Raw genomic sequence first — 144,179 nt, 5'->3', positions numbered from 1 at the left:
CAAGAAACCACAGTTTTATAAACCTAGGATTAATGATCTTCCAAAACTACTTTAGTTTAATTGTGAGAAATATAGAACTACAGTGCCTTGCATAGTATTCACCCCCCTTGGACTTTTCCACATTTTGTAGTGTTACAACCTGGGATTTTGTCACTGATCTACACAAAATAGTCCGTAATATCAAAATTATTTACAAATAAAAAACTGAAATGTTTTTATTGCATAAGTATTCACCCCCTTTGCTGTGACACCCCTAAATAAGCTCTGGTGCAACCAATTGCCTTCAGAAGTCACATAATTAGATGAATGGAGTCCACCTGTGTGTAATTCAAGTGTCACATGATCTCAGATTAAATACACCTGTTTCTGGAAGGCTCCAGAGTTTGTTTGAGAGCATATCTAAACAAACAGCATCATGAAGACCAAGGAGCTATCAAAACAAGTCTGGGATAAAGTTCTGGAGAAGCACCAATCAGGGTTGGGTTATAAAAAATATCCCAAACTTTAAACATCCCCCGGAGCATCGTTAAATGCATTATTAAAAAATGGAAAGAATATGGCACAACCATGACTCTGCCTAAAGAAAGCCGTCCACCACAACTCAGTGACCAGGTAAGGAGGGCATTAGTCAGAGAAACAACCAAGAGGCCAATGGTAACTCTGAAGGAGCTGGAGAGATCCACAGCTGAGATGGGAGAAACCGTCCATGGGACAACTATAACCCGGATGCTCCACAAAGCTGGGCTTTATGGAAGTGTGGCGAGAAGAAAGCCATTGCTGAAAAAAAAACCATATCAAATCCCGTTTGGATCTTGCCAAAAGGCATGTGGGAGACACAGCAAACATTTTGGAGACTGTGACAGGATGCGAGTGACGAGGTGCAATAAATACAACGTGCAAACCAGATTCTCCCAAAATGTCTGTGATTTATTAAAGTATAAGAAACAAAATAACAAAAATAACAAAAGAAAAACACTCCTAATCCACAATCCTCCGTGCACGAAAACTGTGCTCTGTAATTCCAGGGATTGTGGTGAGTGGTTGGTGCCGTGCGGGAAGTGCTCCGGGGATTGTGCTGGCTCAGTGGCTGCAGCCCCTCGCTTCTACTCCTCCACTGTAAAGACAAACACAGACAGCATGCAACACAAAACAAAACGAGAACAGCTCCGGCTGGTGGCTCATTTCTCTAAGCGCAAAAGCCCAGGTACTGACCTAGCTGCTTCCCATTTGTACCCAGCAAACTCCTCCCTGCAGTCATCGCGTCGCCATGGTTCCTCCAATAGAGGGCTGCCACGCAGCTGACTGCAATGGAATCGTCAGGAGTAGTTGCAGCTACGCGCCCTTCCTAATATGGTCACCTTCCATTTTCCACCTACCACTGAGGTGGCAAATCTAGGAGGCAGCATACCCTCACCTTTACACAGCACCCTTTGTAGTTGGGAGGGAGATTTACAGCATTGATCCTTTCTCTCTATCACAGAGACAGAGCAAACATGTGGAAAAAGGTTCTCTAGTCTGAGGAGACCAAAATTGAACTTTCAGCCTTAGCGCAAAACGCTATGCGTGGCGCAAAGCCAACACTGCTCACCACCCTGAGAAAACCATCCCCACGGTGAAGGATGGTGGTGGCAGCATCATGTTATGGGGATGCTTTTCATTGGCAGGGACTGGGAAACTGGTCAGGATTGAGAGCAAGATGGATGGAGCCAAATACAAAGAAATTCTAGAGAAAAACCTGTTTCAGTCTGCAAGAGACCTGGGACTGGGGCACAGGTTCACCTTCCAGCAGGACAATAACCCTAAACACACAGCCAAAGCTACACTGGAGTGGTTTAATTAAAAAGAACCTGACTGTCTCAGAATGTCCCAGTCAAAGCCCAGACCTCAATCTGCGGCAAGACTTGAAAATTGTTGTTTACCAACATGACAGAACTTGAGCAATTTTGCCAAGAAGAATGGGCAAAAATTGCAGGATCCAGATGTGCAAAGCTGTTAAGACTTACCCAAAATGACTCACAGCTGTAATTGCTACCAAGTATTGACTCAGGGGGTGAATACTTATGCAACCAACAAATGTCTTGTAACTTGTGTCAATAAAAAATATATATTGCACCTTCAAAGTTAAGTGTTGTGTAAGTCAAATAGTTAAAATCCCAATTAAATCAAATTTAATTCCAGGTTGTAACACTACAAAATGTGGAAAACTCCAAGGTGTGACTACTTATGCAAGGCACTGTACTCTACTTGTTTTTGAAAGGGTTGCTACAGAAGCCATGTACCAATCCTGTTACTCAGTTCTGCAGTATGATCATTTACCCAGCAGAAAGAGGTTAAATTCCCTTAAAACATCCATACACATTTAAGAGTTACTCCGTGGCAGAAATCAGACAGACCAGAGGAGATTTTTCATGCAGACATTTTATTCATCTGCATACAAAAGATGAAATCAGTACTGCTGTGCTGGCGAGCTGATGGAAACTGTGCCGACTGCTGTGTGCATTTCATCAGTGGGGTGCAGGAATGAGAAGCTCACTGCTGGACTTGGAGCAGAGTCTGGGATGTTGCCACACGCACATGTAGTAGCCCAGAGACAGGGCTCCCAGGACAACCATCAGGAGCAAGGGAGCAGCCAGGACAGGCAGCCAGGCCAGAGCCTGCTTTGGTTCTGGGAGAGGAGAGCAGAAGGGATTAGGAACAGGAAGGGTTTCCAGTGCAGGCGTGGTCTTTACAGTGCCCAGGAGCACCTTCAATAGGAGTTTGCTGCTTCAGGACCTGCAGGGAGGCACACTTGGGACCCTGTTGGTAAGGGTGGGCAAAGGCCCCGTGTTCCAATAATAGAAACATTTGAAGGTTTGGGCAGAACTGGTAACACACATCTTCAATCCTTCAGCAGAAAGTGTACTATAAAGATGAAGTCAGGGACATGTTTATAAATGCAAGCCATGTGTACACAGGACTGTAGACTGCAGGCACAACTTACCCTCCAGTGATAGAGCAGGGCTCCTCTGGTAGAATTCCTGGCTTCCAGCAGACAGCTCTTCAGGAAGGATCCTCAGGGGTCCCAGCACTGCAGTGTGTCTCAGTCCCTCTTCAGCTGCTCAGGAGAAAAGGGGAGCCTGGTTAGAAACAGGACCTGCTGCTTTACAGCAATGCCTCATGCAGTACCAGTCACTACAGCAGGGGGCAGGCAGAGGCTCGATGAAACAACCCAAGAGAAGCAAGACAGCTTTGTGGCCAACAGGCCATTGAGCAGAGTACCAACAAGAGAACAAGCAGCCTCTCTAGCTGGGAGGGGGAGCAGGTTTTTGGTAACCAATAATGGAGGCACTGCACCCCTATTTGATCATCATTTGTTGGCTGCCATACAACTAAAGTCAGACACCATTGCATAATAACCCAATTAAAGCCCACAGCTACCTGTGTATTTACAGCACATACAAATAGCAGCATTTACCTGTGTCTCTCCTCTCCCTCATATTGCAGTTGGAGGTACAGCAGCTGCACACAGAGCTCTGACCAGGATTATCCAGGAGCTCCCAGCTGCAATAAAACAGGACATTGAAACGAAGAACAGTGCAATAGACTTCTACTGGATAGAGCAGCAGAATGAATGTCCAATGACAGACACCCACTATATGAACATGTAGAAATGCAGGGGTGAACTATACATGCACAGAAAGTGCCACAATATAGATTTAGAATTGTTTAGCACAAGTGGCTTCCCAGGGACTTGCATACACGCATCGTTATCCCAGTTCCTGGTGACCGTGCATTTCAATTAAATTCTCCACAACTGTAAGGAGGCACAGAACCAATGTTGTGCAGATCAAAAGAAAGACACTAGTCCTGGGTCCCTGCGGTGTTGGTTAACTGGACCCCACAGCCCTGAACTCCCCTGGAACAGAGAGCAGCCTCAGCAGTGTCCAGTCCTTACCTCCTGGATCTCTGGTTGAATGAACAGGCTTTCTTGGTGGGGTTACTGAGCTGGGCAGGGTCCCAGGCCAGCAGCTGGCAATGGATATAGACCTAGGAAAAATAATGTATTTTAAAATAAAAAGCAACACACTGAGCATTTGCGTCAGGTGCATTCAGATCATGAACATTGCTCTAGGACCTTGGAAGTGTACTTACAAAAGCATTACACACACTACCAAGCACACTTACTCACCAAGAAAAACACCCCAGGCATAAAATCATGGTAACTAGCTGCCCTGTGCCCTCCAATACAATCCAGATTAACCCAGAAACTCACATCTGTGTTCAGTTGTGTAAACTTGAAGGCCTGGACAACCAGACGGATCTCGGAGGTCTGGACTCTGGGCAGAAACCTGGAGCTAGCAGCCTGGCCATCTACAAAGCATCTGCAGGGGGAAAAAGAGAGTACTGAGCAGGAGCAGGCACTTACCAGGACTGGGGACCACTAGGGTCTGAGGCCAAGGTAGTATTACAAGGACAAGTGCACAAGCATACTGCACCCCTTTTTCTGAGCGCCCCCTGTAAAAAGGTGGCACAGTTTGCAAAGCAGGACTGCTGTGCTCCCAAGTGCTAAACATTCAGATTTAAACTGTACCTTTCCTATACAGCTTCCAGTGAATATCTACCCGTGGTTGGCGATGAGGGGGTAGGTCTGGCTTGAAGGGCTCAGCTGTGGAGTGCTGGCAGCGACACACTCTTCCACGTAGACCATCAGCGGCATGTGAAATTGCTGCTTCACTGCGGCTGCGATGTTGATGGGGGACCCCAGGAAGAACAGACTGGAGGTGCGGGGGGCTGAGAATTCCTCTGACAAAAGGAGGGGAGCATGAGAACAGTAATCCACCCAACTCCTCACTAGCCAGGACAGAGCAGCATTGACCAGCACCAGAGGAATTAGCTGAACATGTTCTACTGGACTGGAGGAAATGACCCAATGAGCAGCACAGGCTGCTGCCACTGCCAGGTTAGTGTTGCACTGGATGCCTTTCCAAACTAATAGACCAAGGGTACATCGCAGGACAGCAAACTCACCATTCATAATCCCCATTGTAAACTCCAGCTTCCCAAACCCAGAAGCATCCCCAAGTGCAGGGTTATACACTGGAGGAGTCCAGCCAGAAAGTCTGCAGAAGACACAGGTAGAGAGCTTTGGTTAGAGCAGCAACACATCCAAACAGTTTGTAAATCAGAGGAATGCCTTTATGAAACTGAACTAAACCTATTGGGAGCACCAACTCTATAGAGGTGAATAGCAATTGCAACAGTTCCTTGAATGCATGAGAGGTCAAAGGGAGTAAAAGCCACTCATTAGGAGGTCATTTTAAATCAGGTTTCTCCACATGCTGGTCATGCTACAGTTCCCACTGGAACAAAAACCAAGTCAGCTTGCAGCTGCACCAGTCACTGCTACTAAGAGGAGGCAGCAAAGGGAAGGGTTCAAGACCTACAAGTAGAGAAGACAGCTCCTCAGTACTCACTTGGTGTAGGTGCACACAATAGCCTGAGTGAATGGAGACTGGTAGAAGCCACTCTGGGTGGGCTGGTACATCAGCACATTCATGTAACTGATGATGCTGGAAGTAACCTGGGCAAAGAAATGGATAAAAGACCACAGCAGTTTAAAAGCAAAATCCCATTTGTACTCCCCATTAAAAGCCAACAGTGTTTCCTATTGAGTGTGTGGTGGAAGTTTTAATATCACTCCCTTAGACTCAGTAGAACAGACAAAAATTGATTAAATAAATTTATTGATTTGCAAACCAGAGAACGCTCTCTGCACATGTGGTGCTAGACAAACATCGAGCAGAGTTCTGACTACAGAGTCAGTAAGCATAATATACCTTGCACCCTACAGTTATTGCGAGCCAATCACAGAAGCTTAACTCAGTATACGTTGGATAGCAACAGTCTGGAAGATTAAGAGGAGACCAATCATAACTCAAAACCAACTTTGTCCTACTTTGCAAGCAGACTGTTTGCCTTACATTGTCTGACTAAAACAGTGATAATTCTAGGAAGTGTCACGGATGCAGCTTGCGGTTACAAAATAAAGGAGAGCTTACTCTTTCTGGCTAGCAGTTAAAAACTTTCCATTCTTATAAAGCACAAACTACTTAATACATCATATCTCGAGTTCTCTATACCTTAAACTTGATACACATGTTATTTTAATGCATATGACAAGGTTAATGTAATGCATAGCAAAGTATTCTTCAACAAGTGAAAGCTGCATACAGGCAGGCAAAGTGGTCATTGCCAGGAGCATTATGGGTACAGAGGCAGTGGTCCATATATTTGTAGTATTACCCCAAGTGTAAATAAACGTAGTTTCTGGGTGAACAGTTCCAATATCCCGACAGTGAGCCCGTTGCAGAACGTAAAGCCAGAGGGATGAAAGGAGAAACCATCTTCATGTGGAAAAGAAATGAATGGGGGCCTGAACTGGAAATACTAGAAAGAATGAGCAGTCACTTACCATGCGCATAAACCCGCAATCAAGCAGCCCGGATTGGAACTGCACAGTGTTGTAGCTGCTGGTGGACGGAGAGCAGCTTCCCAATAGAAAGCCTTTGGGGTCCAGGGGAAGAGCCTGCCCAATGTTCAGCAACACTCTCACACTGACAGAGTCCACACCACAGACTACAGTCCCAGCTACAGGGGAGAGATTGACACATTTCACACCCCTTCACAAGGAACACAATTCAGTCAGTGTGAGGCTGCCAATTAAGACTATTCATTATATATATGTGGTCTTAATGTCAGACCTCAAATTTACATTGATATACTCCCTTTGCAGATTAAGGATGTTCAGATGTCATCATATACTGCGCTGGTACCTGTGCAGCACATCACATGGTGCAACTGCAGCTAGAGCATTTGAGAGATTCTGAACTGCAGCACGGCCAGCAATTGAAAGCCAGGTAGCAACAACTTCAGCTATTGCACTATTTAAATACTTACACATCCCAAATGAAAGCAAGAAACCAAACAGTTTTAACTATCCACAATTGAGCAATCAAAAAAAAAAAAGCCTAGAGTCTTTAAGAACATCCAACACAGAACTAATAACTATTGTAAATGAGTGTTACAAACACAGGTAGAAACTAAACTTGTCATTTTAGTGCAAAACTAGATACAAGGTGTACAAACTTTAGAGCTACTTGTAAATGTTAAGCGATGCATTAGATCTTATGTATGAACACATACTTACTCATAGTAGGTCTACTTGTGCAGTTTAATACAACTCGTGACTAAACGCCTCGTGGTTTAGAGTGTTTATATAAATAGAAAACTCCACCGTCACCAGCAGTTTATACACTGCGCAATGAACTGACCGGCAACATTGTACTGGGAGTGAAAAAGACAAACTATGCAGCAAAAAAACCACTTCTAAAAAAAACAATTACATAAACGCAGAAGCCATAATGATCACTTAACAAATGAATCGGCCAGCATGTGTTTCTCTAGTACACAGAAACCGGGTCCCCCCCTAACCCCACAATAGGTTATTGATACTATACCGTCCTGTGGTGCTGCAAAGGGAATACAGCAAAAGCCCAACAAAACACTGCTCAGAAATAACTCCATCGTGAAAACAGGACGATACTATTCCACCGCCGCCCAAGAGCTTTTATAGAGATATTCACACTAATTCATTAACAAGAAATGACTACTAACACCTGTGACTGTCCTGCACGTTGACTCTTCTAAATTCCACGTGTACTGCAGAGCTCAGCGCGCTCAATAATGTGCATCAATTGTTGTGTTTTTAAATGCGCAGGATTTTTTTTTTAATCTTGAATTATTCATAATGTATTTTTACAGTAATCGCATTAATAAACAATGATGAATGTAAATGCTCCTACGAGTATCTGTGGCTGTCGCTACATTACATGTTCAGCGGATCCAGATATTTGTTGCCAGAACTGTTATACGATCACGTACACATTTAGAAATACTGAAACGAACTAGCAGTTCCCAATATAGGACATGTCTGTCATTGAATTGACTTCGTTTCTTTTAGTATTTATAAATATGCAACGACAGTATTGAGAGCTTTATTGTGATGGACACGCACACAGTTGAAAACTTGACTTATTTTTTGGAATACATTGTAAACATAGAGCGCGTTCGTTTCTCAGGTACGCGCGTGTGGAGTGCGGCAGTGCAACGCACTCGCTGGGAGTGAGGCAGTGCGGCGCTCTCGCTGGTGTTAGCGGTCACCTCGCCTGGTCAGTTCAGTAGTTTGAATTGCTAATAAAAGCCTCTGGACGGGGCTCAGCGCGTATCATTCTGTTTACGTCAGGGCCTCTTTCTAGAGCGGTGTTGTACTGGCGTTTTGCTGGGTGCCTCTTGCGGTACCAGAGGAAGGTATATTAATGAGTTGCATATGTTCTGCAATGAAACACAGTCTTTATAGTGTACATCTGTTTAATACAATAGAGAGCTCCGTCTATGTTCCTGTATTGCATATCGTATTTGTATAGTGTGATTTATAATGGTGACTCGCAGTGTGTTGCTGGTTCTGTGCTTTTGTCCCTCTGTGGCTTCAGTCGTGCGGTTAGTTGGACGCTGTCTGTGTTCTAGATAAACAGATGTTGATCAATGTTTTCATCACTTCTTGGCAATGCTGACTCCTGCATTTATTAAAACATCATTGCATCTCAATCACAACGTCTTAATAGTAAAACAGACTTAATTCGTTTTTTCTTCTCTGTTGAACAAGTAACTTGGCCAAACCTTAATTTTTGATTTACAAGTAGAAGGTACAAACGAGATTGCGACGTGTTAACAAGCCACTAATCTTAAAGCTACTGTATAATGAAACAAAGTATTTAATGCTGGGCACTTTATTACAATCGTTCTGCATGACTGTATTTACATTAATAAAGGAGTCGCTTCTGCTTTGAAATGAAAGTGAGAACTACAATTTAAAGGGGGGGGGGGGGGGGTCTTTACTTGTGTCTGTAAAACCCCCTAAATACCATTCATTTCTAGTCTCAAAACCTGTAAAAAAAAACTATGGGGATTATTTGATCTCAACATTGGTGGGTTTAAATCTTTCAAATTGATTTATTTCTTTCATTTGGGATGTGTAAGTAGTTAAATAGTGCAATAGCTGAAGTTGTTGCTGCTACCTCGTTTGCAACTGTTGCCTGTGCTGCAGTTCAGACTCTCTCCAATGATCTTTCAATATCTGGCCGTGCTGCAGTTCAGACTCTCTCCAATGATCTAGCTGCAGTTGCACCATGTGATGTGCTGCACAGGTACCAGTGCAGTATATGATGATATCTGAATATCCTGAATCCATGTGCAGAAGGAGGGTATATCAATGTTAATTTGAGGTCTGACATTAAGATCTCTCTATATATATGAATAGTCCTGATAATTTCCACTAGAGCCAGCCTCACACTGACTGAATTGTGTTCCTTGTGAAGGGGTGTGAAATGTTTCACTCTCTCCCTGTAGCTGGGACTGTAGTCTGTGGTGTGGACTCTGGCAGTGTGAGAGTGTTGCTGAACATTGGGCAGGCTCTTCCCATGGACCCCAAGGGCTTTCTATTGGGAAGCTGCTCTCCGTCCACCGGCAGCTATAACACTGTGCAGTTCCAATCCGAGCTTCAGCTATAATACTGTGCAGTTCCAATCCGAGCTGCAGCTATAACACTGTGCAGTTCCAATCCGGGCTGCAGTTATAACACTGTGCAGTTCCAATCCGGGCTGCAGCTATGACACTGTGCAGTTCCAATACGGGCTGCAGCTATAACACTGTGCAGTTCCAATATGGGCTGCAGCTATAACACTGTGCAGTTCCAATGCGAGCTGCAGCTATAACACTGTGCAGTTCCAATATGGGCTGCAGCTATGACACTGTGCAGTTCCAATGCGAGCTGCAGCTATAACACTGTGCAGTTCCAATACGGGCTGCAGCTATAACACTGTGCAGTTCCAATCCGGGCTGCAGCTATAACACTGTGCAGTTCCAATCCGGGCTGCTTGACTGCAGGTTTATGCGCATGATAAGTGGCATCTAAAGCAAGCCTCTCATTGTAAAGGGCGCACTGTCAGGATATTGTAAATGGTCACCCAGAAACTGCATTTCTTTATACGAAGGATAATTCTACAAATATATGGACCACTGCAGCTGTACCCATAATGCTCCTGGGAGAGCCCACTTTTGCGTACCTGTTTGTACTTCTCTGGATTGCAGCTCCCACTCCATAGGAAACACAACGTTGGCTTTAATGGGGAGAACAAATGGGTTTTTGCATTTATCCACTGCTGTGCCTAGGTTACTTCCAACATCACCAGGTACATGAATGTACTGACGTGCCAGCCACCCAGAGTGGCTTCTACCAGACTCCATTCACTCAGGCTATTGTGTGCACCTACACCAAGTGAGAACTGTGGAGCTGTCTTCTCTGCTTGTAGGTCTTGAACCCTTCACTTTGCTGCCCCCTCTTGGCAGCAGTGACTGGTGCAGCTGCAAGCTGGCTTTGTTATTGTTCCAGTGGATGCTGTAGTATGACCAGCATGTGGGGAAACCTGAATAAAATGACTTCCTGTTACTCACTTTGACCTGTCATACATTCTCAAGGAGCTGTTGCAATTGTTATTCACCTCTATAGAGTTGGTGCTCCCAGATTTAGCTTAGTTGTATTATATAGCACAATTTTTTACTAAATTTTACCAGTGACCTCCTAGAGGCTTTGTGTTTTTAAGATGTTTCAGGTGCAGTCCAGGCAGACTGACTGGAGCATCATTAGTACAGTATACCACACTGTGCTCGGCTTTGTGTGGCAGCTGATACACAACGAGTGTTAAAGAAATGTGGTGGAATCCTGTTTATTCATTTTTTATGTTAGCCTTTAGGCGTAATTCGGGGGATGCAGTAGAGGACTCTCTCTCGCTTTGCGCTGCTTTTTTCTTATCCTAAATCATTTTCTTTAGTCTTACCTTCCCTCCGTGGCGTCCTGCCCGGGAAGCGTCAACCGATCTCTTCCGGGTGGAAGCTGATCCCGGTTCATCCTTATTTAGCATTTCCAGCCAACCACACAATGCAGCACTCGTCTCGTCAATTATTAGGTCATGGCCAGCGCTGCTCCACGTATGTTGTTGGCTGCCCATCCTGTCTATCTCTCTCTGTTTTCTACTTTAACCCAGCTCTATTTCCACCTCCTTGTCTGTGTTTTTTTTTTTTTGGAGACTACCAGACTGCGTGCTTACCTGCTAACCCTCTTACCGTTCCAAAGCAAAAAAAAACCGGATCTTTATTTTCTCTTCTCGTTTTTTCGTTATAGTTTGTATGTAAAAAGGGATCTTTTTTTCTCCTCGTTTTTTGTTATACTTTGTATGTAAAAAAAAGGGATCTTTATTTTCTCCTCATTTTTTCGTTATACTTTGTATGTAAAAAATAAAAAAAATCTTTTGTTGTTTGTTTCGAGCTTAATAACTGGCACACTGCCAGAAGGATCCAGCAAGATGGAAACTGCTTCCGGCTTCTTCTCAGGTGACAGTGACGAGCTTTCACCAGGTCAGCCCCAGCACTCGGCTCGCTCTTCTCAGCACAGGCACAACCACCACCGTCGCCAGAACCAAGCTTTTCATCAGTAAGACCTAAGCGTTCAACTCCGCTACCCCCTAAGACACTGTCCTACAGCAGCTGGACGCAGCTGAAGCTTCTTAAAACCCTCTTTGAAAATGGGATTCCACTACCCACTGGAGCGGATAGAGAAGAATTATTTAAAATATACTACAACACAATCTCCAACTCCTGTTTTTCCTGCTTCGAAACAGAAATGTGTCACCCTCCCTCGACAACATTCAGCTATTGAAGTGCCTATCCCTCCTCTGCTGCTCGCCATTGATCTACCTTTCAATCAGGCTACAATCCCACTCCTCCCAATCAGGTAGCCTCACGTATCAGCATTCGATTCACCTGCTTCCTCTCATCACTCCACCAGTAGGCAGCCCCGCCAGGACATCAGCTCCAGGTCTCCCTCTGCTAAACGCCGCACCCATCCCAGCATCTCACCCGGATCTCCTGCCTCCACCTTCGGCCCTCCTCCTCGGCCAAGGCAGGCTCATACTGTCTCTCCAGGCAACGCCCCGTGCTCTCAACCCATACAGTCTCAGCCAGCAACTTCAGCCGACCTCAACGCTTTCAAAACCTCCCTTCTTCATGACATGAAAGCCCTCTTACAGCCTGTGACAGAGAGAGAAAGAATTCAAACTGTAAATCTCCCTCCCGACCAAAGAAGGCGCTTGGTAAGGTGAATCGTATGCTTCCTCCTAGATGGACTGCCTTGACGGTAGGCGGAAACCGGAAGGTGACCATATTAGGGGGAGCGCGTAGTTGCATGTACCTCGAAGGATTCCATTGCAATCAGCTGCGGGGCGGGCCCCTATTGGAGAAACCATGGCAACGGGTTGTTTGCAAGGAGGAGGTTCTGGGTACAAAGGGGAAGCAGTTACGTTAGTACGGCCCCCTTGCGCTGATGACGGTATCCAGCCGGAGCCTGTGTCTCTGTTATTGTTTTGTTTTGTCTCTGACAGAGGAGGAGTGAGAGTCGGGAGCTGCAGCCGCGGAGCCAGCAGACCCGGAGCACGTCCCTCACAGCACAACACAGCACAGCACCAGCACTCACCATGACCCCGGAAGAAAGAGCACAGTTTCGTGCACAGAGGATTGTGGTTCAGGAGTGTCATTCTTTTTGTTATTAAGGACTGTAAACCTGCCGTGTTCCCCCCGATACCATCGCTGGCAAAAGGGGGGGGTTTATTATTATTATTTATTATAATTATTGAAATTAAAAACACAGACGTTTTTGGGAGAACTCTGGTCTGGACATTGCCTTTATTATCACCACTCACATCCTGTTCACAAGTGGTGTCAGAAACGGGATTTTACAATGGACCCTGCAGCACTGAACACCATGATGGAGGCTCAGGCACGGAGGCATGAAGAGACCTTTGCAGCGGTGATGGAGAGGATGAATGCCATGTTCCTCGCGGCTAACCAGAGGAGGGAACCGGTGGCCGAACCAGCAGTAGCGCCTCCGAAACCTAAAGTGGTGAAGATGTCGCTGGAGGATGATCCCGAGGCCTATTTAACATCCTTTGAAAGGCAGGCGACAGCAGCCCTATGGCCTCGGGAGTGGTGGGCTACCCAGCTGGGACCCAATCTGATCGGGGAAGCCCAGGCAGCCTACCACGCTTTAACCCATGAACAAGCCATGGATTATGATCTTGTAAAGAAAGCCATCCTTCAGCGACTGGACATCACGGAGGAGACGCACCGCCGCCGGTTCCGGGAGTACCAACGCCCAGAAGGAGTCCGACCCCGAGTAATGGCCCAGCAGTTGGTGGACCAGGTGACCCGGTGGCTCTGCCCTGGTGAAAGCACAGCAGAGGAGGTGGCTGAGATTGTCACCATTGAACAATTTATACAGTTGCTGGGGCCAGAAGCCAGTAATTGGGTCAGCCGGCACCGGCCCACCACGCTGGACGCCGCGGTCAGGTTGGCTGAGGGGTACGAGGACTCTATGCCCACACCGCTGCCCACCCCGATACATCCCACGCCGACCTTCATCAGACCCAGGATGGCGGGCCCAAGGCCGGGGCCCCTTCACCCACACACACCCTTCACGTCTGGACCAGCACCCTCACGTTCCCCAACGGGTGGCCTCGCTCCACAACACTGGAGGCCGAGGTCAACCCCCAGCTGGGGTAGAACAGGGGCCCACTCCCCGCTGTCAGGTCGGCAGCGGGACAATCAGGCTCCGTGGGCGCCTCTCCCTCTGGAATGTTACCGGTGCCATGGGGTCGGCCACCTTGCCCGGAATTGCCCCTCAGCAATGGAGTGTGGTGCGGCTTCGCATTATTTGGTACCGGCGACAGGTAAGTCCAGGGGTAATGATTGGGAGGGACCTTGTATTGTTGATGTGCGGGTTGGTAATGTGAGCATCCACGCATTAGTGGACTTAAAGAACTGCTTCATTGACACTTCAATACAAAAAGCGGGCATTCCAGGTTTCCCAGGTTGCTTAGAACACATCAATGTGATCTGGCAACAAATTCAATCAGCTAAAAAGGAGAGGAAGGAGCTCCATGTGACATTCCTGGATTTGGCTAATGCATATGGTTCAGTGCCACATGAACTACTTTGGGCAGCATTTGATTTTTTCAGTGTACCGATGACAATAACAAATTTAGTGAAAGCCTATTTTGGAGATTTGCAATTCAGTTTTTCAACTTCAGAATTCAGCACTACATGGCAATGCCTAGAGGTTGGAATAATGGCAGGATGCACCATTTCTCCACTGGCTTTTACCATGGCAATGGAAGTAATCATTAGGGCATCAAAATGGGTAGTAGGAGGAGAGCGCTTGGCTTCTGGAATACGACTACCACCAATTCGAGCATACATGGATGACATGACAACCATGACTACAACAGTAGCCTGCACTAATCGATTATTGGGCAAATTAACCAATAACATTGAATGGGCACGAAAGCAATTCAAGCCCACTAAATCAAGGAGCATCTCTATAATGAAAGGCAAAGTAGTAGATAAAACATTCTTCATTAATGGTGAGGCAATACCAACAGTGTCTGAGAAGCCAGTGAAGAGTCTTGGGAGATGGTACGACGGGGATCTAAAGGACACAGTTCGTGTGGGAGAAGTTAGACAACAAGCAGTGGAAGGGTTGAAGAGCATAGACAGCTGCGCTCTACCAGGTAAACTAAAACTCTGGTGCTTTCAGTTTGGTCTACTACCAAGGTTGCTGTGGCCACTGACTGTGTACGAGGTTTCTTTGACAACAGTAGAGAAGCTGGAAGCTTTAATCAGTTCATACATCAGGAAATGTTTGGGAGTTCCACGCTGCCTCAGCAGAGTGGGACTTTATGGTAAAGGAATACTGCAGCTACCAGTCTCTGCTCTAACCGAGGAGTTTAAGTGCGCCAAGGTCAGACTGGAAATGACATTAGTAGAGTCACGCGATAAATGCGTAAGGGAGGCAGCACCTGTGTTGAAAACTGGAAGAAAGTGGGCGGCAAAGAAAGCTGTGGAAGATGCAAAGGCTGCCCTTCGAATTGGTGATATCATAGGGCAAGTTCAGCATGGAAGAGGGGGTCTTGGTTTCAGTTCAACTCCTCCTACATGGCACAAGGCGGCCCCAGCTCAAAGAAGGAAGCTGGTAGTCAACGAGGTGCAAAAGCAGGAGGAGAGGATGAGGTGTATAAAGGCCATTTCCCAGGCCAAACAGGGAGAATGGATGAGATGGGAGAGTGTGGAACAACGCAAGATTGGCTGGCAAGACCTATGGTGAATGGAACAGAGCAGGATCAGTTTCCTCATCAGGTCAACATATGATGTTCTCCCATCACCACAGAACCTAAACCTCTGGGTAGGAGAGGATCCCTCATGTCCTTTGTGTTCATCACCTGCAACATTAAGGCACATTTTGACAGGATGTAAGGTGGCTCTTAGCCAAGGACGGTTTACTTGGCGCCATGACCAGGTGCTGCGATGTTTGGCCTTAGCATTGGAAGACAAGCGTAACATGACCAATAAGTTGCCACCTGTTTCATCAAAACATTACACACAAAAGACAACATTCCTCCGCCCAGGAGAGCAACCACCAAGAAAAGGTGTTAAAACCAATCCTCGCCCAGGACAACTGGAAGCTGCTAGAGACTGGAATATGCTGGCAGATGTTGGTCAACGGCTTATTTTTCCACCTGAGATTGCCACCACTAACCTTCGACCAGATATTGTCTTGTGGTCTGGATCAGCACGCCTTGTTCACCTGGTAGAGTTAACAGTGCCATGGGAGGACGCTGTAGATGAGGCGTATGAGAGGAAGAAACTGCGGTATGCTCAACTAGCCACTGAAGCGGAACAGCGAGAATGGAGAGTTCGGGTTTACCCAGTGGAAGTGGGTTGTCGAGGATTTGTGGCACATTCTACAACCCGGTTTCTCAGAGACGTCGGATTCAGTGGCCAAGAGTTGCGTCGCACAGTGAAGAACTTATCTGAAGCAGCAGAGAGGAGCAGCAACTGGCTGTGGTTGAGACGGAAAGATTCTGGCTGGGGACAGGTAAGTAAGCTGGGCTGAGTTGAGTGGGGGACGGAGGGGGGTGATGCTGGGACGCCAGAATCACCGTCGAGCCCTCTTGAGGTGTCGTGGGCTAGTCGACGAAACACTGAGGATGGAAGGTGCCCACTTGAAAACCCCAGAGATGTACCCTACTTAGCTCAATCCAGACGGTTGTCATGCTGATGCGCTGGGGAGGCCGCACTTTGGTTGATCCCCGGAGCCAGCATCGCAGCCGTTGTGTGTGCTGATGCGCCAGGGAGGCAAAATAAGCTGATCCCTGGAGCCAGCATTACACTTCAGCCATTAACACCAGACAGAAGGATATCTACATCATCATATGGAAGGAAACGTAAATGGATGGAGACGCATATGGATCACATTAGTTTACTGTAAAGCTACGTCTTAGTTGGTGCTTATCTTGGCGAGAGCCGAGTTCAAATCAGCATGAAGTTTTAACATCTACTCTCGTGTAATGGAAATCATGGGTGTGGTCAGACCTTGATTTCGGAAACTCTCTTAGAAGGGGTACCTTGGTGGTCACGTGGGTTAGTGGTCATCTCCTGTATCCATGGAGATAACAAGGACTACCCCCTCACCAAATTAGATGTGACCATTGGTAGTCACACCCGCCGTGTAATTGTGGCGGTGGCAAAAAGGTTGCCATACCCTGTTATTTTAGGTCGAGACTGGCCATGTTTCGAAACAATTATAAACCTAAAGGTAGAGCCAGTCTCCGGTAAGACCATAGGAGCAGCGGGGGAAACTATTGGAGATATTTTTCCGCTGCATGCTGATCTGTTCCCCTCTCGGTTCCGCCCAAAAAAAACTAAACGAGAGAGAAGGGTGGAAAAATGGGAGGGCGCATCAATGACACGAGGTTGGGGTTTGGTAGGAGACTCCTCCACGTCTGATAAACGCCAGGGAAAGGGAACTGGGATCCAGTGTGACCGACCGGGCCGAGTTACTGAGACCCCTAGTGCTGAGGCTACCATATCCCCGCTCGATATACCGAAAGTCTGGGACCGAGATGTTGATCTAGCGTACGAGCAAAAAAATGATCCTACGCTGGCTAACCTCTGGGGGCAGGTTCGGTCTATCGAGGGGAAGGAAGTAGATGGCAATCGGCCGCTCACATACCCTCACCACATTGTGCTTGGGCATTTGCTGTATAGAGTATCCCAAGCCCCGAGCACAGGGCAGACTGTAACACAGTTACTCGTTCCTCAGTCTTTTCGACATGAGATCATGCGGTTGGCTCATGATGTCCCTTGTTCGGGCCACTTAGGTAGCGAAAAGACTCAGGAACGAATATTGGCTCGATTTTACTGGGCGGGAGTGTACAGTGAGGTGAAGCGGTATGTGGCGACCTGTAGAGAGTGCCAACAAGTAGCGCCGGGGCGGGTTCGCCCGACCCCATTGGTTCCACTGCCCCTGATCAATATCCCCTTTGAACGCATTGCAATGGACATAGTGGGCCCATTGAGCCAGTCTGACTGTGGATATACGCATATTTTAGTAGTGGTGGACTACGCGACCAGATATCCAGAGGCAGTACCATTGAGGTCCACTAGTGCATTAGCGATTGCAAAAGAGTTAGTGCAGATCATAGCAAGAGTAGGGATCCCCAAAGAAATTCTGACTGATCACGGAACTAATTTTATGTCACGGTGTTTAAAGGAACTGTATAAATTATTACAAATTCGATCCATTCGGACCTCCGTTTATCACCCGCAATCGGATGGTTTGGTGGAACGTTTTAATCAGACATTGAAGCAGATGCTGAGGCGGTTTGTCAACCAGGAGCAAAAACATTGGGCTAAACTCCTTCCCTACCTGATGTTTGCAGTGAGAGAGGTGCCTCAGAGCTCGACCGGGTTCTCTCCCTTTGAGCTGCTGTACGGGAGACAGCCACGAGGGGTCCTTGATCTTGTAAAGGAAGGATGGGAGGAGCAAAATAAAGATGCTAAAAACATAGTGAAATATGTAATTATGTTGAGAGATCTCCTGCAATTGGTTGGTCAGTTGGCACACGAGAACTTAAAACAGGCTCAGCATCGGCAAGAGCAGCAGTACAATAAACAAGCACGGATTCAGACTTTTCGGCCAGGAGATAAGGTACTGCTGCTACTTCCCACTTCGGAGTCTAAACTGTACGCTAAGTGGCAGGGGCCATATGAGATGATGCGGGCAATTGGTAATGTAAACTACGAAATCAGACAACCCGATCGCCGGAACAAAACTGAAATTTACCATATTAATTTATTAAAACCCTACAATGAAAGGGAGGCCCTGTTTATAGCCAATGACAGTATAGAAGAGGATTTTGGTCCCTCTGTCAGTACACCAGCTACAGTTAACATTCCGATGGGGGAACAATTACTTCCTGATCAGAAGTGTGAACTCCGTGTGTTAGTGAAACAATTTGGTGATGTTTTTTCTGACTTGCCTGGCAGAACTAATATGATTGAACATGCTATTATTACTCCCGCAGGTGTCAGGGTTCGAGAGAGACCTATCGAATCCCGGAGAGTCGCAGGGGTGCCGTTGGCCGGGAGGTGGGGGATATGCTCGAGCTTGGAGTCATTGAGCCTTCCCGGAGCGAGTGGAGCAGCCCGATAGTGATGGTGCCTAAGAAGGACGGCTCCACTCGGTTCTGCATGGATTTCAGAAAGGTTAATGCCATCTCCAAGTTTGATGCATATCCCATGCCTCGGGTAGACGAGCTCCTCGACCGACTGGGAGGAGCGCGGTTGATTTCGACTTTGGATCTGACGAAGGGATACTGGCAAATTCCACTGACCCAGAGTTCGCAAGAGAAAACTGCTTTCTCTACCCCGGGTGGCTTGTTCCATTTCCAGACCATGCCCTTTGGGTTGCATGGAGCCCCGGCCACCTTTCAGATACTGATGGACCAGGTCCTAGCGCCCCATCAGCAGTATGCCGCTGCATACATTGATGACGTGGTGATTTTCAGCTCTACCTGGAGAGAGCATATTATTAGACTTTCGGCCGTCCTACAGTCTCTGAGGGAGGCGGGGCTGACGGCTAACCTGGGCAAGTGTGCATTCGGCAAACAAGAAACCCAGTATCTTGGCTTCCTTATGGGTAATGGGCGGGTAAAGCCGATCGCTTCTAAAGTCCAGGCTCTAGTGGAGACGGCGATCCCGAGAACCAAACCGCAGGTGAGATCACTATTGGGGTTAGCAGGCTATTATCGCCGCTTTATCCCCGAGTATGCCACCATAGTTAACCCCTTGGTAGAGCTCACCAAAAAGACGGCTCCAAAAATAGTTAAGTGGACAGGGGAGTGTCAGGGGGCCTTTGACACGATTAAGAGGAGACTATGCCAGGCCCCAGCACTTATTTCACCAGATTTCAGTAAGGAGTTCATCCTCCAGACCAATGCCTCCCAGATTGGTCTGGGGGCGGTCCTGTCCCAGCAAGTTGACGGAGTAGAACACCAGATTATTTACATGAGCAAAAAATTGGCTCCACGGGAGATTAACTACTCCGCCATTGAGAAGGAGTGTTTGGCCATCAAATGGGCCACTCATGCCCTTCGCTATTACTTGCTGGGGCGTTCTTTCACTCTTGTCACTGATCATGCTCCTTTAAGGTGGTTGCATACGATGAAGGACAATAACGCTCGGATAACTCGGTGGTATCTGGCGCTGCAACCCTTCCACTATACAGTGAAACATCGTGCGGGTAAGGAGCATCAAAATGCAGATTTTTTTTCAAGGGAGGGGGGCCCATTGGGGAACTTAGAATTGGCCGAGTGTGCCTTCGGCATCACTCTGAGGGGTGAGATGTGTGACAGAGAGAGAAAGAATTCAAACTGTAAATCTCCCTCCCGACCAAAGAAGGCGCTTGGTAAGGTGGATCGTATGCTTCCTCCTAGATGGACTGCCTTGACGGTAGGCGGAAACCGGAAGGTGACCATATTAGGGGGAGCGCGTAGTTGCATGTACCTGGAAGGATTCCATTGCAATCAGCTGCGGGGCGGGCCCCTATTGGAGAAACCATGGCAACGGGTTGTTTGCAAGGAGGAGGTTCTGGGTACAAAGGGGAAGCAGTTACGTTAGTACGGCCCCCTTGCGCTGATGACGGTATCCAGCCGGAGCCTGTGTCTCTGTTATTGTTTTGTTTTGTCTCTGACAGAGGAGGAGTGAGAGTCGGGAGCTGCAGCCGCGGAGCCAGCATTAGACCCGGAGCACGTCCCTCACAGCACAACACAGCACAGCACCAGCACTCACCACGACCCCGGAAGAAAGAGCACAGTTTCGTGCACGGAGGATTGTGGTTCAGGAGTGTCATTCTTTTTGTTATTAAGGACTGTAAACCTGCCGTGTTCCCCCCGATACCATCGCTGGCAAAAGGGGGGGGGTTATTATTATTATTTATTATAATTATTGAAATTAAAAACACAGACGTTTTTGGGAGAACTCTGGTCTGGACATTGCCTTTATTATCACCACTCACATCCTGTTCACACAGCCTGTCTCGAATTCAATCAAATCCCTCAATACACGCCTCACTGCTCTTGAAACTCGTCCTGACAAGACTCTTCCTCTTATTACAACAGCTTCTACATCTTCTGTCATTGAAGTAATTGACCCGAACCTTACGTTTACTCTAACCTCAGCCACTCCAGCAGACCTGCTCTATACCATCGATTCCAGACGTATCACCATTTCTCTAGCTCATTCTTGTTCTTATCGCTACTTCTGAACTTATTGACCATAGAACAGTTAGCTGTGGCGACGTGTCTGTAACTCTTAAGTCTTTCGATCCACGTCTCCTCAAGAATCATACTATGGGGGAGTTTGCACTGGCCTTTTCTGCTTACCGGGATGTTTTATGCAATGTTATTCCCACATAGAAGAGAAGAATTAGACCACTACATGGCCTATATCATTGAACTGTCTGTCCGCTATGGGGGTACCATGTTCTATGATTACCTTAAAAGCTTTTCCGCAAAAGCAGCAGTAATACTGGGAACCACCAACAAAATCGATAACTGGGCAAAACCGGACATTGACCTGTTCCACAGGATATTTGGGGGCCTTAGAGCGTATGCTTGCATTGTATGCGCTTCCACAAGCCACTCCACCAATCTATGCCCAAAAGCGGCTGCAGTTAGCTCCTCCAACACTGCACGTTTTTTTTCGGCCGTTTCCTTCTACAGCTAATCTCGCTCCTTCCTCCTATCTTCGACCTATTCATGCTTCAGCTCCTCCTGATCCATCCACCTCTACAGACAAGTTTGGACTGTCCATTCAATTTTCCGGTAACCGACAAATATGTAATAACTTCAACGAATCCTTTTGTAATAACATCAATTGGCGTTTTCTGCATACCTGCTCCTTCTGTGGAAATGCTCACGCCAAGTCTATCTGCCCTCTCAACCGAAAAAATGACATTCAACTCTATCCGTGTCATCTCCTGTCAACATTCCAGCGCTGGCAGATGCCCTCAGTCTTCATGCCGACTGTTATTTGTCAAGTATCTCCTCAACGGTCTCGAACACGGTTTTTCTAATGGATTATCAAGTCTCACTTCTTCTATCACCTGCAGCAATCTTCGTTCTGCTACTTCGGACCCTCGAGCCGTTTCATCTCTGTCACAAAGACGGCCGGAGTGGGTGGCGTCAGACCAGAGCCAGGAAATAAATAAACAGAGAGATGTGGTTTGGTGAAGCTGGGCGCGTGATCGCGCTCAGCATTTAATAAACAGAACAGAAAATAAAAGGTTTTAAACACAAAAACACGGGACACGGCACTACACGCCAATATAAATAGACGAACAAAATGGACTACACAGACAAACAAACACGGTGAGCAGATAACAATATTTACGTTCTTTTATATTTTTAGTTTCTCCTTCTCCACACCCGTTCTCCACTCAACGAACACCCAACCCTGAGTGAAAGAAATGTGCATCTATATATACTGTTGTGCTGGGATTCAATTACTAATTAATTATTCACTTGAATCCCAGCACGTGAATTAATTCTGTGCAACCCCGTGCTCACATATTACATTTAACCAGCACGTGAAGTGATTTGTGCCCTCCTCGTGCCTAAATACAAATCTACACTTTAATACACGTGAAACACAGACCCGTTTATATCCCGTGTACCAATTTATACACCAACATTAACACACGCACGCAACATACAACACATAACACACAATTGCACACAGGGGCGGGGCACATTGCCACATATACCCCCCCTTGTGCGCAGCACACATGGCCTCAACGGCCACCTCCCCCCTTAAAAATCCAGCAGTCCAGGACAAAGTTTCGGGCTGGGAAGGGAGGCTTCAGTGGGCCCCTGGCTGGCCATGCTGTCAGCACCCCTGCCGGTAGTGGCACGGCTGACAGCCTGCTAGTCCACGCTTGCAGCGAACTTGCTGCGGGGGATGCTGGTCTCCTGACCTCTCCCCCTCCCTTCGTAGCCGGTAGCTCCCCTTGGTGGGGCTCCGACCACAGTACTGCCGGCAGCGAAGAAGCTGCAGTGGGAGCAGGTCTCCGGACCTCCCCCACGATCTCCGGCTGCAAAACTGCTGCAGTGGGAGCAGGTCTCCGGACCTCCCCCACGATCTCCGGCAGCGAAACTGCTGCAGTGGGAGCAGGTCTCCGGACCTCCCCCACGATCTCCGGCAGCGAAACTGCTGCTGGGGTTGGTGGTCTCCAGACCTCCTCCCCCTTCTTCGTGGCTGACAGCTCCCCTTTCTGGGGCTCCGGCCACCGTACTCCCTGTGGTGGAGGCAGAGGCAGCTCCTGCTCCTCTGCTCCTGGAGGTGGTGGAGGCAGAGGCAGCTCCTGCTCCTCTGCTCCTGGAAGTGGCAGAGGCAGCTCCTGCTCCTCTGCTCCTGACGGTGGTGGTGGCGAAGGCAGAGGCAGCTCCTGCTGCTCTGCTCCTTCCAGTGGAGGTGGCGGAGGCAGAGGCAGCTCCGGCTGCTCTGCTCCTGCCGGTGAAGGTGGGAGCAGCGTGTAGTTTCCTGCCGATGGAGGTGGGAGCAGCGTGTAGTCTCCCCCTTTTCCAGGGGACTGGTGCTGCTCTGCCTCTCTTGCAGGGAACTGGTGATGCGGTTGAATCCGGCACGAATGAGCCCTGCTGCTAGCACTGAAGAAAGAGAATCAAGGTGCTTCCTGAGGTAATAGTGCTGAAATGGGGTTTGAATCCCAGCTCCTCTACAGCAAACACTCTGCTGACACTCCAGCTGTTTGAACCCAGCAGAGGTGTAGACAGAAGACTGGAGTTGTTTAATGAATCTATGTCCACTCCTGTCCGATTTGAACCAACACTATGGAAAATGACTGGAAGCTACAATCTGTCAACTTAAGAGGCTGAAACTTACCGTATATTTGCAGTTTGAACAAACAGGCTATGACATCATATGGAATGATGGTGATGCAATAATCCATGGAATACAATCCCAGTTCTTACCTGCGCAATCCATTGTTTCAGCAGATCATTTGAACAGGGGCTGCTAACACATTACCAACATGTAGGGAAAAATTGATGAAACCTGAAAAACAATATCAGTGAAGCCAAAAATATGTTTATTGGTGTAATACAAGAATAGAACTATTTGAAGAAAGCAGAGACACATGCTCTGGGTCACAGCGGATGGAATCTGTGCCCCAGATAATGGCTGCAATCACTTTTTAATAACATAGAACACTCCCCTATAATGTCATCATTTGAGACCCTCCCCACTTAAACCTGTGTACGTGGCCAGTCGCCAAGCCTCTCCCACATTCCTTTGCATCTGTAGATTCTTTGAGATTCTCCCATCCCCCCATGCTAGCAATCAAAACAGAGCAGAACAGAGACCCTTTCCACAAATGCCCATAAATGGTCATATCTGCTCTTGTCAGACTGCATTCCAAAATACCCCACCTAAACTCTGTGCTCAATATCTCTCCATTGAATGTACCATACATACTATCAAATTTCCTTACAGACGAAATAGACGCTCTTTCTTCTGTTAAAACATTGTGCAGGTCACTGCTGGAGAAGGTACATCCTGGGTTTAATTTGCAAATTGTAATAAATATGCTAGATTACTGGTATCTGTGTGGTACCAGTGACATACGATTCAGCATATTTTTCCAGATTTTTTTTCGTATTTTTTCAATGTTTAGAAAACATTGTAAAGCTGAATTAAACCAACAATTAAGATACTGATTTTGAAATTTACAAACATCGAGTATGCGCTGGCAGTTTAATACGTTAATTGACCTATATTCTGTTAATTTTGTTTCAACTTTAGAGCAAGTTGTTTGCTTTGAAATGTATTAGAAAATTGACAAACTCTTTTAATTTGCGTTGGTCCTCCTCGTGAGGACGCGTCCCGCTTACATAGCACATCTAACACATTGTTACTGTTTTGTGTAGCCCTTTCATTAAGGTTATTCTGAGAAGGTGGATATTGAAAGGAACGTTTAACGTTTTTTGGAATAGGTTTCTTTTTATTCAGCTCCTCTTCTCTTCTTTTGATACACGTTTTCTTTTACCTAATTTTAATCACACTTTATCACAAAAGTCCCTTTCTCAGCCTGAACTGAAAGTTTATTAACACATCCGTCAATTCTCAACTTTTCGTTATTTAAATACAATACTTTTGTGTTTTTGAAAGTTACTTCGTAAATGGCCGTTGTTTTATTTTGATAAACTTGTGTTTTGTAACAAGAATATCTGTTTAAAGTTCTAATCAGCATATCTGACCAAATAACGATAACAGGAAGAAAAAGACCAAAAAGTTTCTCTAAAAGAATGGTTCTGAAATATGCATTTTTTCGTTTCTAAATTGCGTTGCGCTTTAAATTGAATGTTTACAAAATGTTTCAGAAATGGAGATTTAATTTGTGAATTACATTCTAAATCCTCATAGAGAATGCTTCTATTAGAATCAATAAAATGTTCATGTCTGTTTGTTTTTACTATATCTTTCAGCTTTAAGGGCAGCAGTGTGGAGTAGTGGTTAGGGCTCTGGACTCTTGACCGTAGGTCGTGGGTTCAATCCCAGGTGGGGACACTGCTGCTGTACCCTTGAGCAAGGTACTTTACCTGGATTGCTTCAGTAAAAACCCAAATGTATAATGGGTAATTGTATGTAAAAATAATGTGATAACTTGTAACAATTGTAAGTCGCCCTGGATAAGGGCGTCTGCTAAGAAATAAATAATAATAATAGACTTTCTGTAACTAGCGGTTTATTGTACCCACTTCCCAGGAGTATACAGATTTCATAAACAACAGTAGAGACCTCATCGAGACTACATGAATTAACCAAAATGCTAAATATATACATTCCTACTTTATAAAGCTCATCTTTACCGCTATACAGTTTTTTGCATCATCCACTTGCTTGGCACATTAAATGGGGTCCCAGGAGCTCGCCAAACGATACCTGCCACCTTCTCATCGCATGCAGGGGCCCCAGCCACCCTGTGTCGGGTTCCATCAGTTCTACAAATGATACCCAGGGTGCACGGGGTCGCTGATACCCATGCGCACTGGAAAGGCGCTCTGGGAACATGGCATGTGTCGTGTGGCGAGTGGCTTGTACCCTACACATGGTCGCTGGGACCAGTGCGTACTGGGAAGGTGGTAGGTGTCGCTGGGACCCCGCGTGGGGTCGCTGGAGCACGTGTGTGAACTGAGAAGGTGGCAGGTGTCATTTAGCGAGCCATTGGAAATCCACACTGGGTCTCTGAGGCCCGGGCATGCCCTGGAATGGTGGTAGGTGTCATTTGGCTTGCCGCTTGGGCCCCGCTCGTGGTCGCTGGGGCTCGTTCGAGTGCTGGGTAGGTGGCAGGTGCCGTTTGGCGAGCCACTTATACCCAGCGCGTGGTCGCTGGGGCCCGTGCGCACTCTGGGAACATGGCATGTGTCGTGTGGCGAGCCGCTTGTACCCCGCACATGGTCGCTGTGGCCAGTGCGCGCTGCGAAGGTGGTAGGTGTCGTTTGGTGAGCCGCTGGGACCACTCGTGTGGTTGCTGGGGCACGTACGTGCGCTGAGAAGGTGGCAGGTGTCATTTAGCGAGCCATTGGGAATAGAAGCGGGGTCGCTGGGGCCCGTGCGCGTGCTGGGAAGGTGACAGGTGTTGTTTGGTGAGTTGCTGGGACCCTGCGCTGGGTCACGGAAGCCCATACATGCGCTGGAAAAGTGGCACGTGTCGTTTGGCGAGCCGCTGGGAACCCACGCATGGTCGCTGTGGCCAGTGCACGCTGCGAAGGTGGTAGGTGTCATTTGGTGAGCCGCTGGGACCCCTCGTGGGGTCGCAGGGGCACGTACGTGCGCTGAGAAGGTTGCAGGTGTCGTTTAGCGAGCCGTTGGGAATCCAAGCGGGGTCGCTGGGACCCGTGCGCATGCCAGGATGGTGGCAGGTGTCGTTTGGTTAGCCGCTGAGACCCTGCACTGGGTCACGGAGGCCTGTGCATGTGCTGGAAAAGTGGCAGGTGTCGTTTGGCGAGCCGCTTAGACCAAGCGCGTAGTTGCTGGGGCCCGTGCGCGCGCTGGAGTGGTGGCAGGTGTTGTGTGGCTAGCTGCTTATACCCCACGTGGGGTCGTTGGGGCCAGAGCACGCTGCGAAGGTGGTAGGTGTCATTTGGTGAGCCGCTGGAAATCCAAGCGGGTTCACTGGGGGATGTGGCCATGCTGGGAAGGTCTCCGGTGTCGTTTGGAGAGATGCTGGGACACCGCAAGGGATTGCTGAGGCCCGTGCGCGCTGGGAAGGTGGCAGGTATCTTTTGGCAAGCAGCTGAGACCACACTCGGGTTTTGCTGGGGCCCGTGCACATGCTGATAAGGTGGCAGGTGTCGTTTGGCGAGCCCTGGGATGCCGCACTGGGTCTCTGAGGCCCGGGCGCGCCCTGGAATGGTGGTAGGTGTCATTTGGCTTGCCGCTTGTTCCCCGCTCGTGGTCGCTGGGACCTGTGCGCATGCTGGGAATGTGGCAGGTGTCGTTTGGTGAGCCGCTTAGACACAGCGCGTGGTCGCTGGGGCCCGTGCACGCTCTGGGAAGGTGTCAGGTGTCGTTTGGCGAGCCGCTGGTACCCCGCGCGGGTTCGCTAGGATATGTGGTCACGCTGGGAAGGTCTCAGGTCTCAGGTGGATTCCGCACTGGGTCTCTGAGGCGCGGGCGCACCCTGGAATGGTGGTAGTTGTCATTTGGCGAGCCGCTCAGACCCCGCACGGGGTCGCTGGGGCCTGTGCATGCTGGGAAGGTGGTAGGTGTCGTTTGGTGAGCCTCTGGGACCCTGCGCTGGGTCACGGAGGCCCGTTCGTGCGCTGGAAAAGTGGCAGGTGTCATTTGGCGAGCCGCTTAGACCCTGCGCGTGGTCGCTGGGGCATGTGCGTGCGCTGGAATGGTGGCAGGTGTTGTTTGGTGAGCCACTCAGACCCCGCACGGGGTCGCTGGGGCCTGTGCTTGTGCTGGGAAGGTGGCAGGTGTCGTTTTGCGAGCCGCTGGGACCACACGCATGGTCACTCGGTCCCGTGCGCACTCTGGGAACATGGCATGTGTCGTGTGGCAAGCCGCTTGTACCCCGCACGTGGTCGCTGGGACCAGTGCGTGCTGGGAAGATGGTAGGTGTCGTTTGGTAAGGCGATTGTTCCCCGCGTGGGGTCGCTGGGGCACGTGTGTGCGCTGAGAAGGTGGCAGGTGTCATTTAGCGAGCCATTAGGAATCCAAGCGAAGTCGCTGGGGCCCGTGTGCTCGCTGGGAAGGTGGCAGGTGTCGTTTGGTGAGCCGCTGGGTTTCCGCACTGGGTCTCTGAGGCCTGGGCGCGCCCTGGAATGGTGGTAGGTGTTGTTTGGTGAGCCACTGGAGCCCGTGTGCGCTGTTGGAAGGTGGCAGGTGTCCTTTGGCGAGCCGCTGGTACCACGCGCGGGTTCGCTGGGGTCTGTGCACGTGCTGGGAAGGTCTCAGGTGTCGTTTGGGGTGCAGCTGAGACTACGCTCGAGGTTGCTGGGGCCCGTGCGCATGCTGATAAGGTGGCAGGTGTCATTTGGCGAGCTGCTGGGATGCCGCACTGGGTCTCTGAGGCCCGGGTGCGACCTGGAATGGTGGTAGGTGTCATTTGGCTTGCCGCTTTTGCCCCGCTCATGATCGCTGGGGCTTGTTCGAGCGCTGGGAAGGTGGCAGGTGTTGTTTGGCTAACCACTGGTTACCCACGCGTGATCGCTGGAACTAATGCGTGCTGGGAAGGTGGTAGGTGTCGTTTGGTGAGCCACTGGGACCCTGCACGTGGTCGCTGGGGCATGTGCGTGCGCTGGAATGGTGTCAGGTGTTGTTTGGCAAGCCGCTGGGGCCCGTGCGCGCTCTGGGAACATGGCATGTGTCGTGTGGCGAACTGCTTGTACCCCACGCGGGGTTGCTGGGGCCAGTGCGCATGCTGAGAAGGTCTCAAGTGTTGTTTGGCGAGCTGTTTGGACCCCACGCGTGGTCGCTGGTGCCCGTGCACGCGTTGGGAAGGTTGCAGGTATTGTTTGGCGAGCCGCTAGGACCCCGCGCTGGTTCACGGAGGCCTTGTGCGCTCACTGGAAAGGTGGCAGGTGTCGTATGGTGATCCGCTGGGGCCCGTACGTGCGCTGGAAAGGTGGCAGGTGTCGTTTGGCGAGCTGCTTAGACCTAGTGAGTGGTCGCTAGTGCTCGTGTGCTTGCTGGGAAGGTGCCAGGTGTCGTTTGGCAAGCGGCTTGGACCCTGCCCGTACACGCACTGGAATGGTGGCAGGTGTCATTTGGCGAGCCACTGCTTCACCGCTTGGGGTAGCTGAGGCCCGTGCATGCGCTGGAAAGGTGGCAGGTGTCGTTTAGCGAGCTGCTTAGACCTAGTGAGTGATCGCTAGTGCTCGTGCGCTCGCTGGGAAGGTGCCAGGTATCATTTGGCAAGCGGCTTGGACCCTGCACGTGGTCGTAGGGGCCCGTGCGTGTGCTGGGAAGGTGGCAGGTGTCGTTTGGCTAGCCGCTGGGACCCCGTGCAGGGTAGCTGGTGCCAGTTAGCGCACTTGGAAGGTGGCAGGTGTCGTTTGGCGAGCTGCTGGGACCCCACGGAGGGTCGCTGTGGCACATGCGTGTGCTCAGAAGGTGACAGGTGTCTTTTGGCGAGCCGCTGGGACCCCGCACGTGGATGCTGGGGCCCGTGCGCAGAGTGGCAAGGTGGCAGGTATCGTCTGGCTAGCTGCTGGGACCATGCACGGGTTCACTGGGGCCCCTGCGCAGTGGGAAGTTGGCAGGTATTGTTTGTCTAGCTTTTGTGACCCTGCACGGGGTGGCTGGTGCCCGTGCGCGTGGTTGGAAGGTGGCAGGTATTCTTTCCCGAGCTGCTGGGACCCCACACAGGGTTGTTGGGGCCCGTGCGTGTGGTGGGAAGGTGGCAGGCATCATTTGCTGAGCTGCTGGGGACCATGCGCACGGAGGCAAGGTGGCAGCTATCGTTTGGCGGGCTGCTGGGACCCCACACGGGGTCGCTGGGGTCTGTGTATGAGGTGGGACGGTGGCAGATATCGTTTGGCGATTTGCTGGGACCCTGCATGTGGTTGCTGGGGCCCATGCACTCGTTGGTAAGGTGGCAAATATTGTTTCCCAAGCTGCTGGGACCCCGCACTGGGTCACTGGGGCACGGGCACGCGGCGGGAAGGTGGCAGGTATTGTTTGGCGAGCTGCTTGGACCCCGCACAGTGTCGTTGGGGCCTGTGCGTGTGGTTGGAAGGCGGCAGGTATCATTTGGCAAGCTGCTTGGAGCCCGCACTTGGTCGCTGAGGCCTGTGAAAGTAGTGGGAAAATGGCAGGTATTGTTTGACAAGTTGCTGGTACCCCGCACGGGGTCGCTGGGGCCTGTGTGCCTGGTGGGAAGGTGGCAGGTATCGGATGGCGAGCTGCTGGGACCTGGCACGTGTACGCAGGGTCCCATATGCGCGGTGGGAAGCTGGTAGGTATTGTTTGTCGAGCTGTTGGGATCCCGCATGGGGTCGCTGGGGTCCGTACGCTCGGTGGGAATGTGGCAGTTATCATTTGGCTAGCTGCTGGGACCCCGCACATGTATGCTGGGGCCCGTGCGCTCCGTGGCAAGGTGGCAGGTAGTTTTTGGCAAACTGCTGAGACCCTGTACAGCGTCACTGCGAGCGGTGGGAAGGTGGCACGTATCATTTGGCTAGCTTCTGTGACCCCACACGGGGTCGCTGGTGCCTGTGCGTGTGGTTAGAAGGTTGCAGGTATTGTTTCCCAATCTGCTGGGACCCCACACGGGGTCGCTGGGGCCCGAGCGAGCGGTCGGAAGGTGCCAAGTATGGTTTGGCAAGCTGCTATGACCCTGCACGGGGTCGCTGGGGCTTGTGCGCACGGTGGGAAGGTGGCAGGTATTGTTTGGCTAGCTGCTAGGACCCTGCATGGGGTCACTGGGGCCCTGCGCTCAGTGAGATGTTGGCAAATATTTTTTCCCGAGCTGCTGGGACCCCACATGGGGTCGCTGCTGCCAGTGTGTGCGATGGGAAGGTGGCAGGTATTGTTTAGCGAGTTGCTGGGACCCGGCACGGGGTCACTGGGGCCCGAGTGCGCGGTGGGAAGGTTTCAGGTATTGTTTGGCTAGCTGCTGGTAGCCCACACAGGGTCGCTGTGGCCCGTGTGCTCGCCGGGAAGGTGGCAGGAATCGTTTGGAAACCTGTGGGACCCCGCACGGGGTCGCTAAGTCCCGTGTGCGCAGTGGGAAAGTGGCAGGTATTGTTTGGCTAGCTGCTAGGACCCTGCACAGGGTCACTGGGGCCCTGCGCTTGGTGAGAAGGTGGCAGATATTGTTTCCCGAGCTGCTGGGACCCCGCAAGCGGTCGTTGGGGCCCGTGCAAACGGTTGGAAGCTGGCAGGTATTGTTTTGCGAGCTGCTGGGAGCCCACACAGGGTCGCTGGGGCCCGTGGGCTCGGTGGGAAGGTGGCAGGTAATGATTTCCGAGCTGCTGGGACCTCGTACGGGGGCCCATGATCACAGCGGGAACCTACCAGGTATCTTTTGGCGAGCTGCTGTGACCCAGCACGGGGTCACTGGGGCCTGAGTGCGCGGTGGGAAGATGGCAGGTATGGTTTGGCAAGCTGCTGGGACCTCGCACGTGGTCGCTGGGGCCCGTGCGCTCTGTGTGATGGTAGCAGGTAATGATTTCCGAGCTGCAAGTACCCTGTACAGGGTCGCTGGGGCCCATGCACCTGGTGGGAAGGTGGCAGGTATTGTTTGGTGAGCTGCTGGGCCTCCCCACGAGGTCACTGGTGCCTGTGCGCAAAGTGGGAAGGTGGCAGGTATCATTTGGCGAACTGCTGGAACCCCGCACAGGGCCGCTGGGGCATGAGCGCGCGGTGGGAAGGTGACAGGTAATGTTTGGCTAGTTGCTGGGAACCCGCACTTGATCGCTAGGGCCCGTGCGCTTGGTGGGAAGGTCGCAGCTAAGAACATAAGAACATAAGAAGGTTTACAAACGAGAGGAGGCCATTCAGTCCATCTTGCTCATTTGGTTGTTAGTAGCTTATCGATCCCAGAATCTCATCAAGCAGCTTCTTGAAGGATCCCAGGGTGTCAGCTTCAACAACATTACTGGGAACTTGGTTCCAGACCCTCACAATTCTCTGTGTAAAAAAGTGCCTCCTATTTTCTGTGGATGTTTTCTCTATTTTACTCCAGTCTACTTCTGTTAGTCTCTGTTTCATACCTTCATAGTTTACTTTTCTAAAATTGTAAACCTTAGCTTTAGTCATTACTTTTGGGGTTTTAAAAAAACACTTCAAATGAGACCATGTTGTGGTCTAAGTTTGCCAGTGGCTCTCTGACCTCTGTTTTAGTTATTCTGTCTTCGTTATTTGAAAGGACTAAATCAAGGCATGCCTCCCCTCTAGTTGGCGCCTTGACAAATTGCATTAGGAAGCAGTCATTTGTCATTTCCACCATTTCAATTTTGTCCGTCGTGCTCCCCACCGGGTTCTCCCATTTTATATGTTGAAATCCCCCATTTGTATGGCTTCTCCTTTTCTACACGCATTTCTAATGTCATTTTATAACAGATTATTTTGCTCAGTGTCTGAATTTGGCGGTCTAAAGCATGCTCCTATTATTATGCCCTTTGAAGTTTTGTTCATTATTCTGACCCATATTGATTCAGCTTTTTTTTCTTTGTCCAGATTTAACACCTGGGCTTTAAGACTATTTCTTATGTATAGCGCTACCCCTCTGCCTCTTCTGTCCTGCCTGTCTTTCCTATACAGTGTGTACCCACTAATATTATATTCGTCTCCATCACTCTCAGACACCCAAGTTTCTGTAACACCTATCACATCGTAGCTACTTGTTAGTGCAGTAGCTTCAAGATCTAACATTTTATTTCTGAGACTTCTAGCATTAAGATAAATACATTTAATAGATGTCTTACCTGAGTTGTTGCCCTTGATTTGATGTGGTCTCTCTTCTGTTTTTTTGTTTTCTCCCCCTTCCTTTCTAGTTTAAATATTTCTGGACCTCCTCAAGGATTCTTTCTCCGAGTAGATTGGTTCCATTTCTGTTTAAGTTTAGTCCATCCCACCTGTATAGATAGTACTTGTTGTAGAATGTGCTCAAATGTTCAAGAAAGGTGAAGCCTTCCTGTGTGCACCACAATTTCAGCCATGCATTTTGATTTTGTATTTCCAGCTGTCCATATGGTCCTTTGCAAGGTGCTGGCAGTATCCCAGAAAATACCGCAGTTTTGGTCTTGTCTTTTAATTTCCTTCATAGCTGTTTGTTTAGCAGGGCTCTTGGCCTGTATCTTCCAATGTTGTTTTTACCGATGTGGACGACTACTACCGGGTCGTCTCCTGTTCGTTCTAGGAACCTGTCCACTTTCTCAGTGATGTGCTTGAAAGAGGCTCCTGGAAGGCAGCACACTGTTTTAGTAAGGGGGTCCAAACTGCAAACTGAACTTGCTGTGTTTCTCAATATGAGTCTTGAATTGAGTGTGTTATTTGATCTGGATGATCTTGACTCCTGTCTAAAAAGTGTGGATGCTGGCGATGGAGCAGGATTTAATGGCTCTCCAGCAGCATTATTCTGTGGCGGGCTTAATATACATATTGCTTCTTCGAGAAGATTTGAAACTCTGCCTCGATCCATCTTCGATCAATTAGATGTGCTTTGATCATAAAATAATAATAATTAAAAAATAAAAACTAGGCTATTTACTTAAGCAAAATGTACATCAACCTTAAACTAAGGCAGGGTTAGGTTAAAAAAAAATCCCATGTGCATGTTTGTTCTTGACTTTTCCTAAATATATAACTTTAATATCCTGATGGCATTTGAGAGCCAGATTTACAAAAATAAAAACTATAGAGACTATAGTTAAGTTTTTGAAAAATAAGAAAAACTGTTTAATTTTCACTGTAAATACGGTGTTTCTGCTATGAAAATGTTAGGTATGATGTTCGTAAAAAAATCAGTTGTATCCGATTGTTTTTCATTTTCATAACTAAGCAGTTTAAATATGTATCCGGCGGTGACCATCTCCCGAGTTAATTCATTGATTAATTGTTGCTACCATCGGGGAGAGTGTATGAGGAGTGAGAGCAGAGAGAGCGAGGAGAGAGAAAACAAAATTTAAAAACAACTGCTAAGTATCGTGCTGATAGACAATCACCTGGGATCAATAAACGTTCTTAGGTCCTCATGTAAATCAATCTGTGCTGAAAAACTAATGAATGTTTGTTCATTTCTACAATTTTATTTGAACTGATTTGTTATATATACAGACGTGCTCAAATTTGTTGGTACCCCTCCACAAAAAACAAAGAATGCACAATTTTCTCTGAAATAACTTGAAACTGACAAAAGTAATTGGCATCCACCATTGTTTATTCCATATTTAATAGAAATCAGACTTTGCTTTTGATTTTTTATTCAACATAATATTGTAAATAATAAAACAAATGAAAATGGCATGGACAAAAATGATGGGACCGCTAACCTAATATTTTGTTGCACAACCTTTAGAGGCAATCACTGCAATCAAACATTTTCTGTAGCTCTCAATGAGACTTCTGCACCTGTTAACAGGTAGTTTGGCCCACTCTTCCTGAGCAAACTGCTCCAGCTGTCTCAGGTTTGATGGGTGCCTTCTCCGGACTGCAAGTTTCAGCACTTTCCATAGATGTTTGATAGGATTCAGATCAGGACTCATAGAAGGCCACTTCAGAATAGTCCAATGTTTTGTTCTTATCCATTCTTGGGTGCTTTTAGCTGTGTGTTTTGGGTCATTATCCTGTTGGAGGACCCATGACCTGCCACTGAGACAGAGCTTTCTGACACTGGGCAGTACGTTTCGCTCCAGAATGCCTTGATAGTCTTGAGATTTCATTGTGCCCTGCACAGATTCAAGGCACCCTGTGCCAGGTGCAGCAAAGCAGCCCCAAAACATAACTGAGGTATGGTGTTCTTTTCTTTGAAAGCTTCATTTTTTCGTCTGTGAACATAGAGCTGATGTGACTTGCCAAAAAGCTCCAGTTTTGACTCATCTGTCCAAAGGACATTCTCCCAGAAGGATTGTGGCTTGTCAATATGCATTTTAGCAAATTCCAGTCTGGCTTTTATATGTTTTTCTTTCAAAAGTGGAGTCCTCCTGGGTCTTCTTCCATGGAGCCCACTTTCACTCAAAAAGCGACGGATGGTGCGATCAGAAACTGACGTACCTTCACTTTGGAGTTCAGCTTGTATCTCTTTGGCAGTTATCCTTGGATCTTTTTCTACCATTCGCACTATCCTTCTGTTCAATCTGGGGTCGATTTTCCTCTTGCGGCTGCGCCCAGGGAGGTTGGCTACAGTTCCATGGACCTTAAACTTCGTAATAATATTTGCAACTGTTGTCACAGGAACATCAAGCTGCTTGGAAATGGTCTTGTAGCCTTTACCTTTACCATGCTTGTCTATTATTTTCTTTCTGATCTCCTCAGACAACTCTCTCCTTTGCTTTCTCTGGTCCATGTTCAGTGTGGTGCACACAATGATACCAAACAGCACAATGACTACTTTTCTCCATTTAAATAGGCTGAATGACTGATTACAAGATTGGAGACGTGTGATACTAATTAAAGAAACTAATTAGTTTAAAATATCACTATAATCCAATTATTTATTATCTTTTCTAAGGGGTACCAACAAATGTGTCCATGCCATTTTAGAATATCTTTGTAGAATAAGCAATAATTCATTTATTTTCATAGCTTCTTTGCTTTATTCTATGACATACCAAAGGCATGCAAGTATATATGATAAAATAGCTTTTAATTTCATCACTTTTCAGGAGGAATGAAGCATTATTTCAATGAGCTGTAAGGGTACCAACAAATTTGAGCACGTCTGTACATATACACATATATATATATATATATATATATATATATATATATATATATATATATATATATATATATATATACACACACACACACACTCATAGACACTTGACTACAGTATAATACTGCTGTTATAAGATGATTTATTGTTTTGTATGCTGTTAATAAGAAAGTAAATATATAAATCAACAAGTTTACTGCACTGTGTTTACTTTTTTATCGTGTATAAATAAAAAATGACGCAGTTATTTGAAAATTCCCTGTATATGTAATGTAACCATTCATTAATGCTACTGTAGGTTCGCTGGTGCTGTGTTACCAGGGTTTCCCTTTAGGGCAGTGCATGTTGGGACAGGGGGTGTAAACAACAATAGGGAAGTAATTGCAGGTCTGCAACATGTGGTCGGGTTGCTAAGACCTACATCTGTTTACTCACAGTAAGTTCGTACCTTCTAACACTATTTTAGTGTTGCAATGGCTGGTTAAAGTGTTGAAGTATTAGCTCCACTTTGGGGACTGTTGTTTATTTTAATATGTTTTAAGGCTACACTTGATCTGAATATCCTCTTTCAGTTGGAATGAATCCTGGTTTAATATACTACTGCATTCACCTTTTTCTTTCTGTTCACTTACAGTAACACAATAAATGTTTAATGTTGTCTTGAAACCTCATGGATTGATTTCAGTGCACCAGTGATTTAGTCCACATCAAGTGGACTAAAATGCGGACTAGAAAATCCTGCATATCTGTACTAACTTAATCCTGATTGCAGCGCACCAAGCCGATGATCTCGGAAATTGGCTGAAATGATTGGAACAAGTTAGACCGATAATGGGGACTAACCTACAGCTACGGCCAAAAGCTTTGCATCCCCCGTAGAATTAACACATTTTGCTTCATAAAGTCGAATGAAACCCGGGAATAACATTAGTTAACATATTGAATTACACACTGCTTTGTAGTTTTCCCATATACTTAAAAACTGACAAATTCAAAAATGTGACATTTCGAAATCAAACGTGAAACACTGTACTACTGTTATAGGCTACCGGTAGACTTGTGCGATTTCATTTTGTAGTTTCTTTGATTACATGATGTTAAATAAAACAATCAAAATTATGTTCATATAGTTGTTGTTTTTTTTAAATTGTCTCAATCCTGTAATTCAAGGTAATGCTAAACTTTTGGCCACAGCTGTATAAACCCTTGTTCTGTATCTTGCATCGCTGGTATTAGAAAACTATTCTGTCTTATTCCATTTCAGCTTCTTAGGTACTTGTGTCAACCATCCAGACACGTGATGATTTTAAACACTGCTTGTTTATAATGCCACACCCAACACACAGTGTGAACATTTGTAAAAACACACTGTCATTACCTCAGCCTGAACAGGCCTAACATAACCACATAGTCGTTCCTACGACCACCCTTCCTCATGGAATCACTCCTTTTTTATTACCCAGAGTTCTTGCCGGTGCCGAGCCTCTGGTTTCCAGGAACTAGGGGACTTGTAGTTTTTTAGATGGCGGACATTTTATAAAGCTGACATTTACATTATAAACTTTTTTTTCCAACTTCCTTACATTCAACAGTTCTACATATTAGTACATTATTATTTTTACATTGTAGCAAATTACTTTTAAAGAACAATGTTAATATCCCCAGCTATTTCCATTGTCCTTAGTAAACTAATGTGATCCATCTGTGTCTCCATCCATTTGTGCTTTCTTCCATATGATGATGCAGATATCCTTCTGTCTGTCTGGAATTAAATGGGGAGAAATTCATATTCAGAGGCAAATACTTACTAGGTCACTACATTGCATATTGCAAAAGGCATGATTTCACCTGGGAGAAGTCTGATGACTTGTCAAAGGCTGTCATACCAGTAAACTCAGAATTCAAGATATGCCCTCATGCTGTGTTCTACACAAAGGATTCATGTGTTTAGCCAGTACAGCATTCCCATTTCCATTCAATGCAGATCTGGGGTCAATTACAACTGTAATGGGGTATTTCTTCAGGTAATTGTTTAATTAGTCCAAGGTTTCTTTCACCCATTGTTTAAAATTATTGAATGATTTTGTTATTGTGATTTCCATTACATGAGAGTAGATGTTAAAACTTCATGCTGATTTGAACTCGGCTCTCGCCAAGATAAGCACCAACTAAGACGTAGCTTTACAGTAAACTAATGTGATCCATATGTGTCTCCATCCATTTACGTTTCCTTCCATATGATGATGTAGATATCCTTCTGTCTGGTGTTAATGGCTGAAGTGTAATGCTGGCTCCAGGGATCAGCGTATTGCCTCCCTAGCGCATCAGCACACACAACGGCTGTGATGCTGGCTCCAGGGATCAGCTTATTGCCTCCCCGGTGCATCAGCACACACAACGGCTGCGATGCTGGCTCCGGGGATCAACCACAGTGCGGTCTCCCCAGAGCATCAGCATGACAACCGTCTGTATTGCGCTAAGTAGGGTACATCTCTGGGGTCTTCAAGTGGGCACCTTCCATCCGCGGTGTTTCGTCGACTAGCCCACGACATCTCAAGAGGGCTCGATGGTGATTCTGGCTTCCCAGCATCACCCCCCTCCGTCCCCCACTCAACTCAGCCCAGCTTACTTACCCATACATCAGCGTTTCTTTCTTTCTATTGTGCTTGAGATCCCCAGCCAGAATCTTTCCATCTCAACCACAACCAGTTGCTGCTCCTCTCTGCTGCTTCAGATAAGTTATTCACCGTGTGACGCAACTCTTGGCCACTGAATCCGATGTCTCTGAGAAACCGGGTTATAGAGTGTGCCACAAATCCTCGACAACCCACCTCCACTGGGTAAACCCCGACTCTCCATCCTCGCTGTTCCGCTTCAGTGACTAGTTAGCACACCGCAGCTTCTTCCTCTCATACGTCTCATCTACAGCATCCTCCCATGGCACTGTTAACTCTACCAGATGAACAAGGCGTGCTGATCCAGACCACAAAACAATATCTGGTCGAAGGTTAGTGGTGGCAATCTCAAGTGGAAAAATAAGCCATTGACCAACATCTGCCAGCATTTTCCAGTCTTTAGCAGCTTCCAGTTGTCCTGGGCGAGAATTGGTTTTAACACCTTTTCTTGGTAGTTGCTCTCCTGTCATCCATAAACAAGTGTTTTACACAACAAATGCACCACCACCTCCACCTAGTTTAAATAAAGCAATAAAGACAGGCACGTAACAATAATGGAAAAGGTCTGTTTAACCCACTGTTGCTTAAAGCAGTAATTCATGTAGGAGTTTCAAGGTACCAGTCCTACTTGCATCACTGCTTCAAGCAACACAAAGGCAACCTTAAAATGTGTTATTCAGTGACAGATAACACTTTAAAATAAGTGTCTGTTCATGATTATTTCATGTGTATTAAGTGAAATGTTATCAAGTCATGAAAAGTATGTCAATTACATTGGAATTACAGTTATTTTAAAATGTTACCCTTTTGTTGTTTAAGTGCTGTGATACCCACTTTAATTTCTTTAAACCCAGATGCCTAAATTTCCAAATGTTCTCAAAGAAGACATTGTGAGAGTAGAGAGGGCTGGGACGATCGCTGTTCCTTCAAACACGATTTGGAATGAACTGAGTGAGCAGCTTGATTGTAAAATATCTTACAAAGCTTTATTTACATTTGTCAAACAGACATAATGTGTAGCAAGAATTGGGGTTGGACTGTGTGGAGAGCAAGCAAATTAAAAGAGGCAGAATATGAAAGCGATGAGAGTGCCCCTAGCTGTAGTTCAGTGCAGAGTGGGCAACTAGAAAAAAGTCTGAAACATTTAATGTTTCCTTATCACCAGAAAAATGGAAAGAAATCATGCCAGAAAGTGTAGCTTACCAGTGTAAGGACAGCAGGTATGTCAAAGGGCGTGAATATAATGTCCTAAGACGGGGTGCGTGACTCATGTTATTAATGAGGCAATATGGTACGAAACAAAACATCCTTGTACGTGGATATTTAAGAGAGCCAAGGTTTTTCCTTCAGTTACAAATAACTACTTGGAAATGTGTGGTTACTGTAAGGAATGCAAAGGGAAGCTCTTTATCCACTGTGAGAATGAAGCAAATGTAAATGAACCACTGATACTGAAGTGTGAATTGCAAAACACAGATGAAACTCTTCACTCGGGAAAGTATAAAAGAAGACTCTCAGGAGATCAGCGTTTCCATGGTTCCACTGAGTTGTGTGAAGGCAACAAATAAGCATGTACCTGGCATACCTCAGAGGCTGAGACTTATGGATGTTGGTGATCCAGATCAAAGTCATTTACATAATTTGTCAGTGTTGCGCAAGACTAAGCAGGAACGAAGTGACAGAGAGGTTTTTAATAAAGATCCTCTTATCTCTGTTCAGTATATGAAATACTCCACTCCCTACTATGGTAGTATTTATGATTTTGATTGGACAAATTATTTACTCATTGGACTAAATCACAAATGCATGTATACAAGACACAGTCCAAAATACACTCTTCTGTTGTAGGTTTTGATGCTACAGGCTCCCTTGTGAAAAAATTGAAACGACCTCAAGGTATGTCTGGGCACATATTTTTGTATGAAGGAGTGTTAATACCAGGTGACAAAGATAATGCAATGAAGGTTCCAGTAGTTCAGATGTTGTCAGAGAGGCATGACATCAATGCAATATCATCTTGGCTCATGGAATGGATACGGGTGGGAGCCTTACTAGGGGGTATTGTGAGATTTGAAGACACATTAATCAGTGTTTTGGTGTGTTATTGGGGAAAGAGTCTTTAAAATGACCACCTTGCTTTATCAGAGTAGACTGCTCTAAGGCAATTGTTGTTGTAGCTTTAAGTGAAGCAGATGGCAATGATGAAGTGGGAAAGCCAGTCATTTCTGAGAAATGCAAGATCTGTCTGAAAAAAAGAATAGCTGATGGATATGTAGCTTTGCCTCATTATGATTTCCAAGAAGATGTTGTGGGAGACCAAGAGCCAAGCTGTACCATTGATGCATGCCCAACAGCATTGAAAGAATGGGTAACAGAAATATGTGAGGAATGCAAGTTGCTTGTTGTGGATAGTGGTGTCAGAGATAATCTGCATTTTCTACCTGAGATTGTTCCTCATATCACAAGGCTTTCTTGCTATCTCCCACTCTGGACCGACATAATGGTTCCACTATTCAAAACTGAACATCACTGCAAGCTCAGCCAGTGTCAAAGCAGATTTCAAGAATTTGAAGCACTGTCCTCAAACATGAAACTTTGCCTATGAGAGCAGACAGGTTCCTTATTAACCACTTGGCATCCATAGAAGGAAACATGAGGGTATCCGTGGCAACTCATGATGCTTCTCAAAGCTGTGAGAATGCTGTTTTCAGTGAAAACTCCTGTGAGTTGCAGATCTCCTACTCCCTAGAAGATGAGTGCAGAACAGTTATTATTATTATTATTATTATTATTATTATTATTATTATTATTATTATTTATTTCTTAGCAGACGCCCTTATCCAGGGCGACTTACAATCGTAAGCAAATACATTTCAAGTGTTACAATACAAGTAATACAATAAGAGCAAGAAATACAATCATTTTTGTTCAAGTGTGACAAACCACAATTCAATAATACAGCAGATAATAGTGATAGTTACATCAGGATATGATTAAATAGTGATAGTTACATCAGGATATGATTAAGTACAAAATACTACAGGTTAAACACTTGGCAGATTACAATATTCTGAAGTACAGGATTAAATGCAGTAAACTAGGGGGCAGATAAGAGCAAAATAAAGCACATTTAAATGAAGGGTGATAGTGTCCCAGGATACAACAGAGGAGTTCTACAGGTGCTGTTTGAAGAGGTGAGTCTTAAGGAGGCGCCGGAATGTGGTCAGGGACTGGGCAGTCCTGACATCTGTAGGAAGGTTGTTCCACCACTGCAGAGCAAGGGTGGAGAAGGAGTGGGCTGTGGAGGCAGGGGAGCGTAGCGGAGGTAGAGCCAGTCTTCTAGTGCAGGCGGAGCGGAGAGGTCGAGTGGGGGTGTAGGGAGAGATGAGGGTCTGGAGGTAGCTGAGTGCAGTCTGGTCAAGGCATCTGTAGGCTAGTACAAGAGTCTTGAACTGGATGCGAGCGGTGATCGGGAGCCAGTGGAGCAAGCGGAGTAACGGAGTAGCGTGGGCGAAGCGAGGCAGAGAGAACACCAGGCGGGCAGCAGAGTTCTGGATGAGCTGGAGCAGACGGGTGGCGGATGCAGGGAGGCCAGCCAGGAGGGAGTTGCAGTAGTCTAGGCGAGAGTACCAGGGCCTGGACCAGGAGCTGGGTAGCATAGTTGGTGAGGAAGGGTCGGATTCTTCGGATGTTGCTCAGGAAGAATCGGCAAGTGCGTGCCAGAGTGGAGATGTGCTGGGAATAAGAGAGGCAGGGGTCCAGAGTGACTCCAAGGTTCATGTGCAGACTTCTGAAAAATTGCAAGAAGTTGAAAAAAATAATAATGAAATGGTGTATCCATCAAATGACAGCTGTATAGAAAATTGGAGAGGACTTGCTGTTCCACCAAAAAAAGAAAATCATCATATCTATTCCCTTGTACTGAGAGGCTGCACAAAGATTCATCTGTTTCTGGGAAAAAGGCTAAAGGAGGTCTGATGAGGAATGGCAACAGCAGAGACTTGCTCCCTGTAAAGGTGTGTAGAGACACTGTGAGTGTAGTAAATACCTGTGCCTTTGATGCATTCTGTCAATGCCTTTGCTGTGCTTTCTGCGATAGTTGGTCTTACAGCAACTATGTCAACCAGGCCGCAGATACAGTTGAAATATTTCAACTAGTGAAGAATATGGCTCAAAGGGGTGTGCAGAAAGATGTCTATGTTCTCAGAGCAAAAATGCTGAGGGACATCTTTGGTGCTGTTGAAATAGACAGGTTTACAGTAGGTTAGATCTGAATGTCATATTAGTGTGGTAGCAAAGAGTCAATGATCGTCAACACCTTGCCCTGGGCATGATGGAGCTTCATGTAATGTCACGTTAGTGTCCATAAATGCAGATACACTGAAGGCAAGAGGAGAGACAGGGCTAGCAGAGGCAGTTAAGCAAGGAATTAAACCAGGCCAATCCAAATGTCTTGAAAAAGTTCAGGGTGTTGAGAATATCTCTGTGGAAATGCAATTATTTGACCACTCTATTTCAGAGAACATGCTGTGAAATGGGACTGTAACCCACACCTTGACAACTGGACAGCATCTTTGTATTGATACTGACATGGGATATTGCTCGAGCAATGAACAGAAAGACAGCAACCCTATTGAAAGTGTCTTTGAATGTCGACTTTCAGAGTTTTCACACAACATGGAATTAAATGGGGAGACATTCATATTCAGAGGCAAATACTTACTAGGTCACTACATTGCATATTGCAAAAGGCATGATTTCACCTGGGAGAAGTCTGATGACTTGTCAAAGGCTGTCATACCAGTAAACTCAGAATTCAAGATATGCCCTCATGCTGTGTTCTACACAAAGGATTAATGTGTTTTGCCAGTACAGCATTCCCATTTCCATTCAATGCAGATCTGGGGTCAATTACAACTGTAATGGGGTATTTCTTCAGGTAATTGTTTAATTAGTCCAAGGTTTCTTTCACCCATTGTTTAAAATTATTGAATGATTTTGTTATTGTGAAAAATACATGTTTTTTCTAGTTATATATTTTGACTGAAAAGTTTGTTTATATTTTCATTCAGAGTTGTCCAAACATTATTAAAGTCTACATTTTTGACATGGTAGCATTCACAAAGCTGTTTTGTCGAGTTACTTTCAAATACAGTCAACTGTCCGATTTTTTTTAAATAAAAGCAATGAATAAAAAAAACCCTCAAAACAAAAGATACAACTCAGAAAGCGTACCTGCAAAGACTGAAACAAACACAAACAGCTCACCAGATCTGTCCCTGGGCGTCACTCTCCTGTACAAACAAACACAAACAGCTCACCCGATCTGTCCCTGTGTCACTCTCCTGTACAAACAAACACAAACAGCTCACCAGATCTGTCCCTGGGCGTCACTCTCCTGTACAAATAAACACTTTCTTTAAAAATATTCTCCTCAGAAAAAAGAAAAATAATAAAACAAAGTCGTAGATTTCTAACACATTAAATATAAAGTCTTTCATTTACAGCTAAATGCTGCCCTCTAGTGTTCATTATTGTTATATTGTTCTCTTTGTACACATCATCTTAGTGAGACACTTTCCTTATGAGTCAGTTTAGATAGTCGTTTTATCTGTATTGTCATAGCCAGCTGAGAGTAAGCAAGCCCTTTCTTACACGAATAATCCAGCCATCCGTGCGTCAGTGCCGAAATGTAAATAATAATCTTAATTATTAGTATTTCACCAGCATTTCTGTTTAACTTAAGATAAGTACTTTTACGTAATATTTAAGTTTAAAGATTGTAAACATAGCATAGTAAGGTCATTCATATTCAATCTGCCAACCACAATGTTTCCTTAATTTACTTAATTCCTTGTTTATTGGCACAAACAGGGTTTACAGTAATCGTTGTTTCTTGTTTATTACAGACCACGGATACTATGATTACACGGATAATATCAGAACACTGATATATAACACGGATAATATCATCTCCTTGTTGGTGATTCTAAACGTGGATTGTTTTCTTGATGCACATTCTGAATAAACGCACACGTTCTGGAAGTACCTGTCTCCCCGTGTCTACTCATCTGACCGTCATTCCTATCCTTGGGCATCTGTTCAACTTCACCAAACGAACTAGTCTAGCTAAAGAGGTCCCTGTCCTCTGTTACAAAAATAGGGGGAGGGGAGGGGAGAAGGGAGGGGGGAGAGGAGAGAGGGGGAGGGGAGAGGAGAGGGGAGAGGGGAGGAGAGGGGAAGGGAGGGGAGAAGGGAGGGGGGAGGAGAGAGGGGGAGGGGAGAGGGGAGGAGAGGGGAAGGGAGAGGGGAAGGGAGAGGAGAGGGGAGGGGAGGGGAGGGGGGAAGGGAGAGGAGAGGGGAGGGGAGGGGAGGGGAGAAGGGAGGGGGGAGAGGAGAGGGGAAGGGAGAGGGGAGAGGAAGGGAGAGGGGAGGGGGAAGGGAGAGGGGAGGGGAGGGGAGGGGGAGCGTGAAGGGAAGGGAAGGGAAGGGAAGGGAGAGGGGAAGACAAGACAAGACGACGACTGTCGACGACGATCTCTGGTGTCCCAATTCCCTTTGCGGTCCATATTTGATGAATTGCCAAACCGCACAGAACAGTTTTTATTTTGCGATTGGTATATTCCTCGTTCCGCAGCGCCTCCCCCGTTCTGTGGGAGACAGACCCGTTCAGACACGGAGGGAGACGAGAGGTTATAGAAGGTAAGCAATCCTCTATTGAGTTGTAAAATATGTTTTAAAACTTACAGAAATCTGTTATATTGTATTACTTTGAAAGGGCCGGGTTGTTGTGTACAACAACCCGGCCCTTTCAAAGTAAGCGGCGTGGCTGTGTCAGCGCGTTTGTTTTTATTAATCCCCACCCCATCCCCCGTTGCAGGATTTTCAGACACATTTGGCTTAAAAGCATCTAGCTGGTAAATATTCTTTGGCGGTCTGGCTATTTTATTTGTGTCGTGCATGTTGTTTTTCTGTTATTTCGAGTATGAGGTCATGACCAGCGCAGAACTTCAGTCCCCACAATGCCGTGTAATAATAAGCAGCGGTGAGAAACACTGCAGATTAAATGGGATTGGATTTACATTGCATGCACGTTTGTTTGATAACAATAAGATATTTGCATTATCATACAATACGTGTAATATATATATATATATATATATATATATATATATATATATATATATATATATATATATATATTAACACATAATTGATACGGCTTCAATATTGATGAGACACCGCGGTACCCTGGTCTCAACGAAAGTGTCCTGGCCATTACAAATCACTTTGGATGTTCCATTGTGCTGCACCCTGGCCTCTCTCGTTCATATCACGTCATAATTCCTGGTTTCCGCTAAACAAAAATGTATACGTGTGCCGAGGGACACTCGCGGTTAAAACATAAACAAAGTACTACTCGTCAGACACGTCAACAAAAACTAGAAAAAGCACTGCAGAGATTCGGCAACTCGGCATCTTCTCACAGAAAACAGGAGACGAGCTAAAAAAAGAACTGCCGCAAGTTCAAGTGAGGCCACACAAGCCCGCATACTGCAGGTCTTCCTTAGTAAAGCAACAACACGATAACTGAGGTGGTTTGTAAATAGTTTCCAGTGATTAAAAATGGAAAAGGCTACATTCCTAGTGTTTGATTTGTATTTATTTTTTGTCTAGTTATGATTACCTGCTTGTTCTCTTGAGTTTGTGTCAACACGTTGTTTACAGTTTTCAAAATGTTTACGTGATTTTTTTTTTTTTTGTTTATTTACTAGCATTACATCACAGTCAGTGTGACAATCAAAAAACACACATCCGGCTGTGATTACATTTTCTTAGTGGTTTTGCTTTACATATTTGGACCAATGCCAGAAATAAACAATTCGACAAAGATGGCAAATTTCCACTCAGCTATTGAGAAATCGATGCTACATTTTTATAAAAAGATGAAACATTTTAACAAATATACCTGCACATAGAAATAAATTGCATGATACACATGATTAGTCACTTATACAAAATAATGCATTTATTAATGTTATTTTAATATTTGTTTACAAAGGGGGCTAAGGTAAAGTTACATTTCTAAATGCTGGGAACTGCACATTATTATTTTTGTGGTAAAAGTATTAAAATAAAATTACACATTCTTTTGTATTTGTGACTAATCATGCGTTTACCGTGCCATTCCTTTTTTTATGTGCAATTATACTTATGTTGAAATGTGTTATCCTCTATGATTCAATTATAATAAATAAACAAAAAATACAGTCTAGGATACTAATTAATTTAATGGTATGTTATATTAAAAACTTACAATCAGTTGCTATATTTTATAATGTTATGGTAACAAATTTAAAGCAAAGATTGCGATCAGCCACAGACAGTGGTCTGCTTGGGCCTCAATTTAAAAGCCAATCCAAACCCGACCCGAGCCCCCGACCTTTTAAATTTTTGCATACCCAATCTGACCCAACCTGGCCCAACCTGACCCAATCTGACCCAACCTGGCCATCTGCACAAATATATTCCAAGCATACACTATTAAAACTAAGTACCTTCCGTGTAGAGTATTCCTGGTTTCCATGTAACACGCAAGTAAATAAAGAAAAAAAAAACTCTTAATGAATCCGATCTCATTTACTTCCTTTCCTAGTAATCCAACACTGCATGATTTAAAAGAAGACAACAGGCATCTTCAAAACTTTGTTACCATAAATAGCCACACTAAAGATGATCTTGTAAATTTACATAATCGTTTTGGACAAGCCTGTATCATGTCAAACCGCTGAATTAACATTCTACAACAAATATTACACCACGACTATGGCTTTTAAAACAGCTACAGGCTGAACACATCCCTTTTCAGTGTGCCGCTGCAGAGGTGAACTTCTCGTATGCTTGCTGTAATATTTTGTAAGATTTGCATTGTACAAAGCCACATGGGCTTTTATTATCTGGGGGACGGACCGTATCTCAGCTGCTCATTTTCATAAATTTTTCAATATTTTTTGGGGTATGTGGCAGTGCGCCACCGTGGGGTGCGTTAATCATTTACTATTATTATTATTCATTCATGGTTTGACGTAATCATCTTTGGGGGGGGGGGGGGGGGTAGGTGGCCCATAGCCACTTCCTATCAGTGGCACTGGGTGGGATGCATGGAACTGTTCATGTTTTTCCAGCCGGCCTCGCGCTGGTAGCTGTTGAGCACCCACGAACGAGGCCTCCGGCCAAATTTATCATTCACTTGGGCCCTGAGCGCCCATCACAGTTCATTAAATCATCTGCAATTGCAAGCAATAAATCATTCATTCATTGCGGATTCTCCGTGCTGAATACCGCATTCCTTCAAATTTAAGATGCAGACTAATTTTAACACCTTCAATTTGAGGAAAAAATAAAACTTAAAATAAATATTATTATTATTATTATTATTATTATTATTATTAGTTTATTTAGCAGACTCCTTTATCCAAGGCGACTTACAGAGACTAGGGTGTGTGAACTATGCATCAGCTGCAGAGTCACTTACAACTACGACTCACCCGAAAGACGGACCACAAGGATGTTAAGTGACTTGCTCAGGGTCACACAATGAGTCAGTGGCTGAGGTGGGATTTGAATTGGGACCTCCTGGTTACAAGCTCTTTTTCTTTAACCACTGGACCACACAGTCTTCTATAATATGCATTTACAAAGTTACAACCTCAATTATGCTGTTGTATTGTACAAAACTGACTGGCCACAGAGCTTGTTTAGTGTTGCGCACTGTAGAATACTTCAGATGGCATCTCTATCGTACACACACCACCACTCACTCACGGCATCACACATCCTGGCAACAGCAAGCACGACACAACACTCCACGGCATCAGGCAACATGTAACCCAGCAACCACAACTGCACTGAATATTGCTTGGCATGTCGAAAAATACGGGGGTCTGATCAGCATTTCCGATCTGTCCAGCTGGTACTGTTTGTTAGAAATGCTGAAATGGTAAACGTTTCTCTTGGAATTCCTCTGGAAGCTTGGTTTGTTTTTTCTCAGCAGTGTCACGTTGCTGCTTGTGTATTCAGGCACACGTCTTTGTCGTCTTTTCTTGTCAGTCAGTCACGTTGCTGTTTGTGTATTCGGGTAGTCATGTCTTTTGGCGACTTTAATACACGCATCATGATACTGTACTCGATTTTAAGACGCAGGCTATTTTTGAGAGAAAAAATGGTTAAAAAAGCGAGTCTTAAATTCGAAGGAATATGATATATATATTTTTTAGGGCTGTAATGAAGGGTACCTGACCTTCGAAGGTTCGGAACACATTACCGAAGGAAGGTTCGGACCTTCTGGTACTCATTTTCTGCAATTAAACTCTGATAAGACAGAAGTGTTGATAGTAGGCTCTCAGCAACAAATTGATTTATCAAAAATACATTTGGGGGACTTAACTCCAAATTTGAAGTCTAAAGTGAGAAATTTGGGTGTTATTTTTGATTCTACTTTAAGTTTCGAGTCGCATATTAAAATGATTACAAAAGTATGTTTCTATCATCTAAGAAACATTGCCAAAATTAGATCATTTCTGTCTTTATCTGATGCTGAAAAAGTAATCCATGCTTTTATTTCATGTAGACTGGACTACTGTAATGCTCTTTTTTCTGGACTTACTAGCCAAGCTTTATTAAGGCTACAGCTTGTGCAAAATGCAGCTGCAAGGGTCCTTACCAAAACCAAAAGGAGAGCACATATTACTCCCATACTTGCTTCTCTGCACTGGCTTCCAGTGAAATATCGAATTGATTTTAAAATTCTATGGCTTACATTTAAAGCACTAAATGGAATGGCACCAGATTACCTCTCAGAGTTGCTGTCTCTTTATCAGCCTCGGCGTGCATTGAGGTCGACTAATAGTGGCCTCCTCTGTATTCCGAGGGTGAGGCTCAAGAGGAAAGGAGAGGTTGCTTTTTGTGTTCGTGCTCCGCAGCTGTGGAACTCTCTCCCCGACCATGTCAGAGGTTCACCTACAGTTGCTACTTTTAAATCTAGGCTTAAGACCTATTTTTATAATTTAGCTTTTTGATTTTATATATTGTTGTTTTTAGTTGTTTTAAATTGTGTCTTTTCTCTTTTTGCGATATATGATGTGTTTTTTTTTGTTGTTTTTTTAACTGTAACTGTTTAACTTATTCATCAATTTATGCCGTTTTATTAACTTTGATTTTAATCTTTGTGTTCTGTTACCTTCTTTTTTGTTTTTTGTGCAGCGCCTTGAACCTTGTGTTATGAAAGGCGCTCTATAAATAAAGATTATTATTATTATTATTATTTGCATAATTTACTGGTGATGTCATCATAGCTACCAGTTTATATTTGATTGAAAATCCTATTATTTTACAGGTAATCCATAGAAATGGAATAAAACATTTAAAAAATACGTTATGTAGAACAGTAATCATGTTTTTATAATTTAAATAAAAATACACATTGTTTATGTACACGTAATTGATGCTGCTTGTAATATATAAAGTAATCTTGCATTGCAGCAGCACCTTTTTGCGGCCAATAAAAAACTGCAGCTGACTGAGGCAAAACAAAGCTTTGTTTAACAGTCACCGTTCCAAACAGGTTATCGGTCATTTTACTAAAAATTAAACTAATAGGAACTTACGCTTGTCAAGTGACCCCAGAGATTGGTTATACCTCCATGATACGAGACGCTTGCATTCAATTTTTTTTTGGTCGTCTGGGCATTTAACAAAGAAATTAAGCAGAGGGGTTTCGAGACATTTCTTTCAATACAGCTTACGCTATACAACGTATTGCCATGGAGATGGAGAATGAAGGTTTGCCTCTAGATAACACGAGCAGGGGGACGGTGCTGAGTTTTTTTTAAATTAAAATTATTAGTGTTCTCGCATATTTTGTATGTTTCAAACATATTCTTCCACAGCACTTCTCTTACACTGTTTTGTACACGAGGTATTCAGTACATATTTCACTGAAGCACTGCAACCGCACCGCCCCAGTGCTTTGAACATAAGAACATAAGAAAGTTTACAAACGAGAGGAGGCCATTCAGCCTCCTAAAGTGCCTCCTATTTTCTGTTCTGTATGCCCCTTTATCTAATCTCCATTTGTGACTACTGGTCCTTGTTTCTTTTTTCAGGTCAAAGTCCCCTGGGTCGACATTGTCAATATCTTTTAGGATTTTGAATGTTTGAATCATATCACCACGTAGTCTTCTTTGTTCAAGACTGAATAGATTAAATTATTTTAGCCTGTCTGCATACGACATGCCTTTTAAACCCAGGATAATTCTGGTTACTCTTCTTTGCACTCTTTCTAGAGCAGCAATATCCTTTTTGTAACGAGGTGACCAGAACTGAACACAATATTCTACGTGAGGTCTTACTAATGCATTGTAGAGTTGATTTAAATTCAACTCTTCTCACAATATATCCACTTTGGATACGATACCTGCTCCATACACGGCAGCGGCACCATGCAGAGTTCTACGTGTAACGATTTGGTAGCAGATTTTAATACTTTTGTTTACGTAATATGCATTATACAAATCAAAAGATAGAATTTTGCATGTGAGTGACATTTAATGTGTGAATTATAGTATTCATATATTGTCAAACAGTTTCTGTTGGCAGGAAAAAAAACACAATGGCGTCTGAGGAACCTTCAAAGGTTTAAAACAATCTTCGAATCTCTGGCTAGCGAACGAACCTTCGAACACAGCCCTAATATGTACATACAAAACTGTAAAAACAAAAGTAATTTTTAATTTAAAACAAAAGAAACATGTTTTCTCTTGCGTGTGTGTCACTCGGTGCAGCACAGAATCCATGTTGAGCCGCACAGTCTGCAGTTTTCTGATCGAGATGTTTCTGCTGAAGCGCTGTGGCTAGCTATAAGATGAAATCTCTCCTCCTGATATTTTCCCTGGTGCATTCCGTGTATAAAACGAAGGAATTGATTGCTGATAGGTCCGGTAGAGGTAACAACAGGCTTGTATATACAAAAAAAAATAATATTGTAGGTTATATTCAATATAAAAACATGTAATGTAAAAGGCAGTCAAAGTGACTGCTCTGGCGGTTCTAGGTAGATGGGATTATAACTTTTTTATTTTTGAATCCTGCCTTTCGAACGCCATCAGGGCATTTAATACATGTATTTAGAAAAAGTCAAGAATGGACAACCGTGTATCTCTCTCACACACGCAGAGTAATTAAAATTTTAACCCTTTGCGGTCCGTTGTCGGACCTGGTCCGACATTGCAATTATTCCTATTCGGTCAAATGTCAGACCCTGTCTGACATCATCAAAAAAACGCAAAAAACGGGTTTCTAGTTGTTTTTTCTCCGGAAAAAGCCGAGAAAGCCATTAAATGGCCGAGTGGGAGTGACAGGAGCCGAGACAAGCCGATAAAAAAAAAAAATAAATAAAAGGGGCGTATCTCATGAATAGTCATACATGCCCCTGGCATTACATAGGGGCAGTCATAAGGAAACAAGCTGCCTGTTTCTGAATCAGCGCACAGAGAATAACACAGACATTTGCAAAGCTTTTTTGAGATGTTATAGTAATAAAATAATGACTTGGATTGCATTATTAAGGAGTTTGGTGATAAAACGAGTGATCAGGAGATGATCGATTGGTATGTACGACTATTATTATTATTACTACTATTATTATTATTATTATTATTATTATTATTATTATTTATTAGCGTATGTGAAAGCGGTAGCGAACGAAAGGGTGGGGCGGGGCTGGAGATGCCTAGTGAGTGCTTTATTGATATGTAGGGCCTTTTAAACCCGTTTGACTATGAAAAAAATACTTTTAAACAGCGCGTCTAAAATTAACTGCGCGTGTGAAAATAAATTGGACCTGACGCACCTGACACGCACTTAATAAATGGACTGCAAATGGTTAAAAGTGAAAACCGTAAAAATGACTGGGGGAGGGGGGGAGGAGAAAAACACAGTGCGTGCGTGCCGCCTGACGAAGCTTCGAAGGTTTAGACTACCTTTGAATTCCTGGCTAGCGAATGAAACTTTGAACCTTTGAACACAGCCCTAATATTTTTAATGTAGAAAATCTCTCTTTCGTATGCATTTTTGGTTAAGTGATGTGCACAAAGTCCTCGCCAGTCACAGCAGCACTTCACTCACAAGAGATATTTTTAGACAGGCAAAAAAGGAAGCAGGAAGTGAGTTTTAGGAAGCACTTGCACACTGGGGAAGAAAAAACTTAAAATTTAAAAAAGCCATAATCCACTAACTAATAACACACTGACCCACCCACTTATTGTGGGGTCCTGTCAGGCTTGGGTTGGGTAGCAAGGCTCTACAGATATACAGGGTGTTCAACAATTAACCCTATGCTGCTTACTGGGAATGACCATATTTGGTCATAAATATGAACATTTTCTGTTTAAGCGCTTGTAGTTTTGGAACCTTAAATCAGAAATTAAAACCCAATACACCTACAGAAAGGCATGAAGTAGATCTTTCCAGTGACGTAATTTATTTTGTTTAAGGGGGTGATTTTTTTTATTTTTATTTAATTATCGAAATATGAAAAATAATAAATAATATTTAAAAATTGCCAACTTCAACCTCTTTCAAATGTTATATATATATATATATATAAAAAAAAAAACTTAGAGGATATCGTAGCTGCACAATTTTCCAAGGATTTCAAATCTGAAATCAGAATTGAAATATCTTGTACAGTTGCAGAGCTAGATAAGGTTTTACAATGCATTATATTTTACAAAAATCAACCTCTGAAATGGCAAAGGCAGACCAGGGCTAAGACTTGCCAAAAAGTGAGATTGGAAACATTATTGCCTTGTTTGAGGTACAGTTATGTTTCAGTATAAAAATAAAGAAACAACACACAAGTTATCAAGTAAAATGTTTATTTTTTTATTTGAAAAAAAAAAGCAGATTACAAATAAAACTGAATTTTTAAGAATTTTATATGGGAGAGAGGGAGATAAAAAAAAAACCTTCCTTATTGTGCTGTATTTATTTATCTTCAAAACTACCCTGCAGTTGAAGTGCTGGGCTGGGGCTCCTCCAGACCACTCTCCTCCTCCTCCTCATCCTCCTGCAGCAGCTCTTCATCAAGGAGGTCCGCCTCCAATTGTATCATGACAAGCCCCATAGTCATGGCTATGACCCACACTTTAAAAAACAAAATTGCTGGTTGGACGGGTGAGATATTACATGTTTTGTCATCGTAACAAAAGTTACGAAATTACAGTGCATTGGCAGCAAAGGGTTAAAGTTAATAGATAGAAAATGCCAGTTGGCGTGAACCCTCCCTTTTATATTAAGTAATTCACAGTACAGGTCAGATCTGCTTTTTTTCACAGTCTACCAGGTTCCTGTGACCCCGCCTCCTTGTTTCCTCAGAACTGGTTAATATGGGGATTCTTACACTTGATTGACACTCATTCAGGGAGTATTCATCACCAGTGTAAGAACTGTATCAGTACAATTAGAATTGTTTTCATCTAAACAAAGTGCTTTTTTATTGTGTTTCACAGTCCTAGAAGCCCACTTCAGTATGATCATGTTAACATGATCCCAGTCCTGAACGGGTTAAAGAAAAAGCCACGTTTGCGTATAAACTGGTTTTCTAGCCTTCTTAATATGTGTGAAATCATTTTAAAATATACTTTCAATGAAGTGTATCTTTGTTGCTTTTTACTAGTTTTATTCTGCTGGTTCAAATTAAAACATCGATGGAGACCTCAATGGAAAGTCACAAAGTGATTTGTAGTATTGCTATGTGAATGAAACACGTTTTTATGGTAACCACACTTTTATTTTGATACAGGATATCTGGTACTACACGAGGTTAATATACATGTTAGGGCAGCAGTGTGGAGTAGTGGTCAGGGCTCTGGACTCTTGACCGGAGGGTCATTGGTTCAATCCCAGGTGGGGGACACTGCTGCTGTACCCTTAAGCAAGGTACTTTACCTAGATTGCTCCTGTAAAAACCCAACTGTATAAATGGGTAATTGTAAGTCAGTAAGAAATAAATAATAACTTATCGGTTTGCAAGCCTTGCTTTCAGATAGTGTTACACTTCCTTGCTCACCTGGGGGATGAAATTGTCCCCTCCCCTGAACGGCTTCTTTCACAGTAATTTAAACTGTATTCTTGTAATCTCATACTACTGAAACAAAGCAAATAATATGTGAATTATAAAAAAAATTCCATTCTCTTTGAACTAAACTAACACAATTGAACACATTTTCAGATTCGGAGTGGCTGCTAACGGCTCTCATCTGAAGAGAAGAAAGGATACATTCACTGCAGCTCTCCCAGCAGAGAAAAGTGCTAACGACTCCCTCTGGAAGAGAACAAAGAAAGGCAAACCACGCACAGCTGACACCCGGGGAGGGGCTGACGTGTTGGGGGAGTGTTCTCGTGCCTGGAACTGCAAGAGAGAGGTTTAAATATGCAGAGCAGACTAGTCTAGTCTACACAGATTACCTGTCACTGTCAGTTTGAGCTGCCTGTTTACCCTGGAGAGAAGAATCAAGATGGTCAGAGCGAGTGACTAGAGCACTAGAGCCGTGCTGCAGATCCTACTGACAATACCTGAAGTAAGTTTCTCCTTTTTTTATTCATCTTTTAAATCAGCTTGATACTCTCCTTTTATTGTCCAATTGTAACTGATTGTGTCAAACAGTTAATATGCTACTTGGCAGGATTGTAATTGTGTGGAATGCTTTGTTTATTATGAATGTATGTTTTAAATGAATTAGTAACAGTAAATATGTCACAGGTACTGTAAGATCTTAGTTTGTAACACAAGCAAGTTAGATTTGTGACATGTAATGTTTGTCAATTACAGTTTTATTCCTGATGCACCTCCAGATGTTGGTTTTAGGGCTCTGTGAACAGAATAATTCTACCCATTTCAATAATTCCACCCAATACATTAAATGCATTATTAAATTCACAAGCAGAAGTATTTATCCTAATCATTGGTCTTTGTGGTTGTTTGATTGAAATTATAAAAGCAACTAAAGGAAATACTTTCTTGAAATTAAAGATGACATAGAGAATAGATAACAATACTTAATTTCATTTTCTGTTTTCAGGACTGCCTTATCTTGGTGGAAGCCAAGGAGGAAAGATGGAGTCTGTTTACATTAAACAGGAGGAGGGTCTGGAATTGTTTCCTCTCCACATTAAAGAAGAGACTGAACTGCAGCTTGTCCACATTAAAGAAGAAGAGACTGAACTGGAGCCTGTCCACATTAAACAAGAGACTGAACTGGAGCCTGTCCACATTAAAGAAGAGACTGAACTGCAGCCTGTCCACATTAAACAAGAGACTGAACTGGAGCCTGTCCACATGAAAGAGGAAGAGACTGAATTGGAGCCATACTACATTAAAGTAGTGACTGAACTGGAGCCTGTCCACATTAAAGAGGAGGAGACTGAACTCGAACCTGTCCCCATTAAAGAGGAGTCTATTGACTTGTTTAAGGATTCAGAAAACATATCCCGGCCAAAGATATCACATCAATGTAGTGAATGTGGAAAGATCTTCAGTCAGTTAGGAGACCTAAAAAGACACCAACAAATTCACACTGGAGAAAAGCCGTATCACTGTATCGAATGCGGGAAGAGATTCAGTCGGTTAGGAAGCCTAAAAACACACCAGCGAATTCACACTGGAGAGAAGCCGTATCACTGTAATGAATGTGGAGAGAGCTTCAGTCAGTTAGGAAACCTAAAAACACACCAGCGAATTCACACTGGAGAGAAGCCGTATCACTGTTTTGAATGTGGAGAGAGCTTCAGACGGTTAGGACACCTAAAACAACACCAGCAAATTCACAGTGGAGAGAAGCTGTATCACTGTTGTGAATGTAATAAGAGTTTCAGAGGGTCAGGAGACCTAAAAAGACACCAGATAATTCACACTGGAGAGAAGCCGTATCACTGTACGGAATGTGGTAAGAGCTTCAGAGATTTAGGCAATCTAAAAAAACACCAGCGAATTCACACAGGAGAGAAGCCGTATCGCTGCACTGACTGTGGGGAGAGTTTCAGAGAATCTGGAACACTAAACAGACACCAGCGAATTCACACTGGAGAGAAGCCGTATTACTGTACTGAATGTGGGGACAGTTTCAGAGAGTCAGGAAAACTAAAAACACACCAGCGAATTCACACAGGAGAGAGGCCGTATCACTGTACTCATTGTGGGGAGCGTTTCAGAGAGTCAGGAAACCTAAAAACACACCAACGAATTCACACTGGAGAGAAGCCGTATCACTGCAATGACTGTGGGGAGAGCTTCAATCGGTTAGGAAACCTAAAAACACACCAGCGAATTCACACTGGAGAGAAGCCGTATCACTGTACAAATTGTGGCAAGACATTTGCTTTCTCCAGTCAAGTAAAGAAGCATAAATGCCAGTTTTGAAAATGCAGATGAAACTGCGTTTACATGGCCACTAATATTCCAGTAGTATTCGGAATACTGAATAATCCGAATATATATTCCACCATGTAAATACCCTATTCGGAATATGAAGAGGAATCTTCCACCTTTGCATATTCGGAATATTTGAGGTGGCATATTCCACTAGTATGCAGAATACTAGTGGAATATAAAGAGATGTGAACGGCTTATTCAGACTGTGAAGCGCAATCCACAACAGACACGCACAATAACAGATACTCAGCAGTAAACATGACGGCACATGCGAGAAAATGCAGCACCTTTTGGTGTGATGCAGAGACATCACTTTTTATTAAGGATTTAAAAGTTGTAAAACAGCTTGATGGCAAGAAACAGAGATGTGCAGACGTGTTTAAAAGGATGGTGGAAAAAACATGAAGGGGATTTGAGAGAACTGTGGATCAAGTTTGTTATCGATGTAAAGTTTTAGAAGCACAATACTACAGAAATGGGGCGAATCGATCATTTTTTCCTTACTTCAACCTTATGAATAACTGTGGCAGTGGTGAGTGGTGAGTGGTTACAGGTGTGTGCAGTGCAGAATGGATACAAAACAGACAGACAATGATTTCCAGGTACAAGGGTGTTTATTGATTATACAATGTCCAGAGCCTTAGGGCAAACACCTGTAAATAATAAATGATGAAAGTGATACAGCGGTGTGTATCACTGCGTTTGTAATCCTCGGGTTTGACCCGAAACCATAAAACACAGTCCAGGTTCTTTCCTCACCCACACGTAACACAGAACACAAACACAGTGTTTATTTTAGTGCGTGAAACTAGTGTTCGTGGTGAAAAGTGCGTTTGTGAAACAGAGAAATTCTGGTGTTGCTGCTGCTCCGGATAGTGTAAGTAGTCTTTACAAACAAAAAACAAACAGTTTTTACTAGACAAAACAAACAAACACAACACTCACATTTCCTTTTTTCAGCGGTCTCCTTCTAGGTTGTTCTAACCATTTACAAAGGAACAGATCACTTACACTACAACCCCTATTTATACCCTCACTCATGACCCCTAGGTTAACGAGCGCATCCGCTCCTCCAATCTTCAGATACCACGCCGTTTACCATCCGAGTCATTGAGTTTGGGTACCGTAGCTCCACCCCCTACCTAAATTACCAACTTCCACCTACCCTAAGGAATAAATTGTCATGCCATTTAGTTCAGGGTACTCTGTTCCTTTTACCCAGCATCCTCACAGGTCAGGAGGGAGATCTAACACCTAGAATCATTCGATCTCTGTCACAATGACATACTGGGTAATCACCCTTTGTCTTCACCGACCCGGTGTAGCATGCGAAAGTGCATCCTGTGAGAGAGAGCACCCCTTCAGCACAGCAGTGTGCCTTTAACATGTCCATGTCATGCGATGTAAGGGAAGAAAAGGGAAAAAAACTTGAGTTTAACATTTTAAAACTAGAAGAAAGATGCACATGTTGCACGTTTTCCTCTGCATGCTTTTCTCACATCTGTACTTTTGCTGTTGGTGTGTTTATTCACACAACGTTTTACTCATTACAAAATTGACGATAAGTGTATAAAAAACTAGATGTTGTATTCAAGTGTAGCACTGTATATAACTAGGAAGTAGCAAAAATTATAAAACAAAAAGAAAAAATGTATTCATGATGTAAGGGGTGCACTATCTCATGGGGTGCACTTTCACACTGGCGTGGTGCGGACATGGGGTTTGAAGAAGAAAGTTACCCTGACCAGCTGATTGACGAGACTGAAGGAATATAATTCATCAGTATGTCATCACATACATATTATCGATTTATTGATTTATTGATTTATTTTTCAAAATTTCTAAAGTGCCACTCACCAGTAGTTATTGGGGCGCTGTATAGATACAGTATAAAATGCTGTTACAATTTGAGTACAAAAGAATATACAGAAAGCGAATATCAATACATGCTAGATCTGCAAATGTACATCTAAATTTAAATTGGCATTGTGGCCGGGCAGAAAAGCTCTGCATGCAATTAGAGGGGGCGGGGCAGAAATCTGCATGTAATTAGAGGGGACGGGGCAAAGCCCTGCATGTAATTGGAGGGGGCGGGACAAAGCTCTGCATGTAATTAGAGGGGGTGGGGCAAAGCCCTGCATGTAAATACTTATTTTAGAACAGGTGAATTTCTGGGTTTAGTTAAAAGGAAATGTTTTATTTGGGAATGGGTGATTTGAATGTGTTATGATTTAAATGTATTTTGTGTTTATTTAAAACAAGTGTTATCTTTGTTAATGCTTGGTTTGGATGTGGTCTGGCAGGGGCGATTGTTAGCAGTTCGTCCCTGCCAGACATCTCGTGAAAATGTGTGGTCATATTAATTATAAACAGAGTTGCTGTCGACCACGCAAATATTAAAAACCCTGTGCAGAAGGTGACCATCTCCAGATTAGCATTAAATGAATCAATGAATTAATCTAGAGATGGACACCGGTATAAAAACCTGCAGCTTTTGTTGTTCAGGGTAGGTGTTCAGAGGAGGAACGTGTGTGGATAGAGATGTGAATCTAAATCAAAAGTAAAGAAAGAGAACAATTGCTATTCGTGCTGGGAAGCACCAGCACAGGACTTGTTTGTGTCAGTTTTTGTTCGTGACCTGTTTGTGTTTAAATATTTATTTTGGCTCTGTGTGTTTTTGTCAAACCTTTTTATTTTTTTGTGAATAAAAACGGCGCACAAGCGTTTCACCCGAGTACCTGCCTGTGTGTTCTCTGTCAGCTTTCTGGTCTGGGGAGTCAACACTCGGCTACCCTGTCACAAGCATACATTTATACATAAATACGATAACAGAAATTCAATCTTTGAAAAAGCAAGTATGCATGTGATGACAGAATTGGGTATAGACGGAAAGATTCTGGTTGAGGATCTCAAGCGCAATACAAAGAAAGAAACGCTGATGTACGGGTAAGTGTGCTGATGCGCTAGGGAGGCAAAATAAGACTCACCCCTTGCACCAGCATTACACTTCAGCCACCAACACCAGGCAGAAGGATATCTACATCATTATATGGAAGGAAACGCAAATGGATGGAGACACAGATGGATCACATTAGTTTACTGTAAAGCTACATTTTACTTGGTGCTTAACATCTACTCTCATGTAATGGAAATCATATATATATATATATATATTGTAACAGACCAGGGGGAGGAAGGGGAAAAGATGTAGTCATTTATTATTGCAGGCAGGTATTTAAACTAGGACAAATGTTTGTTCTGGGCAGTCCGCAGTCAGTGTGAAGGCTGGAGGCTGTCAGTAAGAAAAAGGTACTGTTTAAACATTTTGTGTATTGTGGTTATGTGTAGAAATGGTTTTGTAACTGGTAAACGGCTTAGCCGTCCTGATTGTTAGTTAGGTTCCTAAACAGTTTAGTTTCCACTCCAAAAACAGAGTTAGGTTTTTGGGTTTTTTTTTGTTCTTTTTGGCTTTGATTTCTGTAATTAATAAAACAGTACAGAAGTGCTATTAAAAACTTCACATTCTTGTGTCTGGGTCTGATTTTAAGGAGCTACGAACCTTGAAATAAGTGAAATCTTTCACTACTGTGTATATATATATATATATATATATATATATATATATATATATATATATATATATACACAGTACTGTGCAAAAGTTTTAGGCAGGTGTGAAAAAATGCTGTAAAGTAAGAATGCTTTCAAAAATAGACATGTTAATAGTTTATATTTATCAATTAACAAAATGCAAAGTGCGTGAACAGAAGAAAAATCTACATCAAATCAATATTTGGTGTGACCACCCTTTGCCTTCAAAACAGCATCAATTCTTGGGGAGCACGACGGACGAAATAGAAATGGTGGAAATGACAAATGACTGCTTCCTAACGCAATTTGTCAAGGCACCGACTAGAGGGGAGGCATGTCTTGATTTAGTCTTTTCAAATAACGAAGACAGAATAACTAAAACAGAGAGCCATTGGCAAACTCCACAACATGATCTCATTTGAAGTGATTTTTACAACCCAAAAAGTAATGACTAAAGCTAAGGTTTACAATTTTAGAAAAGCAAACTATGAAGGTATGAAACAGAGACTAACAGACGTAGATTGGAGTAAAACAGAGAAAACATCCACAGAAAAATGATGGCTGTTTTTTAAAAATGTAGTACAAGAGGCACAAAACAATTACATCCCAAAAGTAGACAAATCTAAATCTAAAACAAAATGGCCAAAATGGTTTAATAGATCAATTTAAAAAATATTCAGCGAAAAAAGGCACTTTACAGACCGTTTAAAAAGGACCAAAAACAAAGTACACAGAAAGAGTATTTGGAACTGCAAACACAAGTCAAAAAGGAAGTTAGGAAGGCCAAGAGAGAGATAGAAATCAATATTGCTAAGGGGGCTAAAACCAATTCCAAAATGTTTTTCCAATATTATAACAGCAAGAGAACATTCAAACAGGAGGTTAAATGTCTAAGCGATACAAATGGCAAAATCATAGACAAAGAAAATAAAAGCAAATATATTAAATTATTACTTTTCACAAATTTTTACAAAGGAGGACACAGAAAACATGCCCCACATGTCGACCTGTTCCTATCCAGTTTTAAATAACTTTAGCATAACAGAGGCAGAAGTGTTAAAGGGACTAGGAACTCTTAAAATAAACAAATCCCCTGGGCCAGATGAGATCCTCCCAATGGTACTCAAAGAAATGAAAGAAGTTATTTACAAACCGCTAACCAAGATCATGCAACAGTCTCTTGACACAGGGGTTGTACCGACAGACTGGAAAATTGCAAACGTAATACCAATCCACAAAAAGGGAGACAAAACCGACCAAGTAACTACAGACCAATAAGCCTGACTTCTATTATATGTTAACTTATGGAAACTATAATAAGATCTAAAATGGAAAATTACCTATATGGTAACACTATCCTGGGAGACAGTCAGCATGGTTTTAGGAAAAGGAGATCATGTCTAACTAACCAGCTTGATTTTTTTGAGGATGCAACATCGACAATGGATAACTGCAAAGCATATGACATGGTTTATTTAGATTTCCAGAAAGCTTTTGACAAAGTCCTGCATAAAAGATTAATTCTCAAACTGAACGCAGTAGGGATTCAAGGAAATGCATGCACATGGATTAGGAAGTGGTTAACATGTAGAAAACAGAAAGTACTGATTAGAGGAGAAACCTCAAAATGTAGCGAGGTAAACAGTGGTGTACCACAGGGATCAGTATCAGGTCCTCTGCTATTCCTAATCTACATTAATGATTTAGATTCTGGTATAGTAAGCAAACTTGTTAAATTTGCAAACAACACAAAAATAGGAGGAGTGGCAAACACTGTTGCAGCAGCAAAGGTCATTCAAAATGATCTAGACAGCATTCAGAACTGGGCAGACACATGGCAAATTATATTTAATAGAGAAAAGTGTAAAGTATTGCATGCAGGCAATAAAAATGTGCATTATAAATATCATATGGGAGATACTGAAATTGAAGAAGGGAACTATGAAAAAGACCTAAGAGATTATGTTGACTCAGAAATGTCTTCATCTAGACATCTTGGATATATTGTGAAAATGTTGAATTTAAATCAAGGGAAGTAATGTTAGAACTTTACAATGGATTAGTAAGACCTCACCTAGAATATTGTGTTCAGTTCTGGTCACCTCGTTACAAAAAGGATATTGCTGCTGTAGAAAGAATGCAAAGAAGAGCAACCAGAATTATCCCGGTTTAAAAGGCATGTCGTATGCAGACAGGCTAAAAGAATTGAATTTATTCAGTCTTGAACAAAGAAGGCTATGCGGCGATCTGATTCATACATTCAAACCCCTAAAAGGTATAGACAGTGTCGACCCAGGTGACTTTTTTGACCTGAAAAAAGAAACAAGGACCAGGGGTCACAAATGGAGATTAGATAAAGGGGCATTCAGAACAGAAGATAGGCACTTTTTACACAGAGAATTGTGAGGGTCTGGAACCAACTCCCCAGAAATGTTGTTGAAGCTGACACCCTGGGCTCCTTCAAGAAGCTGCTTGATGAGATTCTGGGATCAATAAGCTACTAACAACCAAACGAGCAAGATGGGCTGAATGGCCTCCTCTCGTTTGTAAACTTTCTTATGTTCTTATGTTCTTATTTGCACCACTAGCACTAATTCACTTACTATCAGACTTGTGTATGTGTTTTGTGTGCGTGTGCGTGTATAGTAAAAACAGGACTATTGTTTGCGGGGCAAACCCGGGGATTATAAATTAAGTAATACACGCTGCTGTACTACTTACCTTCATTATTGTTTACTATTTGTTTTACCGTCAGGCACTGGACAAAAACAAATAAAATAAACATTCTAAGACAAAAAGAGGAATGGTCAAGGTCCACAGTTGAAGTTGAATGCTCCACTCACTGCTCCCATACGCTTGTGGTGTGCGCTCAGGTGTGTGTCCTGACGTAATGACATCTTAACACTAGAAGGACTGGAGATATACTCATACCTAAAAGCCCTGCATCCGTCTTTCTAAAGGCTGTATTCAGAACACTGTAAAGAGTATAACGAAAGGAGAAACTGGGTAAGGGCGTCTGCTAAGAAATAAATAAATAAACAGTCAGATGTAATTCGTTTTTTTTATTGAGTACGTCACATAAACATTTGAACAAACAAAGCACACTATATATATACTGTACATATGAACATTTGATTTACAAATCAAAAAAAGAAAATGTAAATAAATAAACATCTGAACAGACATCGATATACAACATACATATTTATAAAAGTGAAACGATAGCAATACATTTTTAACTTTTCAACAGCAATCGCAACTTAACAACATAGATAAATAAACTTAGAACACATTTTACAGAAGTGAACAGCACATTTTTCTTTTTTTTCAACAAAAGGGTATTCCTTTACCTTGAGTCTAAAGCTGTTCACAATCAATAAAGATAATGCGCTTCTCCATGCCGCCTTTCTGCACAGGGCACAGCTGTCCAAAGTTTTATTTTTATTGCACTTGCCAACCTGGCATTGGCGTCTCTTGCGGCTCTCAGCGAGGTTGCCAGCTTCAGCTGTGGGTACACGCTTGGCAGTCTCCCTTTGTCTCCCTTTGTTCCAAATGTTTCTTGCGAAGTTCTTGTGCTAACTGTCAAATATATTTTCTCCTTGGTAAATTCTTCTCTGTGCATTCTTTGTAAAGTACCCAGGAGTTGATGGCTGCTAGGTCCAATACATTGTAAAACACCTGAACAGGCCACCATTGGGAGCCAGCTTTCACAAAAAACTTCTGTGCCATCTGATACAAAACATCAACTCCATATTTTCTTGTGTTGTAAAACTCCACGGTCTCTGGTATTTATTTTCTCTAGTCCCAATGCTAACTGACTGAACGAAACAGCACAGCTGGCAAGCAGGTGCCAGCCTTTGAAAAGGCTGATTGAAAAACATTAGACTGTCCATCATTCACTCATCTAATTACAGCTAAGCACATTGCGGACTGGTAAATAAAAATAATTAAGTAGAATACCGTTCAGTATAATCACAGTACAATTGTTTTCTGTGTGGCTGTCCATGTGACTGCTCCCAGGGCTTTTAGGTATAATGTAATATATCTCCTTTATTTCTACACTCCCGCGTTTCATGCTTTGTGAGAATATTTAATACATACAGACAGAAAGATACGTGAACGCGCAGCCCCATATGTGTTACACGACTGGAGAAAATGACATTTTAAAACCAAAAACTGCCAAAATGACTGCCGCGGGGCTTCTAGTGTTAAATCAGCACAGTCCCATTTGCAATGTCCCCGCGTTTCAGAAGCGGTGTAGTGTGCCGAAGGACTGTGGCGCCTCCTATCATGGAATGCAGGGGTGTCATATCGTCTGGTATCAATCCACTGTTTATTTTCCTTTATATGTCTAACTTCAAACTGTAAAGTATCAACCTTGGCAGTAAGGGCTTCAACAGCTTTCAAAAGCTCATTTTCCCTGTCCAAAACAGTGCTGACTGTGGTCATCTGGGTCCTTAACACCACAGCTGGGACTAAAGGCTGGGGTATGTTTGTTGGACTAGACATCTTAAGATATGAGGCGCTGTTGAGGAAAAAAATAATTCATTCAATGGTCATTCATATTAGTTTGCTGGCATATGTATTGGTTTACTGTGCCATATGGCATATGTATTGGTTCGCTGGCATATATAATATAGGAAAAATATGCAAACAGATTACAGGACAGTTCAGAAATATGGATGGTGTGGGGGGGGGGGGGGGGCAGAAGAGAAGTTTTTCAAAATCTATAAATTGACTTTAAGAGTAGTACTAATAAATTATTTGCTTTTAGAAGCTCTAAACTTCACTAGATTATGAATTGCTAACCTATGCATTGGCTGAAGGCTAAAGTCTGCGAAAGGTGTTCAATTGATATTTATTTTAGATCTCCTGCCCTATACAAATTATTATTATTATTATTATTATTATTATTATTATTATTGCAGTGTATTATTATACTGTCCTGGCGTACATAAAATTAGGCCGAGGTGTAGAATACAGGGCACCTGCTTAAGCTACGGGTGCAAGTGTGATAGAGCTTATTTTGCTTACGTTCCATTAAATTCAGTCTGTACGAGGAGTACTTAGTTAATGTTCACTGGTGTGTATGGCTGCATTTGTTACGGTTTGAGGTTTTTACACTGTATTATTATTATATAGTATATTACATTATTATTTCTTGACAATCCCTGTCAGTTTAATGTCTTAATAATCATAAAGGAAACAGAAATGGGAGCTGGAGCATGGATTCATTCCAGAAGCCAAGCGCTCTCCTCCCAGTACCCCTAATAATTACTTCCATTGCCATGGTAAAAGCCAGTGGAGAAATGGTGCATCCTGCCATAATTCCAATTCATCCATTATTCTAGGCATTGCCATGCAGTGCTGAATTCTGAAGTTGAAAAACTAAATTGCAAATCTCCAAAGTAGGCTTTCACTAAATTTGTTATTGTCATCAGTACACTGAAAAAATCAAATGCTGCCCAAAGAAGTTCATGTGGCACTGAACCATATGCATTAGCCAAATCCAGGAATGTCACATGGAGCTCCTTCCTCTCCTTTTTAGCTGATTGAATTTGTTGGCTGATCACATTGATGTGTTCAAAGCATCCTGGGAAACCTGGAATGCCCACTTTTTTATTTATTTTTTAATTTTATTTATTTATTTAAATGTAGTCATTGGCAATTATTTTTATTATTTTCTCCCAATTTAGAATGGCCAATTATTTTTTTTAAGCTCAACTCACCGCTACCACCCCTGCACTGACTTGGGAGGGCGAAGACGAACACACACTGTCCTCCGAAGCGTGTGCCGTCAGCCGACTGCTTTTTTTCACACTGCAGACTCACCATGCATCCACCCAAGAGCTACAGCGTTGGAGGACAACGCAGCTCTCGGGCAGCTTACAGGCAAGCCGGCAGGTGCCCGGCCAGACTACAGGGGTCGCTGTTGCGCAGTGAGCCGAGGACACCCTGGCCGACCTAACCCTCCCTCCCCCGGGTGACGCTCAGCCAATTGTGCGCCGCCCCCTTTTAGGATTTTGAATGCTTGAATCAAATCACCGTGTAGTCTTCTTTGTTCAAGAATATTGAAGAAGAATTGAATCTTGTTCAAGACTGAATAGATTCAATTATTATAGCCTGTCTGCATACGACATTCCTTTTAAACCCAGGATAATTCTGGTTGCTCTTCTTTATTTGTTTATTTAGCAGACACCTTTATCCAAGGCGACTTACAGAGACTAGGGTGTGTGAACTATGCATCAACTGCAGAGTCACTTACAATTACGTCTCACAGAGCACAAGGAGGTTAATTGACTTGCTCAGGGTCACACAATTAGGCAGTGGCTGAGGTGAGATTTGAACCGGGGACCTTTTGGTTACAAGCCCTTTTCTTTAACCACTGGACCACACAGCCTGGCTTTGCACTCTTTCTAGAGCAGCAATATCCTTTTTGTAACGAAGTGACCAGAACTGAACACAATATTCTAGGATGAGGTCTTAATAATGCATTGTAAAGTTTTAACATTACTTCCCTTGATTTAAATTCAACACTTCTCACAATATATCCCAGCATCTTGTTGGCTTTTTTTTTTTATAGCTTCCCCACATTGTCTAGATGAAAACATTTCTGAGTCAACATAAACTCCTAGGTCTTTTTCAGATTCCTTCTTCAATTTCAGTATCTCCCATATGATATTTATAATGCACATTTTTATTGCCTGCGTGCAGTACTTTACATTTTTCTCTATTAAATGTCATTTGCCATGTGTCTGTGAATAGCAGAGGACCTAATACTGATCCTATTCATCCTACTGTTCATATTTTCCAGGTTCCAGTCAGGCAGCTAAAGCGAGGGTGGGTGGTGGTGAATATCCTTACTCTGGGAACGGTCACTGCTCTAACTTCAACTCTCTTACACTCTGATTGTCAGAAAGTGGGCAGTGACGCTTTGAATTGCAGCTTACAAAACAATCCCAATAAATCTGACCAGTTTAGCATTTCCATTTACTACATAGGTCTCCCATGTGCAGCTTTTTAAAGACAAACCTGTTACAGCAAACCAGACGTCACAATTGCAGGGGTGGAAAAAAGACTCCCTTTCCAGAGCAGTGTGATATAGGCCTGTTCATACTATGAGTTTGATAATAAGACACAGCTGATCAAGCTGGTAGTAAAACCTGGAATGGATGACACTGCTGTGCAATAGCAGTCTTATATCCATTCCTGTTGATCTCTATATTGACACTCTCTCATAGAAAATCACAATGATGGAAGTAAGGCTCCCATTGCATAGCAGTGTGATCCATTCCTGGTTTCACTAGGAGTTTAATAATAAGACACACCTGAGCGTTAATCAAACTGGTAGTAAAACCTGGAATGGGTGACACTGCTGTGCAATAGAGTCTTATTACTATCCCTGATCTGGTACTATGCTAGTTATCAGCTTGTTTGCCTTTCCTCCCAGGAAGTCTTTTTCTGCTTTACCTCTTTAATCATTTTGCATGTTACTGGCTGAAAGCATGTCAGTGAATGCGGGAAGCCGCAGCTGATTGGTTATTAACAGGAAAAAAGCCGGTGAAGGGGTGGGGCCTATTTCACCCTTCAGGTGACACAGGAAGTGCAAGACAGTGTAAAAGCACGGCTTGCAAACAGAGATGTAATTAACCCGGTTTAGTACCAGATAGCATGTTTTAAAATGAAAATACAAGTTTAGTAGAATGTTTCACAACTGCATATCTGAGATCTATATGAGTGGATGGAGATAATGTATTGACTGTTTTGTTAGCCACTTTTAATGGAACTACCATGATGTAAGCTGCAAAAATTTGTTTATATGATCGACAGGACACATGTACAGTAGTGTGCAAATTTATTAAAACACCTCAAGGTTTCTCATTTATATCCTTTATATACCGTTATAAACCACTGGGGGTGAAAATTTCAATTTCCGCTCAGTAGTCAGTGCTAGAGAAACAGTAGGCTCTTGTGTGTGAAAATGTTAGACCACTTTGTGCTTCAATTAGACATCTTAAACAACTAAAAAGTCTGCATTTTACCATGTGTGGCTATGTGTTCCTTTATCTCTTACTGTTTAAAATGAATTGCATGTGTGGCCGATTAAAGTCATCAGTCAAATCTCTCATTTGCCTGATAATTTTCCAAGATTTTCAGTTGCAGTGGTTTAAAATTTCATACGCACAGCAATCAAATGGGGGGGGGGGGGGGTTCTAGTAAATACACACACTGATGTACCAATTGTAATTACACCATATAATTGAGCAGTTCCATGTCAATTCCACTCCTTTCCAAGGTGAATCATTCTCAGTTCCATGTTGAGCGATCGTTACTCTCGGATTTTCAACCACTTTAGCACTCCCCCCCCCCCCCCCCCCCCCCCATTGTTTGTTTGAAAAGCCGTGATTACTGCTGGGTATAGAACAAACACAGTAAACATGGTAATGTGTGGGAAGCCTTTCACGCAATGTTTTTTTTTTTTCTGTTAACAGAAATCATTTGACAATGTGCGAGTACTATAAATCACACATTAGATGTCACTCACATGCAAAGTTTGATCTTTTTATTTGTATAATGCATATTACTTAAACAAAAGTACCTCTAGCGGTTGTAGTGCTTCTGTAAACTAATAAATTATTTGCTTTTAGAAGCTCTAAACTTCACTAGATTATGAATTGCTAACCTATGCATTGGCTGAAGGCTAAAGTCTGCGAAAGGTGTTCAATTGATATTTATTTTAGATCTCCTGCCCTATACAAATTATTATTATTATTATTATTATTATTATTGCAGTGTATTATTATACTGTCCTGGCGTACATAAAATTAGGCCGAGGTGTAGAATACAGGGCACCTGCTTAGGCTACGGGTGCAAGTGTGATAGAGCTTATTTTGCTTACGTTCCATTAAATTCAGTCTGTACGAGGAGTACTTAGTTAATGTTCACTGGTGTGTATGGCTGCATTTGTTACGGTTTGAGGTTTTTACACTGTATTATTATTATATAGTATATTACATTATTATTTCTTGACAATCCCTGTCAGTTTAATGTCTTAATAATCATAAAGGAAACAGAAATGGGAGCTGGAGCATGGATTCATTCCAGAAGCCAAGCGCTCTCCTCCCAGTACCCCTAATAATTACTTCCATTGCCATGGTAAAAGCCAGTGGAGAAATGGTGCATCCTGCCATAATTCCAATTCATCCATTATTCTAGGCATTGCCATGCAGTGCTGAATTCTGAAGTTGAAAAACTAAATTGCAAATCTCCAAAGTAGGCTTTCACTAAATTTGTTATTGTCATCAGTACACTGAAAAAATCAAATGCTGCCCAAAGAAGTTCATGTGGCACTGAACCATATGCATTAGCCAAATCCAGGAATGTCACATGGAGCTCCTTCCTCTCCTTTTTAGCTGATTGAATTTGTTGGCTGATCACATTGATGTGTTCAAAGCATCCTGGGAAACCTGGAATGCCCACTTTTTTATTTATTTTTTAATTTTATTTATTTATTTAAATGTAGTCATTGGCAATTATTTTTATTATTTTCTCCCAATTTAGAATGGCCAATTATTTTTTTTAAGCTCAACTCACCGCTACCACCCCTGCACTGACTTGGGAGGGCGAAGACGAACACACACTGTCCTCCGAAGCGTGTGCCGTCAGCCGACTGCTTTTTTTCACACTGCAGACTCACCATGCATCCACCCAAGAGCTACAGCGTTGGAGGACAACGCAGCTCTCGGGCAGCTTACAGGCAAGCCGGCAGGTGCCCGGCCAGACTATAGGGGTCGCTGTTGCGCAGTGAGCCGAGGACACCCTGGCCGACCTAACCCTCCCTCCCCCGGGTGACGCTCAGCCAATTGTGCGCCGCCCCCTTTTAGGATTTTGAATGCTTGAATCAAATCACCGTGTAGTCTTCTTTGTTCAAGAATATTGAAGAAGAATTGAATCTTGTTCAAGACTGAATAGATTCAATTATTATAGCCTGTCTGCATACGACATTCCTTTTAAACCCAGGATAATTCTGGTTGCTCTTCTTTATTTGTTTATTTAGCAGACACCTTTATCCAAGGCGACTTACAGAGACTAGGGTGTGTGAACTATGCATCAACTGCAGAGTCACTTACAATTACGTCTCACAGAGCACAAGGAGGTTAATTGACTTGCTCAGGGTCACACAATTAGGCAGTGGCTGAGGTGAGATTTGAACCGGGGACCTTTTGGTTACAAGCCCTTTTCTTTAACCACTGGACCACACAGCCTGGCTTTGCACTCTTTCTAGAGCAGCAATATCCTTTTTGTAACGAAGTGACCAGAACTGAACACAATATTCTAGGATGAGGTCTTAATAATGCATTGTAAAGTTTTAACATTACTTCCCTTGATTTAAATTCAACACTTCTCACAATATATCCCAGCATCTTGTTGGCTTTTTTTTTTTATAGCTTCCCCACATTGTCTAGATGAAAACATTTCTGAGTCAACATAAACTCCTAGGTCTTTTTCAGATTCCTTCTTCAATTTCAGTATCTCCCATATGATATTTATAATGCACATTTTTATTGCCTGCGTGCAGTACTTTACATTTTTCTCTATTAAATGTCATTTGCCATGTGTCTGTGAATAGCAGAGGACCTAATACTGATCCTATTCATCCTACTGTTCATATTTTCCAGGTTCCAGTCAGGCAGCTAAAGCGAGGGTGGGTGGTGGTGAATATCCTTACTCTGGGAACGGTCACTGCTCTAACTTCAACTCTCTTACACTCTGATTGTCAGAAAGTGGGCAGTGACGCTTTGAATTGCAGCTTACAAAACAATCCCAATAAATCTGACCAGTTTAGCATTTCCATTTACTACATAGGTCTCCCATGTGCAGCTTTTTAAAGACAAACCTGTTACAGCAAACCAGACGTCACAATTGCAGGGGTGGAAAAAAGACTCCCTTTCCAGAGCAGTGTGATATAGGCCTGTTCATACTATGAGTTTGATAATAAGACACAGCTGATCAAGCTGGTAGTAAAACCTGGAATGGATGACACTGCTGTGCAATAGCAGTCTTATATCCATTCCTGTTGATCTCTATATTGACACTCTCTCATAGAAAATCACAATGATGGAAGTAAGGCTCCCATTGCATAGCAGTGTGATCCATTCCTGGTTTCACTAGGAGTTTAATAATAAGACACACCTGAGCGTGTTACCTATACACACTGTGGTTAATCAAACTGGTAGTAAAACCTGGAATGGGTGACACTGCTGTGCAATAGAGTCTTATTACTATCCCTGATCTGGTACTATGCTAGTTATCAGCTTGTTTGCCTTTCCTCCCAGGAAGTCTTTTTCTGCTTTACCTCTTTAATCATTTTGCATGTTACTGGCTGAAAGCATGTCAGTGAATGCGGGAAGCCGCAGCTGATTGGTTATTAACAGGAAAAAAGCCGGTGAAGGGGTGGGGCCTATTTCACCCTTCAGGTGACACAGGAAGTGCAAGACAGTGTAAAAGCACGGCTTGCAAACAGAGATGTAATTAACCCGGTTTAGTACCAGATAGCATGTTTTAAAATGAAAATACAAGTTTAGTAGAATGTTTCACAACTGCATATCTGAGATCTATATGAGTGGATGGAGATAATGTATTGACTGTTTTGTTAGCCACTTTTAATGGAACTACCATGATGTAAGCTGCAAAAATTTGTTTATATGATCGACAGGACACATGTACAGTAGTGTGCAAATTTATTAAAACACCTCAAGGTTTCTCATTTATATCCTTTATATACCGTTATAAACCACTGGGGGTGAAAATTTCAATTTCCGCTCAGTAGTCAGTGCTAGAGAAACAGTAGGCTCTTGTGTGTGAAAATGTTAGACCACTTTGTGCTTCAATTAGACATCTTAAACAACTAAAAAGTCTGCATTTTACCATGTGTGGCTATGTGTTCCTTTATCTCTTACTGTTTAAAATGAATTGCATGTGTGGCCGATTAAAGTCATCAGTCAAATCTCTCATTTGCCTGATAATTTTCCAAGATTTTCAGTTGCAGTGGTTTAAAATTTCATACGCACAGCAATCAAATGGGGGGGGGGGGGGGGGGTTCTAGTAAATACACACACTGCTGTACCAATTGTAATTACACCATATAATTGAGCAGTTCCATGTCAATTCCACTCCTTTCCAAGGTGAATCATTCTCAGTTCCATGTTGAGCGATCGTTACTCTCGGATTTTCAACCACTTTAGCACTCCCCCCCCCCCCATTGTTTGTTTGAAAAGCCGTGATTACTGCTGGGTATAGAACAAACACAGTAAACATGGTAATGTGTGGGAAGCCTTTCACGCAATGTTTTTTTTTTTTTCTGTTAACAGAAATCATTTGACAATGTGCGAGTACTATAAATCACACATTAGATGTCACTCACATGCAAAGTTTGATCTTTTTATTTGTATAATGCATATTACTTAAACAAAAGTACCTCTAGCGGTTGTAGTGCTTCTGTAAACTACGTACTGAATACCTCGTCTACAAGACAGTGTACGAGAAGTGCTGTGGAAGAATATGTTTGAAACATACAAAATATACGCGAACACTAACAATTTAAATTTAGAAAAAAACTGAGCACCGTCCGCCCCTGCCACCTCCAGCCCGTGTTAACCAGAGGCAAATTTCTTCATTCACCATCTCGACAGCAAAGCGATATCATAAGCTGTATTGAAAGATGTCTCGAAACCACTCTGCTGTTTGGGATTTCACGGAGGCACATACAATCTCTGGGGTCACTTTACAATCATAAGTTCATATTATTATTAATATATTTAGTAGTAGTAAAACGTAACTGTGACCGATAACCTGCTTGGAACGGTCACTGTTAAATTACTTTGTTCTGCCTCAGTCCGCTGCAGTTCATGCTGCTGCAATGCAAGCTTATGCGCAAGCAGCATCAATTACGTGTAAATAAACAATGTATATATATTTTTTTATTTCAATTATAAAAACATGATTACTGTTCTACATAATGTATTTTTAAACTACATATGAATGTTTTATTCCATGTATATGGCTTACCTGTAAAATAATAGGATTTTCAAATATAAACAAGTAGCTATGGTAACGTCACCAGTAAATTATGCAAATTAGTACCATCCTTCGGTTATCTGTTCCGAACCTTCAAAGGTCAAAATGCACCCTTCGTTGCAGCCCTAAATGGAATTAGAACTGCAGCGTGATTGCTACTGGAATTGCCATTTCAGCAAACAATTCTGCTGTAGTTGTAAATGTAATTATAACAGAGCCCAGGCCTGCTCCAAGAAAAATGTGTTCGCCAGCAAGGATGCCATCATTACAGAGGGAAAAACATTCAACGATTTATAATAATGCATCAAGCATTTATTGAAACCTCTGTCTTGCAATTACAGATGACAAACATAAACAGATATCGTTCACTGGGTTTATTTCTAAACATGACTACCAAGGGTAGTAAAATATAGTGAAGTTGTAATCTGCTACTTTCTTGACAGATTTATTTACGCTGTATAAACGTATTACAACAGTCACATAGTGTGGATTAGTGCTAAGAAACACTTGCAGTAAAAAAAAAAAAAACATTTGAAAACTATTCAGTATAATCAGCCAGTCAGCTTCCAGCTATAGTGGGCATTACTACACAGTAGATACCTGCTGGAACGTCACCACATAACCTGTGAATCAAATTTAAAATCAATCTGCACAAGTGCTGGCTTTTTCATTTTGACTTGCTGTATTTAAGCTTAGTTCACATCTATTGGACAGCAAATACTAAACAAACACACAATTGTTACAAATTACATTTCTTATCCACCCAAAACCAGCCAATCAATACTTTGCATCGACAAAAGCAATCAATCCTGCACCTGTAACTGCCGAGTCAGCCAATCACAGCCTGTCCACTTGACTGCAGCTCAGACACAGAATCTTTCAACAAAAACAAAGCATTATTTGTTTTAATAAAGTAAATTTTGTTTCTCAAATTATGTGTGCGATCCTTTATGAACATTTTTGGGGCTACTATCCTAAAACTTCTTCGCTGGAGGGTACCCGGCGAATCATTACCAGTTCAAGTTAAATGTTGGTTTCAAAGTGTTTTTTTAATAGAAAATAATGAGACTTGTTTTCTAACTGCGACGGTGCCCTCTCAATGAAGGCTATATCGTGGGGTAGTGGACCTCGACTTTCGTTAGCGCCATCGTCTTCGGCTCAGGACGCATAACTCCAGTTGTGGACACTGTCAGACGGTAGAGCCTTCATTGATGGGCACTATCGCTTAAGTAACATATCTGAAACAAAAACACATTGGAAATGTGAAAATCCACCAAGTTATCAAAAGTGCCCAGCCATTTAAAGTAAATAGGCACAATTGGGGGTGGGCAAGGTTGCCCCAATTGATTCTATTAACTTGGTTTGTGTTTTTTATGCATTTGAGCCGCTTTTATAGTGTGCCTGAAAAACACAAGCCAAGTTAGTAGAAACAATTGGGGCAACCTTGACCCCCATCGGTTTTACAGTTGTGCCTATTTGCTTTGTGCTGGGCAAGGTTGCCCCAATAGTTTCCTGAAATGTGGCTTGTGTTTTTGATATATCTACTTTAAATGGCTGGGCACTTTTGCTAACTTTGCATTTCACATTTCCAATGTGTTTTTATTTCAGATTATATATACACTGCTTAACCCTTTGCGGTCCTATGACGGACCTGGTCCGACATCGCAATTTTCCCTTTCCTGTCCAATGTCGGACACTGTCCAACATCATCAAAAAGACGCAAAAAAACAGGTCTCTAGTCATTTTTTCCCCCGGAAAAGCAGACAAAACCATTCAATGGCAGAAAAAGGTATATCTCATGAATACTCATAGCCCCGACACCACATAGATAACACGGACATAAACAAACAAGATAGCTGCTTCTGCATCCAGCATTCAAAAGAACATCACAGACATTTGCAGAGGTTTTTTTTTAGATGTTATAGTAATAAAATAATGACTTGGATCGCATTATTGAGGAGTTTGGTGATAAAACGAGTGATCAAGAGATGATGTATCGGTATGCACTATTAAGAGGTATTTGAAAAATATAGCGAACAAGGGGTGGGTCGGGGCTGGAGATGCAGTATTGAGTGTCCTGTTGATATGCAGAGCCTTTTAAACCTGTTTTACTGTGAAAAAAAACATTTAAACAGCACGTCTAAAATAAACTGCGCGTGTGAAAATAAATTGGACCGGACGCGCCTGAGACGAGCTGAATAAATGGACTGCTAAGGGTTAAAAATGCTACTAAAGCTATATATAATTGAACAAAATCAGACAAATATCCACTTTCTGCTTTAACAAAAATCACAATGTATGTAATCCAAAAAAAGGTTTTTTACGCCAAGTACATGGACAACTACTAAGGGTATGCAATTCAATATGTTAAAAGTGACATTATTCAGCAGGATTCATTCGACTTTATGAAGACAATTTAGTTCCTTCTATAGGGTGATGATGCAAAACTTTTGGCCGTAGCTGTAATACACTGGCATAACTAAGTGTGAAATTGCTTGCGTGATTCAAAACAGCTCACTCCCTGTGAGCTCTCTCGTGCCTTCGCAGGCTGTTCAAGTGTCTGAATGTCTCATCGCATTGGGAGCAGGGATAGGGCTTCTCTCCAGTGTGAATGCGCCGATGTGTTTTTAGATGGTGCTGTTCGTTGAAGCTCTTGCCACAGTCGGCACAGCTGTATGGCCTCTCTCCCGTGTGAAGGCGTTCGTGGGTCTTCAGATTGGTCACCTGATTAAAGCTCCTCCCGCACACCCTGCAGTTGTATGGTCTCTCCCCCGTGTGGAGGCGGCGGTGGGTTTTCAAGCCCCCCAGGTGCTTGTACCGCTTGGGGCAGTCGGGGCAGTGGTAAGGGGCTTCCTCGCTGTGACTCCTCTTGTGAGTCTGAAGCCCGTAGGAGTGTCGGAACTTCTTCCCGCATTGGGAGCAGGGAAACGGTTTCTCTCCCGTGTGGAGTCGGGCGTGAGATTTGAGGTGGTGCGGCTCAGTGAACATCTTCCCACAGTCGGAGCAGACGTACCCTTTCTCGCCGCTGTGGGTGCGCTGGTGGGTCTTCAAGTTGGTGGCCGTGGCAAAGCGCCTCCCACACTCCCCACAGCTGTAGGGCTTCTCTCCAGTGTGAACCCGCTGGTGGACTTTTAAGTTGTCTGGGTTCCTGAACCGCTTCCCGCACTCCGTGCACTCGTACGGAGTCTCTCCCGTGTGGATCCTCCGGTGTCCCGCCAGGGTGTTGGCGTGTCGGAAGCTCCTCCCGCAGTCGGGGCAGTGGAACCCCTTCTCCTCCGTGTGGAGGCGCTGGTGTGTGTTGTATGAGGTCAGCTGGCTGAAGCTCTTACCGCACTTCGTACAACTGTAGGGCTTCTCTCCTGTGTGAATTCTCTCATGTCTCTTCAGCACGCCAGATTCTCGGAAGCTCTTGCCGCACTCAGAGCAGCTGTATGGTCTCTCTCCCGTGTGCACACGTCTGTGGACTGCAAGGCCACCGGCACTCCGGAACTTTCTCTCACAGTCAGGGCAGCTGTGAGGCGTCTCTCCTGTGTGAGTGCGCTGGTGCATCTTGAGCACGCTGGACTGGCGGAACGCCTTGCCGCACTCCAAGCAGTGGTAATTCTTCTCCCCAGTGTGAATCCTCTGGTGGGACTGAAGGTTGCCCAGGCTTCTGAAAAGCCTCCCACAGTCGCTGCAGTAGTACGGGCTCTCGCCGGTGTGGGATCTCCGGTGAACGCGGAGGTACTGGAGCCGCCCGAAACACCTCCCGCAGTCAATGCACTCGTATGGAGTCTCCCCGCTGTGGGTCCTCCGGTGCAGTTTCAGATGCCCAGACTGTCGGAATCCCTTCCCGCACTCCTCACAGACATGCGGAACCTCTCCTGTGTGGATTTGCCGGTGCTTCTGGAGGTTGCCGGAGTGCCGGAAGCTCTTGCCGCAGTCGGAGCAGGGAAACGGAGTCTCTCCCGTGTGGATGAGCCGGTGGGAGCTCAGGTGGGTCTTGCGTCGGAAGCTCTTGCCACAGTCGGAGCAGGGAAACGGTTTCTCTCCCGTGTGGATCAGCTGGTGTCTCCGGAGGTCTCCTAGTTTACCGAAACTCCTCCCGCATTCGGAGCACAGACACGGCTTCCGAGCCCTTTTAGATTTGATGCCCACAGCAGCATCTTTAGTGGGGACAGGCTCCAGCTCAGTGGCATCCCCTTTAATGTGGTTGCAGTCCAGCTCAATGGCCTCCCCTTTAACATGGCTGCAGTCCAGCTCAGTGGCCTCCCCTTTAATGTGGCTGCAGTCCAGCTCAGTGGCCTCCCCATTAATGTTGGCACACTGCACATCAAGAGCCTCCCTTTTAATTTGGGAATGTTCGATTTCCGTGTGCGTCTTCGGGTCAGGAGAGATTTCCTCAGTTGCCCCGCCTGTGTCAAGAACAAAGATGAGATGTGTTTTCATGACGTTTATTCAATTGTTAAAAAAGACCAATTTTCTCTGGCCCAATATTACAAACATTTTCACCTTCAACAATAGGACAGACATTTCTTCACACAGAGCGGTAAGGGGATGGAATGGGCTGCCTAGTCATGTTGTTGAGGCAGAATCACTTTAGGGATGGAAAGACTCTTATTGCACAGCATTATCACCATTCTAGGTTTTACTACCAGCTTGATTAGCCACAGTGTGTATAGGTAACAAGCTCAGGTGTGTCTTATAAAGAAATGGAAGTCAAATATTACAGAAGCTCAAGTTACCATTATATTAAATGGTCATTATTTTCGTACTTGCAGTGTACATTTATGATCATATCCAGCACTGGTTTGTGTATTTACAGCAAAGGTAAAATGTTTTGCATCACCTACGGGTGAAACTGCTGTGCAATAGGAGTCTTATTACTATCCCTCCATTATAATTCCAGTCTAGTGATAGTAACTGCAGTTACAATGTAATTCCAGTCCAGTCTAGTGATAGTAAACTGCAGTTACAATGTAATTCCAGTCCAGTGATAGTAAACTGAAGTTACAATGTAATTCCAGTCCAGTCTAGTGATATTAAACTGCAGTTACAATGTAATTCCAGTCTAGTGATAGTAACTGCAGTTACAATGTAATTCCAGTCCAGTCTAGTGATAGTAACTGCAGTTACAATGTAATTCCAGTCCAGTCTAGTGATATTAAACTGCAGTTACAATGTAATTCCAGTCCAGTCTAGTGATATTAAACTGCAGTTACAATGTAATTCCAGTCTAGTGATAGTAACTGCAGTTACAATGTAATTCCAGTCCAGTCTAGTGATAGTAACTGCAGTTACAATGTAATTCCAGTCCAGTCTAGTGATAGTAACTGCAGTTACAATGTAATTCCAGTCCAGTCTAGTGACATTAAACTGCAGTTACAATGTAATTCCAGTCTAGTGATAGTAACTGCAGTTACAATGTAATTCCAGTCCAGTCTAGTGATAGTAAACTGCAGTTACAATGTAATTCCAGTCCAGTCTAGTGATAGTAAAGTGCAGTTACAATGCAGGGATGGAAACAGGACTCGCATTGCACAGCAGTGTGATCCATTCCTGGTTTCACTACGAGTTTAATAATAAGACACACACTGGGGCTAATCAAGCTGGTAGTAAAACCTGGAATGGGTACTGTGCAATAGGAGTCTGACTTCCATCCCCGATTATGGATTTTTTTTTTGTCAAGGACTTTATTTTTTAAAACCCATGTTGATTAATTCAGGCAAGATTGCAGTCACGGTAGAAGAGTATCCTCATTTTTCAAAGCACTGCCTGACCTAATTCAAAAGTAGCCTGAAATTTATGATAGGGAAACTGTACATTCACTACAATTAATATAAACTATAGTGTCTGTGTAAGGGTTGTTGTGGGGGATGAGTTCAGAGTAACACCAGATTAAACACACCTGTGTTTGAGCCGTGTTCTCTGGTTTTAAATAAATACCTCAATATTATCACATACTCAGAGTACTCGACATGACAAAAGCTATAGATATCGTAATACTTTGAATTGCCATCGCCCTTGAATATGCGCCGCACTCAGCGGATATCAGATTTGTAATAGACGTCGCTATCAGTAATGAAACATGTACATTTTTCCCCTACCCCAGCTTAAATAAATGCATGACTTAAAGAAGTGCATACAAAACACAGTATGGCAAAACATTACAAACAAACTAAATTAACTGAAAACTTGAATAAAATGTATTTCAAAGAATACAATTACACACTGGAGTATACCGTTATTTTACTGTAAAGTTTAGGAAACCCAAACAAAAAAAGAATACCAGTTACACAGCACTTTGTACTGATACAGCAGCACTAAAATAAATAAATATACTGTATATTTAGGAATTAGGAAGCACAGTAATACATGTTAGGTTGTAATGCAGGAGCTCTATGATTATTATTTGAGTTTCTTAAATGCATTTCTGTTTTGGTTGTATGCAGAATCCTGATCCAGACAGGAAGTTCAGAGAGTGGGGGGTGTGGTGTTCAGAAGCTAGGGTAGCTGTCACTGTAGCGTTGCTATTTAGGGGATAGCCACGGGATCAACTCCTCTTCCTCATGAAGACCTGTCTGGATCAGGAGACCGCGAGTGTTTCAATGTCTTGCTGGTTGAAGAGAATGAAACTCACTGTATATTAAAGAGTTCAGCCCTGCGACTCTTACAAACTGCTGTAAGAAAAGAAAAGGAAAATAAACCCACCTCCTCAGAGCTGAATTGACATTTCTCTCACGTTGTTATTTCCCTCACCTAGTTAAACACTGATCTGTGAGCTCAACAGCTTTCAGTTGCATCCACAGAAACATACACCTCCCTCAAATACCACAATAAACATTTGCGCCTTTCTAAATGTATAGACCTTCTAATTAACACCACCCTTGAATAAGCGGCTGCAGCTGTTTTAGGAATTTAAAATAAATGCTGCCGCGTTAATTAAAAGTAATACGGTACTTTACAAAAACAAACATCTTTAAAACAAAAAGTTTTGTAAATAGGGCCCCCAATATTAGTCGAGATGTTTATGAAATGATATAATTCACATTTATACCACGTGCTTTGGGATCCTTGTGATGAAAGGCTTCACACAAAAAGAACAATGAACCCTTTAAATAAACAGTCTGATAAAAGAATGAAACAAAAAAAGACTAAAAAGTGGTTTAATGGTAACATTTGAAAAACTGATAATGATAGTTTGTAAAAATATAACAATTAAGAGTCTAAAACAAAAATGATTATAAAATTTGAATTAAATAATTGTCATTAAGTCAACGGAAAGGTTTCTTATTTAATGGTTATAAATTCCATTCATTTTATTTACACTTGTTTTTTGATTGACACATCAAGTATAATTCTTGCAGATAATGTTTTTTTGTTTTTAGTCACTATCCCTCTTTACAGAGAAACCTGAGAATATGGAGAGAAAAAACCCCTATTAAACCACATACATTACAGTACTGTGTACTACCAGATACCGCTGTGTATAGTTACACGAGCACCGATACTACAGCGAGATGCATGTGTTCTCTCTGCCTCGCTTCTCCCACGCAACTCCACTGCTCCGCTCATTCCACTGGCTCCCGATCACCGCTCGCATCCAGTTCAAGACTCTTGTATGAGCCTACAGATGCCTTGACCAGACTGCACCCAGCTACCTTCAGACCCTCATCTCTCCCTACACCCCCACTTGACCTCTCCGCTCCTCCTGCACTAGAAGACTGGCTCTACCTCCTCTACGCTCCCCTGCCTCCAGAGCCCGCTCCTTCTCCACCCTTGCCCCGCAGTGGTGGAATGACCTTCCTACAGATGTCAGGACTGCCCAGTCCCTGACCACCTTCCGGCGCCTCCTCAAGACTCACTTCTTCAGGCAGCTCCTGTAGAACTCCTCTTTTTTTCCCTCTGGACACTTATCACTCTTCCTTAAATGCGCTTTACTTGTCTTATCTGCCCCCTATTTTACTGCATTTAATCCTGTACTCTCAAGTACTGTAATCTGTCAAGTGTTATTTAATCTGTAGTATTTTGTATTTAAATTATATCCTGATGTAACTATCACTGACACTTATCTGCTCCATTATTGAATCGTATTTTGTCACACTTGTAATTGCTAAAACCAAAGTAATTGTATTTATCTTGCTCTTAATTGTATTATTACTTGTACTGGGATTCTTGAAATGTATTTTTGTTTACGACTAAGTCGCCCTGGATAAGGGCATCTGCTAATAAATAAATAATAATAATAATTACAGTGGGCGCGTTAAGTGAGTGAGCTGCTCAGGGAGAACGCTCAGAAAGCACACCAAGCTGATTTAAAATCACTTAACGTTCTGCTACAAGAGAGCGCTGAGCCACTTTTAAAATGGCAAATAATAACTATTTTCTTGTTTGTATTTCTGAGGTTATGGTAGATGAAATGGCCCTGTGTGAAGTCACTGTCTTCCAACCCCTGTACCTCGCTGAGTTTGGTGCTCTGCTTGGACTGAACCTCATATCTGGCTGTGTTTACTACCGACATTGCAGGACTAATCTGAAAACTAATAATAATATTAATACTACTAGTAATACATGAATAAAAAAAACACTGTGCAAACAGTCTTTTACCATTGTTATTCTCCTACAAAATGGATTGCTTTGAAAACTACACTACCTAGAAGCTCAGGGATGACGTTTTTGTATGTTTATTTGGATCATTGGATAACGAGAAAACCGGTGGTTTTGTGGGCGTTACGCTGATTAACTATATGGGTGCGTTCATGGAGATCATTCTGCGCAGATTCTGTGCAGAACCTGACCAATTTAGCCAATGATCTTCCAAGAGTTGGTCAGATTGTGGACAGAATCTGCGTAGAATGAGATCTCCTATGTCTCAGTTGCGGTGCTGCCTGTGTGCTGTGTGAGTCGAGTTGCTTAAAAAATGCAACTTGCTGTTTTGTGAGTTCTATTCTGTGGAATCATTTTGGATTAGTTGTTAGTAGCTTATTGATCCCAGAATCTCATCAAGCAGCTTCTTGAAAGATCCCAGGGTGTCAGCCATATACAGAAAAGTGAAAATTACCTTAAAAAAAAAAAAAAAAAAAAGGAAATGACCATTTTTTTTTCCTAGTGTTGCTATAACATGGCTTTCTCTACTCTAACTACTGCAGTAAGAACAGAAAATGGTGACAATTATAGATTCAACTGTACCGAACGCAAAGCTAATGTGTTTATTGTGCAATGAATGTGTGTCAGTAGTTAAGGAATACAATATGAAAAGGCATTTCGAAACCAAACAAGGATCTTTTGGAAATACGTATCCAGAGGGCATGGTAGTTAGAAGCGCTGATCACTTCTTGACAGTTATTCTACTCGCATACATTTTAAAATGTTTGTAATGATACTCCGTTAAATTCTCACACTGTTCTATTATTAAAGTACTATTCATATGGTCAAATGTGTAAGTCTTGTTCAGTATATGAACATTAAGTTATGTAATATTTATTATTGCTTAAAGATGTGCAGAGTAAAATACTCTGGCCTGCCTATTCCTAACTTTTTTCCAATCTGACCCCCTTAAAATAAAAAAAAATTGAGCCCTGCTCTAACTAAAGCAACTCTACCTGTCCAGGGTATATGAGAAACACATGCAAGCAGCTTTACAGCAAGTACAGCATAAACCAGTCTGCGTTGTTGCAGATGACACTACAGATGGGAGAGATAAGTGTCCTGAACATTGTATTTAAAATTTGTAATTTTATGAAAATTGTATATTTTTGTAATAATGCCCCTCGTTTGACTATTCTGTATATTGTAATGCCAGCAATAAGCTGTTTTTTCAAAACACCTTTGTTTATTGACTGACCTACAGTACATTATTAATGGACTGCTTTAAGACCTTTTCCTGGAAACTACAGTCTCAGGGACTTAAAAAATGAATTAAACATATTTAATAAAAAAAAAGTTATTTCTGTTCAAATTACATTGTTAATTATTAATAAATTGGAAAAAAAGGAATTGGTCATTTTGAAAAACGTTATTTGCCTTTCCCGAGAATGGAAAATCAGCAGCCCTATTAGGAGCGGTCTGAGCGGCTCAGCAAGAGCGTAACTCGAGCTCTCACGGCCATCTCACCCATTAAAATAACTTTTGGACCATTTTTAACTCGCCTCTACCCGTTTTATTTTTTCGTTTTAACCTATATTATGATACTTTTAATATTTTGTGAGCCGCAGCTATTAATTCTGCAAATACAGCCCTTCATATGACTATGACGCCTGGATATAAAAGCCTAAAAATATTTCCCCCCTCCCCCTCCCCACACTGATAACGTGGTTTCATCATCTGTATGTGTGAGCTTCTTAGCCAGTGTGAAAATACACAGCTCTGATAACGGGACTCAAAATAGGACGCAGCAGTCTGTAGCCAAAACGAAGAATATCATTTTTGTTTGTTGATTTAGAATGTATCAAATTACATAAATAAGGTTTGGGTGCTGTAATTTTTTTAAATCAGAAACGAATTCATGTTTTTTTTTGTTGTTTGTTTGTTTTTTTTAAAAAAGCAGCCAAATTACAAAAAGGCCGGTGAAACTTATTTCTCTAATAAACAGAGATTGCTCTAAATAAACCCTAAATAAAACAGCGCATCATTCACCAGAAAAATGTATCTCAGAACACAGACATTAAGCCCTAGTTCTTGTTCTTTGAAGACAAATATAACTAATCAAATAGTCATTGAAACGCCTCTTTTCTAACCCCCGGCCCGATTGTTTCTCCCGCTTCCCCTCCTAATTCATATTACCTGCTTCATTGTTACGGGTGGAGCGTCTCGCCGTCCCCTTGTTTCGGTTTCTTGTTTTCATTTTCTTCCTTGACGTTTTCTTTCCTTCCTCTTTAAACCCCTTTGGTTTTAGAAAAATACAAGCACAATCTATGCCGCGGAAACTGAGATTCACACAGCGATTTCAATTCCTGCACAGACCACAGACAAACCCACAACCCCTAGACTGACGCGAATATCAGCCAATCGCTCGGATTATAGAGAGCCCGCCTTTTCCTGTCGATTTAACCACCGCCTTCCTCTAAAATATGTGCAACGACATTTGATATAGGGCTACACCAACACCAAAATGGGACGCAGGGGGTTACCTGAATTAAAACTGTATTCGCTCGAAAAACTATATGAGCTACAAACAGCTCGTTTACGATGTTAACACTGAAAGTCAGTAATGTTTTATTTAAAGATCCCCGGTATCACAATTCCCTTTGCGGTCCATATTAGTTGAATTGTTAAACCGCGCTGATCGGTTGGTATTTTGTGATTGGTATATTCCTCGTTCTGTGGCAGACAGACCCGTTCAGAGAGCAGAGAGGAGGTGAGAGAGTCTGCATGGAGCTCTACAATGTGTTTATAAACTACAGAGCGCTGTTATATTGTATTATTTTGAAAGGTCCGGGTTGTAGTGTGGTAGGAGCGCGTTGTTTTATCCGTTCAGACACTGAGGGAGAGCAGAGAGGAGGTGAGAGAGTCTGCATGGAGCTCTACAATGTGTTTATAAACTACAGAGCGCTGTTATATTGTATTATTTTGAAAGGTCCGGGTTGTAGTGTGGTAGGAGCGCGTTGTTTTACCCGTTCAGACACTGAGGGAGAGCAGAGAGGAGGTGAGAGAGTCTGCATGGAGCTCTACAATGTGTTTATAAACTACAGAGCGCTGTTATATTGTATTATTTTGAAAGGTCCGGGTTGTAGTGTGGTAGGAGCGCGTTGTTTTTGTGTGTGTGTGTGTTGTATTTGTGAAGCGGCGTGGCTGTGTCAGCGCGTTTGTTTTTATTCACATCCCCCCAGTTGCAGTCTGCGTGTTGTCAAAACAAAGAACCACCAAATAAGCAAACAACGTTTTAACATCGCAAAGACTAAACTACTAAGTTAAAAAAAAACAAAAAAACACCGTACACACCAAGTATATATTGAAATTAGGGCGGTCACTCAATTACATATTTTATTGGTTAATTTATGGGTATTAGTTGATTAACTAAAACAATGTAAAGTTAACTATCTTAAGATATTATTTGGTCTTTTTTAAATGTATGTGTAATATTATTTGTATCTTAGTAAATGTCTCTCTTTGTTACTGCGCTATTGAGATGTACCTGTGCTGGCCCTGTGGGCACAAAGTGAATAAAATACACTTTTTAAAAAAAAATAATATATATATATATATATATATATATATATATATATATATATATATATGCATTATATTATATCAAAGAACAAAACCAATAATAATATTTACAAAAAAACAGCTACACGTTACAGAATCTAATCTAAAATTAAATATTGACTGATTCTATCAAATGCACATATTTCTATGACATTGTTATTAGAATACATTTTTACTGTTAAGGATCGGTGCCACAAACAGGAAATCTCTGTGTGTGTGTGTGTGTGTGTGTGTGTGTATATATAATATATCCACTTCTGAATGACAAATTATATAGATATCATGGACATTTTTTTTTTTCCAAAACAAACGATTTGTGTAAAAGTGTACTGGTACATTACAAACTACACAATTTATTTACATGTATTCATTCTTTTAATTAATATTGGGGAAAAGAACTACTTCCATTTAAAATCGTGCTTTATGTATTCAAAGGGATAAGAACATAAGAATGTTTACAAACAAGAGGAGGCCATTCAGCCCATCTTGCTCGTTTGGTTGTTAGTAGCTTATTGATCCCAGAATCTCATCAAGCAGCTTCTTGAAGGATCCCAGGGTGTCAGCTTCAACAACATTACTGGGGAGTTGGTTCCAGACCCTCTGTGTAAAAAAGTGCCCCCTATTTTCTGTTCTGAATGCCCCTTTATCTAATCTCCATTTGTGACCCCCGGTCCTTGTTTATTTTTTCAGGTCAAAAAAGTCCCTTGGGTCAACATTGTCTATACCTTTTAGGATTTGGAATGTTTGAATCAGATCGCCGCATAGTCTTCTTTGTTCAAGACTGAATAGATTCAATTCTTTTAGCCTGTCTGCATACAACATGCCTTTTAAACCCGGGATAATTCTGGTTGCTCTTCTTTGCACTCTTTCTAGAGCAGTAATATCCTTTTTGTAATGAGGTGACCAGAACTGAGCATGATATTCTAGGTGAGGTCTTACTAATGCATTATAAAGTTTTAACATTACTTCCCTTGATTTAAATTCAACACTTCTCACAATATATCCGAGCATCTTGTTGGTCTTTTTTATAGCTTCCCCACATTGTCTAGATGAAGACATTTCTGAGTCAACATAAACTCCTAGGTCTTTTTCATAGTTCCCTTCTTCAAATTTCACTATCTCCCATATAATATTTATAATGCACATTTTTACTGCCCGCATGCAATACTTTACACTTTTCTCTATTAAATTTCATTTGCCATGTGTCTGCCCAATTTTGAATGCTGTCTAGATCATTTTGAATGACCTTTGCTGCTGCAACAGTTTGCCACTCCTATTTTTGTGTCGTCTGCAAATTTAACAAGTTTGCTTACTATACCAGAATCTAAATAATTAATGTAGATTAGGAATAGCAGAGGACCTAATACTGATCCCTGTGGTACACCACTGATTACCTCACTCCATTTTGAGGTTTCTCCTCTAATCAGTACTTTCTGTTTTCTACATGTTAACCACACCCTAATGCATTTCCTTGAATCCCTCCTGCATTCAGTTTGAGAATTGATCTTTTATGCGGGACTTTGTCAAAAGCTTTATGGAAATCTAAATAAACCATGTTGTATGCTTTGCAATTATCCAATGTCAATGTTGCATCCTCAAAAAAGTCAAGCAGGATAGTTAGACACGATCTCCCTTTCCTAAAGCCGTGCAGACTGTCTCCCAGGATATTGTTACCATATAGGTAATTTTCCATTTTAGATCTTATTATAGTTTACATAAGTTTACATATAATAGAAATCAGGCTTTTTGGTCTGTAGTTACCTGGTTCGGCTTTGTCTCCCTTTTTGTGGATCGGTATTACGTTTGCTATTTTCCAGTCTGTCGGTACAACCCCTGACTCAAGAGACTGTTGCATGATCTTGGTTAGCGGTTTGTAAATAAATTCTTTCATTTCTTTGAGTACTTTGAGTTTTTTTTTCTTCATCTATGATTTTGCCATTTGTGTCTCTTAGACATTTAACCTCCTCTTTCAATGTTCTCTTGCTTTTATAATATTGGAAACACATTTTGGAATTAGTTTGAGCCCTTTTAGCAATATTGATTTCTATCTCTCTCATGGCCTTTCTAACTTCCTTTTTGACTTATGTTTGCAGTTCCAAGTACTCTTTCTGTGTACTTTGTTTTTGGTCCTTTTTAAATGCTTTGTAAAGTGCCTTTTTTTGCTGAATATTTTTTTCTAATTGATCTATTAAACCATTTTGGCCATTTTGTTTTAGATTTAGATTTGTCTACTTTTGGGATGTAATTGTTTTGTGCCTCTAGTACTACATTTTTAAAAAACAGCCATCCTTTCTCTGTGGGTGTTTTCTCTATTTTACTCCCATCTACTTCTGTTAGTCTCTGTTTCATACCTTCATAGTTTGCTTTTCTAAAATTGTAAACCTTAGCTTTAGTCATTACTTTTGGGGGTTTTAAAAAATACTTCAAATGTTGTGGTCTGAGTTTGCCAATGGCTCCCTGACCTCAGTTTTAGTTATTCTGTCTTCGTTATTTGAAAAGACTAAATCAAGGCATGCCTCCCCTCTGATTCGCACATTGAATACACAGAGGGTGCGTACTTATGAAGCATTTTCAAAATTGATTCACTGGTAGTCAGGATGGGACCAGCAAATCAGATGCTAGTTAGCACTTAAGCAGGAAAAGAAGAACAAGCCCACTGCTCGTCTTTTCAAAATTACTATAAATAGCAAGGCAGGGCGTTTGGTGCATTTAAATTGATAAACTTAAATAATGTTATTAACTATGCAGGTTACAAAAGTGTAACTATTTAATCGATTTATCCAGTATTTATCTCAATGTATATAATGAGGAATGGAATCTATTGAAAAATCGATTTTACGATTTAATTGTAGCAGCCCTATTAGACATAGTTGTTTTTGAATTCTCTCTCTCTTTGTCTTTGAAAAAAACATTATATCGACCCAGGTTAGTCCAATATATCTAATATTTTGTTTTGTTTTATTTTACTGCAGTTATGCTAAGCATGATTTGAAGAGGAGTCTTGCCCACCTTAACGTGTGGGTCCAGTTATGTTTAAAACAACCTACATAAATATATAAATTACAATATCCACAGATTTCTAATAAAGATTAATGAAATTGTGCATCTCCTTGAATTTCTGCCACACTAGAGGAGAAGGGCATGTATTGCCTTAGAAAATGACTCGCATTAGAAATCACTATGTGAGTTTATAATATAAAAAATAAAACAACACCATGGAAATATAATAGCAGTGTTATTAATGTACATGAGTAAACTGAGTTGGTGGACTGCATAGAAAAAAATAAAAGCATAACTTCTGCTATCTACTGGTCACTTTTTATTAACTGTGAATTAAATATGAAATCCAGAATCCAGAAAAAAAGCCATGTGCATATAAACTGGTTTTCTACCCTTTTTAATATGTTTGTTTGAAATCATTTTTAAATATACTTACAATGATGTGTATCTTTGTTGCCTTTACTAGTTCTGTTCTGCTGGTACAAATTAAAACATCGACGGAGACCTCAATTCCAAGATCATGCTGTGGAACGTCATAATATTGCTGCTTGAAAGAAACGTGTTTTTAAAGTAACCACATATTTTTATTTTGATACAAGGCTAAAATACATATGGGTTTACAAGCCTTGCATTCAGATAGTGTTGCACTTCCTTTGTCACCTGGGGGGTGAAATTGTCCCCTCCCCTTGAACGGCTTCTTTCACAGTAACTTAAACTGGATTCTTGTAATCTCATAGTACTGTACACATCCGTTTAATTGATATGAAGCAAATAATATATGCATTATAAAAATAAAAAATAAATCTCTGTTCTCTTTGAACTAAACTAACATTCAAACACTTTCAGATTTGGGGTGGCTGCAAACAGCTCTCACCTGAAGAGAAGAAAGGACACATTCACTGCAGCTCCCCCAGCAGAGAAAGGCAGCGACTCCCTCTCGAAGAGAACAAAGAGAGGCTAACAGCATGCAGCTGACACCCAGGGAGGGGGCGTGTTCTTGTGCGTGGAACTGCAAGAGAGGGGTTTAAATATGCAGTGCAGTCTAGTCTACACAGATTACCTGTTGTTATCTGTTTGAGCTGCCTATTTGCTCTGGAGAGAAGAATCGAGACGGTCAGAGTGAGCGACTGGAGCACTAGAGCCGTGCTGCAGATCCTATTGACAATACCTGAAGTAAGTTTCTCTTTATTTATTTTTTATCTTTTAAAACCGCTTGATACTCTCCTTATATTGTCTTATTGTAACTGTACAGCTAATATGCTACTTGACAGGATTGTAATTGTGTGGAATGCTTTGTTTGTTGTGAATATATCTTTTAAATTAATTAGTAACAGTAAATGTCACAGATGTTGTAAGATCTTAGTTTGTAACACAAGCAAGTTAGATTTGTGGCATGTAACGTTTGTCAATTAACAGTTTTATTTCTGATGCACCTCAGATGTTGGATTTAGGGCTCTGTTAACAAAATAATTCTACCCATTTCAAAGTTAGGTTAATTCCATTACATGCATTATTAAATGTCACAATCACCAATGACAGTTACAAAGTATTTGTCCTCATCATCGCTTTGTGGTTGTTTGGTTGGTGTATAAAATGCTTTCTTGATACTGAAGGTGACGTAGAGAATAGATAGCAATACTTAATTTAATGTTCTGTTTTCAGGACTGCCTTATCTTGGTGGAAGCCAAGGAGGAAAGATGGATTCTGTTTACATTAAACAGGAGGAGGAGGGTCTGGAATTGTTTCCTCTCCACATTAAAGAAGAGACTGAACTGGAGTCTGTCCACATTAAAGAAGAGACTGAACTGGAGTCTGTCCACATTAAAGAAGAGACTGAACTGGAGTCTGTCCACATTAAAGAAGAGACTGAACTGGAGTCTGTCCACATTAAAGAAGAGAGTGAACTGCAGCTTGTCCACATTAAAGAGGAAGAGCCTGAACTGCAGCCTGTCCACATTAAACAAGAGACTGAACTGGAGCCTGTCTACATTAAGGAAGAAGAGACTGAACTGCAGTCTTTCCACATTAAAGAAGAGACTGAACTGGAGCCTGTCCATGTTAAGGAAGAAGAGACTGAACTGGAGCCTGTCCATGTTAAGGAAGAAGAGACTGAACTGCAGCTTGTCCACATTAAAGAAGAGACTGAACTGGAGCCTGTCCATGTTAAAGAAGAGACTGAACAGGAGCCTGTCCATGTTAAAGAAGAGGAGACTGAGCTGGAGCCTGTCCACATTAAACAGGGAGAGACTAAACTGGAGCCTTTCTACATTGAAGAGTCTACTGACTTGTCGTTTAAGGATTTAGAAAACATATCCCAGAAAAAGATATCACATCAATGTAGTGAATGTGGGAAGAACTTGAGCCATTTAGGAAACCTAAAAAGGCACCAGAGAATTCACACTGGAGAGAAGCCGCATCACTGCACTGACTGTGGGAAGAGCTTCAGTCAGTCAGGACACCTAAAATCACACCAGCGAACTCACACTGGAGACAAGCCGCATCACTGTGCTGACTGTGGGAAGAGCTTCAATGAGTTAGGAGACCTAAAAACACACCAGCAAATTCACGCTGGAGAGAAGCCACATCAGTGCATTGACTGTGGGAAGAGATTTGGTCTGTTACGAGGCCTAAAAAGACACCAGCGAATTCACACTGGAAAGAAGCCATATCACTGCACTGACTGTGGGGAGAGCTTCAGTCGGTTAGAAAGCCTAAAAAAACACCAACGAATGCACACTGGAGAGAAGCCGCATCACTGCTCTGACTGTGGGAAGAGCTTTAGTCAGTTAGGAAGCCTAAAAACACACGAGAGAATTCACACTGGAGAGAAGCCATATCACTGCTCTTTGTGTGGGAAGAGCTTCAGTCGGTTAGGAAGCCTAAAACAACACCAGCGAATTCACCCTGGAGAGAAGCCGTATCACTGCTCTAAATGTGGGAAGAGTTTCAGTCTGTCAGGATACCTAAAAAGACACCAGCGAATTCACAGTGGAAAGAAGCTGCATCACTGTACAAAATGTGGCAATACATTTGCTTTCTGTGGTCGAGTGAAAAGACATAAATGCCAGTTTTGAAAATGCAGATGAAACTGATAGGGGTAATGAATAGTACATGAATAACATCATGAATAAGGGCCGGCATAATTACATGAAAAGGCCTAATATATATATATATTAGCTCAAAGTGCCAGCTGCCCAACATTTCGATATGTTGTACATATCTTTCTCAAGGGAGCCTGTGTTTGAATCAAAACATTGGAGGTATTTATAGGATTTTGACGGCATGACGACTACTTGTTATTGTTTACATTCATTCCATGATTTATTCTTACATGATGTAATGGTGTTCTATATATTGTGACATCATTTTTACTTCTATCTTTGAATCTGTATTAATTCTAATTAACACTACTTTATATAAACATATATTTTTATTATATCATGCAATGCTGGCTCTGAGGATCAGTCTAGATTTGGCCTCCCCAGCGCATCAGCATGCACAACTTTTGAATGAATTTTGAATATACGTACATACATACATACATATTAAATGAGGATTTTTTCCACTTATCAACACACCATACTCCACACTGTTAAGGGGAAAAAAGTTTTTTTATTGAGAAAAAGATGATATATTACAAATACAAAACTGGAAGATCATAATTGGATAAGTCTCCAACCCCCTGAGTTAATACTTGGTTGAAGCACCTTTGGCAGCAATTACAGCTGTGAGTCTGTTGGGATAAGTCTCTAACAACTTTGCACACCTTCACAGTAGGGATGATGTTGTTTGGGTGATGTGCTGTTTTGGGTTTGCGCTAAAAACATAATGCTTTGCATTTAGGCCAAAAATATTTGCCACATGGCTACAGAATCTTCTGAGTTTTTTTTAGCATACGGGATTCAAGGTGGGCTTTCTTGAGTAATGGCTTCCTTCTTGCCACCCTACCATACAGGCCAGATTTGTGGAGTGCTTGGGATATTGTTGTCACATGCACACTTTGACCAGTCTTGGCCATAAAAGCATGTAGCTCTTGCAAAGTTGCCATTGGCCTCTTGGTAGCCTCTCTGATCAGTCTCCTTGCTCAGTCATCTAGTTAGGAGGGACGGCCTGATCTAGGCAGGGTCCTGGTGGTGCCATATACCTTCCACTTCTTAATAATCGTCTTGACCATGCTCCAAGGGATATTCAAGGCCTTTGATAACTTTGTCCCGGAGTTCTTTTGAAAGCGCCTTGATGCTCATGGTTGAGTCTTTGCTTTGAAATGCACTACCCAGCAGAGAAAACCTACAGGAACTGCTGAATTTACCCTGAAATCATGTGAATCACTATAAGGTTACACCTGAGCTAATTTAGGATTTCTATTACTAGGGGGGTGGACACTTATCCAACCAAGCTATTTCAGTTTTTATTTTTAATTAATTTTATACAAATTTCTAGAATATTTTTTTCACTTGGAAGTTGTGGGGTACGATGTGTAGATAAATGAAAAAAAAAAAAAATTTTTAATGCATTTTAATTCCAGGCTATAAGGCAAAGGTGAACATTTTGAAAGGGGGTATATGTATATATATATATATATATATATATATATATATATATAGATATATATATAGATATAGATAGATATAGATAGATATAGATATAACTAAATCATTTAGAATTACCATCTGTACCAGTACCAAAAATTTGAAACTTTCTTACATCAAATGTGAAAAAAAACTTAAATACCTCTTATGAGCTGTAAGTCGTCAAACTAAGGTAAAATTGTTATTCTGTTTTTTCTGCTGCTTCCTCTTCCGTTTTAATTGTGTGTAGCGTCGTTTCAAGCAGTTTCACATGTTGGTCAACATCAAAATAAACCAGGGAGTTTGATATCCACACCATTTATATTAAACAATTTATTTATGTTTTTAAACAGCACATAACGCACAAAAAATAAAATACCGTTGTTTGAACTGCAGCATCAGGTCCTTCAAGAGCACATGGCCTTAGCCCACTGCGCCACTCCGCTGTAGTTGAAATGCATACATTTTTTAGGCTTACATCCATGCCTGACCAGCTTTCGCTGAAAACACGAAGGTTTTGCTCGATTCAAGAAATTTTCCATTTCTTGTTTGAAAATATCCAGTTTCCTGTTTGTTTGGTAGATAAGATATATCTCACTATTTACCGTGTTCAATTTTATACTGATATTGCTAGTTTATATTGCTGTAAAACAAGACAATTTTACCAGCAAAGCATTTTGCTTAATTTTGCATTTATTATAAGTCTGCATTATTAATGTGCCATATATTTATTGTTAATTTGTTTTACTGCAAACTGTGCCAATAAGCACAGCTGGGACATTATCAGATGTTATCCATTTAAAGTACAATTGCATGCATTATGCTGCTTCTGTAATTTGAAGAAGACCCCAAACAGCTTTTCTTTCAGTTTATGGTGTGCACAATTCTACAACTACACGGGAGATACTGAAGTTGAAGAAGGAATCTACAAAAAAAGAGCTAGGAGTTTATGTTGACTCAGAAACGTCTTCATCTAGACAATGTGGGAAGCTATAAAAAAGGCCAACAAGATGCTCGGATATATGGTGAGAAATGTTGAATTTAAATAAAGAGAAGTAATGTTAAAACTTTACAATGCATTAGTCTGGTCACCTCGTTACAAAAAGGATATTGCTGCTCTAGAAAGAGTGCAAAGAAGAGCAACCAGAATTATCCCGGGTTTAAAAGGCATGTTGTATGCAGACAGGCTAAAAGAATTGAATCTATTCAGTCTTGAACAAAGAAGACTATGCTGCGATCTGATTCAAACATTCAAAATCCTAAAAGGTCTAGACAATGTCAACCAAGGGGACTTTTTTGACCTGAAAAAAGAAACAAGGACCAGGGATCACAAATTGGGAATAAAGGGGTATTCAGAACAGAAAATAGTAGGCACTTTTTACACAGAGAATTGTGAGGGTCTGGAACCAACTCCCCAGTAATGTTGTTGAAGCTGACACCCTGGGATCCCTCAAGAAGCTGCTTGATGAGATTCTGGGATCAATAAGCTACTAACAACCAAACAAGCAAGATGGGCTGAATGGCCTCCTCTCGTTTGTAAACTTTCTAATGTTATTATGTGCTTTTAGTCCTTAATATACTGTATACATGGTTTATATAGCTCCAATCCATAAACTGTATTAAACCAAAATCATGAAAATACTGTCAATATATCAGTGCAACTGCCTTATCGATATAAATGATTTAAACATGTTTAAACAGTAAAGCATACATAAAAGTTGCAGTTATTTTATCACTGCATTGATCATTAGTACATTAAAAAAAACATCAAAGTCCCAGCATACATTATATTAGCAGAGTGTGACATTAACAGAAGTGACATTAAATTTGACAACTGTGGCTACATCTGTCTTCTTTTCACACATTTACACTGTAAAACCACAGAAAGTGTGACATGTTTAATATCTAAATTGCATGTGTGTATAGTAAAAAATAGAAGTGCTCTATTCCTGAACAGCAGTGTTTATACGTAATTTGGTATAGCACTGGTGTTTAGTCATTTGGAACTCTATAAATAATTGTTAAACACTATGTGTTTAATCTATGGCATGTTTGCTATACTTAAACTTTTAGATTTTAAACACCAGCCCTATTATAAATGCGTATGAATGGGCTCCCGAGTGGCACATCCAGTAAAGGCGCTCTGTGCGGAGTGCAAGATGTGCCCTATAGCCTGGAGATCGCAAGTTCGAATCCAGGCTATGTCACAGCCGACCGTGACCGTGAGTTCCTAGGGGGTGGCTCACAATTGGCCAAGTGCTACCCGGGTAGGGAGGGTTTAGGTTGGCAGGGGAATCCACTGCTCACTGTGCATCAGCGACCCCTGCGCCTCATAGGGCACCTGTGGTTCTGCAGTGGTGAGCCAAGGATACAGATAATAATTGGGGAGAAAACTGTGGTATAAAAAATATTTGCCGACGACTAAATAATACCTTAATTCATAAACACATTTAAAATCATAAACCCAGTGACATGTTTGAAAAGTGTGACAAGTGTTTTACAGTGTAGCTTTTCACAAACAACATTTTACCCAAATGTATGACGGTCAGACACCTGGTATTGCTCATTACATACTCTTATCTTGGCTACTGTACTTTCTGTGCTTCAACAATTTTTTCTGTTTTCTTGGATTATTTGAAGTAGTTTTTTCTTTATACCATAGTTTTCCCCTACAACAAAAAAATGTCTGCAAAACCATTACTTTTGTTTAAATCGACACATTACTTTGTATCCAGACTTGGGGCCAACAGTGTCAAGTAGTGGTTAGGGATCTGGATTCTTGACCAGAGGATCGTGGGTTCAATCCCAGGTGGTGGACACTGCTGTTGTACCCTTGAGCAAAGTATTTTACCTAGATTCAGTATAAACAACTGGATAAATGGGTAATTGTATGTAAACATAACATGATATAACTGACAATTGTAAGTCACCCTGGATAAGGGCGTCTGCTAAAAAATAAATAATAATTTAAATGCAATCTGCTGAACTATTTGCATTTGACTAGGTATTTGTATATTTTGAAATACAATAATTTGCATTTGAATTTAAAATCATGGGATAGCTTAAAAAATATTTCAATTTCAAATGCATTAAATACTTTTCAATAATAATGCTCATAATAAAGTAGAAAGACTTCAGTATTGCTGGTAAAGTTGATTAACCTGAAAGATGCAAACTAAGACACCTTTGAGAACTTCATATTCATTAAATGTAACAATCAAAACAAGTAAAACGAATAAACTGCATTGCACACATATACAAATATATACATAGAGTGCCTTGCATAAGTATTCACCCCCCTTGGACTTTTCCACATTTTTGTAGTGTTACAACCTGGAATTAAAATGGATTTAATTGGTATTTTTACCATTTGATTTACACAACATACTTAACACTTTGAAGGTGCAAAATATTTTTTATTGTGACACAAAAGTTAATTAAACAAAAAAAAGACAATTTTTGCTTGCATAAGTATTCACCCCCTTGAGTCAATACTTGGTAGAAGCACCTTTGGCAGCAATTACAGCTGTGAGTCTTTTTGGGTAAGTATCTACCAGCTTTGCACATCTGGATCCTGCAATTTTTGCCCATTCTTCTTGGCAAAATTGCTCAAGCTCTGTCAAGTTAGATGGGGACCTTTGGTGAACAGCAATTTTCAAGTCTTGCCACAGATTCCCAATCGGATTGATGTCTGGGCTTTGACTGGGCCATTCTAAGACATTCAGGATCTTGTTTTTAAACCACTCCAGTGTAGCTTTGGCTGTGTGTTTAGGGTCATTGTCCTGCAGTCTCTTGCAGACTGAAAAAGGTTTTCCTCTAGAATTTCCCTGTATTTGGCTCCATCCATCTTGCCCTCAATTCTAACCAGTTTCCCAGTCCCTGCCGATGAAAAGCATCCCCATAACATGATGCTGCCACCACCATGCTTCACCGAGTGGATGGTGTTTTCAGGGTGATGAGCAGTGTTGGCTTTACGCCACACATAGCGTTTTGCGCTAAGGCCAAAAAGTTCAGTTTTTGGTCTCATCAGACCAGAGAACCTTTTTCCACATGTTTGCTGTGTCTCCCACATGCCTTTTGGCAAAATCCAAACAGGATTTGATATGGGTTTTTTTCAGCAATGGCTTTCTTCTCGCCACTCTTCCATAAAGACCACCCTTAAATGTGCTTTATTTGCTCTTATCTGCCCCCTATTTTACTGCATTTAATCCTGTACTTCAGAGTACTGTAATCTGCAAGTGTTTAATCTGTAATATTTTGTAGTTAATCATATCTTGATGTAACTATCACTGTCACTGTTATCTGCTGTATTATTGAATTGTATTTTGTCACACTTGTACTTACTTGAACCAAAGTCATTGTATTTATCTTGCTCTTATTGTATTACTTGTACTGTAACACTTGAAATGTATTTGCTTACGATTGTAACTAGCACTGGATAAGGGCGTCTGCTAAGAAATAAATAATAATAATAATAATAATAATAATAATAATAATAATAATAATAATAATAATAATAATAATAATAATAATAATAATAATAATAATAATAATAATAATAATAATAATAATAATAATAATAATAATAATAAAAGATCAGCTTTGTGGAGCGTCCGGGTTATAGTTGTCCCATGGACGGTTTCTCCCATCTCAGCTGTTGATCTCTCCAGCTCCTTCAGAGTTACCATAGGCCTCTTGGTTGCTTCTCTGACTAATGCCCTCCTTACCTGTTCACTGAGTTTTGGTGAACGGCCTTCTCTAGGCAGAGTCGTGGTTGTGCCATATTCTTTCCATTTTTTAATAATGGATTTAACAGTGCTCCAGGGGATGTTCAAAGTTTGGGATATTTTTTTTATAACCCAACCCTGATTGGTGCTTCTCCAGAACTTTATCCCAGACTTGTTTTGATAGCTCCTTGGTCTTCATGATGCTGTTTGTTTAGATATGCTCTCTAACAAACTCTGGGGCCTTCCAGAAACAGGTGTATTTAATCTGAGATCATGTGACACTTGAATTGCACACAGGTGGACTCCATTCAACTAATTATGCGACTTCTGAAGGCAATTGGTTGCACCAGAGCTTATTTAGGAGTGTAACAGCAAAGGGGGTGAATACTTCTGCAATCAAGACTTTTCAGTTTTTTATTTGTAAATAATTTTGAAAAATATGTAGATTTTTTTCCCCACTTTGACATTATGGACTATTTTGTGTAGATCAGTGACAAAAAATCCTAATTAAATCCATTTTAATTCCAGGTTGTAACACTACAAAATATAGACAAGTCCAAGGGGGGTGAATACTTATGCAAGGCACTGTATATATCATAATTTATGTCAGTTTTCACAAACCTGGTCCTGGGGACCCACTGTGTCTGCTGTTTGTGTTCTTTTCTGTCCCCTCCGATCTCATCTCACTCTCTGTCAATACCTTTGAATTTCATGCAGTCCAACTAACCTTTCCCTGTCAACTCCTGCTCATTGTTCTGTACCGCCCCCCTGGGCCTCTCACTCACTTTCTGGATGAACTCGACTTTCTACTCTCCTCCCTCCCCTCTCTGTCTACCCCGACTGTCCTGTTGGGTGACTTCAACATCCATCTCTCCAACCCCAGCCACTCTGCTGGATTCCTCCCTCTCCTGCACTCCTTCGACTTCTGTCTCTCTCCGTCCCCTCCTACCCACAAAGCTGGCCGTCAACTGGACCTCACCTTCTCCAGGGCCTGCTGCCCCTCCACCCTCTCTGTCACCCCCTGGACCTCTCTGATCATCTCTTTTTCTCTGTCTCTCCCCCCTCTCCCTGCTCCTCCTACCCCCACTATCACCTCTCGCCGTAACCTCCGCTCTCTCTCTCCCCCTCTGTCCTTGCCTCCACTGCTCTCTCTCACCTCCCTTCTATCGACTCCTTTTCACAACTCTCCGTAGACTCTGCTACCTCCACCTTCTTCTCCTCACTCACCTCCTCCCTTGACTCCCTCTGTCCCCCCACCTCCCGACCTGCTCGCCCCTCCCCTCCCCATCCCTGGCTCTCCTCTGCTCACTCCACTGAAACCGCCCTCCTGTCTGTCACCAACTCACTTAAGTGTGCCCGAGCTGCCTCTCTCTCCTCTGTCCTAATTCTCCTCGACCTCTCTGCTGCCTTTGACACTGTTGATCACTCTATTCTACTATCATCTCTTGCTGACCTGGGGATCTCTGGCACTGCTCTGGCCTGGTTCTCCTCCTACCTCTCCAACCGCACTTACCAGGTAACCTGGCGTGGAGCAACCTCCACACCTTACCCTCTCTTAACTGGAGACCCCCACGGGTCAGTCTTGGGTCCTCTCCTGTTCTCTCTCTACACCCGCTCCCTGGGCCCCCTCATCACATCCTATGGTTTCTCATACCATTTCTATGCTGATGATACTCAGATTTTCCTCTCCTTCCCCACCTCTGACTCCACCATCTCCTCCCATATCTCTACCTGTCTGTCTGCTATTTCCTCCTGGATGCACTCTCATCACCTCAAACTCAACCTCTCTAAATCTGACCTCCTTTTCTTTCCCTCCCCCTCCCCCTCCTCTGATCTCTCTATCTCTGTTCCTCTGGAACCTACCACACTCTCTCCCTCTTCCTCCGCTAAGAACCTTGGAGTCACCCTGGACCCCTGCCTCTCTTATTCCCAGCACATCTCCACTCTGGCACGCACTTGCCGATTCTTCCTGAGCAACATCTGAAGAATCCGACCCTTCCTCACCAACTATGCTACCCAGCTCCTGGTCCAGGCCCTGGTACTCTCCCGCCTAGACTACTGCAACTCCCTCCTGGCTGGCCTCCCTGCGTCCGCCACCCGTCCACTCCAGCTCATCCAGAACTCTGCTGCCCGCCTGGTGTTCTCTCTGCCTCACTTCGCCCACGCTACTCCACTACTCCGCTCGCTCCACTGGCTCCCGATCACCGCTCGCATCCAGTTCAAGACTCTTGTACTAGCCTACAGATGCCTTGACCAGACTGCACCTCCAGACCCTCATCTCTCCCTACACCCCCACTCGACCTCTCCGCTCCACCTGCACTAGAAGACTAGCTCTACCTCCGCTACGCTCCCCTGCCTCCAGAGCCCGCTCCTTCTCCACCCTTGCTCCGCAGTGGTGGAATGACCTTCCTACAGATGTCAGGACTGCCCAGTCCCTGACCACATTCCGGCGCCTCCTTAAGACTCACCTCTTCAAAGAGCACCTGTAGAACTCCTCTGTTTGTATCCTGGGACACTATCACCCTTCATGTAAATGTGCTTTATTTTGCTCTTATCTGCCCCCTATTTTACTGCATTTAATCCTGTACTTCAGAATACTGTAATCTGCCAAGTGTTTAACCTGTAGTACTTTGTATTTAATCACATCCTGATGTAACTATCACTATTTAATCATATCCTGATGTAACTATCACTATTATCTGCTGTATTATTGAATTGTGGTTTGTCACACTTGAACAAAAGTTATTGTATTTCTTGCTCTCATTGTATTACTTGTATTGTAACACTTGAAATGTATTTGCTTACGATTGTAAGTCGCCCTGGATAAGGGCGTCTGCTAAGAAATAAATAATAATAATAATAATTTCCCTGCTGAAATGTGAATTTCCTTCCCCTTCCATCTTGGCTGACTCCAGGTTTTCCTCAAGGATTTGCCTGCACTTTGCACCATCCATTCTCCCCATGGTTGCTTTGTTGGATCATTATGTGAGTTGCAGCTTGAAAGTCTTTATATACCTGAGGGAAATTATTTACAAGTTAAACCACTTTGAGTACACACAGGCTGAAACCATTTCACTAATTTTGTGACCTTTCAAACAAATCATTTGCACCTGAGCTGATTTAGGGCTGCAGTGGCAAAAAGGTTGAATACTTTTGCAACTGAGATTTTGGCTGCTTTCACAAACCCTGATCAGCACAAATCTTGGACTATCTTACGTGAGTTAACAGTAGGTAGTCCTAGATTAGTGCTAATTGAGGCCTGTGCAGCCAGCCATTTAAGAGCTAAAAATAATTCAAATGCTCTGTTTAGACAAATTATTTGTTCAATTGAGGGTTCAATTAAGTAATTCAGAGCTCAGTTGGAACAAAAACTAGCAAACACTGGGTCCTCAGGACCAAGATTGGGAAACACTGTTTTATGTAACTTGCTTCCTATATTGGTACATACCTGTTAATTATTATTAACTACGTGATTACTGTGTTTATGTTGCTATTATATAAACTATTCTCCTTGTATGTCACCTTTGATAAAGGCCTCTGCCAAATTCATGATAATAAATCAGTGTGGCAAAGTGGTGAGTGGATACAGGTGAGTGCAGTGCAGATACAAATCACACGGACAATTACTAACAGGTGGAAGGGTGTTTATTGATAAATTACTACAATGTCCAGGGCCTTGAGGCAAAACACCTGTAAATAATAATGCTGGAAGTGATTATTGCGGCGTGTATCACTTCGGTTTTGTAAAATCCCATGGGTTTGACTCAGAAGCATTTTTTACTTATATACAGAATGGGATGTTCTACTCCGTCTACCATTTGGACAGGACTGCACCCAAACCGGCATGCGATGCATCGGTACATAGGATGAATCTCTTGGTGAAGTCTGGAGTGATGAGAGCGGGGGCCTGGCAAAGTCTCTGCTTAACAATATCAAATGCCCCCTGACATTCTTCTGACCACTTAATTGAATTTGGTATGCTCTTCCTGGTGAGGTCAACTAAGGGATTAACCACTGTGGCATACTCGGGGATAAAGCGTCGGTAATAACCGGCCAACCCCAGTAGAGACCTCACCTCAGCCTTGGTTTTGGAGATTGCCACGTCCACCAAGGCCTGGACCTTGGTGACAATGGTTTTCACCCAGCCATTCCCCATTATAAATTCCAAGTATTGTGTCTCTTTCTTGGCAAACGCACATTTTCGCAAGTTAGCTGTCAGCCAGGCTGCCCTTAGAGACTGAAGGATGGCTGTGATCATAGCCAAATGCTCTCGCCAGGTGGAGCTGTAAATCACCACATCATTAATATACGCTGCTGCATATTCACGATGTGGATATAAAACCTGGTCCATCAGTCTTTGGAAGGCAGCGGGCGCACCATGTAGCCCAAACAGCATCGTTGTGAAATGAAAAAGCCCCTCTGGTGTTGAAAATGCAGTTTTCTCTCTAGAACTACGAGTTAACGGGATCTGCCAATATCCCTTTGTCAGATCCAGAGTGGAAATAAACCTTGCCGTCCCCAGTCTATCTAGAAGCTTGTCAACCCGAGGCATGAAATAGGCATAAAACTTGGCAATAGCGTTTACCTTATGGAAATCAACGCAGAAGCGGTTGGTGCCGTCCTTTTTGGCCACTATCACAATTAGACTGCACCACTCGCTCCTGGAAGGCTCAATCACCCCAAGTTCGAGCACGTCCCATACCTCTTTGTGAACGCCACCTTGTCGACTTTCTGGGATCAGATAAGGTCTCTCTCACATTGTGACACCTGGGGCTACCAGGCACGTCAGAAAAAACATGGTTGAATTCCTCATTAACATGCGCAGCTCAGGAAGTAACTGTTCCCCCAACGAAATGTCCTTTGTGCTAGAGGTCTCTAGCTCGGGGCCCAAAATCATCCTCTACATTGCCTGGGGCTATAAATAAGGCCTCCCTTCCCTGCCAGGGCTTTAATAAATTTATATGATAAAGTTATTTTTCATTGCGGCGATCAGGCTGTCTAATTTCATAATTCACCTTTCCTATAGCCCGAATCACTTCATATGGCCCCTGCCATTTAGCACATAGTTTTGATTCTCAGGAGGGAAGCAGCAGCATTACCTTGTCTCCAGGCCGAAAGGTTCGAATTAATGCATTTTGATTGTAATGCTGCTGTTGTCGGTGCTGAGCCGATTTGAGATTGTCCTGGGCCAAACGACCGACCAAATCTAGGCGATCTCTAAGTAGGAGCACATGCTGCACTACATTTTTGGACAAGCCTTTGTGCTAATCCAACCCCTCTCTCAACAGATCGAAAATGCCGCGAGGCTGTCGGCCGTACAAGAGCTCAAAGTGGGAGAACCCTGTCGAACTATGCGGCACCTCTCTCACTGCAAAAAGGAGGAAGGGGAGAAGCGATGCCCAATGTTTTTGCTCCTGATTCACAACTCGTCTCAGCATCGCCTTCAAGGTCTGATTAAACCGTTCCACCAAACAATCCGTCTGTGAATGATAAACAGACGTCCTGATGGGACGTATTTTTAACCCTTTGCAGTCCTATGTCGGACCAGGTTCAACATTGCAATTATTCCTATCCGCTCCATTGTCGGACCCTGTCCGACATCATCAAAAAAATGCAAAAAAACGGGTTTCTAGTCGTTTTTTCTCCGGAAAAAGCCGAAAAAACCATTCAATGGCCGAGTGGGAGCAACAGGAGCCGAGACAAGCCGATGATAAAAAAAAGGCGCGTCTCATGAATAGTCATACTTGCCCCTGGCATCCCATATGGGCGGTTTTAAGGAAACAAGCTGGCTGTTACTGTATCAGCGCACAGAGACTATCACGGACATTTGCAGAGCTTTTTTGAGATGTTATAGTAATAAAATAATGACTTGGATTGCATTATTGAGGAGTTTGGTGATAAAACGAGTGATCAGGAGATGAATGATCGGTATGTACGACTATTATTATTATTATTTATTTCTTAGCATATGTGAAAGCTACAGCGAATGAAAGGGTGGGGCAGGGCTGGAGATGCCTAGTGAGTGCTTTGTTGATATGCAGGGCCTTTTAAACCCGTTTGACTGTGGAAAAAAATACTGTTAAACAGCGCGTCTAAAATTAACTGTGCGTGTGAAAATAAATTGGACCTGACGCGCACTTAATAAATAGACTGCAAAGGGTTAAATGCATTTGAGATGTTAGCTACTCTAGCCATAATCTGCACTAGCTCTTTGGCTATCGCAGCGGCACCAGTGGACCTCAGTGGAACTGCCTCTGGGTATCGTGTTGCGTAATCTACCACCACTAATATATGCGTATACCCAGAGTCAGAAGGTAGCAAAGGGCCCACTATGTCCATTGCAATGCGTTCAAAAGGAGTGGAAATAATGGGCAGTGGAACCAAAGGGGCGGGGCGCACTCGACCCGGCGCTACTCGCTGGCAGTCTGGGCATGTGGCTACATATTTTGACACATCAGTATGAAGACCTACCCAATAGAATCGAGCCAATATCCGCTCCTTTGTCTTGTCAGCTCCGAGGTTCCCCGCAAAAGGACCTCGGTTCAACAAGACGGGGGAACCAATAATTGTGTTACAGGCTATCCTGTGTCCGCGGCTAAATTTTCCCTATATAGTAATTGCCCCTTGATACTGAAGTGTGGATATACTAGCGCCCCAGCGCCATCAACATCCTTACCTTCAATAGACCACACCTGACCCCAGGCATGCACTAGTGATGGGTGATTATGTTGGCCCCACACCATGTCCGTGCTTGAGTACCACATGTCCGGTATATTGAGAGGGGCCGGAGTAGCATCTGCCCTGGATGGCCCAGTAACCTCACCGTCTCAGTCACAATGCGTTCTGACTCCTTTTGACTGGCGGTTGTTATCATTCAAGCACTCTCCCACCAGACCCCAGCCTTTTCTCAGTGATGCTCCTTCCGATTTTGAGGTCCTTCTCTTTTTATTTGTTTTTCAAGGACGGAAAATAGGAGAAAACATTTTGGCTTGAAAAGGAAACACAACACCAATTATTTCCTTTTTCTTTTTTTGCCACGTTTACATGTGCGGCAATTACTTGCATTAATTTGCATTAATTAAATTTTGGCCACTGTCTCAGCCCAGAATAACAGGATGTGGCAACCTTGCCACCACCCCTACTAGCAGGTGATGTTTTATTGGTCCTACCAAAAAATATACTTTTAGTGTGGGGTATGCCGCCGTGTCTCCATGGACACAGGAGATGGCCACCTGACTTCGTGGCCGCCACAACACACCACCCAAGAGAGCTGTTCTAATCAAGGTTTGCTCACATCCTGTGTCCACTAATGCGTGGGTTTTCACATTGCCTTAAACCACATCAATCATACAAGGCCCCCCCCCGACCATTTTCCCCACGCTTACCTAACTCAGGTGCCCAATTACACAAGACCATGTCAGACTCCATGGCAGCGGGGCAGATGTCCCTTTTGGTTGCACCTAAAACACGTTGGGGGGACAGAGGGAACATTGGTTATGTAGTTGTAACTCGCCCAGAGTACCCACGGCCATGACACGGTGGTAGACATCCTCTCAAACGCCACCAAGTACGCCTCTGGGTCATCCTCGGCCGTCATCTTCATCGCTCGAGACTTCAGTGCCGACATTAAAAAATAAGAACTTAAGAAAGTTTGCAAACGAGAGGAGGCCATTCAGCCCATCTTGCTTGTTTGGTTAATACTAGCTTATTGATCCCAGAATCTCATCAAGCAGCTTCTTGAAGGATCCCAGGGTGTCAGCTTCAACAACATTACTGGGGAGTTGGTTCCAGACCATCACAATTCTCTGTGTAAAAAAGTGCCTCCTATTATCTTTTCTGAATGCCCCTTTATCTAATCTCCATTTGTGACCCCTGGTCCTTGTTTCTTTTTTCAGGTCAAAAAAGTCCCCTGGGTCGACATTGTCTATACCTTTTAGGATTTTGAATGTTTGAATCAGATCACCACGTAGTCTTCTTTATTCAAGACTGAATAGATTCAATTCTTTTAGCCTGTCTGCATACAACATGCCTTTTAAACCGGGATAATTCTGGTTGCTCTTCTTTGCACTCTTTCTAGAGCAGCAATATCCTTTTTGTAATGAGGTGACCAGAACTGAACACAATATTCTAGGTGAGGTCTTACTAATGCATTGTAAAGTTTTAACATTACTTCCCATGATTTAAATTCAACACTTCTCACAATATATCCGAGCATCTTGTTGGCCTTAGTCAACATAAACTCCTAGGTCTTTTAAATAGTTCCCTTCTTCAATTTCAGTATATCCCATATGATATTTATAATGCACATTTTTATTGCCTGTATGCAATACTTTACACATTTCTCTATTAAATGTCATTTGCCATGTGTCTGCCCAGTTCTGAATGCTGTCTAGATCATTTTGAATGACCTTTGCTGCTGCAACAGTGTTTGCCACTCCTCCTATTTTTGTGTCATCTGCAAATTTAACAAGTTTGCTTACTATACCAGAATCTAATCATTAATGTAGATTAGGAATAGCAGAGGACCTAAAACTGATCCCTGTGGTACACCACTGGTTACCTCGCTCCATTTTGAGTTTTCTCCACTAATAAGTACTTTCTGTTTTCTACATGTTAACCACTACCTAATCCATGTGCATGCATTTCCTTGAATCCGTCCTGCGTTCAGTTTGAGAATTAATCTTTTAGCGGGACTTTGTCAAAAGCTTGTTATTTAGAAATCTAAATAAACCATGTCGTATGCTTTGCAATTATCCATTTTCAATGTTGCATCCTCAAAAAATTCAAGCAAGTTTGTTAGACACGATCTCCCTTTCCTAAAACCATGCTGACTGTCTCCCAGGATATTGTTACCATATAGGTAATTTTCCATTTTAGATCTTATTATAGTTTCCATAAGTTAACATATAATAGAAGTCAGGCTTATTGGTCTGTAGTTACCTGGTTCGGTTTTGTCTCCCTTTTTGTGGATCGGCATTATGTTTGCAATTTTCCAGTCTGTCGGTACAACCCGTGTCAAGAGACTGTTGCATGATCTTGGCTAGCGGTTTGTAAATAACTTCTTTCATTTCTTTGAGCACTATTGGGAGGATGTCATCCGTCCCAGGGGATTTGTTTATTTTAAGAGCTCCTAGTCCCTTTAACATTTCTGCCTCTGTTATTGTTATTATTATTATTATTATTATTATTATTATTATTATTATTATTATTATTTATTTTTTAGCAGATGCCCTTATCCAGGGCGACTTACAATTGTTACAAGATATCGCATTATTTTTACATACAGTTACCCATTTATACAGTTGGGTTTTTACTGGAGCAATCTAGATAAAGTACCTTGCTCAAGGGTACAGCAGCAGTGTCCCCCACCTGGGATTGAACCCACGACCCTCTGGTCAAGAGTCCAGAGCCCTAACCACTACTCCACACTGCTGCCCAGTGTTATGCTAAAGTTATAGGAACAAGTCGACATGTGGGGCATGTTGTCTGTATCCTTCTTTGATTTTGCCATTTGTATCTCTTAGACATTTAACCTCCTCTTTGAATGTTGTCTTGCTGTTATAGTATTGGAAAAACATTTTGGAATTAGTTTTAGCCCCCTTAGCAATATTGATTTCTATCTCTCTTGGCCTTTCTAACTTTCTTTTTGACTTGTGTTTGCAGTTCCAAGTACTCTTTCTGTGTACTTTATTTTTGGTCCCTTTTAAACGCTCTGAAAAGTGCTTTTTCTCTGAATATTTTTTTTAAAAATTGATCTATTAAACCATTTTGGCCATTTTGTTTTAGATTTAGATTTGTCTACTTTTGGGATGTAATTGTTTTGTGCCTCTAGTACTACATTTTTTAAAAAACAGCCATCCTTTTTCTGTGGATGTTTTCTCTATTTTACTCCAATCTACTTTTGTCTCTGTTTCATACCCATAGTTTGCTTTTCTAAAATCGTAAACCTTAGCTTTAGTCATTACTTTTTGGGTTTTAAAAATTACTTCAAATGAGACCATGTTGTGGTCTGAGTTTGCCAATGGCTCTCTGACCTCTGTTTTAGTTATTCTGTCGTCGTTATTTGAAAAAACTAAATCAAGGCATGCCTCCCCTCTAGTCGGTGCCTTGACAAATTGCATTAGGAAGCAGTCATTTGTCATTTCCACCATTTCAATTTCATCCGTCGTGCTCCCCACTGGGTTCTCCCATTTTATATGGGAGTTGAAATCCCCCATTAGTATGGCTTCTCCTTTGCTACACACATTTTTAATGTCATTGTATAACAAATTATGTTGCTCGGCGTCTGAATTTGGCGGTCTATAGCATGTTCCTATTATTATGCCCTTTGGATTTTTGTCCATTATTCTGACCCATATTGATTCAGCGTTGTTTTCTTTGTCCAGATTTAACACCTGGGCTTCAAGACTATTTCTTATGTATAGTGCTACCCCTCCGCCTCTTCTGTCCTGCCTGTCTTTCCTATACAGTGTGTACCCATTAATATTATATTCATCTCCATCACTCTCAGACAACCAAGTTTCTGTAACACCTATCACATCGTAGTTACTTGTTAGTGCTCTAGCAGGTTGTGATGGTGGATTATGAGATCTGCCAGCCGGAGCGATGGATAGAAAAGTACATTTATCATGTAAACCTCTTGAAACCCTGGTTTCAACAGGTGGCTTTGTTAGTGTTGCAAGCAGATGATGTCACAGACCTGGGACCTGATCTTTCTGTGTTTCCAAAAAAGGGGGTCACCAACATAGAAATGTCAGGCTCGGGCACTGGTGGCAGTAATAAAGGCGGAGATTGACGATATGCTCAGACTGGGTGTAATAGAGGAGTCCCAAAGTGACTGGAACAGTCCAATTGTTTTAGTGGATAAGCCGGACGGATCAACTCGATTTTGCATTGACTTCAGACTAGTTAATGAAAAATCGAAGTTTGACGCTTATCCCATGCCCCAGGTAGATGAGTTGCTGGAGCGTCTAGGCACGGCTCATTTTATGACGACACTGGATTTAACGAAGGGGTACTGGCAGATACCCGACCCCGGAACCCAGAGAGAGAACGGCGTTTTCGAATCCCTTCGTGTTGTACCAATTTTGGTTAGAGTGAGTCGGATTATTTGGGGTATCGAGTAGAGAGCGGCCAGATCAGACCACTGATTGCTAAGGTTAAAGCCTTGGCTGTCTGGGCAGTCCCTATGACCAAAACCCAGATGCACTTTTTCTTGGGACTAGCGGGCTATTATAGGAAGTTCATCCTGAGCTTCGCCACGCTCGCTGCTCCCTTGACAGACCTCACCCGGAAGGCTGCCCCAAATACGGTTCAGTTGACAGAGCCGTGCCAGAGAGCCTTTCTCGCTTTGAAGCGAAGGCTGTGTAGCAAGCCAGTGCTAAGCAATCCTGATTTCAGTAGGAGGTTCACCCTGCAGACAAATGCGTCAGAGACAGGTCTCGGGGCAGTGTTGTCTCAGGAGGTGCGAGCACCCAGTCCTGTATATCAGTAGGAAGCTCCTTCCCCATGTGAAAAACTATAGTACCATCAAGGAATGTCTCTGAGTAAAATGGGCAGTCGAGTCACTCCGGTACTACTTCCTGGGGCGACACTTCACCCTGATTACAGATCATGCCCCCTTAGCATAGCTTCACCGGATGAAGGATAACAACACCAGAATCACGCGGTGGTACTTGGGCCTGCAGCCCTATGCCTCCAGGGTAGTCCACCAAGCAGGGAAACTGCATCAAAATGCAGATTTTTTTCTCTTGGGAAGTCATTGGGATGTAGGATTTTTGAATGGACCGGTGGTGCCATTCTGGGGAGGAGGATGTGTAACAGGGGAGATTTGTGCGGACTATCAGGCACATCCGTGGTTCTGCAGGAAGAGGGCAGCAGTCTTGTAAGATCTGCCTGTCAGTCATGGCGATGACACGGAGAGGTGGGGAAAAGAGTGTGTTGGCTTTCCAAGAGGCAGGCCTTGGGGGATTGCTCTGCCATTAGAACTGCGCTTGGTTGTGCATTCGGGTGGCCTGTGATTGGAAACACACAGAGATGCTGGCTGAGAAAGCAAGCATGGCTGAGGAAGACAGACAGCAATAAATAAAAATTTTCATTAAAATCAATTGTTACATAGCCAAGGGGAAGTATGTAGTGATAGGGGAACCTTGGCCACCCCAGTGTATAACAGCGTAGGACAGAGATCCCGAGCTGACGGGCTTAGCGGGAGTGGGTCCACTGCGTAAGCAGCACCTTTATTTTGTAGTTTTATTACTGTGTTTTATTTTCCCTTTTCATTTCACCTTTTGTTTTCATTATTATTTTGAGCACCTCTGAGTGTGCCAGTTTTTACTGTTTACCAGTATTGGTATTCCTGTGGTCCTGTGTGCCGTTGCTGGTACTCAGGCCATGGACTACAGCGCCTTTTGGGGGCTAAAAGAAAAACATAAAAAATAATAAAACTGGACAACAGTGCAGTGTTTTCAAATAAAACTTCTGTCTCCCGTGTGTGTCAGTGAATTGCCCACCACCCTTCCAGTCACACCTATATTTTTTATCTTGTGATCTCAAGTTATTACACATGCTGTGAATCAGTCAGTTTAATATACATTACCATGAAACGTACGCTTTAGCTTCCATAGAGACATCTCTGTTCAGTACAACTTATCCAGTTTTTATTAAACTATTCATGTTGTATTCTATTAGTCTGTGCATGCTGTGATATTTTGTACTGGGGTACTTTCTAACAACCGTTAGTTGCCCTGGATAAAGATGTCTGCTAAGAAATAAATTTTATTATTATTAAAAGATAATCCAAATATGTATGTTAATAATGAAAGTAATAGTATTAATCAAGAGAACAAGATTATTTTATTGAAAGAACACAATTACACAGTTTACTATTTTTCACTGTTAAGAAAATCAATATACTTTTATCAAATAAATTTGAGGATCAAAATACAAGCACACATTTGACAGCTGCTTTGGCTCACACTCATCCTCTCATGTATACTAAAGCATGATTACATCCACTTAGGTTGGCACAGAAACAGGTTTCTTTAAAATAAATTATCACTGGAGCATCACACAGGTTTGATTGGTATAGAGCAGTGGCCCTCACTTCAAATGAGGTCCTGAATGATTTATAAGAAGGTTGATTCATTCATTTACAATCTGGTTGAAACAAAGACCTGGACTGGAAGGACCGAAAACAAAGACCACTGTAATACTGCTGAATATTGATTTCTATCAGTTTCAACTGCATTTTCAAAACTGGCATTTACACTTTTTCAGCTGACTGGTGAAAGCAAATGTCTTGCAACAATTGGTAGTGATACGACTTCTCACCAATATGAATTTGCTGGTGTGTTTTTAGGCTTCCTAACTGACTGAAGCTCCCTACATTCAGAACAGTGATATGGCTATTCTCCATTGTGAATTCGCTGGTGTGTTTTTAAGCTTCCTAATTGACTGAAGCTCTTCCTACATTCATTACAGTGATACGGCTTCTCTCCAGTGTGAATTCGCCGGTGTATGTTTAGGTTTGCTGACACAGTGAAACTCTCCCCACATTCAGAACAGTGATACGGCTTCTCTCCAGAGTGCATTCGCTGGTGTATTTTTAGGCTTCCTAGCTGACTGAAACTCTTTCCACATTCAATACAGTGATATGGCTTCTCTCCAGTGTGAATTCGCCGGTGTATGTTTAGGTTTGCGGACACACTGAAACTCTCCCCACATTCAGTACAGTGATACGGCTTCTCTCCAGAGTGCATTCGCTGGTGTAATTTTAGGCTTCCTAGCTGACTGAAACTCTTCCCACATTTAGAACAGAGATACGGCTTCTCACCAGTGTGAATTCGCTGGTGTATGTTTAGGTTTGCTAACACACTGAAACTCTCCCCACATTCAGAACAGAGATACGGCTTCTCACCAGTGTGCATTCGCTGGTGTATTTTTAGGCTTTCTATATGACTGAAACGCTTCCCACATTCAGAACAGTGATGCGGCTTCTCTCCAGTGTGAATTCGCTGGTGTCTTTTTAGACTTCCTAACCGACTGAAGCTCTCCCCACATTCAGTACAGCGATACGGCTTCTCTCCAGTGTGAATTTGCTGGTGTCTTTTTAGGGTTCCTGCCTGACTGAAACTCTCCCCACATACAATACAGTGATATGGCTTCTCTCCAGTATGAATTCGTTGGTGTCTTTTTAGGTGTCCTAACCGACTTAAGCTTTTCCCACATTCAGTACATTGATATGATATCTTTGGCCGGGATATGCTTTCTGAATCCTTAAGCAACAAGTCAACAGAATCCCCTTTTTTAATGAGGACAGGCTCCAGTTCAGTCTCTTCTTCTTTAATGTGGACAGGCTCCAGTTCAGTTTCTTCCTTAATGCAGAAAGGATCCATTTCCAAAACCACCTCCTGTTTAACGTAAACAGAATCCATCTTTGTTCCTTGGTTTTCGCCAAGATAAGGCAGTCCTAAAAACAGAAAATGAAAAGAAGTATTATGATCTGTTCTCTATTGGTGTGTTTACACTTACAAGTTAGACCTGAACTGGCTTAGGTTCAATCAGATTCAAAGATTCTTATCATTTGACCCCCCCCCCCCCCGTTTACACTTGAGTACAGACCTAGGCTGGCTTTGGCCCTGTATGTGCATGCATAGCCCCTGAACTGCAGTGCGTGCCCGATGACATCATATCAACCACCCTTTGTGTGAAGACATTTCCCCTCCCAGAACACAGAGGTGGAAGTGTTTAAATCAACAACAAGCCTGTCATTTGTGTCACTTGTGTGTTTTTACTCCAAGTGGTCGTTCCGTGCCAATTAAGATTGCATTTTGTCATTAGAAATGGAGCGGATCATTGAAAACAGGCATATCAGACTGTAACAGGAGAGATCTGTACTGACTATCTGGCGTATCCGTGGTTCTGCAGGAAGAGGGCAGCAGTCTCGTAAGATCCGTCTGTCAGTCATGGCGATGACACAGAGGTGGGGAAGAAGGTGTGTTGGCTTTCCCTCTCTCTTAGTGGCTGAGAGGCGGGGCTTCGGGGATTGCTCGGCCCATAAGAACTGCGCTTGGTTTTGCATTCGGGTGGCCAGAGAGAGGATACCCAGTGATGCTGGCAGAAGACATCGGTGTAAACAGAGAACAGGCAAGCATGGCTGAGTGAGATAGCCTGCCTTAAAAGAAACTAAAAAGTAAAAGAAATAATTACGTACCCAAGGTGACGTGTGTAGTTGTACGGGGAACTCTGGCCACCCCAGTGTATAGGAATTAACTGAGCGTAGGTCAGAAGCCCGTACTGACCGGCTTAGCGGCAGTGGGGGCACTGCGTAAGCAGCACTTTTCTTTTGTAGTTTTATTACTGTGTTTTATTTTCCCTTTTCCTTTCGCCTTTTGTTTTCATTATTTTTGAGCTCTTGTATGTGCACTTGAGTGTATACCAGCATTGGTAAACCCGTGGTCCTGTTTACTGTTGCCAGTATTCAGCCACGGACAACAGTTCCCTCTGCGGGTAAAAATAAATCAGTGCGCCCGAGCGGTGTTACAAATAAAACCTTGTCTCCTGTGTGTGTCAGTGAATTGCCCACCACCCTTCCACACGGACATTTCAAGAAACAGGTCTTATTGTCTACATTTACACATCAGGCTGACAACTCTTATATGGAAATGTAAACAATAACTCCCATTTATTTTCTTACCCATGACAAGTATCCAATAGACACACAGTGAAAGAAGGCAAGTGACAGAGCGTTCAGCTTCAGAGCCCCACAGCTCTGGAATGATCTGCCATGATTTAGAAGGGAGGCCCCATCTCTTGCTGATTTTAAATTCAGCATTAAAGATTAAGGACACCATTTTTTATAATTTAGCATATGTATTTTAAAAGGGAACATTATAGCATCCTATTTATCTGCGCTCAAAGTTAACATATATTTGGTAGCATTTTGCTACCCCAAACTCTTAATTTACTACTAGTTTGCTATGCAGTAGCATTTTTATGATACCTTACACTGCAGTTTATATGACGACCCTAAAAACACGTACAGAATTACCGGTATTTATTTTTTAATTTTTTTTAAATACGTATATAATTAGTATCTTTCATAAAGCGGGAAACTGTTGATAAAAGAGCTTCCCGATTTGTAGATGACTGAGGCTTGTACAGCCCCATGTAGATATCCGCGATGCCCACAATACAAATCATATTGGACAGTGAAGTACAAATACCTACAGTACAGAACAATGGGGATAGAATTTCAAGGTATGAAGTTTACTTTATAGACCAAAAAAAATAAATTAAATAACTGTTGAACATTACGATTTTATAAGATAACAGGCAATGACCAAACTGTTTATTCAGTGTCTATAAAATGCTAATTTAAATTGTCATGGAGAATGCGGCTCCAGTTTGGTTATAATGTTAACTCTGGATTCAACCACGCTAAAAATAAACACAATAGGTAGACCATTATTAGAACTTTTTAAACATTCTGGACAACGAAAAAAAAAAAAAAAACAGGAGCAAATAGCTAGCTATAACATTACCAGATCCAAGTAATAGCTTCCTTGTTTTATCACTTCGAATAATAGATGAAATACATATCTTGGAGGTGCATTAATTTATCGATCTGGTTTCTTTTTATAATAGATTACTGTGCGTACTTCTCCTGTTTAACTAATGAAACATGTGTTTTAACAAAAGACGGTATATACTGTATATTGCACCGTCAAACTACAACTTACACACACATAGTTAACTAATGTCACTGCTTAATAAAACGAACCCAGCATGGTTTTTTTTATATCTTGGTTGATATCCCTTATTCTGTTATTACTACTTAATTAATTGTAAAGCATTTATACATGCAGTCAAAAGGCAGGGATGTGAGCATAAATATTTATGAACAAACCAGTTAGCATGACATGTTGCATGAATCTTTTAAATGTAGTGGTACTAGTGTTCCATGGTATATCGATACCTACGGTACATCATGATACCAAAATCCTACAATACCTAATATCAGGGGAAAATACAAATAAATATCAAAGTATCAGTTTTTCAATACTGTTTTTTTAGCTTTTAAAACAAAACTAATTGTGTGCTTTAAAAACAATATGAACTAAGCTTACTAATTTCCACTTAGCGGACGTGACCAACTACCCTGCACATTCTGCACAAATTAAATTACTGCAGCAGTCATGGCGAATGCCGGAGAGAGAAGCTTGGTGTGGAAACATTTTGGATTTCAGCCAGATGACAACGGCAATCTGGTTGAACGGGGACAGTCAAAATGTTCGAAAGTGTTTTAAAGTAAAAAAAACTAAAGGAGGAAATGCAACCAATTTACTTAAACTTCTTTCAGATCGCCACCCCGATCTCTTTGCTGAAGTTTACTTTTACAGTTTATTGTAGTTTCTTCCATTCTTTAGTTTGGGTAAGTGAATCCCAGTGCATATTATTTAACAGTCACAGCAAAGATAACACATAAAACAGGAATGCGCTAGAAGCTGATCAAAAGGGGGTTCATTGATACCGACATGTCATTAAAACTCTACAACATGTCAAAGATGTTAGCAATGTTTTTATATTCTTTGGGTTTTGTTATGTGCATGTACTGTGATAGCTGTGAAAATCCTGTGTTTTGAATTGCATGCATGAGTGATGGAAAGACAAGAATGAATACAGACTTTATTGTCAGCATATCAGTTTCCCTAACAAAATCAATGTGACGCTTCACCTGCAGAGGAAAGCACAGGACCTAAAGCTTCCGAGTCACACTGTAAAAGTCCACCAGTGCAGACTGGTACAGGTTCAGCATGAAAGCAATAAAAAGTACTTTGTTTATTATAGTAGTGTGGCGGAGTGTCCCGCCCCTATATACATGTGCGCTGTTTTGTTATTATTTGTCTTACTATTGTTTGTGGTGTGGATGTAAATCCGTCGCCATTATTTGTTATTGTTTTGTATTTTTGATTTTAAAACCTTGTGAGGATGCATGACTGATAAGCTACTGATTATTTAACTAGCTGACAGTCACACATCCTTATTAAACCCGTGCAGACTATGGTCGAGGGGCAATAAGACAATTAATCGATTGCAACGAGGTCCTGAATGATTTATAAGAAGGTTGATTCATTCATTTACAATCTGTTTGAAACAAAGACCTGGACTGGAAGGACTGAAAACAAAGATCACTGTAATACTGCTTAGAATATTGATTTCCATCAGTTTCAACTGCATTTTCAAAACTGGCATTTACACTTTTTCAGTTGACTGCTGAAAGCAAATGTCTTGCAACAATTTGTACAGTGATACGACTTCTCATCAGTGTGAATTTGCTGGTGTATTTTTAGGCTCCCTAACTGACTCTCTCTCTACATTCAGAACAGTGATATGGCTATTCTCCATTGTGAATTTGCTGGTGTGTTTTTAAGCTTCTTAATTGACTGAAGCTCTTCCCACTTTCAATACAGTGATACGGCTTCTCTCCAGTGTGAATTCGTCTGTGTATGTTTAGGTTTGCTGACACACTGAAACTCTCCCCACATTCAGTACCGTGATACGGCTTCTCACCAGTGTGCAATCGTTGGTGTATTTTTAGGATTTCTATATGACCGAAGCTCTCTCCACATTCAGAACAGTGATACGGTGTCTCTCTAGTGTGAATTTTCTGATGTCTTTTCAGGGATCCTGACTGAGTGAAACTCTTCCCACATACAATACAGTGATGCGGCTTCTCTCCAGTATGAATTCGCTGGTGTCTTTTTAGGTGTCCTAACCGACTTAAGCTTTTCCCACATTCAGTACATTGATAAAACATCTTTGGCCGGGATATGCTTTCTGAATCCTTAAGCAACAAGTCAATAGACTCCCCTTCTTTAATGTGGACAGGCTCCAGTTCAGTCTCTTCTTCTTTAATGTGGACAGGCTCCAGTTCAGTCTCTTCCTCTTTAATGTGGACAGGCTCCAGTTCAGTCTCTTTTTTCATGTGGACAGGCTCCAGTTCAGTCTCTTCCTCTTTAATGTGGACAGGCTCCAGTTCAGTTTCTTCTTTAATGTGGAAAGGATCAAATTCCAGAACCTCCTCCTGTTTAATGTAAAAATAATCCATCTTTGTTCCTTGTTTTTCACCAAGATAAGGCAGTCCTGACAACAGAAAATGAAATGAAGTATTACAATCTTTTCTCTATTGGTGTGTTTAAATCAACAACAAGCCTGTCATTTGTGTCACTTGTGTGTTTCTATTTCAAGGTGGTTGTTCTGTGCCAATTAAAATGTCATTTGTCATGTGCATGTCGGACTGTGACAGGATGACAGAGGTTGAGACTCAGAGGCAGTGTGAAAAGTTCAAAATAAAGTTTTTAATACACAAAAATACAAAATAAACCGCCACGTGGGCCAAACAAAAAGGTTTTAAACAGAAATAATAAACAATAAGCACAAAACAAAACTTACAAAAATACGGCTTCCAGGCTGGGCATTGCCTTCACTGGTTTACCAAAAATGAACAAAAACAGCACACACAGATAAACACTCTAGCTTCTTCTCCTTCTAGAACTCTCTCCCTACTGGGAGGCTGAGGCCTCCTTTAATGCCAGATGGCTGGGTGATCATTGAATAATTAATTACTTGATTGCTCCCACCTGACGTAATCAACCTGGGCAGGGAGGAGAATTTAACTCCATCCCTGCCAGTATTTCCAAGGGCAGAGCCCTGCTCTGCCACACACCTCCCCCCACGTACAAAGTACGGAGGCTGCAATCGGCCAAACTCCACCCCCACCTCCTTTGAACCCAAGCCCCCCCCCCCCCCCCAAGAGTCCCCTTATGTCCTTTGGGTGGGCTATTTCAGCGGGCGGTGGTGGGTGGGGTTGATGTTGGATCCTCCAAGCTTTCTTCAATAGCGGGGCGACCGGACCTTCAAGCACACAAACGTTGGCAGGGAACCTGGACCCTCCAGCAGGAGCAACGCTGGTGGCACCTCTAGTGGCGGAGGCGGGAATGGCGGCCCGTCTCTCTCTGGTGGCGGAGGCAGGAACGACGGCCCGTCTCCCTCTGGTGGACGAGGCGGGAACGGCGGCCCGTCTCCCTCTGGTGGACGAGGCGGGAACGGCGGCCCGTCCCCCTCTGGTGGCAAAGGCGGGAACGGCGGCCCGTCCCCCTCTGGTGGCAGAGGCGGGAACGGCGGCCCGTCCCCCTCTGGTGGCAGAGGCGGGAACGGCGGCCCCTCACAAACAGCAGGCGGAGCTCCTCTCAGCAGCATGTGCAAGGGCTGCTGAGGGGCTTCAGCCTTCTCCCCTTCTGGCTCTTGGGTCTGTGGCGGCTCCCCTTCTGGCTCTCGGGTCCCTGGCTCCACCCCCTCTGGCTCTCGGGACGGCAGCGCCACCCCCTCTGACTCTCGGGACGGCAGCTCCACCTCCTCAGGTTCTCGGGACGGCAGCTCCACCTCTTCTGGCTCTCGGGATGGCAGCTCCACCCCCTCTGGCTCTCGGGACGGGAGCAGCAGGGGAACCAGCAGGCATGCTCCCTCTGCTGGTGGCAGCGATGGAGGCAAAACCAGCAGGTACTCTCCCCCTGCTGGTGGAGGTGGGAGCGACACACAGTCCTCCCACTTCGGTGGAGGCGGAACCAGCAGGAACTCTCCCTCTGCTGGTGGATACCTGGACTGTGGACGTTTGGCCTTCCCCCTCTTGGGCTCTGGACGCACCGACTCCCCCCTCTTGGGCTCTGGACGCACCGACTCCCCCCTCTTGGGCTCTGGACGCACCGACTTCCCCCTCTTGGGCTCTGGACATTCGGGCTCCTCCCACTCAGGCGCAGGACGTTCGGGCTCCTCCCACTCCAGGTCTGTGTCCTGTAACACCTCCGGGCAGTGGTGCTCCTCATGCCGGTACTGCATGCATTGGGTGCACCACTCCTCTTCCTCCCATGTCTTCCTTCCTCTCTGCCTCCTATTCTCCCCTCTGTTTGGGTGGGGCAGATGGCCACTGTGTGCCCATATGCCCCACCACCGGGGCACAACTCTGCCGCAAGCCTTTTTAAAAACAACTCCCAGTCGTCATCTCCCTCCTCCTGGGCCAGGGCGTAGGAGCATCCTGCCCAGTTGTCCGCTGGTGGCACCTCTGGGCAGGATCTCCAGCGGTGGTCCTCCTTCCCACACCAGGAGCACCAGGGAAAAAGGCTGGCTGGGTCAGCTGGGGTGGCAGCAGCTTTTGATGCTGCTGCCGCTGCCTGCTTCTACTGCCCTTTTTTTTTTTTTTTCAAAAAAAACTCACAAAACTCAAAAGCACATAAAAAAAATATTGCCCTGAGCCTCCAGGTGGCGTTTTCCCAACTTTTTAATACACAAAAATACAAAATAAACCGGCACGAGGGCCTAACAAAAAGTTTTTAAACAGAAATAAGACAATAAGCACAAAACAATACTTACAAAAATATGGCTTCCAGGCTGGGCATTGCCTTCACCGGTTTACCAAAAACAAACAAAAACAGCACACACAGAAAAACGCTCTTGCTTCTTCTCCTTCTAGAACTATCTCCCTACTGGGATGCTGAGGCCTCCTTTTATGCCAGGTGGCTGGGTGATCATTAAATAATTAATTACTTGATTGCTCCCACCTGACGTAATCAACCTGGGCAGGGAGGAGAATTTAGCTCCATCCCTGCCAGTATTTCCAAGGGCAGAGCCCTGCTCTGCCACACGGACATTTCAAGAAACAGGTGTTACTGTCTACATTTACACATCAGGCTGAAAACTCTTCTCATATGGAAATGTAAACATTAACCCCCATTTATTTTATAACCCATGACAAGTATTCCATAGACACAGTGAAAGAAGGCAGGTGGCAGAGCGTTCAGCTTCAGAGACCCACAGGTGTGGAATGATCTGCCTCGATTTGGAAGGGAGGTCTCATCTCTTGCTGATTTTAAATTCAGCATTAAAGATTAAGTACACATTTTTTATAATTTAGCATATGTATTTTAAAAGGGAAAATTTTAGCATCCTATTTATCAAAGTAACGTATATTTGGTAGCATTTTGCTACCCAAAACTGTTAATTTACTACAAGTTTTTTATGCAGTAGCATTTTTATGATACCTTAAACTGCAGTTTATATGACCAACCCTAAAAACACGTACAGAATTATAGAATTGAAATACGTATATTATTAGTATCCTTCATAAAGTGGGAAACCGTTGATAAAAGAGCTTCCCGATATGTAGATGACTGAGGCTTGTACAGCCCCATGTAGATATCCACGAGGCCCACAATGCAAATCCTATTGGACAGTGAAGTACAAATACCTACAGTACAGAACAACGGGGATACAATTTCAAGGTATGAAGTTTACTTTATAGACCAAAATAAAAATTAAATAACTGTTGAACATTACAATTTTATAAGATAACAGGCAACGACCAAACTGTTTATTCAGTGTCTATAAAATGCTAATTTAAATTGTCATGGAGAATGCGGCTCCAGTTTGGTTATAATGTTAACCCTAGATTCACCCAAGCTAAAAATAAACACAATAGGTAGACCATTATTAGAACTTTTTAAACATTCTGGACAACGAAAAAAAAACAAAAACAGGAGCAAATAGCTAGCTTTAACATTACCAGATCCAAGTAACGGCTTCCTTGTTTTATCACTTTGAATAATAGACAAAATACAATCTTGGAGGGGCATTAATTTATCTATCTGTTTTCTTTTTATAATAGATTACTGTGCGTAATTCTCCTGTTTAACTAATGAAATGTGCATTTTAACAAAAAACTGTATATACTGAACAAACCAGTTAGCATAACATATTGCATGAATCTTTTAAATGTAGTGGTACTAGTGTTCCACGGTATATCGATACCTACGGTACATCATGATACCAAAATCCTACAATACCTAATATCAAAGTATCACAGTTTTTCAATACTGTTTTCTTTTGAGCTTTTAAAACAAAACTCTGTAAATGTGTGCTTTAAAAACAGTAAGCTTACTTATTTCCGCTTAGCGGACGTGACCAACTACCCTGCACGTTCTGCACAAATTAAATTACTGCAGCAGTCATGGCGAATGCCGGAGAGGAAGCTTGGTGTGGAAACATTTTGGATTTCAGCCAGATGACAACGGCAATCTGGTTGAACGCGGACAGTCAAAATGTTCGAAAGTGTTTTAAAGAAGTAAAAATAAACAAAATGAGGAAATGCAACTAATTTATTGAAACATCTTTCAGATCGCCACCCCGACCTCTTTGCCAAAGTTTACTTTTACTGTTTACTGTAGTTTCTTCCGTTCTTTAAGTTTAGGTAAGTGAATCCCAGTGCATATTACTTATAAAAAGTTACAGCAAAGATAACACATAAAACAGGAATGCGCTAGAAGCGGATCAAAAGGGAGTTCATTGATACTTGTTTATGTCATCATTACAGTGCATTTGCTAGAAAGTGCAAAAATATAATTTGCCGACAAACTCTACCGCATGTCAAAAATGTTAGCAATGTTTTTATATTCTTTGGGTTTTGCTATGTGCATGTAATGTGATAGCTGTGAAAATCCTGTGTTTTGAATTGCATGCATGAGTGAGGGAAAGAAAAGAATGAATACAGACTTTATTGTCAGCATATCAGTTTCCCTAACAAGATCAATGTGATGCTTCACCTGCAGAGGAAAACACAGGACCTAAAGCTTCCGAGTCAAAATGTAAGTGTCCACCAGTGCAGACTGGTACAGGTTCAGCATGAAAGCAATAAAAAGTACTTTGTTTATTATAGTAGTGTGGCAGAGTAGTGTCCCGCCCCTATATATATATATATATATATATATATATATATATATATATATATATATATATATATATATACAGACGTGCTCAAATTTGTTGGTACCCTTACAGCTCATTGAAATAATGATTCATTCCTCCTGAAAAGTGATGAAATTAAAAGCTATTTTATCATGTATACTTGCATGCCTTTGTTATGTCATAGAATAAAGCAAAGAAGCTGTGAAAATAGATGAATTATTGCTTATTCTACAAAGATATTCTAAAATGGCCAGGACACATTTGTTGGTACCCCTTAGAAAAGATAATAAATAATTGGATTATAGTGATATTTCAAACTAATTAGTTCCTTTAATTAGTATCACACATGTCTCCAATCTTGTAATCAGTCATTCAGCTTATTTAAATGGAGAAAAGTAGTCACTGTGCTGTTTGGTATCATTGTGTGCACCACACTGAACATGGACCAGAGAAAGCAAAGGAGAGAGTTGTCTGAGGAGTTCAGATAGAAAATAATAGACAAGCATGGTAAAGGTAAAGGCTACAAGACCATCTCCAAGCAGCTTGATGTTCCTGTGACAACAGTTGCAAATATTATTAAGAAGTTTAAGGTCCATGGAACTGTAGCCAACCTCCCTGGGTGCGGCCGCAAGAGGAAAATCGACCCCAGATTGAACAGAAGGATAGTGCGAATGGTAGAAAAAGAACCAAGGATAACTGCCAAAGAGATACAAGCTGAACTCCAAGGTGAAGGTACGTCAGTTTCTGATCGCACCATCCGTCGCTTTTTGAGCGAGTGGGCTCCGTGGAAGAAGACCCAGGAGGACTCCACTTTTGAAAGAAAAACATAAAAAAGCCAGACTGGAATTTGCTAAAATGCATATTGACAAGCCACAATCCTTCTGGGAGAATGTCCTTTGGACAGATGAGTCAAAACTGGAGCTTTTTGGCAAGTCACATCAGCTCTATGTTCACAGATGAAAAAATGAAGCTTTCAAAGAAAAGAACACCATACCTACAGTGAAATATGGAGGAGGCTCAGTTATGTTTTGAGGCTGCTTTGCTGCGCCTGGCACAGGGTGCCTTGAATCTGTGCAGGGCACAATGAAATCTCAAGACTATCAAGGCATTCTGGAGCGAAACGTACTGCCCAGTGTCAGAAAGCTCTGTCTCAGTCGCAGGTCATGGGTCCTCCAACAGGATGACCCAAAACACACAGCTAAAAGCACCCAAGAATGGATAAGAACAAAACATTGGACTATTCTGAAGTGGCCTTCTATGTCCTGATCTGAATCCTATCGAACATCTATGGAAAGAGCTGAAACTTGCAGTCTGGAAAAGGCACCCATCAAACCTGAGACAGCTGGAGCAGTTTGCTCAAGAAGAGTGGGCCAAACTACCTGTTAACAGATGCAAAAGTCTCATTGAGAGCTACAGAAAACGTTTGATTGCAGTGATTGCCTCTAAAGGTTGTGCAACAGAATATTAGGTTAGCGGTCCCATCATTTTTGTCCATGCCATTTTCATTTGTTTTATTATTTACAATATTATGTTGAATAAAAAATCAATAGCAAAGTCTGATTTCTATTAAATATGGAATAAACAATGGTGGATGCCAATTACTTTTGTCGGTTTCAAGTTATTTCAGAGAAAATTGTGCATTCTTTGTTTTTTGTGGAGGGGTACCAACAAATTTGATCACGTCTGTATATATTATATATATAGGTCTATAACGGCATGGTTATATATATATATATATACATATATATATATATATATATATATATATATATATATATATATATATATATATGCCGTTATAGACCTACTGGCGAAATTGCCAAAAGACAGTTGGTGCTTAACACATATTGAATTATTTTGGCCCTGAATTTTAGCATTTTTTGTCATAGAAAAGACACATTTCACATATTTTATAACATTACCGTAGTCTATTATTATTTTTTTTTAAATCAATGATGCGGTTTTTGTTTCACAATCGACTGCACTTTGTCTATAAACTGTACTGTAGTGAGCAGAGGTACACATTTCTCCCATTCACTTGCTAGGTCACTCCATATCTCCAAACATCAGACAGATATTTTGTCTAAATAGATAAGTTAACAGCGGATGAATTTCACAGTATTTTTAAGAACAAACATAATAGCCTACATTGCAACAGTCAATGCCGAAGCTGATTACTTATTCTTCCAGAAGTAATGGTCGGGTGTAACAGGGATACAAGGTTATATTTGCACCGGGCCATGTTGTTAACAAGCCTGATGTCGTCCAGGCTTTACTGTGAAACTGACTGTAACCAGGGAGGGTGCGAGCTGGAGAATAATGGCACGGGAGTTTAATTATGAAAACGCAAGTGTAAACAAACAAGTAAAAAAGATTAGCCTGTCGACAGACATGTCATGTTAATAGAACATGCATTAATTTATTGCGCATTGGTATTGCGTCTGGGAAGGGGGACAAACGGGTGCGTTAAGAGAAATTAAGCGTGACATTATTTCTGGGGGGCATTGGCGCAATGGCGCGGCCTAGCGCGAACACTGGAATATAAAAGCCTGCAGCTGTCTTTCTTCGGGGAAGGGTGCAGAGTGGAGAACGTGTGTGGAGAGGAGGTAGTAAACACAGCAAAAATAACAATTGCTAAACGTGCTGGTTAATAAACCAGCACAATACCAGTTATTATTTATTGTTTGTTGTTTGGCCAACGTGCCTTTTTGTTTGGTGTTTTGTGTTTGTTTGAATCTTTTGTTTGTTTTATTATTTAATAAACAGGCTGAGCGCCATTGCGCTTCAGTTTTGCCCCGCCATTCCTTGTGCTAAGTCTGTGTTTCTGGTCTGATGTTACCACTGCAAGCCATCCTGTTGACAAGTAGCCATAGTGGTTGTCTTTTGTCTAATTTACTTTCTTTGCGAGATTTTTAACAACCAAATGAGCATGATGGGCCGAATGGCCTCCTCTCGCTAGTAAAATGTCTTATTATGTTCTCATTTAAGGTGCATTGGGGTGTTGTTTTGATGATGACATTTGGCTTGATTCTCTAACAGCATGTAGGAGGAAGGCATCTACATTAGTGGCCAGTTTAATTTATTTTAGAAATGTAGCATTAAATTAATGTTTAACTTTTAATTTTGAATTACTGAATTGCATATGTTTGCAGCGCTTTTTTTTTCATTTAGCCATTGCCAATTATTTTTATTATTTTCTCCCAATTTAAATGGCCATTTACTTTTTTAAGCTCAGCTCACTGCTACCACCCTTGCGCTGACTCGGGAGGGCGAAGACGAACACACTGACCTCTGAAGCATGTGCCGTCAGCCGACTGCTTTTTTTTCACACTGCAGACTCACCATACAGCCACCCAAGAGCTACAGCGTCAGAGGACAACGCAGCTCTCGGGCAGCTTAGAGGCAAGCCCGCAGGCGCCCGGCCAGACGACAGGGGTCGCTGGTGCGAGGTGAGCCGAGGACACCCAGGCCGACCTAGCCATCCCTCCCCCCAGGCGACGCTTGGCCAATTGAGCGCCACCCCCTGGGAGCTCCCGTTCACGGTCAGCTGTGGAATAGCCTGGACTCGAACTCGCGACGTCCAGACTATACAGCGCATCCTGCACTCCACGTGGAGCACCTTTACTGGATGCGCCACTCGGGAGGCCGTTAGCAGTGTTTTTAATAAAGCAGTTCACCAGAAATAGGTTTTCTTTATCCGCTGAACTAATTTCATTAAATTTGGAAGTGGTGAAATCAACGTATAGTGTTTAATAAGGAATACAACGTTGTGTGTATTCCATAATGTAACACATTACTGTGTTCGTTTAAAAAGAAATGTTTTACAGTGTACATAAATCAATCAGGCTCGTCTAGTTTAGCATTATACTGTGTTTACTTGTTTTACTTTTCAAAGATAGAAACAGTACAGTTTCATGGAGGTGTTATGTTGTATGTGACTTTAAGAACATAAGAAATGTTACAAACAAGAGGAGGTCTGTTTGCCCATCTTGCTTATTTGGTTGTTTATTGATCCAAGCAAGAACCTCATCAAGCCATTTCTTGCAGTACCCGTGTGAATCAGATTCCACAACAGTGCTTCATTTTTTCATTCCTTGCTCACATTTTTAGGGCTCTTTTAAGATACCCCTGTATGTAAAATATCTGGTCTAGTTATAAAAAGTCTGCTTCAAGAAAAGTATTTCTGTGTAATTTGTAAGGTATAAACCACGACGGGCGGTGCGGTTCCCATGATATGTACCACGCCTGGGGTGGTGGGCCTTTAACTACCCCAGAAGTGGTATATATCATCGGGACCACACGGCCCAAAGTGGTTTATACTGCTTATAACACAGCTACCTGTCATTTGTGGAAAGAAAAATAATGAAAATAATTAAAACACATTTAAATTAAGATTAATTAATTAATTAATTGTTTGCTTAATAAAAATAAATTGCACATGTTCATTTATTGTGAATTTCTGCATCGAAAGTGCCACTTCACTAGAAACTAGAGGACTGAGCACAAGCGGTGATGATGGGCGGAGTTTCAAATGACACTAAGGAAATAAGGGGAGATTGCAAAGGAGACTGAAGCCGGATCTTGAAGTGAGTTTGTGAACTCGTTATATGCGAGGCACACATATTCTAGTACGTTTTCATCTTTTTGGATCTCAAAATATGTTTTTCTTAGTTGTCGGACACCCTCGCATCCAAGTCGTGCCAGATTAAGTTGACGATCGAACCAGACTTTACGCACCAATCCAACCGCGGTGTCGAGACAGTACCTCTGTTTCCCGCAGACGCTTAAATCCAGGCTGGTAATTCGGGGGGTGGTGTCTGGCCTTGTCGAGTTTTCCTGACTGACAGTTATACAGTATTGCTGGTTTTAAATTTGCTGTCAGCAGAGATGTTAACACCTCTACTGTTAAAATATGTATTAATTCCAGCTCAGCGTTATAAAACTTATTTTTATTTTATTTTTTTCCGATGGACTGCTGATTTCACTCAGAAAGTTGGTGTTGAACATTTTGCAGGCAGTAGTGGCAGACATACTGTGCTGGTGTGTTGGTACTATCATTAGATAGAAGTAAATCATTAGATTCAGACACTTGTCATTGTCTGGTGTTATTTGTATGCCAGCTATTTCAACACATTCTCTTCTGTGGCACATCTTGTCACAAGAAGCACAGTGTGTTTTGGTGCGACAGCTGAGCATTGTGTGCAAGTCAGAAATTAAGAACATAAGAAAGTTTACAAACGGGAGGAGGTCATTCGGCCCATCTTGCTTGTTTGGTTGTTAGTAGCTTATTGATACCAGAATCTCATCAAGCAGCTTCTTGAAGGATCCCAGGGTGTCAGCTTCAACAACATTACTGGGGAGTTGGTTCCAGACCCTCACAATTCTCTGTGTAAAACTTGGGAACTAGACCTCCCAGATCACCAACCTCAGTGGGCCGGCCCACCTCCTTACATGGAGACAGCGGTTGGCCCCCAGCTGGGGTAGATTTACTGCCCCGGCCCGCTGCAGTATCAGCAGCGGGACAGACAGCTAACCCCAGTGCCTTCTGCCCCGATTGTCTGTTTTAGGTGCCATGAGCCAGGACACATCGCCCGCTTGTGCCCCGCGGCAATGGAGTGCAACGTGGAGACATGTTATCTGGCATCTGAAGCAGGTAAGGAACGGGGAAATGGTCTGGAGGGGCCTTGTATTATTGATGTGGTGGTTGGTAATGTGAGTACCCATGCTTTAGTGGACTCAGGGTGTGCACAGACCTTAATTCAAACATCTCTCTTAGGCGGTATGTCGTAGCAGATACAAGGCAAGGTGGCGATCTCCTGTATCCATGGAGACACGGCGACATATCCCACCCTAAAAGCATACGTGTCATAAGAACATAAGAAAGTTTACAAACGAGAGGAGGCCATTCAGCCCATCTTGCTCGTTTGGTTGTTAGTAGCTTATTGATCCCAGAATCTCATCAAGCAGCTTCTTAAAGGATCCCAGGGTGTCAGCTTCAACAACATTACTGGGGAGTTGGTTCCAGACCCTCACAATTCTCTGTGTAAAAAAGTGCCTCCTATTTTCTGTTCTGAATGCCCCTTTATCTAATCTCCATTTGAGACAGTTAACTAAAGTAAGGTAGTCCAAGATTTGTGCTGATCAGGGTTTGTGAAAGCAGCCAAAAAAGTTGGATATTTCAAGTTATTTCTAACATTGCATTAAGTAACTAATTGTTAGTTCAATTGGGGGATCAATTTAATAATTGAGAACTCAGTTGGAACACAAACAGCAGACACAGTGGGTCCCCAGGACCAGGTTTGAGAAAAACTGACATAAGTTATGATGATTATATATATATATATATATATATATATATATATATATATATATATATATAGATAAATAGATATATCCGCGGTTGTCTGTTCTTGACTTTTCCTAAACACATATATTAAATACCCTGATGGCGTTTGAAAGTCAGAATCGCAAAAATAAAAGTTGAGCACTTTTCCCTAGAACCACAAAAGTAGTCATTTTGACAGCTTGTTACAATCCATGCTTTTATTGTCAATATAGCCTACAATACGCTATTTTTTATATGTATACAAGGCAGTTTGTTATCTGTACCACCGCCGAGTTTACAGCAGTATGTATTTGAATAAAATATTGCTCTTGTCTAGATATGTGTTATCCAAATCTCTATCGTAATCCTATCAATTCCTTGGAGACCTGCCACCTGGCTGTCTACATGAGCATATATAGTCTGCTGTCTTATAATATTTGTGACGGACAGCGAATTAATCTGAATCAACAATCTTCCTCTCGACCGGTGAGGGCACTGTACAACAGGAACTGCGGGCTTCGTACTGAATGGTTGGGCAGTTCATTCCGGGGACAGTCGGAAGCCGGCCATTCAGGAAGAGGGCGGCGTTACGGTACCTGGAGTCATCGCCCTAGTACGGTGAGCGAAGTTTCAGTCATGAATTGGAGGAGACGTGATTGAACTAGCTATCGGAGGGGGCGGGGCTTAGGGTACTTTAGGGGGATGTGACGCCGTCATTGGTTCCTTTGTTGTGGTTAATGGGAGGAGACAAGGACGGAACCTTGAATGAAGTGTGGTTCCATTGATAAAACGGTTGTGTTTGTTTTGCCAGACGGTTGATACAAAGCCGGGAGCTGCAGCAAGAAGCCAGCCCGGACCTGAACGCACAAGAGCACCACCACTCAGAGCACCGCACCTGCACCAGAGCACACAGTCTGGAGACATGTTGTTGTGACTGTATTACGTGTTTTGTGTTGGAATTATTATTTCGGGACTGCAACCCCTTTGTTTTGTCGCTGGCAATACCCATTGCTGGGTAGAGCCAGCTTTATTATTTGAAAACCTTGTCAAGGGAATTAAAGAACCTGACCTGTGAACTTTGTGTTTGCCCTTTGTTGAAGCACCTTGAATCACCTGTACACCGGAGCACTACAAACCACTTTGCCACAAGTTGTGTCAGAATCGGGAGCATGGACATAGCTGCACTAACCACGCTGCTACAGGCACTGGAGCACAGATGGGAGACAGAGGATAGACAGAGGGAGGAGAGATACACGGCGCTGATCGAGAGGGTCGGTCTCGGAAATGCACCCCAAACACCAGCAATACCCGTGATGGCGCCTCCTAAAGCGCGGGCGCAAAAGATGACTGCAGAGGATGACCCGGAGGCGTACTTGGTTGCCTTCAAGTGGTTGGCCATCACCGCGTTATGGCCGAAGGAGTACTGGGCCAGCCAACTGGGTCCCTGTCTGATCGGGGAAGCCCAGGCAGGGTACCAGGCTATGACCAATGAGGAGGCTAGCCAGTACGACCTTGTCAAACAGGCCGTCCTCCGACGCCTGAATATCACGGGGGAAACACACCGGGTGCGGTTCTGGGAGTATCGGAGGCCACGGGAGACCCGCCCCAGGGTGGACGTGCAAAAACTTTGTGACCACATGGTGCACTGCAGAAACCCTGCAGAAAAGACGGGTCAGCAAATGGGAGAAGCCATCGTCCTGGAGCAGTTCTGCCATGTGGTCGGCGCCAAAACCCAAGGATGGATACGGCGCCACAATCCGACCACCTTGGAGGCCGCTGTCAAACTTGCGGAGAATTATGAGGACTCCCTGGTCTCCATAAAGACAGGACTACTGACCCCTCTCGTTGTGCCAATCACCCGCGGATCAGTGTCCTCGTCTCTCCAGTTGGGAACTAGACCTCCCAGATCACCAACCTCAATGGGCCGGCCCACCTCCTTACATGGAGACAGCGGTTGGCCCCCAGCTGGGGTAGATTTACTTCCCCCGACCCGCTGCAGTATCAGCAGCGGGACAGACAGCTAACCCCAGTGCCTTCTGCCCCGATTGTCTGTTTTAGGTGCCATGAGCCTGGACACATCGCCCGCTTGTGCCCCGCGGCAATGGAGTGCAACGTGGAGACATGTTATCTGGCATCTGAAGCAGGTAAGGAACGGGGAAATGGTCTGGAGGGGCCTTGTATTATTGATGTGGTGGTTGGTAATGTGAGTACCCATGCTTTAGTGGACTCAGGGTGTGCACAGACCTTAATTCAAACATCTCTCTTAGGCGGTATGTCGTGGCAGATACAAGGCAAGGTGGCGATCTCCTGTATCCATGGAGACACGGCGACATATCCCACCCTAAAAGCATACGTGTCATAAGAACATAAGAAAGTTTACAAACGAGAGGAGGCCATTCAGCCCATCTTGTTCGTTTGGTTGTTAGTAGCTTATTGATCCCAGAATCTCATCAAGCAGCTTCTTGAAGGATCCCAGGGTGTCAGCTTCAACAACATTACTGGAGAGTTGGTTCCATACCCTCACAATTCTCTGTGTAAAAAAGTGCCTCCTATTTTCTGTTCTGAATGCCCCTTCATCTAATCTCCATTTGTGACGCCTGGTCCTTGTTTCTTTTTTCAGGTCAAAGAAGTCCCCTGGGTTGACATTGTCTATACCTTTTAGGATTTTGAATGTTTGAATCAGATCGCCGCGTAGTCTTCTTTGTTCAAGACTGAATAGATTCAATTCTTTTAGCCTGTCTTCATACGACATGCCTTTTAAACCCGGGATAATTCTGGTTGCTTTTCTTTGCACTCTTTCTAGAGCAGCAATATCCTTTCTGTAACAAGGTGACCAGAACTGAACACAATATTCTAGGTGAGGTCTTACTAATGCATTATAAAGTTTTAACATTACTTCCCTTGATTTAAATTCAACACTTCTCACAATATATCCAAGCATCTTGTTGGCCTTTTTTATAGCTTCCCCACATTGTCTAGTTGAAGACATTTCTGAGTCAACATAAACTCCTAGGTCTTTTTCATAGTTCCCTTCTTCAATTTCAGTATCTCCCATATATTTATAATGCACTTTTTTATTGCCTGCATGCAATACTTTACACTTTTCTCTACCAAATGTCATTTGCCATGTGTCTGCCCAGTTCTGATCATTTTGAATGATTGTGTCGTCTGCAAATTTAACGAGTTTGCTTACTATACCAGAATCTAAATCATTAATGTAGATTAAGAATAGCAAAGGACCTAATACTGATCCCTGTGGTTACCTCACTCCATTTTGAGGTTTCTCCTCTAATCAGTACTTTGTTTTCTACCTGTTAACCACTCCCTAATCCATGTGCATGCATTTCCTTGAATCCCTACTGCGTTCAATTTGAGAATTAATATTTTATGCGGGACTTTGTCAAAAGCTTTCTGGAAATCTAAATAAACCATGTCGTATGCTTTGCAGTTATCCATTTTCAGTGTTGCATCCTCAAAAAAGTTAAGCAGGTTAGTTAGACACAATCTCCCTTTCCTAAAACCATGCTGACTGTCTCCCAGGAAATTGTTACCATATAGGTAATTTTCCATTTTGGATTTTATTATAGTTTCCATAAGTTAACATATAATAGAAGTCAGGCTTATTGGTCTGTAGTTACCTGGTTCGGTTTTGTCTCCCTTTTTGTGGATCGGTATTACGTTTGCTATTTTCCAGTCTGTCGGTACAACCCCTGTGTCAAGAGACTGTTGCATGATCTTGGTTAGCGGTTTGTAAATAACTTCTTTCATTTCTTTGAGTACTATTGGGAGGATCTCATCACTTCTGCCTCTGTTATGCTAAAGTTATTTAAAATTGGGTAGGAACAGGTCGACATGTGGGGCATGTTGTCCATGTCCTCCTTTGTAAAAACCTGTGAAAAGTAATCATTTAATATATTTGCTATTTTTTTCTTCATCTATGATTTTGCCATTGTAATGTGTCAATTTAAACAAAAAGTAATGGTTTTGCAGGTATTTTCTGTTGAGGGGAAACTACAATATTTATAAAGAAAAAACTACTTAATCCAAGAAAACAGAAAAATTGTTGAAGCACAGAAAGTACAGTGGCTACGACAAAAGTGTGTAATGAGCAAAACCAGGTGTCTGACCTTCATGCATTTGGATAAAATGTGTTTGTGAAATAATAGAACAAAAATTATAAAAGCTACACTGTAAAAACGAACTGTAAAACACTTATTTGTCACCCTTTTCAAACACGTCACTGGGTTTATGATTTTAAATGTGTTTAGGAATTAAACACAGTGTGGTTTTTATTTTATAAACTTATGATTTGTAACACTTCATACACATTTATAACAGGGCTGGTGTTTAAAATCTAAAAGTTAAAGTATAGCAAAAACGGCACAGATTAAACACATAACGTTTAACAATTATTTAGAGTTCCAAATGACTAAACACCTGTGCTATACCAAATTACGTATAAACACTGCTGTTTAGGAATAGAGCACTTCTATTTTTTTTACTATACACACGCCATTTAGATATTAAACATGTCACACTTTCTGTGGTTTTACAGTGTAAATGTGTGAAAAGAAGACAGATGTAGCCACAGTTGTCAAATTTAATGTCACTTCTGTTAATGTCACACTCTTCTACGGGCTCCCGAGTGGCGCATCCAGTAAAGGCACTCCGCGCAGGATATGCCCTATAGCCTGGAGATCGCAGGTTCGAATCCAGGCTATGTCACAGCCGACCGTGACAGGGAGTTCCTTGGGGGCGGCGCACAATTGGCTGAGCGCTGCCCGGGTAAGGAGGGCTTAGGTCAGCAGGGGAATCCACGGCTCACCGCGCATTAGCGACCCCTGTGGCCGATAGGGCGCCTATGGTTCTGCAGTGGAGCCGCCAGATCTGTGTTGTCCTCCGGCACTATAGGTCTGGTGGCATTGATGTGGATCTGCAGTGCGAAAAATGACGGCTTGGCAGGAGCACGTTTCGGAGGACGCGTGTTTCAGCCACCGTTTCCCAAGTCGGCGGGGGGGGTTGCGAGCGGTGAGCCGAGGATACAGATAATTGGGCGCATGCTGAAATGGGGAGAAAACCGGGGTAAAAAAATTAGCGACGACTAAATTTAAAAAAAAAAAAAAAAAATGTCACACTCTTCTTATCATCAAATTGAAATGTCCCGGGCCGAATATAATGCATGCTGTGACTTTGATGTTTTTTTTTTTTAAATGTATTAATGATCAATGCAGTGATAAAATAACTGCAACTTTTATGCATGCTTTCCTGTTTAAACATGTTTAAATCATTTATATCGATAAGGCAGTTACACTGATATATTAACAGTATTTTCATGATTTTGGTTTAATACAGCATATGATTGGAACTACATAAAATATATATATACAGTATATTAATACCTAAAAGCACATGTGTCAGTTTGTAGAATTGTGCACACCGTAAACTGAAAGAAAAGCTGTTTGGGGTCTTCTTCTAATTACAGAAGCAGCATAATGCCTGGAATTGTACTTTAAATGAATAACATGTGATAATGTCCCAGCTGTGCTTATTGGCACCGTTTGCAGTAAAACATGTAAATCAAATTAACAATAAATATATGGCACATTGGTCATGCAAACATAATAAATGCAAAATTAGCAAAATGCTTTGCTGGTAAAATTGTCTTGTGTTACAGCAATATAACCTAGCAATATCAGAATAAAATCGAACACAGTAAATAGTGAGAAATATCTGAACTTACTGTATGTTGCTGCTCGACATACAATTGGTAGAAACCAGAAAATCCTTGAATCCTCAGAATCTCCACAGTTTCTATATAATTAATAAATTCTACCTCACTTCAATCCAACGAAGCTCCCAGCTCAGTGAAGGAGGAATGATAATAAGTACCACTTTCTTGCAAACTTTCCCACAACATAGTCTAGTGTGATAAACAACTTTGCAGGTCATTTGTTATCAAATATTTTTATCAGGGCCAAATGAGAGTATGCCAAGTCCTTTGGGGCCATGACTAATTAAAATAAATATATTACCACTAAGATATACACTATATAGGCCTATTCTCAAAACAGCACGGCTAAATATTTAAAAGTTAATATTCAAAATAAGTAAGCAGCTATTACTTATTAATTTATTTTTGATCAAAAGAGCCACCTTCACAATATTAGGAATCTGTCATCCACCTAACATAGCCTACCTTATATAACAAATGTGTCCGTTTCATTTATTTTTTTAACCAACGGTGGATAATGCATTGCTGAGTTTGTTGCGCTCACGTATCAGGTGGTGTCTGAAATGATCCTAATGCAATTAAACCAGCGGGTGGAGGCGTGTGGCAATGTGCCCTGCCCCTGTGTGCATTTCTGTGTTATATGTTGTGTGTGGTGTGTTAATGTTGGTGTACAGATATTGCTGCACGGGATATAAATGGGTGTGTGTAGCACGAGTTATTTAAAATGTATAACTGTATTTAGGCACAGGGATTGCACTTTACTTCATGTGCATTTAAGTACTTAATATGTGAGCACAGGGTTTTCACAGATTAGTTCACGTGCTGGGAGTCAATTGATAGATAGATAGATATATAGATGCACAAAGCACTCACTCAGGGTTGTGTGTTCGGTGAGTGGAGAACGGGTGTGGAGAGGAGAGAATTTAAAAACTAAGGAAAAAGAAAATAAGTTTATTTTTTACTCACCGTGTTTGTGTGTCTGTTCGTCCACTGTTTACTTGTTAGTCCGTTTTGTTTGTCTATTTATTTTGGTGTAAAGTGCTGTGTCCTGTGTTTTGTTCAACCGTTTATTTTTGTTTATTTAATAAACTTACTGAGTGCAGCCATTGCACCTTCCACTACTGTATGTCTGTGTACTCCTTTCCGGTCTGACGTCACCACTAAAGCCAGCCTGTTCACAAGGCGTGAAATAAATATATTTATAACTTCTCTTATGCAATTATTTAAATATCGATTAATAAAAATCAGTCAGAACAGTGCGTCTCAGGTGCCTTATAGAAAAGTGAGAGAGCTGTGCTGCAATGGAATCAGAGATGAAAAGTTCTGCTAAGAGAGAATAGTAGTGAGTAGCTGGCGAGCGCAGCGACCTGGGAATCTTTAAGTCGAGCAAAGCAAGGTGGGAATTATTTACGATGAGCGCAACGAGCTGGGAATTTTTTAAGGCGAGCAAAGCTGCTGGCATCAATAAATTAAAAGTAAATAAGCTCATTTTTGCTGTTTAATCTACTATTTGTTATTGTAAACAAGTAACACTCCAAAGAAAAGTTTAAAGTACCTGGTACTGCCAGGCAGTCTCCCATCCAAACCAGAAATTTATTATTTTATTTCTCAGCAGACACCCTTATCCAGGCCAACTTTCTAATTTTGACGTTATTTTTTATATTTATACAGTTGGGATTTTTACTGGACCAATCTAGGTTGTAGTGACAAAGTGGGTCATAATATCATTCTATGTGTGAAAGTAACAGAATTGAAATATACAGAGGGGGAATCGTAAACCATTCTCTGTGTCTTCAAAGGGCCGCGTCGGAACGAGAACAACCAATGAAAAACACTCCATGTGGACTCAGGCACTGCCCAAAATAACCAAACTACCCAATCACAGGGTAAAGAGAACATTACAAAAGTATGAGCGCGACACTCAAACAGGGCTCTTTGAACTGTGACAATTTGAGATCCAGCCTGCGGCCAGCTGGAACAGAGATACCGTTTTCGGACACTCTAATATGAGATAACTATTCTAGTGTTTGCCTTGGTGTGGGAGTCCACTGCGTAAGATGTCTAAGTACTTGTAATCTAATTTCTAACTTGATCACCGGAGAAAGAGTTGGATGAACATCTGAAGTCGACATAAATTGAAATATATTCAATTTATTGAGCTGGCAGTGCCGGAGTTTGCGGTGGAATATCCCACACATAACCGGACAAAGAATGCACATATTGGTGGAGAAATTGCTGTTTCAGTGGAACACCTAAATAGTTAATGACTCTTGTTCTTTGCAAAGACATTTCTTTCGTACCCTGAAGTGGAGAAGAAACACGAGGAAGGCAGACCCTGGAACCTGGACCTGTCCTTGCCAGCCGGAGAGCTCTCAAGCACCTGTATTGTTGAAGACACGGAACAGCTGGAGGAGGCAGCGCACGTCCGTTAAGTATTCAATAAGTAGTGTTTTAATCCTCTTATGAACTCGAAAATAAGCAGACCTTAAAGTAAAATTAACGTTTTGTTTTAGGTAGAATGTAAGAAATGTATTATTGCTTTCAATTCATACTTTGTGTTAATGAACACCATAGTATTTGTTTTTATGTGCTTTATACAAATTAATGTGGGTTTTACAAGGCAATTGTCATTCTGCGTTAGAAGCTAGAATCCAAATTTAGCTGTCTTGATAATAGATAATTCTCGATATGTTGTCTGGACGCAAATAGCGTCTTTATCTAGCAAGAGCGAGAATTGCCTTCTGAACCAAAACTACATATGTGAGACTTATTTAACGATGCTTTGATTATCAAATATTAACGAAAGTAAATATTTGTGTTACTAACGATACCCCTGTTAAGACTAACATTAGTCTTAAATAGTGGTCAGGAATGCATTTGTAACCTTAAAGGGAATCTCCCACAGATTGCGTTGGATCGCTGATCAACCAGCGGGAGTGGGGTGTTGTTTAAACTTTCTTTTCTGTACGGTTTAGTTAATTCTTCCTTTCTATATTATTTTAGTTTAGTTGTTGCACCTTTAATTTTTTTTAAATGTTTCCTTTATTTAGTTTTATTTTTAATAAAACTGTTCTTTTGTATTCCCTAGAAACGTTGTCTAGTCTGATTATTTCGATAACAGTCGGGTTTTACATGACGAATTCAAAACAAGGTATTTTATTATGACAATTTAAACTAGTCCAAATACAAATATACCTTGCACACTACTAGGTACAGCAATGATGTGTCCCCCCACCTGGGATTGAACTCATGACCCTCCAGTCTCTAACCACTACTCCTCAGATGCTCAAGTGAAGGATCACTTGTGTCTAGTTGTATAACTTTTTTTTTTTAAATGAAACTTGAAGTTTTTATATAAGTATACAAATGTCAATTGCACTGGATGAAAGCATCAGCCAAATCAATTAAGAGAACATATTTTTTTTTCTGGCTTGCTATTTATTAATTTATTTATACTTTTATAATATAAACATGTATTCATTTCTACATTTATTTATTTCAAAATATCTTATTTCTAAGTATGTATTCCTCTATGCATTTATTTAAATCATTTATTTATTTCTACCTAATAAATTATTGTTTTATTTATTTTTAATTAAACAAGGAAGTACAATTTATCAGAGATTTAGACAAGGAAGCTACATGCCACTCTTGAGTACAATTCCAGTCTATGTTATCTACCAAAAAACAGGAAACTGGATATTTTCAAACAGGAAATTGAAAATTTCTAGAATCGAGCAGAACCTTCACGTTTTCAGCGAAAGCTGGTCAGGCATGGATGCAAGCTTAAAAAATTAACTCATTTCAACAACAACGCAGTGGTGCAGTGAGCTAAGGCCGTGTGCTCTTCAAGGACCTCATGTTGCAAGTTCAAACAACTTTTTTTTTGCGATGTGCTGTTTTATAACAAATAAATTGTTTAATATAAATGGTGTGGCTGTCAAACTATTTGCATTCCCTGGTTTATTTTGATGTTGACCAACATGTGAAATCACATGATTGGTAGATGTCCAGCTATTTAGCTTTTCTGTTTGAAAAGTTGTTACACACTATTAAAAAGTAATAAGAAGACTTTTGAATATTGTCCAAAATTTTCATTCAATCCAAGATGGCTTCCACACCATGTGACCAAAGACCGCCATATTGACCATGACACAACATCCTATAGACTTCTACATCCGTGTCAAATTTCGTGCGTTTTGGTGCAGCCGATAAGAAGTTATAGGCAGTTTTATAGCCAGTTGCGTATGTTGATGATGTCATGCAGTGTGGACGCCATGATTTTCACACTAGCACCTTCCCTTGAACAAGCGTAACAGATGACCATACTGAGATGTTTTATTCCAATTTTTGTTTCAATCGGATAAGCGGTTTCAGAGAAGAAGTTTGAATTTTGATGATTTTATATTTTTATGGTAATTTTATGTCATTAATCAATGTGGTTGCCAAACCAAAGAACCAATCAGCTTCATATTAACAACAGTTAATCATGGACTATCCCTCAACATGTATAGCAATTTTCAGAATTCTGCAGTACGCGGTTTCCAATACATAGGCGTTTAAACAAATTCCGCAAAATCCAATATGGCTGCTGAACCATGTGACTTGCGCAAATTTGCTGAATATCACCAACTATCATCCATAGGCATCTACCAGTGTACCGAATTTCGTGAGTTTTTGATCATGTTGTGGTAGAAAAAAAAAATAATAATATTATTATTTTATTAATAATAATCATCCTAAAAAAAATAGGCTTCCCCAGCCTACGGCTTGGAAGCCTAATAATAATAATCCTAACAAAAACAATAGGCTTCCCCAGCCTACGGCTTGGAAGCCTAATAATAAACACAGCAATAACAATCGGCTTCCCAGTCTATGGCTTGGAAGCCTAATCATCACCATGGAGTTTGTAATTGTAGTGTACTGTCTGTAACAATAATAATCATCGTATCGAGTTTGTAATTGTAGTGTACTGTCTGTAACAATAATAATCATCACCATGGAGTTTGTAATTGTAGTGTACTGTCTGTAACAATAATAATCATCGTATCGAGTTTGTAATTGTAGTGTACTGTCTGTAACAGTAATAATCATCACCATGGAGTTTGCAATTGTAGTGTACTGTCTGTAACAATAATAATCATCACCATGGAGTTTGTAATTGTAGTGTACTGTCTGTAACAATAATAATCATCACCATGGAGTTTGTAATTGTAGTGTACTGTCTGTAACAATAATAATCATCACCATGGAGTTTGTAATTGTAGTGTACTGTCTGTAACAATAATAATCATCACCATGGAGTTTGTAATTGTAGTGTACTGTCTGTAACAATAATAATCATCGTATCGAGTTTGTAATTGTAGAAAACTCCTTTCAGGCATTAATGCATCTGCTTCATTAAATCATAAGCAAAGCTGCAGGAGTTAAACACCTTGACTCAAGATCAGTATTAAGTGTTGTGACACACAATGTGTTATAATTACAAACAGTTACAATTATACAATTTCCACACAGAAATGCAGCTACTGCGCCATCTCTGAAACGTTTTAACAAGTGTGTAAAATACCCTTTCACACAGCATGAAATTGCACAATCTATGCCGGTGTAATACTGTCATAACCCTTTCACACAGCCAAAGAGATCGCGTGAGTACGACTTTCAAACCTGTCAATCAACAGACTGTTCTCATGGCAACAACAGACTGTTCTTCTGCAATCTGAAACACTGACATTTGTAAAGAAAGAGGTGCCGGGGCGCAAGCAATGACAATAATACCAACCCTAAGAAGAGCATATTCAAAATCAGAACACGTTTATTTGAAAGAGTATTGTACGTACTTGTGTTAGATGTTTACAATCACGTATTCTACATCATATACAAAGTAGTAGTGCGTGCAGAGAAATTAAAGGCAACCGCAGGACAAATAATTAAAAATAAAAAAAGCCTGTATACATGTTTTGTTATGGTTTTGCTTTTAAATGGTTTAAAAAACAAACAAATTAAAAGGCATTCAGAGGCACTCCTGAAGGACGAAATTGATGAAAAAACACACCCCAACACGAACATTGGTTTGACCCACGGTCTGCACTATTATCAGCGATGCAACAGAAGCCGCTGGTAGATTACAAAAACGATTAATTAAACTTAGGCTAGGTAGTTGTAATCTAGTATGTTTTTATTCTCTATTAATTTAATTATATTCATTGAAAAAGGCAAGAGAACCAGATTGTTATTAATTTTATTGTTTTGGCTTAATATAATATAGCAGGATAATGTTCCTATTGAAGTAGGCTACAACATATAATTTTTTTCAGTTTTTGCATGCACGCCCCTTACCTACCTACGCTGGAGTGACGTGGCATGTTGACTTTGAAGCCACACCCACTATAGCGCTTCAGTGGCGGTATAGCCTTTCACACAGACCTATAAGCCGCTTCAGTGGCGGTTCTGAACCGTCATAACCCCTCTGTGTGAAAGCACTTTCTGACAATATAAGCCGAGTATGAAGCTGATTTAAAAGTGCAATGAAAAAAGAAAGAGAACCTTACTTCAGGTATTGTCAGTGGGATCTGCAGCACGGCTCTAATCACTTGCTCAGACTGTCCCGTCAGTGAATGTGTCCTTTCTTCTCTTCACACGAGAGCCGTTAGCAGCCACTCCAAATCTAAAAATGTGTTGAAATGTTTAGTTTAGTTCAAGGAGAACATGGATTTTTATAATTCATCTATTTGCTTTCACTTAAGTACGCAATAAGGCATAAGGTATATCCCACACCCTGAAGTGCCTTATTGCGCTTATAAAATGGGTCAACTATCATTTTTATTAACCCTTTGTGGTCCTATGTCGGACCTCGTCAGACATTGCAATTTTCCCTGTCCGACATCATCAAAAAGACATAGAACAGGTCTCTAGTCGTTTTATCTCCTGAAAATGAAGAGAAAACGATTCAATGGCCGAGTAAGACCGATAGGAGCCGAGAGAAGCCGAAAAAAGGGGGGGGGGGCGTATCTCATGAATACAGATAGCCCCAACACCACATAGATAACACGGACATAAACAAGATAGCTGCTTCTGCATCCAGCGATCAAAGAATATCACAGACATTTGCAGAGCTTTTTTTAGATGTTTTAGTAATAAAATAATGACTTGGATCACATTATTGAGGAGTTTGGTGATAAAACGAGTGATCAGGAGACGATTTATTGGTATGCATTACTATGTAGAGGTATGTAAAAAATACAGCCAACAAGGGGTGGGGTGGGGCTGGAGATGCAGAACTGAGTGTCCTGTTGATATGCAGTGCCTTTTAAACCTGTTTTACTGTGAAAAAAATACTTAAACAGCACGTCTAAAATAAACTGCGCGTGTGAACATAAATTGGACCTGACGCGCCTGAGACGCACTGAATAAATGGACCACTAAGGGTTAAATAGCCTTCCACCTCTGCCTGACCTAAGAAAAACCAGTCCCTTAAAACTTAAAAAAATAAAATAAAACAAAAAATGCATTAATCCTTTGCGGTCAATTTATTCAGCTTGTCAGGTCCAATTTATTTGCACACATGTAGTTTATTTTAGACGTGCCGTTTAAAAGTATTTATTTTCACAGTAAAACAGGTACAGGTTAAAAGGCTCTGCATATCAACAGGACACTCAGTACTGCATCTCCAGCCCTGCCCCACACCTTTTTCGCTGTCCGGGATATTTTTTGAGCGCCGGATGCGGAAGCAGCTATTTTGTTTGTTTATGGCCGTATTATCTCTGTGGTGCCGGGGCTATGTGTATTGCTCGGATATGCCCCCTATTTTTTATTTTTTTGACTTCTCTCGCCTACTATCGATCTCCCTCAGTCATTGAATAGTTTTCTTGGCTTTTTCCGGAGAAAAAACGACTAGAGACCTGTGTTTTACGTCTTTTTGATGAAAATTATAATATCACAGGACACAGGACCACAGAGGGTTAATTAAATTATTAAAAACGACATTTTTTTAAAATAAACATTTAACTGATTAAAACCAAGAAGCACTATTTATAGATGTTAAATTGAACACTGCCATTGAAATTGCAGTTTTGAAGATTTAGGGATTTTACTAACATATTTTTTCAAACTTAGTACAGGGCAGAGAGGATTTCCGGGGATGGAGTAAATGAAACCTCTGAGTTTTTCTTTATTTGATTCATTATAATTCTTGTGATTCTTGGTTTGTTCATTAAATTTTAAAGTGCAATATTCCTGCCGTATTCATCATGGCAAAGCACAAACGAGTCTGCTTTTAAATAATGCAGACCTTCTTTGCCACATCTGGCCATATTTAGTTGCACATCAAACCAAACCTCTCAGGTGACAGTGTTGGGGAAGATTATTATTATTATTATTATTATTATTATTATTATTATTTTAAATCATCCTTTGTGATCCGGGGGTAGTGACAGGAGGTATCCATGCCAGATTTGTGTTCCGCTTCACAGTGGCAACAAAGATGTTGTTTGCATTTTGAAATACTCAGTCACTTCTCAAATTCACTTTGCGGCTTGTTGCTGGACTGTTTATAAAATGGTTAAGACAGGCTGGTAAGGTCACATAGCATGAGACAGAATACTCCTGTCCCTCTGAGCTACGCACAGTGGCATAAAACTCCCAGAGCAAATGATTTAGATCAGATAAAGGAATTACTTTGAAAGCAGCATTTAATGATTGTTGTTTTTCTATGTCCAGAAGCTGCGCTTCAGCAAGTTCAAAATGCCTAGTAGTAGTACTTCCTTTACCACTTGAATTATTGTTGGTGTCCGATTCAGACTCATTCAAAATCTCATCTAGAGTCTGGTTTCCCAAAAGATCAAAATTGATATAAATCTTGTTAGTCATCTTTATTGCAAATTTAAATCTAGCTAACTTTTTTTAATTATTTTTTTTCCAAATTATATATTAAATGTGGTTAGTCTTGCTTATTAATATAATTTTAAATCTGGCTACCGTTTATTTTTTTCATAATTCTAGTATAGCTACAAGTGATTCGCCACTTCTTGAAAATAAGTGCCAGCCCATGGGGATATGCTGTAATATTCACACCCCCATTTGACTGGTTTTGACCAATCAGGACAGAGTAGTTAAAAGACTCATTTTACAAACAGATGTGTACAGCACTATGAGATTACAAGAATACAGTTTAAGATACTGTGAAAGAAGCCGTTCAAGGGGAGGGGACAATTTCACCCGACAGGTGACAAAGGAAGTGCAGCACTATCTGAATGCAAGGCTTGTAAACTGATGTTTATTTTAACCTCGTGTGGTGCCAGATATCCTGTATCAAAATACAAATACGTAGTTACTATATAAACAAGTTTCTTTCACGTATCAATATTAAAAAATAGAGTGTGTGAAGTTCCACAGCACGAGTTTGTAATTGAGGTCTCCCTCGGTGTTTTAAATGATACCAGCAGAATAAAACTAGTAAAGACAACACTTCATTGAAAGTATATTTAAAAATGATTTCAAACACATTAAAAAGGATAGAAAGCCAGCTTACCGTGTGTGTTCAGGTAAGTATAAAACAATATGCACAGTATTAACGTTTTGGAAGCACTACTGTTACAATAATTACGGTACACTTAAACGCACTCCACAGTACTAGTTGCTACTGAAAATATTTGTTATCTTGTTTTAAAAAATTCCCAATCTCCGCTTCCGAATTCTGATTCCCGATTGCTAGTCTATAGTTTCCACGCTGTCTCAAGAATAAAAAAAAAACATGCACGAAAAAAAAACAGCCAGACCGCCAAATACAATATTGAGCTAAATGTTCCAAAACAAACACAATGTGGCTGGAAAACCGCCAATCTGCCAGCCCTGTGCCTGAGGCACGCAGACTGCAACCAACAAAGCCGCTTCACTAATACAACACACACATAACAACAATGCGCTCATGTCCCACAACAATCTGACTCTTTTAAAGTAATGAAATATAACAGCTTTCTGTAGTTTTAAAACATATTTCACAACTCAATAAAGACTCCCTTACCTCCTATCTCAGTGTTTGTCTGCCTTCCACAGAACGAGGGAGGCGCTGCAGAACGAGGAATATACCAATAGCAAAATATAAACCGTTTAGTTCGGTTTGGCAATTCATCTAATATGGACGGCAAATGGAATTGTGATATTTTTTAATTAAAAATTAACAATACTTTCAATTCTAACATCGTAAATGGGCTATTTGTACTGTAGTTTTTCCAGTGAATACAATTTGAATCCCCCTCCCTCATGCTGGAGTTGGTATAGCAGTATATCAATAGGGACGCTGTGATTGAACGCAGCAGCGTCGATGCAGCGAGTTTGTTGCTGATGTATGATCTGTGTTTTGTGTACCGATATTGCTATTTCCTGACCTTATCAGAACGAGATGTTCAAACACTAACGGCATACCACTGATAATGTTTTTAGAAGTATATTAGGTTAATTGAACTTGAGCGCCGTTGTCACAAACAGATCCACAATGGCGCAGGCATGCTCGCAGTTTCATAGCTTTCTCTTCGCTAGTCTTGGAGGTTCACTGTGTGTGAACTTG

General features: G+C 42.2%; 6 protein-coding genes across 8 annotated transcripts; 3 read left to right on the top strand and 3 right to left on the bottom strand.

Annotated features, from left to right (window-relative positions):
• Nucleotides 1–2,400: 2,400 nt before the first annotated feature.
• On the bottom strand, nt 2,401–7,578 carry LOC131721214 (zona pellucida sperm-binding protein 3-like). The gene is made up of 10 exons (XM_059014638.1): nt 7,497–7,578; nt 6,452–6,627; nt 5,454–5,560; nt 5,008–5,099; nt 4,602–4,782; nt 4,253–4,361; nt 3,935–4,026; nt 3,455–3,540; nt 2,981–3,094; nt 2,401–2,665 (listed from the first exon to the last, which is right to left on the bottom strand). Exons 1-10 carry the CDS (start codon nt 7,561–7,563, stop codon nt 2,505–2,507), a joined length of 1,185 nt encoding a protein of 394 aa, XP_058870621.1. The 5' UTR covers nt 7,564–7,578; the 3' UTR covers nt 2,401–2,504.
• A 5,308-nt stretch (nt 7,579–12,886) lies between these two features.
• Nucleotides 12,887–20,691, top strand: LOC131721176 (zinc finger and SCAN domain-containing protein 29-like). Its single transcript, XM_059014500.1, has 2 exons — nt 12,887–13,874; nt 20,240–20,691. The coding sequence occupies exons 1-2, from the start codon at nt 12,887–12,889 to the stop codon at nt 20,248–20,250; spliced, it is 999 nt and encodes a 332-aa protein (XP_058870483.1). The 3' UTR covers nt 20,251–20,691.
• Nucleotides 20,692–44,684: 23,993 nt separating this feature from the next.
• Nucleotides 44,685–60,137, top strand: LOC131721212 (zinc finger protein 883-like). Its single transcript, XM_059014634.1, has 3 exons — nt 44,685–44,829; nt 54,419–54,767; nt 55,269–60,137. The coding sequence occupies exon 3, from the start codon at nt 55,304–55,306 to the stop codon at nt 56,603–56,605; it is 1,302 nt and encodes a 433-aa protein (XP_058870617.1). The 5' UTR covers nt 44,685–44,829; nt 54,419–54,767; nt 55,269–55,303; the 3' UTR covers nt 56,606–60,137.
• A 12,576-nt stretch (nt 60,138–72,713) lies between these two features.
• On the bottom strand, nt 72,714–84,241 carry LOC117971873 (zinc finger protein 883-like). Its single transcript, XM_034920017.2, has 2 exons — nt 84,047–84,241; nt 72,714–77,679 (listed from the first exon to the last, which is right to left on the bottom strand). Exons 1-2 carry the CDS (start codon nt 84,105–84,107, stop codon nt 75,800–75,802), a joined length of 1,941 nt encoding a protein of 646 aa, XP_034775908.2. The 5' UTR covers nt 84,108–84,241; the 3' UTR covers nt 72,714–75,799.
• A 126-nt stretch (nt 84,242–84,367) lies between these two features.
• Nucleotides 84,368–97,478, top strand: LOC131721209 (zinc finger protein 879-like). 3 transcript variants are annotated; one of them, XM_059014626.1, is made up of 3 exons: nt 84,368–84,620; nt 89,318–89,644; nt 90,134–97,478. In XM_059014626.1, the coding sequence occupies exon 3, from the start codon at nt 90,169–90,171 to the stop codon at nt 91,543–91,545; it is 1,377 nt and encodes a 458-aa protein (XP_058870609.1). In that variant the 5' UTR covers nt 84,368–84,620; nt 89,318–89,644; nt 90,134–90,168; the 3' UTR covers nt 91,546–97,478. The 3 variants fall into 3 exon arrangements, with proteins under 3 accessions (XP_058870609.1, XP_058870610.1, XP_058870608.1); XM_059014627.1 differs by lacking the exon at nt 84,368–84,620 and adding an exon at nt 84,627–84,764; XM_059014625.1 differs by lacking the exon at nt 84,368–84,620 and adding an exon at nt 84,627–84,908.
• Nucleotides 97,479–110,599: 13,121 nt separating this feature from the next.
• On the bottom strand, nt 110,600–143,854 carry LOC117407805 (zinc finger protein 135-like). The gene is made up of 4 exons (XM_059014623.1): nt 143,637–143,854; nt 140,167–140,282; nt 116,337–116,909; nt 110,600–112,233 (listed from the first exon to the last, which is right to left on the bottom strand). The coding sequence occupies exons 3-4, from the start codon at nt 116,872–116,874 to the stop codon at nt 111,170–111,172; spliced, it is 1,602 nt and encodes a 533-aa protein (XP_058870606.1). The 5' UTR covers nt 116,875–116,909; nt 140,167–140,282; nt 143,637–143,854; the 3' UTR covers nt 110,600–111,169.
• Between the last annotated feature and the right edge of the window lie 325 nt (nt 143,855–144,179).

Source organism: Acipenser ruthenus, chromosome 48 (genome assembly GCF_902713425.1).
Source record: "Acipenser ruthenus chromosome 48, fAciRut3.2 maternal haplotype, whole genome shotgun sequence".
NCBI classification, from domain to species: Eukaryota; Metazoa; Chordata; class Actinopteri; order Acipenseriformes; family Acipenseridae; genus Acipenser; species Acipenser ruthenus.
The sequence above is the reverse complement of the archived record's forward strand: the minus strand, read 5'-3'. Positions and strand labels throughout refer to the sequence as shown.

Excerpts from the sequence above, each read along its gene's own strand:
- LOC131721209 (XM_059014626.1), top strand. The coding sequence starts at position 90,169 with ATGGATTCTGTTTACATTAAACAGGAGGAGGAGGGTCTGGAATTGTTT.
- LOC131721212 (XM_059014634.1), top strand. The coding sequence starts at position 55,304 with ATGGAGTCTGTTTACATTAAACAGGAGGAGGGTCTGGAATTGTTTCCT.
- LOC117971873 (XM_034920017.2), bottom strand. The coding sequence starts at position 84,107 with ATGAAAACAAGAAACCGAAACAAGGGGACGGCGAGACGCTCCACCCGT. Across the intron at positions 77,680-84,046 it reads CACCCGTAACAATGAAGCAG|GCGGGGCAACTGAGGAAATC; the intron begins GTAATATGAATT and ends TTCTTGACACAG.
- LOC131721176 (XM_059014500.1), top strand. The coding sequence starts at position 12,887 with ATGGACCCTGCAGCACTGAACACCATGATGGAGGCTCAGGCACGGAGG.
- LOC117407805 (XM_059014623.1), bottom strand. The coding sequence starts at position 116,874 with ATGGATTATTTTTACATTAAACAGGAGGAGGTTCTGGAATTTGATCCT. Across the intron at positions 112,234-116,336 it reads ACACCAACGATTGCACACTG|GACTGCCTTATCTTGGCGAA; the intron begins GTGAGAAGCCGT and ends TTCTGTTTTTAG.
- LOC131721214 (XM_059014638.1), bottom strand. The coding sequence starts at position 7,563 with ATGGAGTTATTTCTGAGCAGTGTTTTGTTGGGCTTTTGCTGTATTCCC. Across the intron at positions 4,027-4,252 it reads TTACACAACTGAACACAGAT|GTCTATATCCATTGCCAGCT; the intron begins GTGAGTTTCTGG and ends TATTTTTCCTAG. Across the intron at positions 2,666-2,980 it reads CCCTGCTCTATCACTGGAGG|AACCAAAGCAGGCTCTGGCC; the intron begins GTAAGTTGTGCC and ends CTCCTCTCCCAG.